The sequence below is a fragment of the Dermacentor variabilis genome, chromosome 3 (assembly GCF_050947875.1).
Source record: "Dermacentor variabilis isolate Ectoservices chromosome 3, ASM5094787v1, whole genome shotgun sequence".
Lineage (NCBI taxonomy): Eukaryota > Metazoa > Arthropoda > Arachnida > Ixodida > Ixodidae > Dermacentor > Dermacentor variabilis.
Genome location: NC_134570.1, coordinates 102121123 through 102265301, shown reverse-complemented (window position 1 = coordinate 102265301; position 144179 = coordinate 102121123). Strand labels below are relative to the sequence as shown.

Sequence of the window (144179 nt, the reverse complement as noted above, 5' to 3'; positions counted from 1 at the left end):
GCGCTCTACAGCAGAGGATGTGGTCATTAGTCAGCAACGTATAAGCCTCACCATTTCTTCTAACCTGACTAAGGCCAATAATATCTCAAACAATGCTTAATAGTTCCTTAAAGACTCCTGCTAAGCCACTCGAGAGACTTCAGCTGTTAGATGTCGTCAGGGTCAGTTTACACAGGCGGCCTGTCCGGGTCCAGAGATTCGTAGCACCCTCTGCTGGGTTACAGGCCTGACCTGCGCCTTCGTCAGGCGGTCCGCAGCTTCTGTAGACTGAGGGACATTGGTTGATCGAATGAGTCATTTGGGAGGGAGTTGCCGAATACCGAACCAGGGAGGCCAATTCCGGTTCTGGTGAAGGAGTGTCTTTTGTTGAGGCTTAGTGGGTCTTCCTAATTGGATTAGTATAGCCCCACTGGCTCTCGGCATTTTTTGCAGGTGTCAGGCGCTACTCGAAGCCTGTAAATGAAGTGTACTGGAGGAGATGAATTCGAGCTTACCACCTTCAGAATTCAATAAAAAAAAGACCCCGAGGAATGGAACTTCTCACCACGTAGGTCATTCAGATAACCCTGTAGGCTGCTGTGAGGTCACCTTCTGGAGGAGTATCCCAACTCACAGAATCTTACAAGCCTGAAAACATGCTCGAATTATCCGCTACACACAGGTTTTGCTGATCGCGATTGGTAGCACAACATCGTAATTCTCAATGGTTCCAACATGGTGGTTTCGGAATCTCCCGTACGCATGCGGCCATCATCGCGGCTAGGTATACGGGACGTTTTTTGACGCAATTGAACGGCACCTAATATGTGTGTTAAACAAAACAGAAAAAAAAACAGATCCCATCTCTTTCCGGCAAACCACAAGTCCGCGCTCAGGGCGATACATCACTCCGCTCACTGTCACGTCCACCGGCTCTTTGCATCGGAGAAGTCCTTTCAGAATCAGTCGTTAACGAGTTGGAATTGCTACGCCCCGTGTTTTGCGCCGCCGGAGGCCGAGCCGCCGGGTGTGAGAAGGTGCGCTAGCATGTAGATATATCGAAATATATGCCGAAACTTTCGCTCATGGGCAAATCCTAAAAACGGATTTGAATCATCACACGATTTGAACCAGAACATTGTGGTTCTGAGCCGCGCGTATAACAGGTGACCTTGAAAGCGGCCTTTCTATGGGCTTGGACAGGGCTTATACGATGCCTGTCTTAAGCTACAACAAATGCGTCTTCTATTCCTAAGCCATATTTTGTACACTTTGTGCGGGGAAGCGATTGACGTCCTTCTTACCACCGCACTAGCAAGCCAGCAGTTGCGAACACATGCTCGAGATATACGGCGACACGAAAAGAAGCACATGAAAACGAACATAAGCGCAAATGCAGAAGAAATGGACCCAAAATACTACCATTTTTGACGTGATCAAAACCTGCACGTGAACTTTACAACTGCTGTCGCTGCGTTATTTCTCCTTGTTCTTTGTGTGAATACTGCAGAACGTTCTCATCAGTTTTCTGTCTTACTTTTGTGCGGCAATTTTTGCATCACCTAAGAAGGAGGAGGAGGAAAGGAAGGAAGGAAAGGTAGGGAGGTCAACTAGACGCGTCGTCTGCTTTGCTACCCTACACAGGGGAAGGGGTTTAAGGGAAGGAAATAAAAGAGAGGGAGGGAAGAAGGCACTATCGGTGTGAGTACATGTTAATGTCCATAACTTCACGCCTATAAGTGGTCACTGAGGCCAGTCGCTTTCATGAAATGTATCAGTGCCCGCATCGCCTTGTAAGCCTGCTACGCATGGGGCCAATGTCCGAGAATCTTAGTCTCTGAAAATGGTCTGCTATCCCATCGGTTTAACACGCTCTGAAGAACGTCGCGTCTGTTGTCATAGAGATCACAAAAACACAACATGTGCTCAATCGTCTCTTCACAGTTGCGCGAGTCACAATTCAGTCCGTCGGACATTCCAACAAGGAATGAGTAGGCTTTCGTATAAGCCACCCCTAACCAGGGGCGGCACAGTGAAGTTGCATCACGGTAGGAATTCGATTAAGTCTGCAGCTTCAATGTAGGATCCAACGGGTGAATACGGCTGTTGGAGAAAATCGGGGTGTACCACAAAGTTTCAGCGTTGGTTTGAGCAAGTAAATGAAGACCTCTCGCAGTATCTATCCTTGATAAGGGTACAGGAAGTGTCAGCGTTTCTTTATGGGCTGACCGGGCGGCATCGTCAGCAAGGTCATTTCCGACGATGCCACAGTGCCCTAGAAGCAATTGGAAGATGACGTCCGTTTATGCGGGCTTGATGGAGAACTTCTCTGGTCTCAAACAGCAGTTGGTCATGGGTCTTTCGTCGTAAGGCACATTGCAGACATTGCGTTGGAGTCATAAAAAAATCCACTTTCGAGGTTTGGCTTGTGCGCTGTAATCAATAGCGGCACGTAGAACGGCAAGTTCTGTTGCCATAGAGGTCGTTATATGGGACACTTCGAAAGTAATTGTAAGTTATAAGGTCCGGATGATAACAGCGCTTGTAGAACTGGTGGCTGAGACAGATCCATCGGTGTAAATGTGCGTCCTTCGTTCATATGCGTCTTTCAGTACTGACAGTGTAAAGTGACCTAGAACCACCGTTGAATGACGGGTCTTCTTCGTTATTCCCGGAATCGTGAGGCGTACTTGTGGTTGTCGTAGAAACCACAGGGGTAACAGCGGTCTTGCTGCTGTTGTAAAACCCGACGGAAGGTAGCCTTGACGTGTCCGACCAAGTTTAGAAAATGTGCATCACCTAAGCAAGCACGTTTCAGCAGCGCGCTCCGAAGTAGGCGCGGATAAATTCTTATACATGTTTTACGTTATCAGGTGAACATGGCTATGCGTATTCATGGATTAAGTTTCCCGAATACATTTGCGAGATGTCATAAGCAAACTCCTATGTATGTATGCTTACGAAGGGGAAATCTGCTCCATTTTCATATTTTTTCAAGAACAATGCCATCTCGGCATATATATCCGGTGGATGAATAGTAGGACAGATGTTAGGAATTTGTCCACTTTTTATCATTTTCTTTAGGTTTTCACTGGAAAGTGAGCGCAGGGTATGATAGCAGTGTCAGTCTAAGCCCTTTTCGTAAACCTTACATGCCTGAAAACAAGCTTGAATCATCCGCAATAGGCGGGTTTTGCTGATCGCGAAGGTGGCCACCCCTTAAAAAAAAGTAAAAAAAAGTAAATAGGCCCATCTAACTCCGACAACAGCTTTCTTCCTTTCTCCAAAATCGCGGTATAAAATTAGTTTTCGAGTGCACAAGTTGTGTCGCTGAGCTTCTTCCGAATGATGGTGCTTTTATAATTGCCAAGCGTGGCCAATGCCACTCAGAAGTAAAAACAGGCGATGCGCCTTAGTATGGAGCACACGTTTACATCGAGCGGCCGCGCAACTGCTGTGATGAACTAGCTCAACATGCCTTCTTTCAGATACACGCCTGATCGTTCCAGTTCTCACCGAAACCCAAACTTTACACTTGCGACTGACATTATATATGAGGAAGCCTTGTTGAACTTGAAAGGCAATAGAGAAACATCGATATCACTGGTCGAACATCTTTGGCCGCTCCTCAGCTCTGGCGGTGTCTCCATGCCAGCACTTAGATTTGTTAGGCTATTTCACTGTGCCGTTGTTGAGGCGTAGAACTGTAAATACCTCGTGCGCTTTTGCGTACCTTGGGCTATGTTCCAAGTGCTTCGATCAGATCAGCTATTCGCGACTTCGACTAAATGCTCTCCTCCTAGCGGGCACGCCGATAAACATCTGATCTGCGTTCATGCTTGCGCTGCAACGTTGCCTCGTCGTTGACAAGACATGGTGATGCCTATGAGCACAAGCACCCCCCCCTCCCCCTACACCGAAAAAAAAGGCGTCCAAAGAAAGCGTCCGTTACCAAAAAAGGTGACAGACGCTTTCGTGATTTCTTCGAAACAATTCACTCTGAATGACTTTCTTCATACCCGGCTAGTCGACCATTGCTTTCCTTTTATATATGTTAAGTATGTTGCTGGTATTTGACATCGCGGGGTGTACTTTGCTTAGGCAGGTGCTGTAATAAATTTTAGATATACGCTTGAGCTTCAGTTGGTTTGGTTATTTTCTTTTTCTACCCCAGCGTAAGTGTCACAAATATTCTCCCTAATGTAATTTTGTCCACAAGCACCGATAGCACGAACGCTATCTCGGAAGGTCTGAAGTTGACCATGACAAGTGTTATGCCGCGAGTGTACGTATCGTTTTCATACAGTGCTTTAGTTTAGCGGCGGAAGTAGAGCATGCTGTTTTTTCCTTCAGCACGGTGAGTCGTCAGTTTATTTACTCACCCAAAATTTAGACGCAACTGCAAAGTGCGTTCAAGACTTAGAGCATACAGCTTGGCCACAGCCCCGCCATAGTTTGCTTTCCTACACTGTGCACGCAGCTAAATTTCATTACGACTGGTTAGATTCGTCTTCAAGTCATGCATTTACAGGAACGAAAGTGACATTGCTCAAAAGAAAACCCTCGCTAAATTTCGGCAACATATTGGAAGAAATGCAACTTGGTCCCATTGGTCGTTGTTTACTTCTCACGTTTCGCCGGAGTTTGAGAATTCCTACGGCCAGCGGGTGATTGCTACATCCTTAAGTCTGTAGCCGACCTCAAAGAGTGCGTACTACGAGCGTAAAAAAGTGCCAGTTATCGGATGCAGACTACCATACAACACGGATCGGCAGACAATAAAGAAAAAGGGGCACTCTGAATAACGAACGAAACTCTCATTTGTATTCATCAGAAGGCACGTGGACCAGGTAGCTTAAACAGTTTTTGGTCTCGTTGTATAAGTGCCCAATATCGGTATTTGCCTACTGAAACTACGACGCACATTACTGCCTGCATATTGTGGTATGACGCGATGTGATATGCCACCACACAAGTAACAGTGTGGAGTCAGTTCACTACGAAGGTCGTCAACAACCAAGTATCGCGCCTGAAGCGTGAAGAAACGCCGCGAACAAGCGTCTGCACCTTGCGGAGGCCTGCGACGCACACACACTTCCCTTTGTACGCGTCTGGCTAGATTCAAAGAATCTGTGTCGTTAAAAAAGACTGATCGATGTGGATCGCTAGGCACGCCGGGCGTTCGCACGTACAGCGCAACTATTTCGGTGGTTTCGTCGCTGAACTTTTTGAGACCGAAAAATGTAAGGTAATTGGAAGCAAGAATCCTTTCGGCTTCGACGAAATAAATCGACTCTACGGCCACGTACGAGAAACTTGGACGCACCACCGAGCGAAAGACACGCCGTGAACGAATGTCCTAGCCATCCTTGTTTATTTGGACTGTGTTGCGAGCACGAGTAACCGATTCAGGAGTTGCCAGTAGTATAACTTGAAGGACTCGCCTTTTGACCGAGATGCGTCAAAGCCTTTCAGTATATCAAGATATTTCGCTCAGTAAGAGCCAGCTATTCTTTTAAACGTGATTACGGAGGGCTCGTAAGGGGCATTCGCATTGGCGCGCCACGGCGACCACTGATAATTGGAGAACTCATTTTATCGCGAAATTATTGCAGAGGCAATTAATGCTCTGGCCACCATTCACGCTAATATTATTTTTCGAAGTGTCAACCAACTGGCCCAAGACTGAGTTTTTTTTTTTTTTCAGCCGAATGCTTGATTGTATTGCGTTGCCGCAAAGAAGCCCTCGAAGGTCTCCAACCCTGCACAGACACAAAAACCAAGAAGAAAAAAAAGAGTAAAACCTCCTAGTGGGAACACCAAAATGCATGATGTCGCGTCTTTCTGGTTTTACTGGTTTTTGAAAATTCTGGTACAGTGTTTGCCTCTTCAAAGCTGTAGCGTTTCTTATGATCTGTTACGCTGAAATAGACGTACTGAGGCAAGAGGTGGTGCACGACATAACTGTGGTTCCTGTTTCTAGTAAATAATATATAAACAGAAACAAGGCAGCTCGCGTGAAATGAACATGGGGTAACGAGGTCAGGTGTAGCGTTAACAAATCGGGGCTGGTATACAGTTTACCGGAAGCGTGCATACAGTGACATAATACGGGATGAGCATGAAATAGGGACCGTATTGGCGCAACCTCCCGGCACAGTTTCCCCCACAATCAATCATAATATGCCTCAATGCCTCATTCATCTCGAGTTGATGTCTTTAAACATTTTCTATTGGTAAAAACAATTGGCGGTTGGAATAAACTTAACTTAGAAGTGTTCGCGACTGCTGATTCTGTTGAATTTTTTGAATGAAATTTGCAAGTGTTGTTTCACTGAGTTTTGAATGTAAGTGTGTTCTCAACAATATGTTTGAAAACAGGAATTATTTGTGTGCATGCCATATTTTCTAGTTTGCATCCTCAGCCTGCCACAGCCTGGAAAGGGCTCAGAGTATGGACAAACGAATAAATTAATAAATGAATAAATAAATAGATAAATAAATAATTACGAATAAACGTGAAAAACGTAAGAAAGAACCAAACCATTCGAAATATTTGGGTGTGTAGACAATATATCAAGATCTAACATCTCAAACAGAGGTCAAGCTACATTGTCACGGCAAGGAAACAGAATACATGCCTGTCCTATAATTTCATCTTTTAGCCAACTGTTAAGAACACGTGACGGATGTCAAACGAGTTGCTGATGTAACACGGTAGTAATTCACTGGTGTCTGCGTAGTTATGAAGACATAAAACGACTCTAGGCCGCTTATTTCGCAGACAAGCAGCCAGTTTTCTTCAAGCAGTCAGTGGAGCCAACGAAATATTTATTTGCAACCTATTGTTATTCAAATTCTGCAGAATATAAGCGGAATAGATGTAGATTCCGTTAGTATTATGCGGGAACATACGAAATTATTGGAATGCCATACGGAACGTTTCATTATGAAAATCACCTAGGTTCTACATAAGCAAACGCCTTATCGCTAACTGAATTATCATCCAATTTTCACTATATCAATCGCTATTTCCTTAAGAGGAAGCTTTAGCTCGGGCCCAACTTCTACGCGGCCTATTCAAATTCATGTAAAAGGTAAAAACGTTTTTATGAGATAACCCCTGGACCGATTTTAATGAAATTTGTTGCATTCGAAAAAGAAAGTCAAATTCCAGTGACTCTGGAAAGCAGAATTTTGATTTAGAGATTGAATTTCTTTTTTTAAATTCTTCAAATATTTGACCGTTTGAAGAAAATAGAAGCCTGAAGTTTACAAATTCATAGTTATGCATAAAGAACTGATATCGCGGTTCTGTGAACGGCATCCATTAGATCATTCACAGCGGACAAATTCGATATGTCATTTTACCTCTTACGTGAATTTACTACGTTGGTTACAAGAGTTCTGCAAAAGTTGTATTGCCCTATTACTACATTTTTTATATTCATGTATAACATAACAATTTTGTCCGTGATAATACAATTCACAGAATTGTATTATCATTTCTCGTTGTTGAGTTACAGAGTTGTAAACTTTATAGTTCGGTTTCTGTATTTTTTCGAATTTTTATTAAAACCTAAACGACCTAACTAACAAATTCGAAACCAACAGCCACTAGATTTAAAGTTTTTCCTTTAAATGCAATAAACCTCGTCAAATTTGGTGCAGTGGTTGCCGAGAAAAACCAATTCCATTTTACATGTATTTAGATAGGAAAACTCGAGCTAAAGCTTCCTCTTAATTCACAGCCCATGTAGTGAATTCGGGAGACGACAACAAAAATAAAACCGAGCAAGCAAGCAGTAACTAAAGACGAGAACAAATGACGTGAACTTGCTGGCGCGATAATTGTGTGGACAATGACCTGAGCAGTTCCTTTTTTATAATGATGTTTGTCCAGTGTAATTTGTATGACTCAGCTACATCATGATAAGTTTCATGCTTCGATAAGTTTTTATGCGCTCCCAGTTTGAACTGAACCATTTATTCACTACCCGCGCATGTCATAGGTCATGCGCTGACTGCCCATTGCATGCACTCGGTGAGAGCAGAGGCTTTGGGTATTTCTACTTTTCTTTTCATATTGTTCTCTCGGCTGGCGTTTTATTGTTTCAGTTTAGCTGTGAGTTTGGGACACCAAGCTCACAGGACACCGTGTTGTAGAATTTCATAGGCAACAGCGATAGCCATCTTACCAGTAAGTGCCGAGCAGCACGGATAAATACCAAGTAAATTATCTTACACGGCGTACACTTTCCGGCGGCTTACATAACCTACCCAAAAACATGCAGCATAATCTATCTCACGATGAATGTCGAAAATTATGAGATTAGTATTGATGCAATTCGGTGGCAGATTGTATCTCCACCAACGAAACACGTTATGCATAGGGGCTGTCTGCAGTCGGGTTTCTCTCTCTCTTGCTTCCGCCTGAACACGCTGCGCCTTCCAGCCGCGACACTACGAAAATCACGTGTGGTGCCGGTGCGTGTATATATATATATATATATGTATATATATATACTCGAACTCAGACAAGACTCAATATGTCTGTCGCCAGTTTGATTCTGCCCAGCACCGGAACAATTTTGCGGGATAAAGTGTCATCAAGAAGAGGCATATACACAGACGAGCATGTACACTGAATAGCGGCGCGCACCATGTGACCCAAGTCGGTCCTACGATCGGTCTTTAACCCTGTGCCTTATATTGGCAAAGCAAAAATCATTGAAGATTTCTCGGCTGCTTCGGCGGTAGTGTACCCGCGTCCTAAAGTCCTGAGAAAGGTCTCCGAATGGATATTCACACAAGCGCCAACCTCGTAGTTAGCGGTGCCACCGCTGTGTCACCCAGCATGTCGAGAGGAAAGGGCGAGAGAGGAGCCCGACGGCATACACGCGTGACGCGTCTCCGCGGTGGCAACATGGTGCGTCGCGTGATGGCCTCATTGCTAACCGCATTAACGTCGACATGCTTCGTGAAATGGGTTTCACCGCAATTTCTTTAGCTGGTGACCGCTGAGGGTGAAGCTCGAGTTAGCTGCACACATGGACAGTAGGCACCCGCTATGCATGCGACTCTCTCTTTTTTGGTCATTTGGAATTTTACGTCCGAGGGGCCCTTGCGAACCATTCTTTCATTGCTTTGCACTTGCTCCTTCGTGACATACAGGTTGAGCAACATCCGCGTAATGCGGGCATTAGACAAACGTTCTTTGCGCGCCATTTAACTTCTTGTGCTAACAGTCCCGATCTGAAGATTCGCAAACTTCTTTGCTAAAGCTCACGTTGTCTAAAGTTCGGTTTTCTTATGATTCCTGGTGGCATGTCTGCTTTGGCTTATTAAGCTCGCCTTTCTTGTTCACAATTTTTATGAAATATTCGACTTCGCACATTTGGTATAGCGATCACGTTTTACGCAGATCAACACAAATGTCAGAATGAAACTGTTCCCTGAGTAATCAGTATTAGACATATATAGGATTTACTTATAGCGCCCATTTTCGACAGTAAAGGGACGTACAATGTGAAATACACGCTCAAAAGAGGAGCCTTCATAAAACCGTTTTATTCTGGAGTGACGGAAAACCGCCGTTTACTATAGCATAAACAAGGGTACATCTCTAGGTGGTAAGGCCCACGTACGTAGACGGAAGCCAGTTCAAATGACGCCGTAGGAGGGACTTTTACTAAAAGTGGGCTCTACAACCACTCTAACGCGTTCTTCCTCGCGCATGTTGGCTTCCTGTGACGATGTCAAAGTGATGAATGAACAATCGCACATTTAGGCTTAGGTGCACCAGAAGTAACCCAGGTGGCCCGAAATTCCGGGGCGGCGTGCCTCATAATCAGATAGGGATTTTAGCGCGTAAAACCCCATAATTACTTTTTGTTTTTTGTCCACGTGCTACGTCGAGCTCTGAAGCTCGAGCATATTTCGCAAGCCTGCGGAAACCGCAACCCTTAAGCCAGAAGTTTGTACTCTATTATCACTTTTTGATTGTAGCGTAGTCAGCATCAGTTTCCGATTTTTAGGGTCCCGCGACGAAAACGCGATAAGGATCGAAAATAAGTCAGTGAAATGCAATGGTACATTACCTCGGAAAATTGTATCCTTCTCTACTGCAGTCTCAGATTTCAACAATATTCTGACAGGGTGGCTGACGGGCGCGCACCTTCGATGCCATCGGGCCCCGCATTCTTACCCTTCACGAGGATTGAAATGTTAGCATCTTGGCCGCGCAAGCATAATCAGCTTATATAGCTTGACATAACGCACCGAAATATAAGAGAGACCCGTAAACTGACGCGCTTGCGGCGTGCCTGCTCATAGCGAGAGTTCCTAATTAATTTTGGTCCCATTGAAATAACTTGATCTCTAAGTAAAATTGTTACCATATCTGTTTCTTCTTCCATACGCGGCGCGCGTGTAGTCGCACTGCCTATTTAATCTGTTAACTACTGTCTTCTTAGTCAGTCACTGTAAGAAATTTTAAAGGGCATGTAGGCCGCGTAATCTAGTTTAATAGGCACAGATTTAGTAAACATCCCGAGTAAATCACACCAACCTACTTACCTAAAGAGGTGGCAATATTTGCAACAGAAATTGTGGGGTGGCGCTAGAAAACAACGGAAGTACGTTAATTAACATTGCAACAACTCACTTTAAAGCACACGCCCATTATATGAAAATTGCAGCGTTTAGCCATGAAGGCACACCCGTTACGTTAGCCCCCGTGACAGCCGTGCAGGCCAATTTAATGCTGAGTGGTAATAACAATCGGTGAATTCAACAGCAATCAAGTACTTCACATTGCTTAACAGAAATACATTCGCCAAACCTCGTGTCGAAGCGCACTGATGTTCCAGCTAACACTCATCAGCTCTTCAAAAATGTAGCGCTGTCAAGCTTTAACTGAACACCAGTTCACTTTGCCATGCATTACGAAGGCGTATTTCTGAAAAGTGGTGCTAAGTGCCCAATATCGGCTACATAATTGCAGTTTCATGAAGACTAGCTAAATTGCGCGATTGGGACATGCGCTCCAAAGCGAGTAATTATAAAATTAACTACTAATTTTTTTTTCTAACGCCACTACAATCGCTCTTGTGAATAATGTCCACCTTTGGTCCTACAATAAATATCGCAAAAAAGGCATATCTGTATAGTAAAACGACGTCGACCAGAGAAGACATTTAACAAATATGGTTTCTTCTAAACTGAGAACAGGGTATACATTTTTCTTTACCTTCAACTTAACGGTACTTCTGACATATCTTCGACCAAATTCTGCGCCTTACTAAAACTCTCGCTAAACGTAGCGGTTCTTATATAGGAATATGGTCGTACATTCAATGTGGTTGAGCCCGTCACACCACATCGCTGGTACCTGTCTGAGCGCCTCGACTTCTAAGTAGGTGAGAGCTTTCCGTTGCGGCCGCGGCTTACTTTTATACTCCGACCATTAGTCGCTTTCTGGCTGGGTGACAAATAGATACCTGTCACACACAGGGACGGTCTTAAATGCCATGGAAGCCCGCAAGCATAAGGGCAACACTGAATACTAATACCAAACTCGAACGACGCATCTAATCACTTCAGATAATGCGGTTCACTCTCACCTCGCTCTAGATTTGCACGCTGAGGGAAGAACGGACTGGAAGTAAGAAAAAAGAAAGAACCAGTGAATGGTGAATCTGCAATATATTATTTCTTTGAGCAGTCCGTATGTAGTTAGCCTTCGCTTTCACGTATGGGCGCCTTATCGCTTTTATCAGTTTCGCAGCGTACGCTCAGCGCGTAATGCCGTGTCAAGGAGGTTACAGGCCGACTCGATGGTCCGACCTGTCGACGACTTGTGCGGAGGGAGACGCAAAAGAACAAAAAGGTAATTTGCACGGAACAATGGTTCGCTTAGAAAAGCACACTCATCCGGGTTAATTATGCTTGCTTCCTGGTATAGAGGAATGGCAGATGCTTGGCGCACAATGAGGCTGTTTCTATCGCTCTTTGCTTAACAATTTTGTAAATCATTCTAATTTATTCACCATGTCATGTTGCAAAATGCGACAGGAATTTTAAGAGGCGTCCTCCACGAGGACCTTGCTTCTGCTCTGCGAAAAAAAAAAGAACTGAGCCATCATTTAAACAAAATCATTCATATGATGAGGTACTTTATGGACCACTGCACGCTATAGACTGATAAGCCTGGCTAAGTAATAAAAGCTTACCCGCGGGCGCTTCTAATGGTTATACGGCTTTTATTCGCGCGAGCCGGATCTCAAGAGAAAAAGCTCGCACTGCCAAGTTAGGCACCCTGAGCGGTGAATATATAATGAAACGACTGAGACGAACGTGGGCGTTCCTGAAAAAATCTTTGGGAACCAGAATCTTCTCATTGCTGGGGAAAACGAAACATATGACGTGACATAAAATTCATATTCACTGAAACTTTTACTATTTTTCGAATGGACCTGTATGTTCGCTAGAATGCTTAGGATAAAAGCTAAGGTGAATATTGTGCTGGCTTGGATAATTACGCGCTGTATGGTTTATCAATATGCCCATGAACAGACGACCCGGAAAAATAATTTCAGGTTACTGGAAACCTGCTATCAAAAGAAGAACCACTCTCCAAGCGCACTTAAGGCGACGATACATATATCGCTAGCTGCACATATCTAAATCGTGGCCATAGATTTGTTTCTGCTGCCGTAGAGCTGACTGCATGGTGCAAAGAAAACTTTCTATTACTCATAAGACAAAATGAGAGCGTAGAAATCACTCAATATTCATTAGTGGTTTTGTCATTGCAATATATATATATATATATATATATATATATATATATATATATATATATATATATATATATATATATATATATATATATATATATATATATAATTTTTTACTACATTTTCCCCGTTAGCACTTGCCGGGCCTCCTTATTCGAGGAAACCTAGCTGGGGTCTTGATAAACCAATTTCCCGAAGCATTAAACGAAAAATTACAAACAAGTGACGCTGTCTCTCCGCGTAAGCTTCGGTGTAGGATTTTATCATGTCAGCATTGCTAGAGGTAGACTTTACACTCACGCCCGATATTAGCGGGCCATAAGCATTATTTGCACTAAGCTTCTTTAACGCACTAGTAACCGCACAGATGGCGGCTGAATGTAGCAGCGCCAAACAAACTTGCAACGAAACAAATCCCGCACGATCAAATGTCAGTGCTAAGGATGAGCCGTTTTAGTGGTGGGAGTTACATAGATAGCATGAGAGCTTAGCCTCGTGTTTTCTAATAAAGGGCTCTTTTCAAGCCCCAAATCAGAGAAAAATTCCGAATGCAGGCTGTACGCGAGGTCTGTTTCCAGGATAGGACGCACCCCCCAGAATCGCATTGCATAAGGAAATGCTCAGTGGGGGTCAGTGTGTCCTGGCAGGAGAAAGAAAGGTTTAATAGTTCAAACCTAACTAAGTCACTGATTCGGCGACCTTTAGCAGGCTTAAGCCCCTTAAATCTTCTCTTATGCTCCTGCTTACTTCCGGACAAACGTTCATTTGAAGACGGCACCACTTGTAAGAAATCAAGGGGGCGCGTTTCTTTTTTTTTTTTTCAGAAGATACAGGATCTGCTTGGCGTTTTCGATGGTGCAACGTCGCACACACTTATTGTTGATGTAAAATAACCCTGCGAGATCTTTCTCGAGCCAGTTACTATTGATTTGCTTTGCTGAAAATAGTGGGTTTTGTGCTCAAAGGCTGCCTAACGTAAGTATCACGCAACATCTGCAGTGTTACTTCTGTCGCAGTGCACTTCCGGCTCTAAAATAAGCCTGTGGTCCGTATCTTTAACAATTTTTTGGCTGTTGTTGCCATTTTGCATTCACTCGTACAAAACTGTGTTCGCGTTGCTTCCATTATAGGCCATTTGGCGGGTCGGATAATAAGAAACGAATAGAACGAAAAAAAAAATAAAAAAAAAACTCGTTGCAATGTTGCCCACTGGTAACACAAGAAGGCGTCCACACTTGATTCATGATTATTTCTGTTAATAGTGGAGTGTCAGGCGTAATTGAAAAATATAAGCGATTCAGCGCGATTACTAGCAGCCTTTAATGTATTTGTAGAGAGAGCCTGGCGAGGGTTCCTTACTGCTATGAGATATTCCAACTTGGTAGGAATAAATTACTATGAAGCGAGCTAGCGCACGGAATGAAGCGCCAAATAAATTACTTCTGCAATCCGAGCGACTTCGCGCTGTCAATAGCAAATATTAAGGCTGTGTACGGTCCACGTGAGTTCGCTGTTGATTGTGAAAATGGTGGTTGTCGGCCGAGCTGTTGATGTGCACAGCGCGGCTGGCAGATAAAGACGCAAAATAAATGACCAGGACAAGCGCTGACGGTCAACTGGAACGTAAAGGAAATCCCGCTGGAACCGTGCTTCTCGAACTCCGAACCACTCGGAGCGCCGGATATTGGAATCCATTTTGGAATCCCCCTTGCGGGAGTGCTGGGACCCCAGAAGACGGTTGCAACGTCTGCAGGCAGCTGCCCGAGACGAATTCAGTATCCCAAGGCACGTGCACGATAGATGTCGAGTGGGATCAAGGTTACGAGGGCAGAGGGAGGAAGAGTTGTGGAATTAGCAGAGCCCGACGAACTAGAAGTATGCCGAAGGAGGGGGTAAGACCGGGGTAGTTGGTATTCGACCACGAGGTGCACAGTGCGGCCGACAGACAAAGGAGGAAAATGAACGACGACGAGGAGAAGCACTGACGCAAGATTCTCCTTCAGCCCAGCGATTAATTAAGACCGCATTTCAATGCCACCTCATAAATCAACAGAACCGCACCCGCTGGTTCTTGCAGCCGCAGATATCCGCCCGGACGGCATTCCAAGAAGTTGTGCTGCTTTGAAAACCGAAACTTTTGTCGAGCAATATTTTTTTTTTGGCGACATGTGCTTGGGTTTTGAGCTAAGGATCCTAAAGAAATTGCTCATTCCCTCTAAAAGCTTTTACGGAAGCCTCTCAAACACCGTTGTATTCCATTTCAACCCGATAGATTCGTTGCGTCCTCAAGAACACACGTCTCATCCGAAAAAAAAAATATCGAAGTTCCGTTGAAAGGGCTGTTCTTCTAAACTAATAATAAAGCTCAAAGCACGCTACTTATGGGGACTGTGGTTGCGCCATTCACCTTGGATTCTCGCATGCAAGTCTCGCTTGGATGCTCGTTTGCTGTATTCTCGCGTTGTATTCTCCCGCGAAAACGGAGGTCAAACGGTATCGGCAAGTTGAGGACCAGGAGTTGATTGGTTCCGTGCGCTATTTTCTGCCGTTCACCGCTGCAAGTGGCAAGGTTTCGCATAATAGGACACGGCTCAGGTTCTCTCTCGCTCGTGTTACGTGCACTGCCTGATTCTCGAACTGCTTTTACGCTTTTGTCATTTGTACGTTGAGCAAATCACATTTTGCCGACTCTCCAGCTTGAAGCACAGAACAACCATGAGCAACCCTGCGAACGCACGGTTAGGCATGCACGCTTACCCTGGGTCTCAATACCAAAGTCGAAAGTGAAGAAACACCCTGTAATTAAATAAGAAAAACGAACGGACATATGATTCAACAGCGCGCTGCGTAGTCAGGCAACGACAGCTTGAAGACAGAGCGCGCAGACCTTCTCTGTGTGCCGTTGATGAGCTGCTGTGAAGATGTGCAACGAACATGTCATAGTGATTTCTTTTGTCACTACAAATAAGAATACAATATTGTTGAAGGTTGCGCTGGCTTTTCAGAAGTGTCCTACATATTTACTTCGTCTGAATATTATTTCGAAGGAAACGTGTGCCGCAGTACAAATTATACGCATTATAACGTATAAATTACTTTTTAGCCGCAAAAATTTTATTGACGCCTAAAATTTCTAAGTGCGTTGTATATAATAAGCAATGCTCTCATGCAAAAAAAAAATAAGAGAGAGAAGTATTTGCACCAATGGTAGCCCCTAAAAACCTTCCCAAACAATTTTTTCTACTGGAGCAATCGTTGCTCTTGAGCGCTTATTCAACCTAGGCTAACGTGGTGAGAAAAAAAAAACGTTTTTCTTATTTTTGAGGGGGGAGGGAAGCTTTTTTATTCAAGCCGCCGTAATGAAACAGAAACGAGAAAGCGTGATGTGCTGTCGGCTTTGGTAACTGTTTGGCATACTAATTTTATTTTATTTGCTGACTCTGGTATGTCTATTGGCGGAAGAAATACTGGCAGAGCATGTTGCCAGCATCACCCCAAATACCTTGCTCCCCATATAGCAGCCAACAGAAGGGGAAGATGCTAGAAAACAATGGTGAAAGCAGCAGCTGTTCGGGTAGCTATATTGTCGAGCGAACAGATTCGTTTTGCGGTGCCTCAGCCAAGATGGTGGACGCCACTTTGCTGCAAGTCGCTAGATGGTGGTTCAAGCTTCGAATATCACCCATCATATTGAGGGTGTATAAGCTGTCGAATTTGTGACGCCTTGTGGTATGCGCAGAAAAATCGAAATTCTGGTTTGAAGAGCAACAGTTAGTACCAGCTCGATATCTTGTTTAGGTCGTCTTGAAGCACTACTTGATGGCTGGCGGGAGATACGAGCAGTTACGAAAAGACTTATCTTTAAATAGTCCGATTGACGTCTGACGCGCAATGTATCCTCAAGACATTGTGTGTATCGTTTCGGTGTCTGTCACCATCATCATTTTTTTCTTGTGCCATCATGGTTCGCTACGCCAGGATTTCTGTTTGGTCACCATTTATGTCGCATTGCTTTACACTGCGCAATTAGTGAAAAAAAAATGACCACCACACGAAATATTAGTCAGTGCGTCGGCAAAATTTGGGTTCCTTCCGTTTGTGGTTGCGTGATTTAAATAATAAACGTAACAACACTGTCATTGTAATTTATACATCCATTGTTATGACGCGAATCTACATTAACAAAGAAGTAACTTACATTAATTGCCTTATTTTCTGTACAAATAATCTCAAGCAAACGGCCAAGAGGCAGGCTTTACCAACAAACACCCCTTGATAGTATAATTGTCAATGAGCTTTGCGTAACATTCCTTTTCACTAGAAATATATCAAAAACGGTAATACACTGTACATTTAGTGTAGATGGGATTTGGAACTCTTGTTATGTCAGAGCAAGAATTGAAAATCTAATCGCCACTCAACAGTCAAGCAGATATCGAATGCGGGCTTAAACGCGCGATTCAACCACCAGTGAAATAAAGGCGTACGGACAACACATTTCCGACTTTTCATATTTTGCAGTAAATGAAGGTCCTCGTTCACAAAATCCTAGAAGATGTCTTCACAAGCCTCACAGCACCAGAGACATGCTGTGATTACTTAGTGACTATGGTGTTGGGCTGCTAAGCACAAGATCGCGGAGTCAAATCTAAGCCATGGCGGCCACGTTTCGATCGGGCGAAATGCGAAAACACCCTTGTACTTAGATTTAGGTGCACGTTAAAGAAACCCAGGTGGTCGAAATTTCCGGAGTCCTCCACTACGGCGTGCCTCATAATCAGAAAGTGGTTTTCGCAAGTAAAACCCCATAATTTTTTTTAACCTTGTACTTAGAATTAGATGCATGTTTAAAAGCCGCAGGTGGTCCAAATTATTCCAGATTCTCCCACTACAGTGTGAGTCATAATCAGATCGTGGTTTTCGCATGTAAGACCCCATAACCAAGTCCTAATTTGGACCACCACAAATATTTGGAGAAAAAAAAATCTTTTTTTGTGAAGCAGTTTCACTTTTGTTTCCAAGGAGCTGTGTGTGGCTTATGATGTCAGGACGTGAAAGGTAATCACGTGGTTGCCGACCACGGGGAAAGTTCTGGCACTTGCTCAAGTTCGTTCGGCAGTCCGATACGCTACTGCAACAAGACTCGCAGCGAGTAGCAGCGCTGCGGAAGATCGAGTGAGACGAAGAGAGCTGGTGGCCCAAACGTGACGGCGCTCCACGCGACCAGCTTCTGCTCCGTGATGTCCATGACACACATACCTTAAATGACACAAAACCGAAAGCGTTCGGTTTGAAGCTATATTCCGGGGTTTTAGGTTCGAAAAACCACAATCTGATTACGACGCAAAGGCCAGTTAGCGACTACGGATTACTCTTACCACGTGCGGTTCTTCAATATTTGCCGACACGTACGGTACACGATAGTTTTTTGCATTCCACACCCACGGGAATGCGACCGCTACGGCCAAGATCTTGACCCACGATCGCTAGGCTCAGCGGCGCAACGCCACCGCCACTGAGCAACCGTGGCAGGACGCTCTCTTTAAATGGTGTCACCGTCAATTATTGGGAGCGACCTGAGCCTTTCCAGTGTTTTATCGAGGGTTTCGTAGTCGATGGTTGCATTTAATGAAAAACAGAAAGAAATCAGGCAGGCTGGGATGCAGCAGCTGTGGGGTACGCGAAACGTCTTGTCGATGATGCAGCAAGGCTGGTGGGGGGCACTAGGGTAAAAAAAAAATGGCGTTGAAAAATATCAAGCAAAGTATGAATATAAATTCGCGCATTATATTGCTTGCTTGCCTAACGTTTGTTAATTACAGCTGGTAGGTGCCTTACGGTCTCATTTTGGAATCGTGCTCGCTCCCTATTCATTCATTTATCTCCGATTGCATCATGCGTGGCCGGACAATTCCGCTATCCGTGCGTGCGACACATACATGATCATGTGATGACTTCGTTGCCTTACACAACGATACAAAAGTAAGGGGCGTGCGTAGTACGGTTGGAAATATTTAGCCAATAATGCTATGACATGTTTCATTAATGGAGTTTTAGGAAGCCACCCCTATGAGCCATTTTAAAAGCTTTTGCGTCTTAAAATGCCACATCATTCACGCAATATTGGAAGCCGCGCTTGCAATAACGAACAGTCCTATTTGATTCATTCATCCCATATTGACCAACGCAAGTTCTATAAACGGGTCCGTTTACCAATACAGCTTAAATTATAAAGCGTAAAATATTGTTACTCATTGGGGAGGACCGCAACGACCTTCTAAGTCGGCAAGCCGTGGGCCGTAATGATTAATGGTTAACGTAATGGTGCTCCATTTTTCTTGCCTACCCTTCGCCCATAGATGTCACAAAGTTTCCGCTCGCTGCAGCCACAGCGACCAGCACCACAGCCGCGTCTCCCGCTGCGCGCTGAGGACATCGTCTCGCACGTGCGGTTATCGAACGAGCTTGTTGTGTTTTGTTTTTTTCGAAACCCGCCGGCGCGACGAGTCTCTGATCTGTTGGCACGCGTAGATTCGAAGGACGCTGCACCGGTAAACCGCCGAGCAACATCTATACCTTGCTCGCGCCTGTTCCGTACGGTCTGCGCGCACGCATCTTATCTCAATTAGCGAGCACTGCCGGACGCGCCTGGTGTACTACATGTTGCTCCACCAAGCCATTATCTAAAGCCAGTTGTTGTTCCGGCCCGTGCGTTGCAAACGAGGAAGTGTTGCCAAAGTTTTCCGCTTCGATGACAGCGAACGCTTATTCTCTTATATCCTGGCCCATTGACTCACACATATTTTTTTCTGTGACTTTGCGCATGCGAAACCATAAAAAAATCACCCGGAGAAACTAGCGCGCGCGTTCCTCCCGTTCCGACCCCACCGAACCCGCCCGTATTTGCGCGGTAGGCTCTCCTTTGTCTGGGAAAGCGATCGCGGCCTAAAAAGCGACATCTGATAAATACATCCGGGATGATCTTCTCGGTTGCCGCCTCTTGCGTCCTCCCATGTGTCGCTTGGCGATTATGTTTTTCTTCTTTGTATGCCTGCAAAGATCTTCCCTCCGCGGCGACGCGTTGGGAATAAACAATCGTTGTCCCGAGCTTGCATGAAACTCGTTCCAATGGAAAGCGTACCCTCTAGGTAAGAATGAAACCGCCCTCGACGCCGAACTGAAGTTGAACGAGAAGGAAAAAAAGAAAACTGTTTCAGGGACACTGGGGCATCATTGCGACACGGCGGGAGCCCTATGCACGCGTGGTGTGGAAGTAGTCTTGTGTCTCAATGGGAACGTCTGCATCCGAAACGTCCTCTCGCGGTTTTATGAACTGATGGTATTTTGTCGCCGATTTGCTTTGGCAAACATGATCTTCGTTATTGTTTTCGAATTTATCGTTTTCTATGAGAGTTAAACAACATTTCAGGCAACCGCGATACTATATGTGCTGACTTTCGTTTCACATGCTTTCTGAACAATGCGTAAAGAAAGCGTGGAAGAATTTTTGAAAGTCAGTGGGACAATATTTGTATAACATTTTTATTTCCCAAGAGATCGTTGTACGCTTGAGTGACACTGAATTGTAATTATAGTTGATACGTGAATCATGCAATATTCTATGTCATTCCTGCCACAAATAAATAAATAGCACCAATACACACTCCGATCAGGTGTAACGTTTACCAAATGTTACTGAGACCTTTCGCGAGCGCACCACTCGTGAAAATGAAGACAATGTCGTCATGAATGCCATGCCAAAAACAAATCGATAAAGTGAGTAGAGAGAAGAGAAATAATTATGTGCCTACCAATTAAGGTGCCTAAATTAATCAAAAAACCGTTTTGCTATATATGCTGCACTGTGTTCTCACTTGGTGATTGCCATGTGCACCACATTTTTCGTAGAGGCAACAATCAGATTTACAGGGTGTGTAGCAGGTGCGTCAATAGTTCTAGGAACGCGCTAGTTTCGCGCATATCTTGAGAATGTGGCTGTCTCGTGCATATATTCTTTTCTTCCTATGACTTCTATATTAGGTGCACTATCTATTCGAGTAAAAAAATAAATGATATTGACAGCTTTTCGTTTTTCTGAAAAAATGGTGAAATCGAATCGCGAAAGAATTCTCTAGCCTGCCACTTACGTCCCCGCTTTGGTGGTAAAGAGGCCTTGTGCGCCGAGGTCGAGTCTGTATCACATCATCAAAGGGCTTCTCGAACGAAGTGACAAAGAAAGGGAGTGAGGGGCCTCGCAATGTGCGTACAATGTGTAGGCTTATGTGTGTCATGCATGTGAGCAACTATTAGATTGTATGTCAGCGTGTGACACGCACTAACATAACTCCAGCCATATGCTGAACGACTTGCCTTCGGCAGCGCAACGCACCTTGGAATTCAACGTATGAGCAGCAACAGGTCATAACTGTTACATTTGCTACTGCTTCCGCTGCACAATATGCACGTGATGGTTAGAGCTCTTCGTATCTTGACAAGCATAACCATGGTCAGCATCTACATATACACTGTCATCTCTGTGAAGAATGGGAAACCATTCACGCAGCCCATCTGAATTCTTATAAAGCGGCAGAAAGCTGAGGGGCAGAAACGGGCTGACAGGCAGAAAGCTGCTGCTCCCGTGTACCGGCCCATATAGAATGTGACGCCAAGTGACCGATGTCACAAAAGAAATCACTCCGTTGCCTTCGTCCCCATCGGCTCAACCTCGCACCGACGTTGTGCACCTCATCCGCCTGAAGCCCTATCATGTCCCAGACACTGATTAACCTTGTGTGTGCAGTGAGCCTATTCCGTGCCGTCGTATTTGGACTTGACCGACTGTGCTTTCACCACCGGAGGCTAATGTTATGACCGACCTGTCCTGCGGACGGACGAAGAAGAGGACGAGCTGTGCACAGGCCCACCAACATTGTTCTTGTGGTGCCACTCGCTGCCATTGTGTAAATGTTGTACATTAACCATTTTTGACATCTCCCCATATCATATTTGATGGCGGGCCGGGGCACAGCTCGTGCTCTTACTCCTCTGCTCTTCGACGTCTTTTTCTTCTGCAGGACAGGTGCCTTATAACAACATCATCAAAAGCTGCTTTGAGTAAACACTTTTTCTCTGGCCTTGATACATTGAATTGCAATGAATGAAAGTATTCCGTATTAAAAAGCTATGAATTATCCATCTACAGTATTGATATGTCATCTATATGATGGTACGCGAAATCCAGGAAAGTAGTCAGCCTTGACTAGTTGCTAAAAGTGAGAGGCATAATGGCTGCTCGTAAGCTGCTTCTGTAGAGGAAAAGGCAAACCGCGCTGTTATCGAGTGTACAACATCGACATGTAGTGCGTTTCAATACGAGCATGCGTCAAAATCTTCTCATAATCCAGTTTACGCTTCATCACCATTAAGACCATTGGTTTCGCTATGTGCGGACCTCGGACAAATTTGATATGATACTATTGCGTCGAAACAGCAATCCTATTGTGAACGCATCAATTTCTTTGAACTGCAAAATTAACTTTGGATTGTGTAAGTATTCTAGGGCTACTTCCCTCGCAAATCTCTCCGTCTGTCTGTCTATAAGGCGCGATATGATGCGATGCGTGGGTTTACATGGGGTCATATGGCGATGTATATGACAATGCCTTGTGACTACTACTAGGATTTATGATTATGAATAGACGTACTAATAGCAATTAATGTTAACATAGGACTGATATGAACAATGCCAGTGAAATTAATTAAGACTAAAGAATAATAAGACTTATAAAGGATATGTATGCCTAATTAGGATTTATTACGATGAAATTGCTTAATCGTAATTACAATTAATTGACGTTATCTAAGAATGATGAGGCTACTTAAAACAATTTAGGTTAATATAGCGTAGTCAAGAACAATTAAGGTAATTATGCCTCATAAACATGAATTAAGTTTACGTAAGAGCAATATGTCTACCTTCGATTGATAAACTATGAATTTATTAAGGCTAATCAGGATTATTTAGGTGCAATTAAGGTGTCGTAAAATCGAATATGATCATTTACCGCTACATTGCCTAAAGCCAATGAACATTAATAAAGGTAATGAAGATAAAATAATATTTTACTACTTAACGCTAATACAGATTAATTCCGACCAATTATGTTCACCAATAAGACACTTGCAACAGGTCGTTGAACCATTTGCAGCACATTGCGTCATCCTCGAAGAAATGTGCATAGCGCGGCCACTCAATCAATCATAAGTTGCATGAGTGCAAGATGAGCGACTGTAAATAATGCGTGCGCACTATCTGACAAGTCCCACGAGAGACACAGAGAGAGAAATAATGTTTATTTGCACCCGCAAGAAGAGTCCGGAGGAGTCAAGAGTCTTCTTGTCTCTTCGGCTTGCTCTTCCCTTATCGGCCGGTTGATGCTCGTTGGAGCTCGCCGGTGAGCAGGGCCAATCGGATGAATTCTCTGTGATCCTCGTTCTTCGAGCTGTTCCTTAAAGCTTCCCAGGATTGTCTATCCCTATCTCGTTTATTGTATCTAGGACATGTCCTCATTATGTGGATCATGTCAGCCTTTGCTCCGCAGTGTTTGCAATTCATGTTCTCAATGTTACCGCGCCATCTCTTCAGAATGTAGGGGCTGCAGATCACGCCCGCTTACATTTGCCTCCATTTTATCTCTTCTTGCTTACTGAGTTTCTTATGCGCCTCTGCAAGTGTTTTCCTTCCCCTTTTGTAATATTTGAGAATTTTGCTAGGAACTTTCTGCAGTATATATTTTAATACATAGGTACGCTGCTTCATGTCCCATGCCGTGCACACATGTGCAACACAATATATAAAGTATAAGCAAGAAAAAAAAATGACCAACCCTTCCCCTACCCGAAAATAGGCGTAAGCGAAGCTTGTCCTGCTTGCACCTGACCTTCGTCATGTTTAACTAACGCACAGGTAGCGGTGCCGGATTGCTTTCGCCTCCCTCTCCCTCAGCTCGGGATCGTCGTTTCGTTGCTGTCGGATTGCCTGACCTCTGGTGGCTCCTACAGCTAGATAGGCTCTCCGACGGCGAGACCTTTGACGGGCTAGTTCTCGCCGCCGCCCTTCGAACGCTGCCCGTTCCTCGGGGGAAAGCACAGCGCGTGGCCATCCCATCCGTTTGAACGGAAGTGAACGGAAACAACGGCGGTGCAGCGCGCGAGATTCTTTCCTGCCCTTTTCCTCACCGACTGCAGCGAAACGGCTCTGATTTGTTGCGCGCGTGGCGTGAGCGCGCCCCTATGCAGCTCTAATCCTTCGTATGACTGACGCTCCTGTGCAGGCGCAGCTGTGAACTCGTCAAACCGCTCTTTCCCTCAGCTGCTCTGCTATCGGCGCAACAGAGTTCTTTTCTATTTTTTGACGCGACCACGATAACGCCACTTATGAGCCAATGGAAGCGTCGCCTGAAAACTGGAACGGTTTAAGTTTTGAGAACTTCCTAACCCTCCGAATAGTCTTATGTAACACACGGCGGTAAGGAATGCGCTCGCCAGAGTGAAGGAGAAAAATGTGGTGGAGCCATACTCAAGTGCGCTTCTTAAATTTCTACAATAATACAGATGCATACCAAGCCTCTATGAAACGCTCTAAATAAATGGTGTTTGTACTTGGTTCGTGTCCTTCGTACCTGCTACACTATCATCAATAATGTTTTAGCAGGTAGTTTCACAATCAGGGTAGATTAAGTGTTCCAAGCGATTAGAGCACAGATCTTACGTGTTACCGCCAACTAAACTTTTATACCCAACGACAAGATACATTGAATGGTTTGCCCTTCATAGCCTGCTTTGCAGGCGAATGATGGAATTCCAACGGTTGGAATAAAGTTTCTTCTGATACAAACAAGTTTCTTGTATTTGATTCAAATGAATGAGGTCATTATTTGCTATAATTTACTGGCGTTTTAGTTGCTTGCTTCCTCTGCACATGGACTTGTTTCGATGAATTGGGGGCGAATTGTCTTGACTGCTGGCGGCAAATTCATAACAGAATGACATATGACCGAATACTTCGGCATTTTCTACTGTGTCCCATTGGCGCCAGTCACCTAGTGAGATCCTATCTACCCATTCTGTAGGGGAAAAAAATTCAGCCTTCCATCGATCTTGTAGCAGATACTGTTTTTCAGCATTTAGCGCAGAATCTTGCCATACGAATGCTGCTGAGAAAGCTTAGGGAAAGCAGTTAACGAAGAACGTCTACAAGTCTGGAACTTTGGCCATTCTGTGGTTCATACAATGCGCGTTGTCGTGGCTTCGTGAAAAAGGGAAATCTTTCGGTGTGAATTTCTCAAAAGCAGAACACCAAGACGCGCTTCGCCTTTTAGTAAACGATAGATTGTGCTCATGTTTAGCGTAAGGAAGCTTAAACGCAACATGACGTGATAAGAGTTGACAATACAAGCTTGACAAAAAAACGTCTATTGATTCGTTTGCTTCCCTTACATTTTCATACGCTTGCCGTTCTCAGCTAGAAATGTTATATGGCTGTTCAGGTTTGGTACCTTATTGCGTGGGGCACATGATAATTACTGTCCTATTTGGGGGCCTTGTAATCTCGTTCAATTTGTGCATTGCTCCTGTGAAAAGAAATTCTGTATACTGGAGCGCCTTATCTTCCAGGGCACCACCTCGCGGCGGGTTCTAGCGTTCTGGAACAACAACTAAGAAAGCTGGACACCATTGTATGTCACGAATGTTCTCCCAGACGTGGACATGAAGGTCCTCAATAGTGCTAAGAGGCCAAAACGTTTACTTAGTTAATAAATCAATCCTATTTCTGAATGTTTATTAAGGTATGCAACCTTTCGGGCATGCCTATGCTTGAATTACGAGAAACACCGTGTAATGCATTCCGTTACAAAGTTCAGTGCGGTGTCGACGCGACAGAAATAATTAGGTTGCTTTTATAATACTTCATTCTTATGTGCTAAAATCAAGACACGGAGATCAAAATCATGGTACAAACGGCCTGTTGTTCACGCCTTCCTCGCTGTGAGGCAGTTGAATTAGAAGTGATAGATGAAGCGAAATAAACAATAAACCGCCAGAGACACTATGTGTTTCTCGCTATATTTCATGTTTTTCATGAAATATGAACATGAAAAACATGAAGCATGTTTTCCCCCCATATTATTGTCACAATGTCATCAAGTCCCTATTTCATGTTTTTCTATTGTACTGGAAAGCTTGCAGCATCAAGTGATTTAAGGTGGCTCTCGGTTTCCGGGAGCTTCGTTTGCATCCCACACGCAACTTCATTTGCCGGAAAACGCGCAAGTTGTAAAATCTATTGATTAGAAGAACGTTGCTGAATGTCATGTAAAAATAAGGCCAGCAACTTGAGATGGGGCAACGCAACAACGGTTTCATTTTCAATCCATGCCAGAGGAGTGACTAAACCATATGGCCACTAACAAGATCCCTTTTCTTACAACACCAAAGAGCAATTGCTAGCCTCATATTTCTCCCCTCGCTTTATTTCCGTGGATTCAGCATTAGCCCCGAAACTTAAATGACACTTTGAATATCTGGAAAAACACACGCTCAAACCCTTCTACCCAACTTCGCGCGCTAACTTCTTCATGCACTCCATTTTTCCTCAGACCATCAATGAATGCAACGCGTTGCCACATGAAGCATTTTGTGAAAAGATAATCCATGAATTTGAAAATTATCAATATTTCTGTTTATAACCATATCATCACCGGCCAACCGTTCAGCAGTGGGAGCCCCAGCTGACAAGCTCGATCCCCGGAAAACTGCATTGCCTGATGAGCAGGACCAATCTATCGCCTCAACTCCACCGCATCTTGGACTAGGGACGCCGCCTAGCTTGGACGATTCTATCGTCCAGCTTATTTATACAAATAAAATTTATCTTCCTAACTACATCATATAAATTATGACGCAAGCAAATATCACATCGCATATGAATGTGCTTGAGTAGCTGTGATTTTCTGTGTTCCGCTGCTAAACTATGCCCCCACTACTCCATTTCTGTATCTGGTTTGAATTTATCTTGTCAGTAATTTTCATGTTCCTCCTCTTGTTTGGTCCTTGGACCAAACAAGAGGAGGAACATGAAAACATTGAACATTGAACATTGAACATTGTATGTTTATAATATGAACAGCTAGGCTTTTGTGGCTAAGCTGTAGAGTAAATGTAGGCCAGTTAAGATCAGAATGTTTCTTAAAAGATAAACTTGTTACAGAACGCCCCTAACATCGGCGAAGGCGCCAATTGAAAGGCTTGCCTAAGCTGGTCCTCAAATGATGCTGAAAAGATAGAATGATCACGCCAAAAGCGTTGTAAAACGTACTAAATTAGCAAATAAAACAAAATGGACAACCACGTCATAAGAGATGTAACAAATGAGATATTCTGATACTTATGTTCAAAAGCGATGCTCATGTCAGTGACTTGCACATATATAATGCCTCAGTGGTATTAGTACCTAAACTAAATCAGAGGCCTAGTTAGTTAGGTAGTTTTCAACTTTCGCGTGTCATACGTTAAAAGAATTATCGCAGCAGTGCGAATGCTCTGCGAGCTGACGGATCTTTAGTATTGCTGGTGCTGAAGATGCAGGGAGTAAAAAGTAAAAATAAACTAGCTTTTTATGGCTTTGTAGTGTTTCACGTTAATATCTAGAAAGCGGTAAGCGTATGCAGCAAGAAAAATATCCAAAATAAATTATTTAGTTGCTGACACAATTTCCTTTGGATATTGATCGTGCACAGTGCTTGTGCGATGTTCAGCCGCGAGAGATGTAAAACAGGAAGCAATATATCCTGTGTCGCAGCGGTCAAGGTGTTCAATCAAAATAGGTTATTTAAGAAAGACGGTGCAAAATACATTTATAACAGTTATTGTGTTCTGCCGTCAGGCACCTAACGACTGAACACCTTAGGTTTTATAATCGTATCTTGCACCCTGCTGAACAGTATTTTTTCATTCCTTGAACAGCTTGGCAATCATTAACTGGGGCATCCCGTATGTTGATATCAGTACAAAAAGTGCACCTCTGCCACATCATCGAAATTCGATTGCGTGATGCCCGGGGACGTCTCAGGCGTGACAGGAAAATTCAGCAAGCATATACGTGTGCTGCAGCCGCGATGACTTGAGTACCTCCACTCCAGTGACGCGCAGTGGACCCTTCCGTCTCAGCCTATAGACAGCTGCCTCCTCTGGCTGGCGTCGCAGCTTGAATAGACTGAGATGCGCCTTCGCTATCGCGCGACAAAACTGCGTGAGCGAGCGCGTGCCCGGCACCGTGCGTCTCCGCGGTAAACGGTCGCTTATGCTTACATAATGACTGAAACCAGTAACGAACTAATCCCTGCAGCCAGCCAGCCATCTTGGCAGTCGTTTGGCCGGAATAAAATCAGTCTCTCTTCTTTGTTTTTTTTCGCCATTCACCAAGCCGACTTAATTTTCATCGCAGTTCGAGATCAGGAACATGAAGACGAGTCGTAATGACCGAAGCAACCATAAAGCAAAGGCTGATACGTGAGCAAACGTGATCGCTTCTTCTCACGCTCTTTTGGCGACCCTCTCCGCGGAAGCACCGGCCACGCTCACTCTCCTTTATGTATAAGAGGACGGCGCCGCAACCGTTAGTCGAGCAGTGTACTCTTCATACACCGAACCCGGAACGCAGGACCCTACAACCATGACTGGAGTAAGTGTTGCTCCCACCACTGATGACTCGCTTGTCTTTCCGCCACCGGCGTGAGATGTCGAACGCTGGCCGCGTGCTGAGTTAGATTTTGCCTGTTCACAAAATACGAATTTGGGACTTGGAAGTATAGCTCAACTGGTTTTGAAGGAGACGAACAAACAGAAATTAAAGCTATGCGCGATACTTACAACCGTTATGTCGTGGAAAAAAAAAAGAAGAGGAAAAGAACATTATGCCTAGCGTGCAAGGTCTTGAGCAAACGCATCTGACAGCAAGGCAAAAACTTCACGGCGTTTGGAAGGCGATGCTGAAAGCAGCCTGCGAGGCAACCAACGACGCAAAACGTGTTGCGTGGTCGCTAGAGATCTCATAAACTAAAGCGATCGGCGTTTAACTCCCTCCGCTTTTGCTCTTATAAGGCTGGTGAATGCGAACAAGATCAAACTGTCACCGTTCTAGGCGCTTAAACCTACGCTGTGGAATTGATGCCTGCACTGCACGCATTCCTTTACTCGTAGAGCAACTGGCGCACCGTAGCGAGGATATCGTACAGTGGGCGCTGTGTTTTCTCTTGCCGTGAGGCAGGTTATGTGTTTAGCGAATCCTCGTGCCCGCATATCTCCCTCAGTGCACTCGCCGGGAGTCCTTGAAGGGACGATACGACAGCAAACAACATTGGATTAACTCTCCGACGTTCCGGTTCTCGACATAGCGAGATCGCCTGCGAAGCGAGGCCACGGCTTTAGCGATGAGACGCCGTACCAGCCAGTGTAAGGTTCCTGAAAAAAAAAAGAGAAATAGCTGAGAAAAAAAGAGAAATGAGAAACAGTCTGCGAGGCATCGGCGTTACGCGGTCATAAAACGAGGTTTTATTTGCCGACTCGGTTCTAAATTTAGCCCTCGCATTACATTGAATAAACCGTTCATCGTATTCCAAGCACTAGGCTGTGAAGATGCGAAAGCATTTGAAGGAGGCGTATTGGCTCGCGGACAGTATAACGCGCCAAGACGAGAACGTGGGTTTGTGGTAAGGCAATGGTTCGCAGCTTTATTTTTCTTTTTTTCTTTTTTTGATGACCGCGCCTTAGTACTCAAGATTGATTCCTGGCCAACCTGGCAACCTGAACAGTTGTGCCATTTGAGTGGGAGCGTGACTTCACTCACAAAACATTTCGTCCTTTGAGAAACAAAGCGATAAAAGCGCAATTCGACTCCAGGCAATGCATGTCACTTAGAACAAAATATCGCCATTCAGTTCAACATATAGAATTGTTATGTCGCGTTCCTGAGCACAATGCATTCGCTTTATATGCAATTTTCTGAAGCACGCGGGCTGTGTTTTTAACTCGAATGCTGAAGAGGACGAATGCGTGGAAAGGGGCATTTAATATTTTTTTACGGAAGTGCTATTGCGTGCAAGTGTGTTGAAGCGAATGCTTGAAGGGAACCGGCCTGGCTGCATAGAACTAAAAACCCGATTGCAGAATGTAAAGAAAGTGTATCTGACAAAAATATCACACGTCTTATACGTATGAGGAATACTTCTGCCTTATCGCATGTCGCCATTTACTTCCTGTGACTTGGAAGGTACTGTGAACATTTTGCTCACGTAGTAAACTGCGACACTTCTCACAGAATTACGTAGTTATGACAGAGAGTGTTTAAATCCTTGATTATACTTACTCAAAGGGATCCTTTACTTTTACTGAGCTCGGCGACTGGACTATGTGAAGGCCTTTGACTTGGTCAGGAGCTCCTCATGCGTTCGCGAGTTCACCGCGTTTTTCTTCCACCTCCCCTCCTCTCTCTATCTCATCTTTTGATTCCCTCTTTACCGTCGCAAAGAGTAGGGTAGCCAACCAAACGCATTTGTAATTAGCGTCCCTGCCTTTTCTCTTTCTTTCCTCCTCCTGCTGAGCTCGTCGAAAACTTCTGATTAACAAGCCTGTCATGCAAACTCTTGCGGCCAACAGTCAAGCGCTAGAATCTTGCTGTCAGCTACCCAACTCATCAGCAACTCAGCCTACACAGTTGGTTGGAAGGGAGCGTTCTCTGTATTCCAACGCAACGAATGTAGACAAAATCAAATAACTCGTGAAGTGGAATGCGTAGTGAAAAGGTGTAACAAGCCCCGAAGTACGAGGGCACTGTATGTTGTCGCGGCTTCGCTGTTGCATAGCAGGAACACTAAACTTTGCTTAATTGACTCATCTGCGCGCACCGCAGCGATTCAAAGTCTGCGGTGATCCGCTGCTGAGTGCGAAGACGGCTTAAACCTCCTTCCGTTCTATTTCGAACACCTTTAATGGCTTCGGTGGTAGCTGCACTATGTTGACAAAGTCATGCAAGAAAGGAACCGCCTATAACAATTTTTTATCTCAGCGCGCTTACTTTGACATAAAGAGAGTGTCCTGTAGACTATTTATTGTCTCTCTATCTCTCATTTCGACTTGCGTTTGCACGCCAGTGTACTATCGATGCACACCCAAGCCGTCAACGTTACATTCGCGTAAAGTGAACACTAAAACAAAGAGTGTAGGAAAATTGTGAACGTCACCCTATCTGGAGTAACTGTGCGCCGTACCCTTTATAGACTACTTGTACACAGCCCTCCTTCTCAAATAGGCGTGGGACAAATTAACTCAGTCACTTACAGAAGGAACAGTAACGGTGTCGGTAGTATAGTAGTGATTCAACTCTGGTAGGATACGAATGGCGATGGTGCAGTATCGCTCCGTTACAGCTTGTAAAACTAAACTAGTAGTGTACTTCGAACTTCGGACCAGCTGGCAGATACATCTTCGTACACCTGCTCGCAAACGAATAGTAATAAAAAACGTATTCAGCAAGCTCAAAGCCAAGGATGTCAGACTTAAATAGATTGTACTTTTGTGTGCGTATATAGCAGTGCTCATTTCAGGCCCCCCAGTGCAATGTATATATGCCAAAAGCCGATAAAGCAAGCGCAGAACTTCTCTATACCTCAGTTTGCATTTTAAACTTTTTAGACTTGTACAATGCCCTGGCAGCCTTCGTTGAGCCCTGCGGCACGTATAGGCGCAAGCAGAAGCCAATTAAATCCGACTTCGTTGAATTTGAATAACGAAAACAAGTACCCAATTGCTGGTAGTACGTAACTTTGTTTCAACCTTTTTAAAAGTGCCCAGCAAAAATTTCGGTTAACGAATTAATTGATATAAAACCCTGCTTTGAAAGCGATTAGTCGTTTAAAGGGAAAAATGATGAATGATTAATCGATAATAGAGTAAAAAATGATTTGACCATCCCCAGAAACTACAGGCTTTACGGCAAAGTTTCAACCAACAGCAATGTTCGTATACACGCAATTCTTGCAGGAGCCGCATTCCTTGCTGCGTCTGAAGTTAGAATAGAGGACGTATAACATTTCACATTCTTTTTTTGGTGTAAGGTGAACAATTTGTCCTATGTAGATGTAATAGGTAGGTATTTAGGTCAGAAAATACACGACTGGAAAAGTTCAGGCAGTTATAGTTCTTGCACTCAATAGCGCAGGAAACTGTACATTACATGATCAACAAACATCACTTTTGTGGCCGGCAAGTTTCGAGCATAGCGATAAGTTCCGATTTATTTTAAGAAGACGTTGATTTAAAGACACTACACGAAGAAACAAAACAGTGGCAAAAATAGACAAAAGAAAGCGCATAATTGTATTTCTGTCAACTTGAGCTTCCGTCTTGTTTCTTGGTGTAGTGCTTTTAAATCGCCGTGTTCATAAATAAATAAAAATAAACCAACTGGCCGCATTTATTGCTCCCTTTATGATAAGTTCTTTCGTATAATACATTTGCATGTTGCAAGCAATGCCGATGAGACGTTCGACGACAATCAGCATGCGTGTGTCTGAGGAGAGATAAAATCTAAGGGAACACTTAATAAGCAATTTACTCTCGAAAATAATACATACAGATTTGACAGCATTATTAAAACTCATATATTGCTCTTGTGCCAAAAAGAACTCCATACTTCGTGAGCAGATAGCATGCAATATATTTAACAGGGCCCATAGTTTGTCGGTATGGCATATTTCTGAAAGTTCTGCGCCTGACATCAGCTTCTCTACCAAGACGCTTAGTGAGGCAGCACTGTGAATCGCTTTGCTGTCCCTGTCACAAGGGAATGAAGAACTTTTCGTTTCCAATGCACCAGACATGTCGCCTTTGCCCTTCACAAACTATTGCAAAACCTGCTTCAAGACATGCTTCTTGAGGTAATAATGGGCTCATTTCGCAGCTTCATGCCTGCCTGCTCTTGGCCCTGGTCTCCAGCGCCGCCGCCGGCTATGTCCGGGGCTCCTTGCTCAGGAATGCCGCCCTCGGATACGGCTATGGACAATATGCCACTGGATTGGGCGGCTACGGTGGCTACGGCCTGGGTCACGGCTACGGCTACTCCGGGCTCACTGGCTCCGGTCTTGGCTACGGCGGTGTCAGCTACGGCGGTCTCGGCTACGGTTACGGTGGCCTTGGCTACGGCTACAGCGCGCTCGGCCACACCGTTGCCGCTGCTCCTGCCGTGACCCGTACCGTGTCTGCTTATCACGCTGCTCCAGCGGTGACCGCAGTCCACGCTGCGCCGTCGTACGCCACTTACGCCTCCGCTCCGGCTATCACCCGCTACGGCCTGGGTCACGGGTACGGCTACTCCGGGCTCACTGGCTCCGGTCTTGGCTACGGCGGTGTCAGCTACGGCGGTCTCGGCTACGGTTACGGTGGCCTTGGCTACGGCTACAGCGCGCTCGGCCACACTGTTGCCGCTGCTCCTGCCGTGACCCGTACCGTGTCTGCCTATCACGCTGCTCCAGCGGTGACCGCAGTCCACGCTGCTCCAGCTATCACTCGCTACGCGTCCTACGGCGTGGCCCCATCCGTCGCTTCCTACGGTGTCGCCGCTGCCCCAGCTGTCACTGCGGTCCACCACGCTCCAGCCATTGCTTCGTACGGCGTAGGCCTCGCCCACGCAGCCCCCGCTGTCACCGCGGTCCACCACGCCCCAGCCGTCGCCTCCTACGGCGTTGGCCTAACTCACGCCGCCCCAGCCGTCGCCTCGTACGGCGTTGGTCTTGCTCACGCTGCCCCAGCCGTCGCTTCTTATGGCGTTGGCCTCGCTCACGCTGCTCCAGCAGTTGCCTCCTACGGAGTCGGCCTGGCTCATGCCGCTCCTGCCGTCGCCTCTTACGGTGTCTCTCACGCTGCCCCTGTATACGGTTACGGAGTTGGATCCCTCGGCTACGGTGCCGGCAGCTACGGCTACGGCTATGGCCTCGGCAGCTATGGCCTGAACTATGGTTACGGCCTGGGTACTCCCTACCACTACTCCAACCTTCTCCACAAGAAGAAGTGTAAGTACCGCCACCACAGAACGGTAATGGGCCTGCACTGCCCAAATGGCCTAAACGCAATAGATTCATCCCATTTATGAAGTGAGGAGCCCCGCTATGTACAGTAGGGTTCACTGTTCACAGTAGTGTGGTGCCCGTGCAGTTTTTTTTATTCTGTCAATGTTCAATGACACAGATTTGTAGCAGATGACTTGTAGTTGGTGGCTCTCTCATCTTTTTACCCACCTGTGCAGTTCACTGACACAGATGTAGCAAGTCCTTGCAGCATAAAAGAAAGCCGCTAGAGCGTCAGAGAAGTGAGAGTACTCCCTAGGCAGTACTATGTTACAATAAACCGCACGGTGTGATTTTTTGCTTACTAAGCTGCAATTAATGCATTCATAAAATAAGTCAGATTTTCTTGCTTCGGAGCTACACTTACAGAAAACTTTTTGTTGGGTCGGGAATACTACATAAAGACTGAAGCAATTTCATCTACCTGCAAAAGTACGTGTTGTGATGTCTTAAGATATTTTCGTTTCATTGCGATAGCTACTGCGGCTGAAAAATACATAGACAGCTAAAGGTCGCTTTACGGAACCAATTCATTTTCATTGTTTCGTCCCTAACGGGTTGTGGCATGAAATTGATTATTGTAATCTTTATCTTTCAGAAATTATTCATCACGGAAGAATCGGCATGAACATCCCCCCATTACTTCTATGGAATCGACATTTTACTGCGTTCGTTGTTTTGAAATCTTGAATAAAGATTTCAAAAAATCTCTAATATTCTTGTTTTTGAACAATCTTTAGCCGTGCTTCACTATGTATGTTCATTCGTTATGGCGAACAATAGAGTTATCTAGCAGTCGGGCACCACCCTATCACCGAGATTGAGTACGTTGCCGATTGACAAGGTCCCCGTTAACGTAACCTATGTTCTAATGCCAGACATTTCTATAATACAAACCGCCTACTTTTGGCGACTTTCACAGAATAAATTAGTATATAAGAAGCACCTGTGTAGGACATGCGCCTATTTGAGCACTGTGGGCATTATAAAACGTGATTACGCAAGCTTGTACACACATCGCTAAATGGCATACGTCCTGATTTCAAGGGATTAAATTCCGTTAACAAATGTCTCACAAGCTGCAAAATTTAGCAGAATAAAATTTGAGCGAACCCTCTTCCCAGGCGAAGGAAACCGACGTATATTCCACTGCACCCTAAGTCATCGAAGTCCCCGTCCTCCTAATTACTGTCAAAAAGGCTCACCGACTTCGCCTAGCAGTGTCGCTTGGGTACCGTCGGCGGCCTGTGAATAACTTCCAGGCGAAGTTGCAACCACCTTAAAGCATGTTGCTGTCGTTACCTCTGCGGAATGGCGTACTCGGGGCGAACACATGAAAACACAAGAATACAAAAGCGAAATGGCGACCGGAAGCCGGAAACACTGTGTGACTACTGCTGGACTGCCGGTTCTTCTCGCACGGTCGTGCGTGTGATGCTGGTGATAACATATTGATGCTTACCTCGCTGCTGCCGGGCGCCACAGTGTAACTATGAATAATTCTGGAGTGTTTTCTTTATTGCGGTAGTCCATTAGGTGCCAATCACGGAGGCAGCGATATCATGGAGGTCATGATGGTGACCCTTACTGCGGTAGCTTCGCTAGCCGCGCCGCCCGTATGGTGAAACCTCGGAGCTGGGATCTATCGTCTTAGTCACGCCGTAGTTTAAGCCAGATTTTATTTCTTTCAGAATGCTGCTGTGCATGTGTTCTTGTACTAGTAAAAAAAGACGCACATATTCTTTTGGTTAAGTGCGCATGGTTTTATGCATATATAAGACGCACCAACAACAATTGTTAAAAGAAAAAACTGCGCCTTAAACACCGGGAAATACGGTGCTTGAAGAATTTGCAAAATCCTTTATATATTACCAGCCCAGGATCAGCTCTGTGTGACCTCTTATAGCGCCTTAAACTATCTCAGATGGCGTCAAAAGTAACATGAATGCTTGCGCTCTCCCTCCCAAAGTAGTGGCAATGTCAGACCGCAGGGCGACGTTTCAGAGTCAGGCCACAGGGTGACTCTAAAATCAGCGCAATCGCGTTCATTGCGCAACTGTACGGGAACGTTTGCAAGAGCCTACCCTGGAGCCTGTTATGTGGCAGCCTTCTGTCACAGCAGTCAGCCGTAATGTTAGGTAAATATTCGTTGAATACGTCAAATTGACGTACCATGATAGCACTTCTGTGCTTTGGAGAGCCAGGTGCTCTTCTCAAATGCTTCTACATGCCCCTTGTCCAGTCGCATGCCTTAGCTTCAGAGTTATGGTCGAAAGCTCACTTCGAAGTAGGCTCTTACGCTCGCGAGAAGTTGCCTCTGGCGCGAACCTTACTTCTATACGAGACATTACTTTGCGTGTCGAAGTTTCTGCAGCTTGCTTATTGGTTATTTCAGTGCTTGTCAACAGCTACAGAGCCTTGGTGACAGCTGACTAGTGCCTACAAGAGCATGAACATAATAAAATACGTAAAGAGACCATAATTTCCCGGAATATTGCATGCTAAAGTAAAGATACAGGGCATGAGTTCGCGTACGAAACTTAGAAACGTGTGCTTAATGCACTCAATTACGTCAAGCATCGACGCTCAATTGAAGATCTTCGTGTCAGATGAACTGCCATTGTACACCTGCTGCATCCATGTCATATGACAACGTGTAGAACGATTAGGGTAAAACATGTAAAAAGACCTGCTGGTTTGCAGAGATGGAACCCGGAGTTGCAACGATACTAGTAACATGTGACAATCAATCAGCCCAGGTGCCACTCGTCGCAAGACCTTTAAGGCCAAACTACGCGGACGCTTGCAGGCGCTTGAAAGCTCGCGCCCACGCGCGTCACGAATGCGCCGATGGCGCAGGATAGATCGCACGCGTCGAAGCAGCGCGGCGCCAGCGCAGATATCTTCTCCAGGAAAATATCGGTCTGTGGCCGCCTCACAAAATTACGAAACGACGTCTACCAAGGCGAAAATAGTGAAGACCGCCATTAATTGCGAGGCGCGGCTAACGCAAGGCGCGTGGTAGCCCGCCTTCACGCGCCGCCACGCGCACGTGTAGTTAGGCGTTTAGGTAACGCGCGACTCTCCTTTCATCCAAAGAAAGCGCACTTAATTTCACTAGCAAGCTTCAGTAGTCATAGCATCGGCGCCGGCAAATATATCTGTCGCCGCATGTGCGAGTGAGTCGACGCTGCACGACTTCTATTAAGTTACTTTGATGAGCACTAACACAATTCCACACAGTGGAAGCAAAATCTAATCGCAGTCTGACAAGTGCTCAGAGCAATGTTTCGAAACAATCGGGATGCTGAAACTTTTTTGTAAGTGTAGATATTAAGCCTAAACGCGTCACTGCATGACTGACAACACCGGATACGGAAAGGCGAAAATCCAGCCTTGAATCTACATAAACCGCAAGGTCGCGCACATCAAACACTCGACGACTACTTTTCCGCGGCAAAGTATAAGCAATATTCTCCTGCACAGACGCTTTCTGGGAAAAGACACCACACTCATTTTTTTCACAATAATTCAAATCTCTTAGTAGGACACCACTGCTGAATAAAGGAAATGTCCTGCTTGCAGTTATTTACACACTCTATTCATCGAAAAAAAAAAAAAAAAAAAAAAAAAAAAAAAAAAAAAAAAAAAATTTTATTTCGTCAGTGAACATCGCATTTTTTTTTTTTACTTTGTTTCAGAAGTGAGAAAATTCTTACCAAACAACCCGCCGTGGTTGCTCAGTGGCTATGGTGTTGGGCTGCTGAGCACGAGGTCGCGGGATCGAATCCCGGCCACGGCGGCCGCATTTCGATGGGGGCGAAATGCGAAAACACCCGTGTGCTTAGATTTAGGTGCACGTTAAAGAACCCCAGGTGGTCAAAATTTCCGGAGTCCTCCACTACGGCGTGCCCCATAATCAGAAAGTGGTTTTGACACGTAAAACCCCAAATATTATTATTATTATTATTCTTACCAAACAGCAAAAACCAAAGTGGTCCTGAGTTGGAGCCTTGAGGTGCTCCAGACAAATATGTAAATTGGCCGGAACATTCATAAAAAATTGGCACAGATTTACTCAATTAGAAAGGTAGCCTTCGAAGTACTTGAACTTGAACTCGCACAAACCATTTTTGTGCAGTTTACGGGGCAGTAGCTGATGACACACTTTGGCATGTTCGAATGCTACAAAAACAGACCACTGTGAGAACGATTGAGTCAGCTTTGAACGCAGGATGCACCAGCAGTCAAGAAAATGAGTTCAAAGTCAGAATACGGCAATCAATTCTATCCTTTATTATTCTAAGAAAGGCAGAGGATAATTTTCTTGGGACAATACCTTACATATTTGTGAATGAAAATGCGTGATGATGATACTAAATTTTTATTAAGATATTAATGAGGCATGCATAGTTTATTAATAAATCATCGTGATAGATCTGCACGCAAACGTAGGTTTCTTTCAGTATTGATTAAAAAAAATCTACTGTTAATCTTAGGAAGAGACCTCTGGTAGGACAACACTAACCTTTTGACCGAAATGCGTCGGCTGCTCTTTTTGTTTTCGTGATTGTCTCTGTCGTAAAACATAAATACTTAACAATCTTCATTGCGACTAACCCGACATATTTACAACGCTGCTACCAAGCTTACGCAACACACTTACCACAAAGGTTAGCAAAGTTCTGCACTAACTTCCCGTGATATAATGCGCGCTGTTCACATTAGTATAACTGTTTCATATTCCCATCGGTCACGCTATAACATTTCGAGGAAAAGGACACCAACATTCAGTGCGAACAGTTATATCGAAATGTTCGTTTATTGTTGCTATGGTGCTCTGTATGCGCTAATATACTTGTACTTGCGCCATTAACTTGGCCAAAGTTTTAGATTTAAGGCCAAAGCTACAATTCTGTTTTCTCGGAAATTCCATCATTTCGCCGTATTTCTGCTTCTACCTTCCTTTTTTATTTGTTCTTCTTTTTGACGAATCGTTTTATTCAGTGCAAAGACACACGAGGAAAGCACATAAATCAATTTTAATAGTAGTCAGAAAATGTTAGACGACCTTCACACCACCGCAGTTTATTTTTTAGTAAAATGGTGGACAGCATACCAGCCAGACATAAAGTGAAACATGATGAGAACATGAATGTATGTTAGGTTTTTCGACCTCGTAATAATTCATCTAAGTCCCGTTACCTCCTTTTTCCCTCTGCACAAAAATTACATCCGAACTCGGACGTTTTAAGCCTGCATCATGTGACTGCGTTATCGCATGCGTATAATAAATTTATGGAAAAGCATTTATTTGCAAAGAGGCATTGATATAAAGAAAGGAGCCAATTCATTCTCTAAATATTGCCACTTGTTTAGGTGCTGGAAATGGCATGATGGAATGAAGTAGCAGTGAACTTAGTCAGCCACTCTACGGCAGTGTTGACAACCAATCAACCAAACTTAACCAAACAAGCAATAAAAACTAGGCCTAACTAAAAGCTAGGCCCAAATAAAAAAATGCTTCTAGTCCGTACTCTTCATACGGCCTCTGAGCGTCTTCAGCGCGAGATTTCACCGTATTACATCTCAAGTGCCACATCTATTGCTACATCCACAAGCTGTATCATTGCAGTCTGTACTGCACCATCCATCGCACCTTCGATCAAGCTAGCAAATCTAACGGAGCCTAAATGCGCGGAACTCGGAAAGGGGGAATCGCGGGCTTGTAGGCTACCTAGCTTATGGATGGGCTGGTGCCATCTAGTGAAAAAGCGCGTAACACACCGGTTTAGGAGGAGCGCGGCGCAAGGGAGCGCCGGATGAAGGGCTCATTTTGTATTTGATTTTCACGCTTAGCGCGCCATCTGGTGAGCGCTGCGGAAGTGTCATATTCCGTGTTTCAATGACCTACTTCAATGGTAGGCGCTCGACGCTACTGGTGCGACTTGTGAGTTGCGCGCTTTATGTTTTGTAACTTGAGACCATTTTTTCCAATCTTGGATCACGGATATGCTTTCGCCGTAATTTAAACTCCATCATCCGTTTTTTTTTTTATTTTCATCCTGCGCCTGGCTTTAGTTGTGATGGGTACAGCGATATCGAGCAGAATTTTCTGCTCATGAAGAAGGCCATGAGTTTTTTCGTTCTAAAGGGCCAATTCCCAAGAAGGCTCGCATTAGTCTTTACAGCACGGGAATGACATTCTCTGAAAGCATAGCAAAATGGAATAAATGAAATTTTTTTCTTGAGTACAATCTTTGGTAACTGAAATGCATTGCCTGCCACACATGTGGAGCTACAATATTTTGCAGACTGAAAGCAAATTTTCGATTCTACGTGACTGAGTATTCTTGCGGATCGGTTAGTCAGCTGGCATACAACGAAATGCGATGCGTAATGTCATGTAATGCAAATGGCAATCTCGCGCAATTTCCATTTCTGCGCCACAAAAGTATCATTTCAACCTTATTAAATTTTCATGTTTAGGCACCATTCCCACAGTATGCCGAGATGCATATATGCAACTATCGCGCATGCATAACACACATACATATCACAAGGAGGACGGCGATTTGTTATGCTTCTTAAGAGAAAAAGGGCGATAAGAGCTGTGTGCTCAGAGAAGCAGAACATATATCTACATATCTTGAACCTGCTTTATCCCACTGTGGCTATTAAAATACCCAATCTGAGTTCATGAGTCCAAGCGCGACGCTTAAGCGATAAAAATTCTTATGTTAACATCTTCGGCCGTCATCCGCCAAAGACAACCCAGCGTGTCGCCATCTCTGACACAGAAAACAACGATTTGTGCAGGACGTTTCCAATGAGAGCGAACACTCCGTGAAACTCGTGACGTTGCATTTGAGGCACATAAATTTAAGTCCCCAATACAATAGTCTGCAATATACCGTCTGTTTTGCCGACATGCATAGGATGCGAGACGGTTGAACTGCCAAGTCAAAACTTGTTTGGGTGAAAGCATGTAAATATATAGACATTGTTTCATGGACAACGCTCGTTTCAGTTTTCTAATCTGACACCGGGGTAGCAAATAATGTGCGACTGAGTTCTCATTTTAAAACTTCACAAGGCCTTGGAACTTCAAATTGCAATATCTCATTTAACGCGAAAAATTCAGGATGTGAGAGTTAGAGGCATACATGACCCTTGCGTCGGAGTGGCACATGCCAATTTTGGGAGATTTTTCAAGATTGGACAAAAAACAAGCGGCGCATGCTCAATTACCCGATAATGCGGTAGGCGATACAGTAGGAGCCGAACTGACAAAGCTTTCCGTTCATAAGTGCGCTTTGGTACTGGCAGGCCGTGATACCGGGTTTCCATTCTCTTTCCTTTGTACCGCGGCACTGCTTACTTTTCATTAATATCATAATCGTGAGCTTATTTTTTATGTCGACTGTAGAACGAAGGCATCCCCCAGAGATCTCCGCTTACTTTTGTCTTGCACTAGCTGATACCAAATTGAACCAGCAAATATCCTGATTTCATAATCCCGCCTCATTTCCTTTGTCTCCTTGACTGCGCTTCTCTTCCCTTGACACAATTATGTAACTCTAACTGTCCACTGGTTGGAATAAAGTAATAGTAAACATCAAAATGAGCAATGTTTAGTCTTACTTTAAAGCAAATGTTGTATCCATTTTCATTGATTTCTTGTTTTGATGTCGATGACATAATTACCTGTTTTATAGCCTTCCATACATTTGCTACGTCACGACATTCCAAAGTATTTTGAATCAGTAATCGATTCTCACATAGGTCGGGATATGATCGCGTCCATGGGTTTCAATATCGGTGAATCACTGCACGCTCGAAGTCAGGCAACGTGACACCAAAGTCAAGTCAAGGCAGCTGATGTACGTTGTTCCTCGCAGAAATTTCTTCAATAAATACAAGAGTCTATTATGACTAAGCGCCGCATTACCGGATCTATCTCGCCAAATCGACTGGTCAGTCTTTCAAGATCGAGTAGAAGACACCTGCAAGAAACATATCGCACGCAGATTAGAAGGCATAATTGCAGACGCAATGCACGATTGCATGCGTTGCTCCACAAATTCGTCAAACTGTACACAGAATGACATTTAATTGGAAAGGCTTCGTGCTGAAAGGAGGTACAGGCGCACAAAGTCAATTCTTGACCTCAGAGAAGCTCGGCGCATGCAAAAGAAGATAAGACGCCGAATGGATAAGCTAGCGGATCAAAGATGGAAATGCTTTTGCGAGTCACTAGACCCCCGCAAGTCATTGTCCCGTGTGTGGCGTACCCTAAGGAGCCTTTGCTCAAGACCCTAGTAACGACACTCTTTTAACGCCCTTGTTCTCTATCAAAACCGCCGTGAGATAGACGTTGTAGAGGAATTATGCACGAAAATCGCCGGCGACACAGTTTTAGCCCCTGACATGGCTTTAAGCGACATCCCCGGTCCACGAGAGACAAGTATGGAGGCTGCATTCTCTATGGAAGAGTTAGAAGCTGCTGTGGCGCTCTGTAGGTGTTCGCCTTCACCAGGGTCCGATGGCATAACATATACTGCTTTGCACCACCTAGGCAGAGAAGCGCGAAGACAACTCCTCAGCCTTTTTAATAGTTCATGGCAAGATGGTGTCGTCCCACAGGAGTGGAAACGCAGCCGCTTCGTACCGCTGCTAAAAGCAGGAAAGTCGCCGCTCGAACTGGCATCGTATCGGCCTATAGCACTTGCCAGCTGTGTCGGGAAGCTCATGGAACGCATGATCCTCATGCGTCTCGAATGGTACATAGAACACCACAAAATTTACCCTGATTATATGGCGGGATTTCGACGAGGCCGTTCATCGATTGACAGTGTCATCGATCTAGTGTCATCTGCAGAACAGCAAAAATCTTGGAAACGATTATCAGGAGCACTCATTCTGGACGTGAAAGGCGCTTACGACAACGTTTCCCATCATCCCATTCTAGACGCACTTTTGACAATTGAACTAAGAGGGTGAGTATATAGATGGATCAGAAACTACTTGACACAATGGTCCTTGTTCGTACGTACGGAAGATGGTCCGACTACCGACCACTACATATGCCGAGGAGTTCGCCAAGGTGGTGTTCTATGCCCTATTTTTTTCAACCGCGCCTCTTGGGCTGGCCGAATCCCTACCGGTAACAGTGAGTGTCTCAATCTACGCCGACGACATCTGCATGTGGTCATCAGCGGTCACTCGTCTGCAGGTTCGCGCAAGGCTACAGAAAGCAGCAATACAGGCATATCACTATCTTCACCCACGAGGCCTTACCATCTCAACAGAAAAATGTGCGTTAGTCGCGTTTACACGAAAACCAATGTCTAGTTATCCAGTATGCATCAATCGCCAGCCTATCTCCTACAAGAGAAATCATCGGTTTTTGGGTGTCATTGTGGACCGGGACCTCTCTTGGAGCCCTCACGTTGCCCACTTGTAGAAGAAGCTCACATCTATTGTTCATGTCTTCAAGTTCATCGCCGGGAAAACATGGGGATCATCAGTGGGCTCCATGCTACAGTTATATCGAGCACTCTTTATCGGATTGCTACGTTATAGCTCTCCCGTGCTTGCTAAAACATGCAAGGCAAATCTTCGAGAACTTCAGAGCGTGCAAGCACAGGCACTACGTGTTTGCCTAGGCCTTCCGCGGAGCGCCTCAACAAGAGGAACCATTATAATGGCTCGAGACCATCCGATCCCGACTTACGTTAGCACCGACACGCTTAGGGCCCATGTTCGTCATATTTCACGCAAGCAATCAAGCTCTCTTGCCTGAACGACGACTACAGGCGTCCTTCTCCAACGTGGTCAGGATCCATCGTGCCTGTCTACCATCAGGCTTGACACCCTCAGCACATTCAACCTCAGCTTTGTGGTGTTTAAAACAACCTCAAGTGCGTCTTATAGTTCCACGGATAAGAAAGAAGACCGACCTCCCTACCTTGGCCCTGAAGCAAGCAGCTCTGGATTGTTTGAACACTTTCTACTTTGACCGAGTCCACATATATACGGAAGGCTCTCCACTCAGACCAGCTCCACCGGCGCAGTGGTTATACCATCACGATTAATTAGCATTCGATACAAGATTTCTCACTTGACAACATCGACCGGGTCGGAGCTTGTTGCCCTCCGAGGTGCCGTTGATTACATTAACAACCAACCCGCTAATCGGTGGGCAATATTCTGCGATTCGAAGGCGGGCTTACAATGTCTTCTGTCATCTCTTCGTCGCGGGTCCTGTGAGCAACTAGTGTCGGAGATACCGAGAAATGCACCATCGTATGATAGCGAAAGGACACGACGTCGTGTTTCAGTGGCTGCCTGGCCAGTGCGGTATCTCGGGCAACGACCTCGCTAACAAAGCTGCTAGGGAAAGCACACGAAGGCGCAACCCTTGTTTCTGTACCTTTATCGCGAACCTACGCAGCCCAACACCTAAGCAAGGTAGCACACCGTGTGACATTACAGAAGTGGCACACACCTGAATTCACCTAAGAACGATTGCATTCCCTCGACCCCTGTATGCAACTTGCGGCTGTTACAAGGGCTTCTGCGAAATGAGGAAACAGTACTGTGCTGCTTACGCTTGGGCGTCGCATTTACTAATGCATATACGTTTTTGATTGGAATGACAGATAGCGCCGACTGCAATACCTGCGGTGTCGAGGAAACTATAGAACATCTACTGTGCTACTGCCCATGTTTTGAAAACGAAAGACATGACCTCCGCAGAGCTCTCAATCAGCTACATAGAACACCGTTCACCTTGAACAAGATCTTGGGACCATGGCCTCGCATATCGCAGCTCCAAAATGCCACAAATGCTCTGCAGCGATATTTGAAAGCTACTGGATTGAGTCAGCGTCTGTGATCCGAACTGAGTGACCGAACGATATCCCCAGTAGACTTTCCATTCTTCTTTTAATCTTTCCGTCCCCTTTTCCATTTCCCCAGTGTAGGGTAGCCAACCGGGCTCAGTCCTGGTTAACCTCCCTACCTTTCCTTTATTATTTGCTCTCTCTCTCTCTTGAATCAGTAATAAACGTAAATAATTACACAGGTCGAAGGCAGGTGTTAAAGTCGCTTTGAAGCCGCACTGTGCAGTCAAACAGTAAATAAGATGCCACACAAGTACATTGGGAGCACAGACATATTCTATTTCCATTCTACGACCTGTAACCTCGCCTAATGATTATGCTTATGAAATATGTACCAGATGCTGAACAAAAGCATTCGATATGCTACGTAATAGACAGTAGATTTGCTCAGTGGAGTATGAAGCATTCAAATTTAAAGAATATAAGGTTGGTCCTTTTTTAATAGGAATCTGTAGAACACGAAATTGAGGCGTTTTTTCACAGAAGCTGTTGCATGTTTGTTTCGTGGACGCACAGTCCGTAGCTGCAAAAGGCGCACAATTTGCGGGTCGGCGACTGTGTCGTAGGTCTGCTTGGACCGCAGCGTGCGGCGTCCTGCTACCGAGCCGCTCCTTAGCGTCTTGGGCAGCCAGTTGAGTTGCGACGCGCCCAGCCTCAGGAATGCGAATGGCAGACCAATGGAATGCAATGGAATGGAATGCGAGCCACAGGCTAATCTGACGCGAACGTAAACTGCGTCTTCACCTCACTACAAGGCCTACACCGGCTACACGAGGCTACACCAGGTTGGAGCCTCTGCTGCGCTTAGTCTACCGGAGCGCTCACTGTGGGCGCTCCTTATAGTCTCATGCTGCAGTATTTCGCATTACTGCTCGTTGATGGGGGCGGCTTCCCTCTCAAAAGAGCATTTTTTACGCGTTCGCACCAACTTCACATCCGTTAAGGAAAGTTCGTCGTGGACCCCGACTTAAAACACTCTTGTGTCTAAATAAACGGAACGAAAATTCAATTTTGAGTTCTGAATTGAAAAAAATTTCACCCGCCTGTTTCCCATTCGTAACTTAAATATTATGTCTAATATAGAGTAAATTGTATAGCTTCATCCTACATCCGTTCCACCAAACGAACTACTCTAATTTGATAGTCTTCATTTCAGTGACCTGTCTGACGTACACTTCACATAGTCCTTAGTGCTCGCCCTTGCGTTACCAAAAGTCTGATAGTGCACCTCACAGTACCGAATCGTGTTTTTGCACCGTGTCCTCGAAAAAACGTTGTCGTTCTTTTTTTCGCTGTTTATGTCTTTTAAAGCGACAGCATTGATATGGCCCACTCCGCGAAAAAGCCGGCGTCTGTAGCAGGGAAGCGGAGCCTGAATTCCAACTGGCGGCGACGCCACGTCCGGTGCGCGCCTTGACGTAGCAGAGCGGGCAAAAGGGTCTTGCGTGAGGGGAGAAGGTGTCGCCGCGACGCCACACCATTGCGCCTCGACGGAGCAAATTCGGCTAGGCGACGCCGCGGGTGAGACGGTCCTTGACGGAGAGTCAGTCACTCGGGGTATGCGCGCGTGCGGGGGCTGCTGCTTCGCTCTCGGAAGTAGGCGCACGGGCTCTATCTCTCTCCCTCACCTTCACTGGGCTTCGCTGCTGCGCGTGCCTGCCGGCCTTAGCTCCCGCTGCTCCTTCCTCGCTCTCTCTCGTCGCTGTCCTCAGGAAGTCAGAGGCATGTGGCGTTGACACCGCAAGCCTATATACTCGACATGGAGGAGGCATGCTGTTTCCTTGCTTCCTTGAGCAGCACGGGCCACTATGGTACATTACTCACAGCCCAAAACAAAAAGGACCACTCTGCGGCGCTGAATTGGACCTTAATGCTTTCGTAGTTCACAACTAATAAGGGCTTAGTTGTCTTGGGATTGCTTTTGACGGTAAGCCTGGAGTAAGGACTCGTAGCGTGGAACATCGGGGTGTGCGTACATGTGTACACCTCGACAATAACGCGTGTACGCACTTTCGCATTAAAGATGGCAAATGAAGAAAGGCGGCAAAAAGAAAAAGTTAAAGCCAGTTCTACGGTTGTGAAAACAGGAGAGCTGTAGCTCACCAGTGTTTCCCTTGTGATGGTCGGTTCTTTCCGTGTGTTAGTGAATAATAATTGGTTTAGCATGATTAGCCTCTAAATTTATTGCTAATGTTTATTACTCGCATCTTGTCATTTATCATCGGTATCGTTGTGTTGAGCTAGGATATGCGGTTGATGTTTCTTAGGGAAACACAAGATAACTTCGAACACGTTGACGAACACACCGAACACACGCTGAAGTTATAGCCGTTCACCGGCCAGCGCAACGGGACTTCGCACAGATTGGCTCTTATGATGCGAAAGACCGACTGACGTGGCGCGCTCTCTCTTATATACCTGTTTCCTCACTGCTCCTCCTCTCCCAACACATGACGCGCGCTGATCTTCTGTCGGCCCAACGAAGAACGTTCGCCTCGCGGACGCTCGCTGTGGCGGTGGCGCCATCTGTCGGCCTAGCAGAGAACCTTCGTCTGGCAACAACTTGATTTGAGCGAGTTTGTTTACCTAGAGTAAAACTTGAAGCAGTGCTGAGACGAAGACCTGTAACTTTTAGCAGCTGTTAAACTTTACAGGCCTGCGCGGGACACCCTGCACAGTCACAGCGTAAGCTGGAGGAGTGGCTACATAGGAGCTCCATTTTCGTCACTACGCACTACGAGTCTTCGCGGCAAGTATCTCCTCGTCGTTTTCACAAGAACGATATGAACTCTCCGCCCAGTGTCAACGGCGAACTGCGACCTGTCCGGCTCTCTGCACAGCGGCCTGCTGAGTCCGATCTTGCCTGCTTGCGGCTGCGCGCGGAGCTGTGCGAAACGCCTCTTCAGGTTCGTCCCTTGCGACGAGGCGCCATAAGGTGCACCGAAGAGTAAGCATAGAAATCCAAATTATGTGCTGCACCTGTCACATCCTTTGAACAGCGCCAGGGTAAACTGCTGTTGAAGGTGTTCACGATGATGGCATCCTCTTCGAAACAGGATTGTGACAAATAGTTACTTTTCCTGCTACATCTAGGCTCAGCTGCATACAGCATGCAACTGATATATGCAACTGCTACATGTTGGGACACCTCGTGCAATATAACGGAACTGCAGTGCAAAGTTTCTACGTATCAACGCTACGGGACGCACATATAAAATGGCACATTACGATGGTAATCATGATGATGATGGTGATTTATTGGCATTCCATTTGAAACGGTATGGTGAAAAACAATCACCTAGCCAGCATGATTTAATCAGCTACACAATGTATATTTTTCTAGCGTTCTTGTACACAGCTCCTTAAACTTATTTTGCTTCCTCAAATCTTTTTAACTGCCTTGTACGGCTACATGTGCATCTGCTACATGACGTTCTACCTGGTGTAATAATATTCAAGTGCAGGGCAAAATGTGCACGTATCGACGCTACGCGGCGCACATGTCGCATCGTGTTTCTCCTCGCGCGCTAGGACGCGTTTATAGGGCATTTTCCCGCTGCATGCTAGCAAGCATTGGCGTGGCTCAGTGGTCAATAAAGAAAAAAAAATCGCCTGGCTCATTGGTAGAGTGACTGATTCCCACGCAGCGGCCACGGGTTGAATTGCGGCGAGAAAGATTCTTTTTTCACAGCACCCGGCCATAGCTGCTACGAACGCCGTACACGGGCGTGGGCGGCGGACACCATCGCCACCCGAAACGGCTGTTGGAATGAGCCCATAGCCGCCTACGCTATATATATATATATATATATATATATATATATATATATATATATATATATATATATATATATAAACGTTTTCCTAATCAGTAGTATTTCTTCCTCGTCTTTTTGCACGCAAGTGTTTGCCCACATATTTACTGTGGTCACGTGCTCTTCCCGAAAGAAAAAATTTTGTGCTTAGTCCTAGTTACTCATTCCAAGTTCAAAATTGCACGAACAGGCTCCGCGCGGAAAGCAAATCGGTAACTTAAGACGGGCGCTTGCAAAACAATTCTTGAGAAAGACCGGCTCATGGCCGAAACGTCGAATGTTTTCCAACGTGGTAACTGGTAAGCATGATGCGAGGCATTTTGTGAGCGCGCGCTGCTTCCCTCAGTATCTCTGCACCACCAGCGACACCGCAATGGCCACTCGGCTTCGAGCACCCCGGTGCTGAGAGTGGCGGCCTTGCCTTCTTCCTTGGCTATGCTAGAGTGTATCCTAGCTAAGCCTAACTAGAGTATACCGTCTCCGGCGTACTTTTGCTCCAGCTGTTTCAATCTGCTGGAGCAAAGTTGCGCCACAGCGAAATCGGACGCCGCGTTTCGGTCTCCTGCCCCAGAGCTGGGAACGAAACGGCAGGAGCTAAGGTGCGCTAGTAATCTCGGAAGCCACCTTTCGCCCTTTTTTCTGTCTTCATGCTGCTAAGTGTAGGTAGCGCCACATGCCCCTGCGATGATTCTGGTGCCAGCGGCAAACGTTGCGAAACACCGAGTCGCTTCAACGCGTGGTAGAGAATGTGCAGGTCACGTATTCTAGACACGTGAGGCGTGCCCTTCTGTTATCGCCAAGTTCAATAATTTATATCTTGCGTCTAAGCTCACTTGGTATTCTGTACGCTCCATCATCAGCCTCTGTTCGGTAACACCGCAAAATGAGGTGTCTCTTGGGTCTATATGCATCGAAGTTGTTGGAGTGAAGCGTAAGACTCTACGCTGAGTTGGGTTTAATAAAAAAAATGATTTGTGTATACACTTAGCCTTACTCATTCATGTACAATTGACTGCTCCCATTCAGCAATAAGAACCTCTTAAAGAAAGAATATAGCTTGAAAAGGGAACGAAGGAACGATAAATTGGAAAGTGGTAATAAAGGAAACTGTCTTCCTCGAGAAATAAAGAAAGAACCGAATGCAAGTCTTAAGGTTCCCACCCGAATAGTCGCGGATGAGAACTCGATGCCGCCCGATCATCAGAGCTTTGAATATATGCCTAACTATCAATTAAACACTGCAGCCCCCTGCTTATCTTACCGCCTCCAAAAAAACATATAACTTGTCGCTTCATGAAGACCTGTTTATTGAATGGTGCACTAGGCCCAACAGCAGGTGAGTAGCTCAACCGCAAATTTTGTCGCTGCAATGCAGTTTTCATCAATTCATTGATAAGCACGTTTCCAACGGCCAACTGCGTACAGGATAAATCTTATCCATTTGTTACAAGTGTAAACAAATCCGCGGCATTTAGCTGTCCCCCTAATGGCTACACTATTTGGATGCCAGTCAGCTAAATAAGTCCGTGATGTAGAGACACAAGAAGATTACTGCTCAGAATACAAAGAAAAATGTAAATGAAAGAAATTTTGACAGCTTTTGTTCAGTGACTGAGTGGGAACGAGACGTTTCATGCTCAACGTTTCAGCTGCTCGCAGACTGCCAAAGACGGAACGTTTGGCAAGCCTGGCCTGGGCTTCCAGCCTTAGAAGCATATATAAACACCTTGCCAGAGATGCATTGTTATATCAAAATATTACGCATTAAGCTGAGATTGCCAAGGCCAACTGCGATACGTTTTAGGTTGTTCCATTTGTACAAGAAAAGGACCAAGCGCGATAAGACTCAACACACTAAAGTATGGCCATTCTACATACCTAGCTCTTAGCACTTGGTTTCTGCTGCACCTCATATAGAGAAACACGTAAGGAAATAATGCGGTGTGACATTGCATTGCTGTGATGAACAACTTTATTCTTTTACTGCGTTCATAGTTGAACACGGCGCAAGGCTGAAGGAGATGTCCACAACTTTTCCTTTCCAAATAAGTTACAGATGAATGGTTCCTGCGAAAAACAAAACAAAAGGATATGTTACTGAACAGCAATGATAGGGATCACTTCGTTATTCAAGTTCTTTAGCATCACTTTCTGGCTATTTCTTTGGAAGAAAAAAAAGCGTTATTGTCTATACTTCAGGAAGAAGAAAGAAGTATACCCCTATTTTTATCACTGCCAATGCAGCGTGTCTGTCTGTAAAAGAGGCTGCCATTGATTGCGCAATGAAATTACTATAACGTTTTACGCTTCTGTGCTTTTACCGGCAGAACGACAATGATGTATACTCACACTTCTTCTTGCGGAGAAGGGCACCGTAGTGGTAGGGAGAGCCAAGGCCGTAGCCGTAGTTCAGGCCGTAGCCGAGCAGACCATGACCGTAACCGTAGTGGCCAACACCGTAGCCAAGGGTGCCAACACCGTAGTTGTAAACTGGGGCGGCGTGGTAACCGGCAACAACTGGGGCAGCATGGGCGACAGTGGCGACAGCTGGGGCGTGGTAGGTGGTAGCAACCTTGGTCACGGACGGAGCAGCAGCGTAGGTGGCGACAGCTGGAGCAGCGGCATAAGTGGCAACAGCCGGAGCGGTGTGGTAGGCGGCAACCCTGGTCACGGCTGGAGCAGCAGCGTAGGTGGCGACAGCTGGAGCAGCAGCATAAGTTGCAACAGCAGGGGCGGCGCGGTAGGCGGCAACCCTGGTCACGGCTGGAGCAGCAGCGTAGGTGGCGACTGGGGCGTGGGCAACGGTAGTGACAGCTGGAGCAGCGTGGGCGACGGTGTGCACAGCTGGAGCATAGCTGGCGTAGCCGAGACCGTAGCCGTATCCAAGACCACCGTACGCGTGGCCGAGACCATAGCCAAGACCGGCATAGCCCAAGCCATAGCCGGTGTAGCCAGCGAAAGCGCTGGTGGCAAGAGCCAAGAGGACGCAGGCACGGATCTGCAGCGTTGCGGGTATGCCGGGTATACCTGATACCGTGGGGTTGTTCTTATCGTTGTGAAAATACAGCAATATAGCTTGCGCATTTGGACTTATTGAAATGAAGCTTACGACAAGCGCTCTTCTTTGCATAGTCATTGTTATTTTGCTGTCTTGTTTTAACAGAACACTGTCATCAATTTCTGAAACTTTGAATCACGCAGATAATATTGTCATCATCTATTCTTTCTTATTGATGTTATTTCTCGTGATTATCATCAAGTTATAACAGAGAAGTTGCTACATGTACCCAACATTCCAGCTTGAACAAATTTAAAACTGTATCACCTATTTCCTAGAGCATCTTACAACGTCCTGAATGCTTCAAAAATAAAAAAAAAACTTTAAGGTTAAAGGATACTGAAAGGTTTTTGCATCACAATTGGTTACAAAGTAATGTGGACTAGCCAGGGATAAATCAGCCGCTTTGCTTCTGCATATGCCTTAATAATAGAATGTTTCAGAAAAGAAAAACTTCATTGAGAGTTTTTATTTTTCAGACACAATGACTTCGCGGTTCCTTTGGCTATGGAGGTATCGGGAAGATAAGCTTACTTACCATGGTGACTTTAGAGCTGCTGTTGAGCGAACTGCTGAAAGTACTGAATTCGCGCTCTTTTAAACAATAAACCCTTCCTTAACGGCAACGCCCAACGTCAAAGTCAACAAAAAATGTAGCAAAAGCAAATAAAAAGAAAACGAAGACTCTGCAGTCATTTTGTTATTCCGCAGGTCTCTGTTAAGGAGTAAAACCGGACGTGGCATTGGCAGTGTACGTTGGCCGAAGTGTAATGAATGACCGCGCCTTAACCTTGACGAGGCCGCTTGTGAGAGTACATAGCGAAGCGTTGAAAAAAAGAAAAACAGGATGCGATGCTTGGTTCAGCAAGGAGTAGCGTTACATTTAAGAGTAAGAAGGCATCATACGTCGTTGTGCGCAGGGAAGGGTAAGCCGTCCTCGTGCTGCACATAGTAAGATTTGAAATGGAATAAAAAGAAATCGTAAATGTTCAATCGCATATCTTGGAATCTATGGCATGTGAGGCGGTAAATGAATTCGCGGCCAGTAAGCTCGATGCCTACTGTCACCTTGTTTTTAATCCTGGACACGTGTACTGGACTTGTACATGCACTGAATGATTCATGCATCAATAATTAACAGCTCATAATCAAGCATTATCCCAATCATGCTTCGCATCGCCTTCACGGGCATGAAAAATCGGACGCGCATGGCGGTTGGCTGCAGCTGATAGACGTTCCGTGGTATTTTTATGCCCCCAAAATTTCGCTCCAGCACTTTAAACCGGTGGAAAGTCGAAGGATTTTCTTTGAAAAAGTTAGCGTAAATATTCCATAGTGAACCTAAACGCACAATAATGTTCTCATTTCGTTGCGATTTTCACGGCGGAGATGCGTGGTTTATGGGATTGTCTAGCATTGGCATATAACGGATGAAATGCTGCTGCAGTATCGTTTTGGATATATGGCAGGCATTTATTGCATTTATTATTCCCACCGCAGTGTAGGGTCTCCCAGCTTTTTGGAGAAATTAGCAAGTACTGTTACATGTGTAATGCGCTCCTAATTTTGCGATGGTTGATTTCGTCGTTTTAGTGAGCCCTCACAAAGTGCCCGCTTTGAGTGTCCATATCCAGCTTTCCTGGACACGTACCAACTAGCGCCCCAAGCAGCCCCGGCACGAAGCTAGCGCGTTTTCAATGGAACGAGCGGGTTTTTCGCGCATAACAAAAGCTGCAGGTCGATTATCCAAAAACGCAGGCGACAGACGTGTTCTGGAAGACAATCCACACGATCCAAATGCAGTGATCACGTTATGGCACGTAAGAATTTTGTTCCCACAGCGGTTAAAGGTTTAGCAATGGAAGCCTATGGAAACGACGAAAATTTGTACTCGATTTTCGAGGCACGAACGGTGCCTGTAATTAACCTACGACGTCTATCGTAATACGCAGTGCAGCGTATGTAGTCCGGAGACTCAGCTTTCGATTGATGCCTATCTCGACTCTCCACACATGGCGCAACACTGTTCCCAAAAGAGTTTTTTGTAACACTGTCGTAAAAATTTACGTGGTGTCTATAAAAAGATGTTCGTACCACAGCGCAAACCCTTGGAAGCCGTGGCCGAGCGGTAGAATTGCGCGCACCTTTAGTCACGCTTCCCGGTGCCCGCGGTTTGATTCTCGCTTCGGACTTTTTTTTTCCGCATAGGGCGTAGTTTTGTAGTCTCTCACTAGATGGCAGAAACACGAAACCCAACATTTGCTTTCGGTTCTGGTTTTTCAGCGGCGCAGTTTTTTTTTACAGCCGCATAGGACTTAGTTTTATAGTCTGCCACCAGATGGAAGAAACAGAAAACTCATGATTTGCTTTCGGTTCTGGTTTTCCAGTCGTTCTCTTGAAATATTATGTTTTCTATTTTTCCTTCCTCAAACACAGCAATGTCGTGTTCATTTATTAAGTCATCGCATTTATGAATGTTTTATTCATTGCACATCATAACTAGAAGCTTGCACAAAGCTTTGTGCTATGCAAAAAAAAAACTTTCGTGCTTTGTAGCGTGGAACCTGGGAGAACAAAACGGCCATTCTTATTGCGTCCTTCTGGAAGGTGCGTTTTCTTCGACTTTCCCCTGTCCTTAATGGCACATACTCCGAGCGAATAAGGTCCACCTGGGCCACAATGCCACCCGGTGGCCAGTGCCATTCCTATGCAACATTCGTGCGGAACAAAGTGTCTGCTAAGCTGAGTCGCTGCCCGAACGTTAATTATTTCTAAAGATTCATCCAATTAAGACATGCACCAAATAGGAGAAGATGTGCAGCGTGTGGATTAATAGCTACTGGTAATGTGTTCCCTACAGCCAAGTGGTATGAATCCGTAGGTGTGGCCGTAAAAAAACAATTTGAATAAATGTCCCTTGCTGTGTCTGCCCCGGTCGCTCTACAGAGAAGCTAGCTTGGCTAGCCGTCAGTATTTAGGATCAAAATATGGCGTCGCTCGTTCGGTGCAGTTGCTTTTAATGCGAAGCATTCTTTGGTGAGTGCCCCAATGATCTGGTAGCAACATCGTGCGAAATCGTGTCTGTAACGCCAAAAAACTTGACGCATTTCCCATATGAATACGTAGGTCTTTATAAAAAGGGGTGGGGCGGCCAACTTGAAATTGGAAGTGGCGTCAGCATAAATTTGGCCGTGATACAAGGATTGGTCAAGTTGAATGTGGTAGTGATATGGGAGTGGCCCAGCCTAAATTTGGGGTGAAATGGTAGTGAGTCAAGCTGAATGTGAGGCTGATATGGGGGTGGCTAAACCTAAATTTGAGGTGATATAGGGATGGGTAAGCCTAAGTTTGGGGGAATATGGGGGGTGGGCCATCCTGGATTTGGAGAGGATACGGGGGTGGGAGAAGCTAAATTTTTGGGAGGGATATGGGGGGTGGGCCACCCTAACCATGGGGCTGATATGGGGCTGGGCGAAGCTGAATCGGAGGTGATACGGGGGTGGGCTAACCTAAAGGTGGGAGTGATTTGCGGTGGGCCATCCTAAATTTGAGGTGATAGAGGGGTGGGCTAGCTTAGTTTGGGGCTGATATGGGGGTGGGCGAACCTGGGTTTGGGGATGATATGGGGGTGGGCCAACCTAAATTTGGGGCTGACATGGGGACGGGCTAACCTAACCGTGGGGGTGATGCGCGGGTGGGCCAAGCTGAATTGGAGGGTAAAATATGGGTGGACTAACCTTAGTTGGTGGGCGATTTGCGGTGGGCCATCCTAAATTTGAGGTGATCGAGGGGTGGGCCAGCGTTAGTTTGGGGCTATTATGGGGATGGGCCAACCTAGATTTTCGGGTGGTATTGGAGTGGGCCAATCTAAATTTGGTGGTGTTGTGGAGGCGGGCCAATCTGTATTTGGGGGTAATATGGGATTGGTCCTACCTAAATGTGGGAGCAATCTCGGGGTCGGCCAATTTGAATTTGGGGGTGATATAGGGGTGGGCCAACCTAAATTTTGGGGTGCGTCGGCTCGAAATTCGGAGGACGATTTATGGAAATTCGTCTGTGGACCAACTTGAAAATTAGGGGTGGACCAATTGAAATTCGGGGTTGAGCCAACTTGAAGTTTAAGACTGGGCAAAAAGAAAATCGGGCGTGGCCGACTTTAAACTTGAGGGTGGGCCAATTTAAATTTGAGGGTTTGCCAACTTGAAATTTGGGGGTGGGCCTACTTAATGTTTGGGGTGGGCCAATTGAAATTTGGGGGCCTGTTTACGTATAGTTAGACAACACCAGTGGTGTTTCTGCATATTTTTCATCATCGCAAAGTACGTACATCAATAATTGTTACCTATATCCTTCAAGGTGAGCTACCACTCGAGCCTTCCCAGCCGACTGAGCTAATGATGTCATGGGAGTGCTCTCATCGTGACGACTGCGACGTTCAATGTGGAGATCCACAAAAAGAAATCGCAGACCGAGCTGAACATTTTCACACCAATGACATCGCTAACACTACTCGCTCGTGCTAGACGCAACACAAGCTTACAACGATCATAATTCAACTTTCAGTCTCACGCTAGTCGACACGTTCTCAGTGCAGAATTTCGTCAATCATCTGAATAGAAACCATGCCGGATGTTTTACTGTTATGTTGGGCCGTTTTTCACGAAAGCCTTCTCCCACAAAGACAATACATTTTTGAGATTGACGAGGCAAGCTAGTACATAACTCATACGAAGCAAACGTATAAAGGGTTATAGTGATTTCTCAAAAAATATGTTAGATAAATAAGATTTCAGATGGTATTATTTCGACCGGGCATGACAACGATTTCTTCCCACCTGTCACAGCGCTTTCACCGAAAACCTAATCATTTTTCTCAAACGCGTTGCCCCAATACTACATGTGCTGAATGTACAAAAGTGCGGTACGTGGTCACAGCTTCAAAGCCAGTCTATTTTGTGTACTGTTGTTGATATTGTAGTAATGTGGAGTTTTTCTCTTCGTAAGAGCACAAAAAGAAAAAAAATATATTACAGATAGTAGCTGAGTGCAAAGCACATTGGAAGATCTGAAACCAGCAATTATTTTTAATTTGCGGGTTGGTCTTCTCTGCTGGTAGATCGCTGTCCGATCACTTCAACGCATTTTGTTTGCATTTTGCAAAAACAGATACTACCATTTCATTTCGAGGACCATTATGCCATTCACACGCACAATAAGGACACCAGATAATTGACACTATCAGTTTATAAACTGATATTGTTTTGCTAATTTCAGTGTAGCGTGGTGTCTGCGAACGGAGTATTTTCTTAGTATCAGTCCAGTGTTAGCAGTGAGAAGCAGTTTGGTCTATCATCTCCGTGAGGCCATACTAGCCATTGTAGCGCTTTACTCTAGGCCAAGTGCTAAAAACTTGGTGTGGTTCGTCCTTTCCGCAGGTCGTCCATCCATTCTGTTATGGTGGCCATCAACGTTGCGTCCGTCAGGCCTCCTCCTCATTTTAGCTTCACCATCGCGAGAGTGGGCAGAGAAAGGAAGCTTTCTTCACAATCAGCCCCAGCGGGGTTCCACCACTCGTAACTGCTGCAATTTGCATTAAGTGGCTGGGCATGCTAACTACATCCTTAGTTTCACAATGGCTAGCGCGCGCAGAAAAAGTAGAGCTGTGGTCGCTATCACTACCACGAACCCATGTCAATGCAGATGTAAGTACGTGGAGGGGCTGGGCATGCTAACTTCTGCGCTACGACCTGCCGCCGCCACCTCAGATTTTCTATGCATACCTGCGTCTTGTTTCTATCGCACACGCATGCAGGACAAACGCGGATAAGTAATTGGATTAGATTGGGAAAACGTTTATTGAGCCTGCAGTAAAGCGCGAAGGCGCGCTTCGGACGTGGCCTACGTCGTCATCGTGGCGGTGTTAGGAATGGCCGTACGGGGTGGCAACGCGACGTGCCAGCTTTCAGCCCGCAGCACGTGTTCCAATCCCACCAGACGGGGCGCACTTCAGAGAACTGCGGATGACCAGCAGCCACGTGGCGCGCGGTCAACTCAGGAATGTGGTACTCGCCTGCGCCACCCGAGACAAAGCAGAGTTCTACGAAGTCCTCTGACGTCGGCTCCGGAACCTTTTCCCCTGTGCGTGTGTTCGGCACGTGTTTGTGAGCCCTCCGCCAGAAGGGCTGGTCCACGGGGACATCGAACGGTGACGTCGATGACGTCGAACTATGACGTCGAGCGGAGAGCTTATAAGCAGCGTTTACCGGCTGCTAGAGCGTGCTCGTCGTCGGGAGCTGAGTGCTCGTTGTCATGCTAGAAATGTACTAGTGAGCTGTGTGCTCGTAAGCTGTTTGCTGTATGATAGTCTTGCGGGCTCCATATGGGAGTCGCGCTAAACTGCCAATGTATCTTGCTTAATATGTTAATATGTAAATAAATCCTGCTCGCGTAGTCCTGTCGCCACAAGGTCCTCCCTACAGCTACGACTGTCAACTCTTGCAGCGGGTGCTCTGCGAGGATCCCCGCTCGCCGTTGCCGGCTCTCCAGGCTCCTGCCTAGCCATCGCCTCGATGAGCTGCTGGACGGCCTATAGTGGTTTTTCTTGGTCTTCGCTCCACGTTGCTTCCTCAAGCTGCGGTGGTATATGTCCTGAGTTAGCTTGGCTTGGATGTTTGGAGCAATCCCATAGCATGTGCTCGAATGTGGCCTTCTCCCTGCAGCACGCTCTGCACTTGTCATGGGGGTGCGATTCTGGGTACATCCTATGCAATAGCGCCGGGCTTGGAAGTGTTCTCGTTTGTAGTTACCTGAACAGCACGGTCTGCGACCTGTCGAGCCCTTTGCAGGGCGGCGGGAGAAGTCTACGGGCCAGCCGAAAGCCTTGGTCAGTTCGTCATAGGTGGTCATCCGGTCTTTGGCGCTCAAACACAGCGGGCAGCCATTGCCTTGGGCGCGGTCGGTTAGTCCTCGCGCTCGGGCGTGTGCCGTTTCGTTGCGATGGGCATGCTTCTCCGACGCTTGTCCTGCGTGCTCCGGGAACCACTTGATTCGAGTCCTCTTGTCGCGGTATGCCTGTCGGAGCAGGACGCGTGCCGACGTTGGGGCAATTCTTCCTTTGGCGTAGTTCCTCACCGCCTGTCTGGAGTCGCTGAGGGTCATGTGGCATTCTCGGGCTACGATGGCCAGGGCGATGGCTATTTCTTCTGCTTCCTCCACTTGCTTGCTCGATGTGCTGGCAGTCGCCCGCACGGAGTCGACCACCGCGATCGCGAAGCAGTTGCGGCCGGCCTATTCGGCTGCATCCACGTATCTGGCACCGGTGTCTTCCGCGTGCAGGTCCGTCAGTGCCTTGGCTATAGCGCGTCTTCTGCCTTCGTTGAATTCCGGGTGCATGTTCTTCGGCAAGGGGTCAACCCGCACGTTTCATCGTACGTGGTCGGGGACGGGGCATTTTGATCCTGCTGTTCGTGATAACCGATGCCTAGACTGCACAGGATCTTTCTGCCGGCCTTTGTTGATGACAATCTTTCCAACTGAGCGGCTCTTTGCGCTTCGATGATCTCGTCGAGCGTGTTGTGTATGCCCAGCTGGAGGAGTCGTTTCGTGTTGGTAGTTTCAGGTAGACCGAGGGGTGTCTTGTAAGCCCTCCGGATTAGAATGTCTAGCTTGTTCTTTTCGCTTTTCACCCACTTGTGGAAGGCTGCCACGTACACTGGCAGAGTACGAAGGAGTGTATAAGCCTGATGAAGTTTTCCTCCTTCATGACTCCCTTCTTGGTGGTAACGCGCTTGAGCAGTCTGCTGGCATTGGACGCCTTACCCACGATGCGGGTGATGGTGTCTTCGTTCCTGCCGAGCACTTCGATCGTCATGCCCAGGACTCGGATCTTGCTGACCGTCGGTATTGTGTTACCATCCCTGGTGCGGATCTTGATCTTTTCGTGTTTCCTTTGCTTCTTGATTCTGTGCGGTTTGATCGGTTGGTAAAGCAGGAGCTCCAACTTACTTGGGGAGCAACGCAGTCCCGTACCTTCCAAGCTTTCTTCGATCGTTTCGACTGCCGTCTGTGGCGTGGATTTTGTGCGGGCATCACTGCCCCCGTCCACCCACAGCGTAATGTCGTCCGCGTATATCGTGTGCTTCAGTCCTTCAAGCTGGCATAGTCTTTTGGCAACTTGAATCATAACAAGATTACATAGCATGGGTGAGATGACGGAGCCTTGGGAAGTGCCCTGGCTCCCTAATGTCTTCTCGTCCGTCTTCAGGTCGCCGGGCCTGAGGTGCGCCATCTGCCGGTGAGGAAGCCTTTCAATATTCGTACGACCTCTCGCCTAGGTTTAGATGCGATACCTGCGCGAGGATGGCAGAGTGCGTAACTTTGTCGAAGGCGCTTTCTACGTGGAGCCCGAGGACGGCTTTGGTGTCCTTGGTTTCGCCATCGATGACCTGATGTTTGATAAGTAAAAAATATCAGTGCCCTCCCACTCTGTGAAGAAAGATGACTAGCAAAGCCGTGTATGTGGGCTCCTTAATGGCGAACTGCACCTCCGCCGTATGTCGCACCGCGTAGCACTGTCTTCGGGATTGGCCCACGTATGGGGAGTGCTTAATGCGTGCTTCACCTCCGCCGCTGGTCGGCCTGGCATGGCGTTACATTCGGGATCAGCCCACGTATGGGGAGAGCTGAACGCTTGCTGCACCTCTGCTGCGGGTCAGGCCGGTATTACGCTATCTTCGGTATATTGCTCTATACGCGGACGCGATAGTGGGGAAAGTAGCCCTTAAGAGGAACCTTTAGCTCTGGTGGTCCTATATAAATACATGTAAAAGGAGAATTCGGTTTTCTCCACAACCACTGCATCAAATTTTACAAGGTTTGTTGCACTTAAAAGAAATACTTAAAATCTAGTGACTGTTGGTTTAGAATTTTTTATTTTGGTGATCATTTGTTTATATAAAATTGGCAAAAATAACAAAGTTTCAGAAAACGAAACCACGTTTACAACTCTGTCTTTCGGCAATCAAAACTGATATCACAATTCTGTACATTGCATCTAACAGCACGTCTAAAGCGGACAAAATTGATATATTACGCATGAATCTAAAAAAATTTAGTAATGTGGAAATACAGCTTTTCCACAACCCTTGTTCACAACGTAACGACTTCACGTAAGATATAAATCGGCATATTGGATTTGTCCGCTTTGAATTGTCTAAAGGAGTCTGTTTACATAACCGCGATATCAGTTCTTGATGCGGAGTTATTAATTTGTAAACTTCGTGCTTCTGTATTTTTCGCACTTTCGAATTTTTGAAAATCTTTTACCAGAATTCAAGCCCTAAATAGAAATTCCGTTTCTAATAGTCACTAGAATTTACCTTTCTCTCCGGAATCCAGCAAATTTTATTAAAATCGGCCCAGGGGTTATCTCAGAAAATCGTTTCGGCGTTTTACATTTATGAGAATAGGCCACGTCGGAGTTGGACCCGAGTTAAAGCATACTCGTAACGACTTCGCTGTAAAAAAAAAGTAATAAAAGAAAAAAATCGCCTCAGCCGTCAATATCGCCGCCGCAGATTTTGTCATGATGGCACCGCCACCATCGGCACGGCTGCCTGAGCAGCTACCAAGCTGTTCACTTTCGTTATCTTCCTTCCCTCGGCGGCAGTGCACTGTCTTGATGCCGACGACACGCTAAATCTGCAACATCATTCCGTCATGCATCGCTTCTGTTACCAAGCAAGCTTTCGGCGGCACACGTTCACTGCCGTATTGACACTAAAACTTTAAAATGCTTGCCTTCGAGAAAGCAGCGTGAATAAAAATGGAACGCGACTACGTGACCATGGGGAACATGTTCACAGGGCCATACTATTGATAACAGCATCACAAAAGGCTAGATGTGGTCAGGTTGATTTTACAGGTTTGAAGGAATGACTGACGGGCTAGTTGCTTCATTATCACATAAAGAACAGCGCTTAATGTTAGCGCAGTTTGTGTGTGGTTCCCCCTGTGTGCCTCCCGTCGTGAAGTGCTGTTCTTTCTTTGACTTTACAGATGTTCTTTTTCTGCGTCAGTTAAGTCTTCCAAGAGTGCTTACTTGGAAAATTTTTGTTCGCATTGCTCTTACAGAAACACATTTAGTCGAAATTTGTTCGCTTGGCTGCTTAATCTCGAGGACGGGCTCCAAACTGCTCATTTTCTTTAACCACGTAAAAACCATTACTGAAAATTTAATTAACGTAGCTTTGTTAATTACGCAAACAACTTCTCAACTTACTCCGCATCTAGAGGTTACCAATCTGAACACTTGAATGATAAAATTATGTTAACATTGTTTGCATCGTTCGAACAGTTTTGTTTCGTGCAGTTAAAAGCAGCCGGCATATTGATGGTGCTGTAGACTTCTTATAAAGTAAGTGTGAAAGTTTGGACATGTTATCTTGGCACAAATCAACTTCATGAGCTTAAGCACATGACCCAACCTTGCACGTCTGTCTTTACAACCGATTCTCATACATTATACAAGAAGCACCTCAGCGCTACGGTACATCCCACAAGGTGTGCGAGAACATTGTGCGCGCTCCCGATTAGGTTTCTGAGCGTTGGTGGCATCAGACTCGGATTCCTGGCATCATAAGGAATAAAAACAGCTTCCTGGAGGAAAGCATTGGGTACATTTTCGGCACTTTGTAACATATGGATCAGCACGGATATGTACGTTAGAACGAAAAGTACTGAAATATTAGGGTGAGGGTGTCGCTGCATGTATTTTGGCTGTCTAATGTTAAGATCTAAAGAAAAAATGCTTTGATTTTGTGAAAATAATGCTGACATGAAATATGAGCTCCGACACAGTACCCGTGGTAGAACTGGCCCCTGGAATACAGGGCTACATTAAACCACGATATGCTGGTTTGATAAATACCAGTAATTGTAAAGTGGTTCGCTCTTGAGTTTCCTGTATGTCAATCGGCGCCGCTGTGCAGTGTTGGGGGCCCTTTTTATACCACCAGCACTATGTTTCAGCTAATATTGAAAGCAACTGTATTCTTTCTTTTAAGGGGGGGGGGGCTTTTTTAGCGTCTAACCACAGTTCCAAAGTTATCAGCTCAAGATGCGCCTGCATGTGTTTCTAATATCCAGTATGTTGGCACGGATACAATAGCGAAAGAGCGCTATCTTATCAGATTGCGCGCGTGAAGCGTATACTGGCGTACATTCTCCATCACATTTCCCGACCCGAGATTGCGCTGCGATGTACGAGCATTCCAATCTGACGAACCGACGCCTTGATCCGTAGATCAGAATCAGAGGAAGAACTTTGCGCGCAGCCATCGGTATCTTTGAGTGTTATTTTCTTTTCCAGCGCAAGCTCATCTTATAATGAGCAACATTCGTGACTGACTCTTTTGGAAGTGTTTTGTTCTTGACATTACTACAACGTGAGAGTATAGAGGTGCTCCATCTTTATTGAGAGAATACTGGGAAATGGACTAGGCGTTTTCTTGCGTATGCGTTTACACATTTACCGCACCCATTTATTTTCCATAACTTACGTTTTAATTTAGGGGGTTTTAAAGCACAGCAACCTTTTACTAACAGGATGTTTTAATAACACAGACAATTTATATGCTTATTAGTCGGATTTCACTTCATGGTAAGGAATTTCAATAAAGATCTACTCACGATAATTAAAAGCCTATCCGTTTGACAACGTTTCATCTGAGTTCCCCTTTGCAAGGTGATACAGACTCGCAGATTGTTCGTATTGGGCACCCTCGACATATGTCCAACCGCCAAACAAAGGGTTATTCCGAATGTTTCATTTCAGGAAGGCGTGTTACCCTCCTGTCTTTCATTCCCGTTCGCAAACACGCCTAAGACGAAAGTGCTGCGTGAAGAGCGTCGTTAGTCCAAGCCAACTAGCTACCGTAACTCACCTCGCCTATATCGCTGTCATTTAGGCTTAGATAAGAAATATTATTATTTTAGACCGACACATCACGAATCCAAAAAGAGCAGCGCGCGACCAGCCCAGCTAGGTTTCTTTCATTTCGTACATCGTCGTAGCGGCTAATAGTAGCTCACGAAGCAGAGCACTGAGTGTGGATATGGCAGAGAAGGTGTTCTATATAATGTCTCGTCACCCACCGAAAATTGCCCGCCGTGCTACTGGCCATTCCTAGAAAATTGTATATGTGATGCCCAGCCATTTGGAACACAGCAACTTTGTTTTGCGATGGGAGAGTCCAGGTGAGAGACAGTGTGGTTATGGAGATAAAGACACGCTATTTTCTGCAGTAACTTAGGCATGCATGGATGAATGCCTTTATTTATTGAGAAAAAGGAGGAGCAAGCCTCAGTGGAAGCACGTCTCAGCAGACTGGGAAAGAAGCGGGGGACAAAGAGGAAAAGCTGGGGCCTGGGTGGCAGGCGAAGTCGAAGCTTAGAGGCGAGAGAATATAAGCAAGAGTTGGCGAAACCAGTTGAATTCCAGTGTAGATGTGTGATGTGCCCAGTAAATGATTGGAGTCACCGCTCAGCATCCGTACTTTGCGGCAGTATAAGCTCCCACCGTTCTTGGTAACAAACCTTTACTGAAAACCAATCTTCGCAATTATTCATCAGCCATGCCTAGCCACGTATTCCTTAGTGGCAGGGTCTGTGGATTACATCTACGCTGTCCCGACAAGTTACGACCATAACGTGGCGCTTGCGGTTACTGATGCCATACTCGTGACTCTTATTATACTACTACTATACTGCGCGAATACTATAAACATGGGTTTACTGCACAAGTTAGTGAACAGACATTTTAGAACCGCGTTTTTCGCCTTACTTACGCCCAACTCAAGCACCATTGTAGCATGTTACGGTGTGAGTCCCTTCAAGACAGAGACGCGAACGCAAACATAAGAACGTGTTAGAAGACAGGGTCTTGGGCCTCGTGCCAAACATATCCAAGCCAACAATATGTTAACAATCATGCCGTCGTTTGTATGTAAAGAGGGTGTGTATTTAAACTTCTGGAGTGACAGTCCAATCCGCCACCTACGGGAGCGCGTGAAGCCGCCGGGGGCCACATTGTTAGAGGAAAAGGAGAGCGGCCACAGTACGTGGCTGCGGTATACGCGCGACGCAACCTGTGCTTGCGGTTCTGCGATGAAAAAATAAAATTAAACCCCTTTAGGAAGTATATCAGTCCGGCATTTTGTGTTGCAGTTGTCAAAAATAAAATGTCATGGTGGTGGGTGCCTTGTGTTCTGTGTGCAATATTGTTACGAGGAGTTGCGAAGAAATGGTTTTATTTACAGGAGAATTGGACGATGATGGTAGCGTGATCGTAGCGCAGCCCGGCCTCTCTAACTCCTCGTTTCCTTCGTCCTCTCTTTCTTCTCTTCTTGTCCGTGCCTTTCGTATCTGTTACATTTCCCCGCAAGCAGACGAAGCCCGTGGGGCGAGTCAGGATGTACAAGCAGGGTAGAAAGGCTTCAGGCGAGCAATATGAGTCAGCTGAGTTCTGCTTGATCGCCAACCATTGCACGGGAGGCGAGCTATGACGTAAATGAGTTCGCTCAGGCGGTCCACAACTACAAATGGGCCTGAATATTGTGACAAGAACTTTGGGCGCAATCCACGCTTGCGTTGCGGTGTCCAAAGGAGGAATAAGTCACCTTTTTGCAGCGATACTTGTACGTGACGGTCGTTGTATCGCTCTTTCGAATGACTTTGCGAGGCCAGAGTATGAAGACGAGCTATTCGACGCGCTTCTTCGGCGAGACACAAAGTTTTCGATACAGAATCATCACTGTGCAGAACGAAGGGTAAGAAAGTGTCCAGAGGGCTTCGCGGTAACCTTGCATACAGGAGATAAAATGGGCTATAGTTCGTGGTTTCGTGCTTCGCAGTGTTGTATGCATAAGTGATGAAGGGCAGCACGTCGTCCCAGTTCTTATGATTGGAGGAGACGTACATAGCAAGCATGTTAGTCAGCGTTCTGTTTGTCCTTTCAACGAGGCCATTGGTCTGTGGATGATACGGCGTGGAATGACGGAACTGTGAAGTACACAAACGAAGTAAATCTTCAATGGCATCAGCCGTGAACTGGCGACCACGGCCGCTGATGATGACACGTGGTGGGCCATGACGAAGGACCACGGAACGGAGCAGGAAGGCCGCCACGCAAGCAGCGGTGGAAGACGGTATGGCTGCAGTTTCTGCATACCATGTAAGATGGTCTACGCAGACAATTATCCAGCGGTTCCTGTTGTTAGATGACGGGAATGGGCCCAAAAGGTCAATGCCTACTTGCTCGAACGGCGTACTGCGCGGTGTCAATGGCCGAAGGGGACCCGGGGCTGCGGTGGTCGGTCGCTTGTGACGTTGGCACGTTTCACAACTAGCGACATAGCGCTTGGTTGTTTCGTACATCTTGGGCCAGTAAAAGCGCTCCTGCGTGCGGTGCAGCGTTCGTACGAAGCCGAAATGGCCGGATATCACATCGTCATGCATGACGCGTAGAACGTCGGAGCGGAGACTCTCGGGGACAAGAAGCAGAAAACGCGCTCTATGCCCGGAGTAATTAGTTTTGTACAGCAATTTATCACGGACCGTAAAGCGACCGCTGCGTTTAGAAGTACGGGCGGCGACAAAAAGCGGATCAAGGGTAACATCATCCCGTTGTTCTCGCTGAAAGTCTGCCGCGTCAGGGAACGTAGGAGTAACAGCAGCGAGACAGTCGTCAAAATTCTCAGCATCGCAGTCGGTAGTCGCAAGAGAGCCAGTCTGCGTCAGCGTGACGACGGCCACTCTTGTACGATACCACAAAGTCGTATTCCTGGAGGCACAGCGCCTAACGTGCGAGGCGACCAGAGGGATCACGCAAACCGACCAGCCAGCATAAAGAATGATGGTCGTTGATAATCTTGAATGGTCTACCGTAAAGATAACATCGAAACTTTTGTACGGCGAAAACGGCTGCCAGGCAATCGTGTTCCGTAACCGTATAATTGCGTTCATATTTGCTCAGACAACGCCTGGCATATGCGACAACATGTTCTGCGCCACTGTGACGTTGTACAAGCACCGCTCCTATCCCGATTCCACTCGCATCAGTGTGAACTTCAGTCGGGCAAGATGGATCGAAGTGACGCAAGAGGAGTGCTGACGTTAGTATAAACTTCAGTTGAGAGAATGATGCGTCACACTCTGGTGTCCAATTGAAGGATGCGTTTTGTCGCAAAATACTTGTCAACGGGTAAACGATGTCGGCAAACCAGGGAAGAAAACGACGAAAATACGAACATTGGCCAATGAATGAGCGGAGTTCTCGTGCTGACTGCGGTGGCTTGAAGGAGCTCACTGCTTCAATCTTACGAGCATAGGGTCTGACGCCATCCTTGTCGACTAAGTGTCCCAGGACCAGTGTTTGACGTTCGCCGAACCGACACTTTTTTGAGTTTAGGACCAGCCCAGCTTTCTCAATGCAGTCGAGAGCGAGGCTGAGGCGTTCGTTATGTTCTTCAAACGTGCGGCCAAAGATTACAACATCATCGAGGTAACACATGCATATCTCCCACTTTAGACCACGTAGTACTGTGTCCATGAATCTTTCAAAGGTGGCAGGAGCATTGCAAAGGACAAAAGGCACAACATTAAATTCGGATAGGCCATCTGGAGTCACGAAAGCGATCTTTTCCTTGTCGGCAGGGTCCATAGGTATTTGCCAGTACCCCGATCGCAAATCAAGTGTTGAGAAGTAAGAAGCAGCGTGTAAGCAATCAATGACGTCATCGATTCGCGGTATTGGATAGACATCCTTCTTCGTCACTGCGTTTAGATGTCTGTAATCCACGCAGAATCTCCAGGAACCATCTTTTTTTCGGACCACGATTACTGAGGCTGCCCATGGACTAGATGACTCTTGAACGACACCTTTGTTCATCATCCCCTTGACTTGCTCGGCAATAACTTTGAGCTCGGACGATGACACTCGGTAGGGTTTCTGACGGATTGGGTGTGCTGAGCCGGTATCTATTCTGTGACGAGCGCGGGACGACGGTAAATGAAGGGGTGCATCTCCATGCGTGAAGTCGAATGCGGCCTCATGGCTGGCAAGGACTTGTACCAGTGCTTGCTGTTCCGATGTACCGAGAGCCTTGCTGATCATGCGAAGCATTAGGTCTTCAGAATGGCGATTATCGCAAGGAAAGCAAGCTGTAGAGACGTCCGTAGTTACTGCCGCTATTGAACTACATGCGGCTTCATCGAAAAGAGCGATTTTCATACCGCGAGGAAGGACAACCGGCGTGGCGGAACAGTTCAGCGCCCACAATGTGGCGACTCCTTTCGTCATTCACACGACAGAGCAGGGCACAAGTATATTTTTTTAGCACAGTTTATGCGGAGAGGCCTAACTACAAGGTCAACACAATCAGCATCAACAGTAGTTGTAGAAACACGAACGGGCGTCAGGCACCACGATGGTACAATCACTTCATCAAGAACACTCAGTGTGTCTGTGTCCCCGTCTTCACCACCCAAGCTTTGTTCGGAATGTGCTGATATAAATAACTTGTTCAATGAGATTTCACCATAACCACAGTCCACGGAAGCGCCGCACTGTTCAAGAAAATCGATACCAAAAATAACGTCGTGCGAACAACGAGAAAGAACAAGGAATTCCGACACAAACACTTTCCCAGCCAACAAAACACTCACAGCACAAACACCAAGGCGATGAAGCCACTCGCCGCCTACTCCACGAAAGGTAATACCGTCGTTCCAAGAAAAAACTTTGCGGCCTAGCCGGTTTTTGAAAGTGAGGCTCATCACAGACACAGTCGCCCCAGTATCAACTAACGCCATGGTCGGTATTCCGTCAATCGAGACATTCACTGTGTTTTTGAACATCACAACAGGCAGAGGTATTTCTTGCAAAGACCGTCCGGTGACCACACATCCACTGGCCGCGGATGCTAGTTTCCCGGGGGCGGTGAGGAAGAACGGCGCTACGGGGACGGAGAGTGACGGGGACGGCTATTTGGTGGCGTCAAACTCCGCTCAGATGTTGGCGAATCGCTGCGTCTGGTCTCGTGTGAGAAGTGATCTCTTGGAAGCAAATCGGTCGTCCGCAGGTCATATGAAGTACGGGTTCTGGGTGGCGAGAACATCGATGGTGTCCTACGTGATTGACGGGCTTGGCGACGATACCGAACTATATGGCCGGTGGAACCGCAGTTGTAGCACACGGGAGGGTCGCGGTTCACAGCGTCTTCCTCGAAACGAATGGTAGACGGCTGCGGGCGGCGAGAAAGTTCGTGGTCATGTGGATGACGTGTCTCTGCTGCTTGCTGAAATCCGTTATATCTTTCATAAGTCGCGTCGTTGTAGTAGGGTTGGTGCTGTTCTTGTCGTGGCCTGACAGAAGTCGCAGGGCCTCGGGGGTAAAAATGCGGCTGCTCTCGTTGTGGCCGAGCGTCATAAGTAGGGCCTCTGTCGTAGAGACGTGACTGCTGTCGGGGCGCGAGTTCATAATCCTCAGTGCCCCTTGCCGCAGGATACGGGGAGAAGGATGCCACGTTCGGCTCAAAATCTGGTGGTAGGCGGAAGCTATGAGTGCCTGGATGTGTCACTTGCGCGTGCAGGCTGAGTTCTTCCCGAGCTATTTGTCGGATCGTTGATTCAAGATCAAGGGGCTGGTTGCTGTCCACGCTTGCAACTGTCGTTACATTGGCTAGCCTGCCAAACTTCGGCGTTATGCGCCTCGTCTTTAGTTGCTCGAAAGTACGACAGTGCCGAATGATGTCAGCGGCGGAAGCCAGGCTGTCTTTTGCAATTAGGAAATTGTAAACATCCTTGGCAATTCCTTTTAGGATGTGCCCGACTTTGTCTTCCTCGGACATTCCTGAGTCCACCATCCTACACAGCTTTATTACTACCTCAATGTAGGTCGTGCAGGTTTCGCCTGGTACTTGCGCACGTCGCAGTAGCGTCTGTTCTGCCCTTTTCTTTTTCGTCGCGGAGTCGCCGAATCGCTCTTTGATTTCCGAAACAAATCTTCCCCATGTTGTGAATGTTTCCTCGTGGTTGTCGAACCACACCAACGCAGTATCCGTTAGAAAGAACACGACGTTCGAAAGCTGAGAAGCGCTGTTCCACCTGTTGGCGGCACTCACCCGGTGATAATGGATGAGCCATTCCTCGACGTCTTCGTCCGATCTTCCAGCGAAGAGACGCGCATCTCTCAGTTGCAGAACAGAACTTGTCGGGGCAGCAGTTGGAATGGGTCGTTGTTCTTCTGCGTCGTGGGACATGTTCAGCTCCGGTGAATTCGGTGGGAGTCCAGCAAGGCGATGGCTCCGTCGAAGAACTTGTGGTTCAGCCTCCGTCTTCGGGTGTCGATTACGCATCACCTTTCACCACAACTGTTACGAGAAGCTGCGGAGAAATGGTTTTATTTACAGGAGAATTGGACGATGATGGTAGCGTGATCGTAGCGCAGCCCGGCCTCTCTAACTCCTAGTTTTCTTCGCCCTCTCTTTCTTCTCTTCTTGTGCGTGCCTTTCGTATCTGTTACAATATGTTGCTAGAACTGAAAAACAGTCGCCTCCTGTTTTCTTCATTCAGTAACCTGCCGCGTGCATCGGCACTGTGATGCCCTTTCGTCGATACGTGGTGCCGGCCCGTACTGACACAACGACATGACCTCGAAATGTAGTATCCTTATGCCATTTCTTGAAAAGATCACTATTTGTGTAAATCAGCGTTTTTGGTTGAAACCAAGAAAACAAGAAAAATATTCAAGCGGTAGGTATCATTTTTGTCCGGCATTTGAGTTCTAGCTGAAAAGAGTCGGTGAAAGCAAATTTACAATAAAGCTAAGGCGACCCACAATCTGCACACAACCGCAAGCCTACATGCGCTCCAATGAGAATAACCTGCCAAAGTTAAGGTCATGTGTCAGCTGGCCGCTCAAGCAATCCTTACTTTTTTTTTCGTTTCTGCATCCATTCTGCCTGCGTCTGCGGCAAAAACGTGAAGTGGGAGGGTGGTGGTGGTGATGGTGGTGGTGAATTGTAGCAGCAGGCGGGTTTAGCTTGGCGAACAAGTCCGGCAATTGCTCCAGGCAGATAAAAAAATTATGGGGTTTTACGTGCCAAAACCACTTTCTGATTATGAGTCACGCCGTAGTGAGGGACTCCGGAAATTTAGACCACCTGGGGTTCTTTAACGTGCACCTAAATCTAAGTACACGGGTGTTTTCGCATTTCGCCCCCACTGAAATGCGGCCGCCGTGGCCGGGATTCGATCCTGCGACCTCGTGCTCAGCAGCCCAACACCACAGCCACTGAGCAACCACGGCGGGTCCAGGCAGATAGATAAACAGAAATTGGTGGAGGCAGGTGGTAGCGTAATGGTTAGCGTGCCCATTTCCCAATGCAAGATGGAGCATTTGGGAGATGGGCTAGAATCTCGGTGGTTTGTTTGTGAAGACAGCTTTCTGTGCTCTCTGGTGACTGCGAAGCTCAGAATGATGCGGCATCCTGACGACAACGGTCGCCGTCAACGTAACATAATAAGCGGGCGTGCAAGGTCACGCATAAAGCCGAAAGCACATTCAGAGGAAATACACTATACTCTTGCCGACAAAAAAAAACGTGATGAGTAACGAGTGGTGTTGTTGAGCGAGGCTGTAGATGGATAATGTCACCATAGACAGGACAACGCTCCAATCCCGGTGCTCAGCGGAAATATACGTCGACAGTGTGTCAACTAGCGTGTAATTGATACTTCATTAAGGTCGTTGCGTGTTTGTGTTGTGTCTAGCAGGAGCGAGTAGCGTAAGAGATGACACTGGAGAGAAGGCGGTGAGCGAAGTCCACGAAAAGTAATTGAGGATAGCCATATTGAACGTCGGCGCCATGTTGAATAAAGCCTGCGACTTCAGTTGCTCAGCCGCCAGAAAGGCTTGTGTCGTAGCATACAGCTGGGCGTATTTGGTAACCACAGCGATAAACACACATTTTGCGGAAGTAAACAGAGGAAAGGGACGTAGTGAGTTGGCCGCCCTTTTCGAGCTCTGGCTTAGTTTGAAAAATGAATGTGGCGAAGTATGACGCACAAAATAGTATATGCAAAACCAAACGAATCAACGTGGTCATACTTGCGCGACATGCCATGGTGGCCTGCCACCAATACATCATGAACTTGCAGCGATGAGAGTTTTCATTGCCTACTTGAGAATAAAAACGAGCACATCGGAGACGTCCGAGGGGCATTTCTAGGGTACAAGAGTACGACGCCCCTCCCCCCCCCCCCAAAAAAAAAAAATCACGAATATAAGCTTACGAATATGGGCGTCGTAAGATCGAGCACTACGGCGCTTGTTGATCTTGTTTAGGATCACGTCAGCATTTCATTCAGCGTTTATTTCTGAGAAAAAGAGTTGAAGGCGCCCGTTTATTTGCATCACAATGGCAGGCGTAATCAGGCAAACATTGACAGCTTTTCATTAGAGAGTGCCTCTCTACTCAGTGGAGATTACGCATGACAATGACAACAAACGCAGAAAGCTTTGCTTACATCGATTCGCACATACATAGGATTCGCATAATTTTTTCACTCATTGAATACAGTGCATTCTTCGGTGTCATTCTTCGACAGATGTTACCGATTTTCGCGCAATGAGGATTGGAACAAATTGTCTCACCTTGCGGCTGTCACCTTCCTCCTACTGCCAACATTCGTTCCCCTCCGTAGTTGCTTAGCTTTTATTGGGTTCGGCTGCTAATCACGAGGTCTCGAGATCAAATGCCAACCACGGCAGCGGTATTTCAATGGGTGTGAAATGCGAAAACCCGCGTACTTAGGGTTAGGCACACGTTAAAAAATCCCAAGTGGTCTAAATTATTCTCGAATCGTCCACTACGGCGTGCCTCCTAATGAAATCGTGGTTTTGGCAAGTAAACGAGGGTTGCAATGTGGGCTTGTTGTAATGCATCTTCAAAGGGAGTATGGTAGCGCGATTCAAAGACAAGACAAGAGAAGACACAAAGGGACACACACAGCACTGTGTGTGTCCCTTTGTGTCTTCTCTTGTTCCGTCTTTGAATCGCGCTACCATACTCCCTTTGAATTTGGCAAGTAAAACCTCACAATGTGTTATGTAACAATCGTTAAGGATGTCCTGGGCAGTCGCACAACTTTTGAATACAATTAAGCGTCAGGAGTTGTGCGCGAGGTCTTTGAGTATGTGGATAGCCTTTATGGCGTTCGATAGCTGCTAGTCTACATTGCGGCTACATAATACGGCAACATGGTAGAGAATGTGGAGAACACACAAATCCCGCATATATTACTGCACAATAATTTTAAATATCGTTCTTGCTTCACGCACGTGGATAACCGCCATAGGAGACTACTTTGGAAACTAACCGCAAGTACTGTATATGTCGTACCCAATGGTGTACCTGGCCTGGTGGCCGGTAAATGGAGACGTAATATTGCGAACAGCTTCGCCTATAGCATGCTAACGGACTACGACACAAACTGAAGTGACTAGTGCAAGAGTGGACAGGGAACACTAAAGACGCTACAAGGACAAGCGCCCAGTTGGATGTTTGCGCTTATCCTTGTCGCCTATAGTGTCCCGTGTCCACTCTTGTGCTAGTCACTTTAACATGGAATACCAACTAGCCCGGTCTCACACCCTGCGACGACACAGAGACAGTTTGCTCAACTCTTGTATCGTGACTTTTGTGTTAAGGTGAAAAACCAACTTATCCATGTATATGTATTTATGCTTAAGCACATCTAGATTTGCAGCTGCGGCGGTGGCCCATGAGTGCGCATTGCAATGTCGCTAGTGAAATAATTGTGTGAACCTTAACGAATTCGATAGTGGAAAATCAAAATCCGTCCACGATGGCATCTCTAGTAGACGCTGTGCGATGTTCGGACGTTAACAATGTGTGCCGACTGAAGAAAGGCTGCCCCGAAGTACTTCTGACGATTAGGCTAGCTTCTTTACTCCGTAGAATGAAAAAAAAGAAAAAGAAAAGGAAAAGGAAAAAAGAAAAAAAAAAGAACCGCATCAAAAGCCCAGAATCAACCATTGTTCGTCGCGACTAAACGCTCTTAGGATGACGAGTAATTTCTAGGCGACGAGCGAATACGCTTGATCAAGACCACTGATAACGCCGGCGGGACAAGCATTGTGGCGAAGTTCAATGCGCAGGGATAGCTTTTATTTTTTTTTATTTTTTTTGGTTGACGTCATCACGTGTCACCGCGGGAAGTTTGAAAAGTTTAAGGTTAGTACGCCACGTGGTGGCACTCACGCGAACTAAACCCTCATGTCCAGAAAAGCTGGATACGATATGAAGACAGTAATTTAATCCTGCAATACTCAAGACGAGAAAGCATTTGATTCTGTCGAAACCTCAGCAGTCATGGAGGCATTACGGAATCAGGGTGTAGACGAGCCCTATGTAAAAATACTGAAAGATATCTATAGCGGCTCCACAGCCACCATAGTCCTCCATAAAGAAAGCAACAAAATCCCAATAAAGAAAGGCGTCAGGCAGGGAGATACGATCTCTTCAATGCTATTCACAGCGTGTTTACAGGAGGTATTCGGAGACCTGGATTGGGAATAAATGGGGATAAAAGTTAATGGAGAATACCTTAGTAACTTGCGATTCGCTGATGATATTGCCTTGCTTAGTAACTCAGGGGACCAACTGTGATGCATGCTCACTGACCTGGAGAGGCAAAGCAGAAGAGTGGGCCTAAAACTTAATCTGCAGAAAACTAAAGTAATGTTTAACAGTCTCGGAAGAGAACAGCAATTTACAATAGGCAGCGAGGCACCGGAAGTCGTAAGGGAATACATCTACTTAGGGCAGGTAGTGACGGCGGATCCGGATCATGAGACGGAAATAATCAGAAGAATAAGAATGGGCTGGGCTGCGTTTGGCAGGCATTCTGAGATCATGAACAGCAGGTTGCCATTATCCCTCAAGAGGAAAGTATATAACAGCTGTGTCTTACCGGTACTCACCTACGGGGCAGAAACCTGGAGGCTTACGAAAAGGGTTCTACTCAAATTGAGAACGACGCAACGAGCTATGGAAAGACGAATGATAGGTGTAACGTTAAGGGATAAGAAAAGAGCAGGTTGGGTGAGGGAACAAACGCGAGTTAATGACATCTTAGTTGAAATCAAGAAAAAGAAATGGGCATGGGCAGGACATGTAATGAGGAGGGAAGATAACCGTTGGTCATTAAGGGTTACGGACTGGATTCCAAGGGAAGGGAAGCGTAGCAGGGGGCGGCAGAAAGTTAGGTGGGCGGATGAGATTAAGAAGTTTGCAGGAACGGCGTGGCCACAATTAGTACATGACCGGGGCTGTTGGAGGAATATGGGAGAGGCCTTTGCCCTGCAGTGGGCGTAACCAGACTGATGATGATGACTCAAGATATCATACTTGCAACGCAGCTTTAATACCTGGAAATTCTGATTTTAGCACGAGAATGGCAATGCATACATTCGTGGCACAAAATTTTTTATACGCTATGGAGAGTATTCAGTTGTGAGTGTTTCACCAAACCAATTGTAAATGATTTATGACCGTACTACTCAAGTTAGAACTCAAACAATACTTAAACGTTATCGTATAACTGTACCCCGCCACCAAAAATATAAATAAAGAAACTGTTCTAACTTACTTTCTTGTGCAACTTTGTTTAGGAACTACACAGTTCACCACTCCCTCCCTCGTCGGCAATGTGCGTTACGCAAGATAATTATCTCGAAATGATAATTTAAATACCTGAGGTCGGTATTTGATATGCTTCATAGAATGACCTCTGTAAGCTCAAAGTTATGTTCGAATAATGTAAACTTGTAATACAAAGCGAATACGCTTATTCAGTTTGTATTCCATTTGTGGATTCATTATTTGATGTCCTTTATTATTCACTTCTATTCATATACAAATGATAGCAACCTTCATTGTATTCTTGATGGACGCATCCCGACGCAAGAAGAGTGGTCGCGGTGGAGAGCCTCTGCTGTCTGAGCGATCGCTCACAGCAACAAACTTCGGATTCAAAATTTCCATCCACTCAATATGAACGCTTCGCTCTTTGCTTATTCTCGAATTGACATTCCTGATTTACAGAACGCAAATCCTTACCTGGTCACACTTAGCATCCTTGCATTCCTTGGCGGGGTTGTAGTATCACACTTATCTAATTCAAATAAACCACGTTATTACGTGCGTCTAATGGCTGCTCTTCCCGTGCTCGATTACTGCCATTCTCAGGGTGCACCAGATGATTCAAAGATGTTGTTTCTTTATGGTGATATTTGTACAGTGCCCCATTGTCTAGTGATAAATGGCACAATACATGGATGTATTATGTGCTACAATCAGCGTTATGCTTTCAAATCGAATTGTGAACAAATATTGGTTTACTTTGCTTAAAAATTAGGAACACTGGGCTTTTCATTTCTTATTCGACGACCGCTATTTCTCAAATAACGTACTTGATTCAGTTCGTTGATTCTATATTTTGACATACCTAATATTATTTCCCATCTCCACAGTTTGCATCATAATGTTTATTAGTCACTATGGTCACAATTGAAAAAAAAAACGAATTCGACAAAATATTGCGATCAGTGTTTGTCCATTTTTGATGCCGTGTTGATGCTTGAAGGCGACATATATCAAGGGGGACTGTAGCATTTGTACAAATTACAATAAACTATTTAGCTATTCTTTTTGTGTATGCAAGAATGCGCATTCTTCCATAGGCTATAATGACGCATGATAGGAAACATAATGTAGTTGCCGTTATAACTGTCATGTAACGTCCTTGAGCGCGATTCCTCTCGCACTAACATCTCCGCTGGGAAACGAAATTTCTAACTTGATGAAAGCGTGTTCACTGAATAGTGTATTATGGAAAGATAGTAAATTGGGCCAGGGAGCACAGAGTGTTATGTCGCCGTACACATTCTGTGGTTTACTATACGCTCATGTCTGCATGCGGAACCTTTACTTTTAAATATAATCCCTCTAATGCAGGTATTCTTATTACAGGGGGAAGCGACGAATTGACTCAAAAAACAATTTAGAGGAAGAGATTACAAAACGGTCTTCTCGATGCATACAAAAATAGCGCCTAAAGATGAATTTCTCAGCTGTAGTTCAACGTCGCGGCTGATACATCCATCGCACCACATACAAGAAAACTTCAGGTAAAAGCCCGCGTTATCATAGTAAGCAATTGCTCATATTCGCCAGCAATCATTCTACGGTGCCTGGAAGGAACGATAGGCGAAATATTGCTAGCAGGCATCTAAACGTGCCGGGTTTTCCGTAACCTGGATCGCCGAGTTCAAATTAGTAGCGTGTTGGAATTTAGAGACATCTTTCGGGGTCCGGATGGCACCAGCCGACGTGCTTAAAATTTATTTAACATTGGAGGCATTTGTCTGCTTAGCCAGGTTAGTGCGACGCCCCAGTATAGCGCAGGCCAGGTACCACGTTAAAGCCACTCTGGGGGCACATGTCAGCGACCCTCCGTGTGATGCCCGATTTTGGCCCACGAACCCTAGGACGGGATCGAAACAACCTCTGGGTATCTGATATGTTAAACATTTTTTTTAAATGCGCCTTTATTTAAGTTTAACGAGATACGCTTTGACCAAACCATATTTGTTATCCCGTAAAGTTCTTCAGCAATAGCACTGTGCGTGGCAAAAACTTGAAGAAAGTGATATTCGTGGCTTAGAATACATTACACTAGTGGAATATAAATATTGTAGGAAATAGAAGGAAACCTATCTATATTTTGTTATTAGAGTTTGACTCAGGCTGTTCCTTCTAAGCAAAACTGAGTTCTCCGCCAATATCGAGTAATATTTCACTATCAAAGGAAAAAAAAGAGGCAAGCACATGAGTGACTGTTTTTAAAAGGTAGTGTCGAAGTACTTGAAGAGCTAAAAAAAATGTATTTTTCATAGAAAAAGCATTATGAAGGAAAAATAGCCGCGCGCACAAATGTGGACAAAAGTTGTTCGCCGACATCTTCTTCGTTTATTTAACGACCGCTTTAGGCGACGCACTCCTTTGGACGCTTAGTAAACCGCGATATAGGCTGATAAAGGCATGCAGTCGAAATGCCTCGGATGTTTTCGCTGATGCTGTATATTGCTTTAAAACGACTTTCCACAAATCTGGACACTGGTAACAAACTGGAATATTTATGAGCAAGCTCACAGCCATCACGTTTTTTTTTATAACCAAGGAGTTACCCTTTAGTTGGTAGGCATTTATCGTGTCCGCGTCCTTTAGCAAAAATGTGGGCCGATCCCGGCGGCAGTGCAGGGCAAGGACCAGTGGCTCGTACCCCCGTCAGACAGTAGCTTCAAGCAGTCGGCTAAGGCAAGCGAACAGTGCATAGATTCTGTGGAATCACGCATACAATTAACGTACAGAACAGCACAGGTCTCAACAAAGAACAGGCACAAACTAAGCATCCGAAGCACGTAATTGGTTATAAAGCGCTCCTGATAACAATGCGAAGCATGTAGCACTCCCCGCATACTTTTCCCGGTAAAGAGAACAGTTGCGCAAGCAAACTGGTAGCAGGAGCGTTGCCTTTACTATACAACCAAGCAAATAATGTGCGCTTTGTCTGCGCAATATAAATAATGGTGGTGCCACCTGAAACATTTATGATCCCGGCAAATAAATTCTGCGCAGGTAATAAGCGAAGACCTAAAGGATACTGTAGGAGCACCCAGCAGCAGCTTCAGCAGTCATAACACGTGGCTGCGTTACGCTAGCCGATGATAATCTTACCCATGATCATACGTTCGCCATGAGATCAGTTACCCATTTTCGGCCAACCTGGTCGCGAGGGATGTTTGGCCTGGGAGCTAATTCAGAAACTTCATTTTACCGTACCCGCCCTTGATAAACCATAATTTCTTTAATATTGCGATAGCACCTATACGGACACTCAAGGGGAATTTTCGCCAAAGTTATCGCGCCACCGCGATTTTCAGGATCAAGTCAAGGAAGGAAAAAGTGGAGAAGGAAAGGCAGGGAGGTTAACCAGTTTAGCTTAACTGGTTTGCTACCCTACACATGGGATCAGGATGGGGGGATGAAAGATGGGAAGGAGACAGAGAGAGAGCACATAACACAGCACACACATCGTCAGCTAAAGTCCGTCACTCTTGCGTGGTACGTGACATCACTGTCACAGCCGCTTGTCCAAGCCCGTCTGTTTCAAAAACCTAAGTACTTCCTTCGTCGCCTTCAGCTGTGATGTCTTCTGTCGGCGATATGGGAAAATAGTTGCAACTGAGCGCGGTCTCTTGTCAAGGTGCGCTACAACGTACGCCAGGGACTGTCTCTGAACAATATATTCAGGACTGTCGCACAGTATGTGTTCTACCGTCTCTTCACAAAGACAGGCATTGCAGAGAGCGCTGTCGGCCATTCCAATGCGAAATGAGTAATATTTCGTGAAGGCCAGCCCTAGCCATAAGTGATAAAGCAGAGTGGCCTCTCTTCAGCGGGGTCCAGTTGGCATTCAGAGATGCATCAAAGGGGAAGGTTGTATTGACGATTGCTCCGGTTGGTCTGGCTGCTTCGTGTGCACCATAGAGACCGCGTGATCTCCTGTGCAAGAATTCGAAGTCTGCTGGCTGGGTGGGACCGTGAAAGTGGTATGGCCTCTTCCGGTGTGTCTTCAAGAGCTGCGCGAGCGGCATTATCACCGTGTTCGTTTCCTGTGACGCCGCAGTGACTTTGTAGCCATTGAAACGTCACGTGGTGTCCTATCTCATGTGATGTATGGAGTAGGATCTAATAACGAATACGAGCTGTTCGAATGGCCCGCGGTTCCCGATTGACGAAACAAAGTGCAGCGCGAAGAGCCGCTAGTTCCGCAGATTTCGATGTCGTTGGGTGTTCAGTCCTAAAGCTGATCGTAATAGCTCTTTCCGGGACAACCACAGCAGTGGGCGAACACTGGATCTTTGTGGAACCATCACTATAAATATGTACACTGTCCGCGTACCTTTCGTGCGGAAGAAGCAGAGACAGTTGTTTCAGCACGGCCGATGACAGCTCAGACTTTTTCCCGATTCCTAGTACACTGAGATGGACTGTGGGGCTGATAAGGCACCAAGGCGGTATTGATGGCTTAGATGCAGTGGTGAAGCCCGAGGGCAGTTTGTCGTTGTACTTGACGATAGTGTTAGGGAATGATGCTTTTGCCTGTCTGAAGGTAGTGTCGCAAGGTGATGATAGGGGGCACGCGCAAGATGTCTGATGTGCGTTCTCAGGGCTTCCACCGTAATGTGACTTTGCATTGGATGGTCCCGCGCAATCGCAATAGTTGGCTCTGTTGAAGTGCATCTGGGCTAATCAAGGTAAACTCTGAGTGCTTGAGCTTGTGCTGCCTCCAAAACACGAATATTTGTCTTGCAGGTGTTGTTCTGTACAGGTATACTATACCTTAAAAAACAAGAAAGAGAGCACTGTACTCTGTAGAGTTTCCGCACTGCGTCTACTGACATCCCCCACGTCTTTCCTGTCAAATATTTAAACAACTGGGAGGTTGCTGTCAGGCGCCGTTTCATGTAGGCCACGTGTGGGCTACACAGAGGTCTCGGTCAATATTTACGCCAAGGAATTTGCGGGTTCTGACATAGAAAATGGTCCGCCCGTTGATTGAGATGACATAAGGCATCATTGGTTTGCGAGTAAATGTCACTAGTGCGCATTTTTCTGGTTATATGTTGAGACCTTGTTTAGCCAAGTAGCTCGCTGTCAATGTTGCCGCTCTTTGAAGCCGCGCACGTATCTGAGGACGTGTGACTGCCGAAGTCCAAACACAGAGGTCGTCTGCGTATAATGAAATTTTGATGGTAGTTCGCAAGTATTCAGCAAGTCCAACAAGAGCGAGGTTGAGTAGCGTCGGGCTGAGAGCACCGCCTCGAGGAACGCCCCTGCGGGTATAGCGTCGCGCAGTTGGGCCATCGTCAGTTAGTACATAGAATGATCTTGCAGATAAGTAACTTGCAATAGGATACAGTAAAAGTGCCTTCAGTTCTTATGGATGCGAAGAGAAGCATGCAAGCGTGAGCCTGGAAGGATAATTATTTGATGCGCGTGATCTCTCCAGGCCCGTAAAGTTAGAGGTCACATGATGAAGCCCATGCAAGGGCGAATGTGGGAGGTTAGGGATTGTTATGGGGGGGCGCGGGGTCAGCGGGACAGGGTTCCTGTTCCTGCCATGGCTGTATATGGCTGCCCGCGCGGCTAAACGAATAATCTTAGCGCATTCATGGCATCTTTGAGCTAATCAGATGCTAGTGCAAAGGTAAAGGGCGAGTCACATGGCTGGCGGCGTCGTGCGCGCTGGGTTCCTGAGCACTTACATTGTTGAAGGTCGCGTAATCTCAACTTTGCGAGAGCCGGCAAAGCGAGGGACGTGAGGAACATTGTGCTCCGCGCTGCATTTCTCTTCATGACCCCAGCGTTGTGACAGCGAATTGTTCGTTTCGTGGGGAACGAGAGAAATAAGTTCATATTTGCCAGTGGCATGTGTAACGCAGTACTTGTACATTTAAGGAGTAAGATAATGCTTACTACATTTTTTATCTCCGATAAGTGTACAAAGCTTGCTTGGTGCAGTTCTAGAATACGTTGCTATAGTTATCACTGCTTGTCTTTCGGGGCGGAACTGTGACTTTCTTATTTACAGAATACTGCAGGTCCGTCTAGTTCGTAAGCAGGAAAGGTAAGTGTACAAGACAAGAAAATAAATCCTTCCAAAGCCTAAAGAAAACAAAAAATGGTGTTTCAGTTCCGAAAGTGTAACATATGTATAGCTTATGGGTTCGAAATAATAAATACTCCTTAACAATGGAATAGTAGAGTGTTCTATTTAACTGTAGTACGGGGGAAACATTCCAAATGTTAGTTCTTACTAGGTAGGGAGTTGAAGATTCCGAGTGATAATGTCTGATTAGCCGTGTAACCATGCCATGCAGCATGCTATGTAGCCTTCACTTTAGTATGCTGTGTAGAATTCCCATCAGCAAAGTAATATATCGATGTTGACTCAACAAAACATCTGTTAGAATATCAAGCAAAACGGATACAAAAGTGCGTTGCTCATTTTGTTAACCGAACGGGCTGATGAATTTCTTGGCTGACTTGGGCGTGCCCAACATTCCAACTTGTCGCAGGTGGCCAGAAACGGAAGCGTGGATAAGGTGAGGTCTCTAACAAAAAAAAAGTGCTTTGGGTTCGACGCACGCCAGTTTCCTTCCAATTTGCAGATATATTAAAAAATAAGACGGTTAGCGAAGTGGTTTGCGAAACTGAAACTGTTCCCGAAATGGTTCAGCGCATTTAACATTCTTTTATCCCACTACGGCTCAGCGTGCAGAGTTATCCACTGGGCTATCGCAAGTCTAGGTTATCCCAAGTCGCGGCTATCGAAAGTTTTGCCTGGACGAGGCGGGCATGGAGGCTTTGGAATATTAGAGGTTGCGATTGGTTGTATTTACATTCATATCAAATATTAAAGTAGAATCTTATATACGTACAGTTGGAATGCACCTGAAGGAAGCCATTTGATGCAGTGGGGTCACTTATGTGTTCAGCACAAGGCACAGCGCCATAGCGTGCCCATAGCTGCGCTCTCTTTTTACCACAGTTTATTTTGTGGTAATCCATGTTGGAGCAGGTGCAATACCACGAGCAAAAATTCGGCAGAACGTATCCCATGATTATTGTGGACGGTAATGGGTTTAGCATTGAAAGCATTGAATCAATAAAGTGACACAACATATTGCCATCGTCGAAGCGAGCTATGCATGAGGTGTACAACAGGAGGACGCCTCTTTCGCGCTTCCCTTAGAAAACTCGGCACCGCCTAGAGGCGACATTGCGAAGTAAGCTCGTTATTTCTGAAATACGTTGTGAGCCGGTGCGTGTGAACGCTGAGAAACCGGGCTCCACTTCCGCGCTTCTTTCTGCACCCGCTGCGCCGTGAAGTGCGCACGTGGCCTTCGATTTGAGAAACGTGGCGTACAGATGCCCCCTAACGTTGGGAATTGTTCCCTCGCTCTCCTCCGATCCTCTGGCAGATGCTCAGCGACAGTAGATGACGAGAGTTTTATTGCAAAACGGCAAATACACATGCATTTTGTGTAACAGCTCGCTAGAGCGTTGGCGTGAAAGACATTCATTCAAATATCGGACATATGCAGTGCAGTTGTGGCGGAGCTTGTTGAAGCATCGGGTTGCTATCCTAAAAGAAACAGAGTGACGCTGGTGAAATTCCAGCCAGCATCGTAAAGTTTGAAAGGGTATATTTGGTCGTTGTATAGCGGCCTATGCCTTGAAACATGCACCTTGAATATAAACAGGACCGACGCCAGGCCCGTGTGAAGGTACTGCTGCGCTCCTTGGGTGGAAAGAGGACTACGAACTTCGTAGACGCGGAATATATATCAAAACGTTTATGTAAAAAAAATGGAGTAAGCGAGTGGGTGGAACCCCTAGTCCAGGGCCCCACTGGCTCGAGCGGTCCGCCGTGCTTGATCGAGGAGCGCTAGTTGCATCTCCCGATCCTCGCTGGCGAGCCAAGTCTCCCACTGCTCCCTTCCGGAAAGTTTGCCGGCTATTTTTGGTGTATTCATTTTGGGTGGCCTGTTCTGGCAGTCCCACGTAATGTGGGCGAGAGTTGGCCGGCCTCCGCACGAAGGACAGCGAACGCTGTACAGCGTTGGGCGAATGGTATTTTTCAAATAAAGGTTTGGAAATGTGTGCGTCTGTATTCGGCACCAGTCATAACAGTCCTGCCTGGATAGGTCAGGGTGTGGTGGACTGCACTTTCTTCGCTCGCGCCATTGGTGCTCAAGGATGTCTCGTGGTAAGAAGGGGTTTTCGTCAGAGTGGTCGGCCGCTCGGTTGATAAAAGCACGAGCTGCGCCGTCCGCTCTCTCATTGCCCTCGAGTCATGCGTGACCCGGGCACCAGATGATCATGTGTTTCGTCGTTAGGTTGGATCCTAATAGGTGAGCGGTGCTGTGTGGTTGCCTCCCGGTGAGGAAGAGTCTACATGCGACTTGGGAATCTGTAAGAGTTATCGATGATTGTCCTAGAGCGTCGTTAGTTTTAATAACTAGCGCGATGGCTGAAGCTTCTGCGGTATTCGCAGATGCAACGCTAGCCGTGGCGCCAGTCACAAGCCCTTGATTTGCGGCTGCTCCTACCACTGCGAGGGCGTACTTCTAAACACCACATCGAGCGACATCTGTGTAGACTGTATCCGGGTTTCCACCGAATTGCTGCATTTACTTTCGAGCTCGAGCACTTCTACGTCCCCGGTGGTATTTCGGACTCATGTTCTTAGGGATTGGGGCTACTATGATCCTTTCACGAAGGACTTTGGGCAGAGATTTGAGTTCTTCTCTCGCATACTGTGGACGAGTAGGGTAACCTACGCGGCAAAGTAATTTTCTGCCAGAGGAGGTTAAGCTAAGCCTCTCCTGTTGAGATATGAGTGTGGCTGCCCGTAGCTCCTCGTAGTTACTGTGAATCCCGAGGGCCAGCAGGCGTTCAGTAGGGGTCCCCTGTGGTAGGCCGAGAGCAGCTTTGTACGACGTTCTGATCAACGATTCTAGGGCCTGTAGTTCTGTTTTCGTGGGGTCCTGGAAAGGGAGGCTATATCTGAGACGACTTAGCACAAAAGCCTGAACGAGCCGGATCGTCTCTGTTTCGTTGCAACCTTTTCGGTGATAAGTTACTCTACGAATCATACGGGAGATCTGTTTCACCGTAGTCCTAAGGGCTTTAATGGTGTGGTCTACTCGTTTGTTGCTTTGCAGCCACGGTCCGAGGACTCGCATTTTCTGGACCTCCCTTATCTGGCTGTCTCCGAGAAAGAGGTTGACCGGCTCGTGAGTTTGACGGCCTCGACCTCGTATCCGGATAAATTCTCATTTATCGGGAGCGCAGCTCATTCCGCTGCTGCGAGCGAAGGTTTCAACAATGGTCACTGCTTCTTGCAGCATTTCTTCTTTTTGTCCTAACGACCCGCTGGTTGCCCATAGGGTACTATCGTCTGCATATAACGCGTACCCTAGCCCAGGTATGACGTCGAGTGTTTTGGCTAAGCGTCTCATGCCGATATTGAAAAGAAGGGGGGGAGTATCGCCCCTTGCGGTGTACCTCTATTGGGCATGGGAGGAAGGTCTGAGCGCGTAGTGCCAATGCCTATTGTCGCGATTTGAGAGGTCAGGAAAGAGCGGGCGTAGTCATAGATTCTTTGTCCACAACCGGTGTCATTTAGCTCAGATAAGATAAGTTCATGTGAAATAGTGTCGAATGCGCTTTTCAAATCAAGAGCCAGGACGAGATGTTCCGCACCAACCGTGTTGTTGCAAAGAACTTTTTCGCGAAGTAGCAGGAAAACATCCTGTGTCGACAAATGTTGGCGAAAGCCGAATATGTTTGTGGGAAATAGGTTGCGGTCTTCAATGTAAGACGTGAGACGTTTGTGGATCACCTTCTCAAATAATTTACCAAGACAGGAGGTTAGTGTTATCGGCCTGAGATTTTGTAGATCATGAGGTTTTCCTACCTTCGGAATAAGCACGATTTTGACCTCCTTCCAGTGTTGTGGAACTGCGCCCCTCTCCCATATCTGTTCATTAAAATACCGGGTAAGCTCTTCTAGGTGCTCGTCGCTCAGATTCCGGATCATAGCATTAGTGAGCTGATCTGGTCCTGGAGCAGTATTTCTCTTCGCAGCTTGCGCTGCCGCGAAGACTTCTGCCTTAGTTATCGGAGCGTCTAGCACCGCGTTTTCTTGCCCTTGGTATGGCAAGGTGCATGGGGGAGTGATTACTGCTCCTACGTACTTCTCTTTAAGCTTAGTGAGGAGGGCCTGATCTGTTCCTGAAAATTCTCCGGCAAGTTTTTGAAGGGTGCGGTTATTGGCCGTTTTTGTTTTCCTGGTTCCATTATGTTGCGAGGTATCGCCCATGTCTTGGAGGTGTGTAACGTTTCGCGAAGTGAGTAACAAAAGCTCGCCCAACTCGCTGTCTCTAACTGCTGTGCGTAAGCGTTTGCCCGCTCGGATATTTCAGCAATTTTGGGGCGCAGTTTGCTATTAAGTCGCTGTTTTCTCCATCGTTTAGTTAGCCCTCTTCTGGCTTCTCCCATATGTAGAAGATGGTTGTTAACTACCGGAGTTTCCGCTGTGAGTCCTAGCCGCTTAGATGTTGCTTTATGAGTGTCTCGAATGTGTGTTGCCCACTCTTCAGCGTTCTCAGGTGATATCTCTGGCATGGGGATATTGCGATAATTTACCCAGTTCGTGATTACCACCTCGCCACAGGGTCACCGAATTTTCGGTGAGCCTGCCGACACGCTGATAATGAAATGGTCACTGCCTAGGTTCTCTCCTAGATTGGTCCAGAATACCCCGTCGACATTATTTGTGAATGTGAGATCTGGAAAGGTGTCTGCACTGACGCTGTTACCTAATCTCGTTGGGTTTTGAGGGAGAATGATGAGTTGGAGATCATATGCTTCGGCCGGTCGCTCGAGCTCCCGGCCTTTGGGGGTGTCTGTTCGGTAGCCCCAGCTGGTGTGAGGAGCATTGAAGTCCCCAAGAAGCAGTAGTCTATCCTAGGTGCCGGAGTGACACATGACGTACCGAATGATGGCCTCAAAATCGGCCCTCCTTTCTTTAGGTAGACTATACACGTTCGTGATTATGGTTTTTGCCTTGCTAGGCTTGTGCGGTAGTGTTATTACAATTTGGTGGTTGGTGCTGCTAGTCGCCAGATAATCTATACTGATTGCTATGTCCTTGAGCACCATCGTCGCGTCCTTAGGGTACTCTGGGTGGGATATCGTGTAGTAGCCAGTCAATCTGACCGGCTTGTTACCGATCTGTTGCAAACAAATAACATCAGGTTTGACTGGCACCGTGTTCATGTATTGTTGTAGAGCTTCCGCCAGTTTGTGGATGGTGCGGCAGTTCCATTGCCAAATTTCGAGATATTCGTGATGGGCTCGCGTTCTACTCGCCATGAATAGTGCTTTCGCTGTCCGAGGTCGGTATGGGTCGCGGACGGCGGTTAGATTGAGCACTGGGGCTAATGCTGGCTCGCTTACGGGCCGCGCTCTTTGCACTGGCCACGGATTCATCGACGTAAGTTTTTAGGCTTTGAAATTCTGTGTACATTTGCTGCTGCAAGTTTTGCATAGCTTGTAATTGATGCACAACTTGTTGGAGTGTGACCTCCATAGAATTCGGCGTCGTTATAACCTCGAGAGGCGTGCCTGCTGCTTTAGTAAGTGCTGTTTTGTTCGTTTCGGTACAGCGACTAGCTTTGAGGGAGGCCAACTCTCGCTTAATTTCTGCCAGGCGCTCGCGGAGAAGCTTGTTCACGTTAATGATCTTCCGATATTCGGGATTTTCTGTTACAGGAGCAGTAGGAGAAAGGACTCGGGACCAGCTTACCGTGTTATCTTGTGGCGCTTGCTTGGTCACAGTGCCGAAAGCCCCCAATTTAGGCGATTTTGGTGATTGGGAATGAGGTGGGTTTTTGGGATTGGAGTTTTTTTGGGTCCGTGATCTTGACCTGATCGACGGCGAGTCTCTGATACCTCCGGCGAGGGATTCGATGCGGATTCTCCATCATGGGAACTGAACCAACGTAGGCGTTGAGGTGGCTTCGTTGAGCTGTCCTTCCGGGTAGTCCGCTGAACGCCAGCCCTCGGCATTCTTTTGCTTTGGGGTTTGAGACGTTTCTTACAACTTCGGTCTTCTGTCATGTGACCCTCCCCACAGGCTGCATACTTGGGAGCGCACTCATGTCCGGCTACAGGGTCCCGTTGTCCACATGTACGACATAACGGAGTGTCCGGCTGAGGACAGATGTCCGATCGGTGACCAATTTGGTGACACACGTTGAACACCTGAGTGGTGATTTTGTAGGGATAGCAAGCAAGTTCTCCGACGTTGTAGTAGACGTACCGCGGCGCAATACCTCCAAAAAATGTGATAACGGCCGTTTTAGTGTTACGGAGCATGCGCGCTTGGAGAATTTCAACCCCTTGCGTTCGTATGCGTAGATTCGCTTTTAGCGTTTCAGGCGTCGTGTGCGAGTCCAAGCCGTGAATGACACCCTTGGTTGTCCCGTCACTTGTCGCTACGTAGGCGGTGACCGAGTGAGGCCGACCATTGATATTTAGCCTTGCAATACGTCTACTGCAGTCCGCCACTGTCTGGTGCGGCGTGGACACAATAAAGATGTTGAAGCTCGGCTTGATTCTGAGCAGAAATTGCTCACCTGATATTTTCCCGTCGCATGCAGCAATCACGGCATCCGCCAGTAGTGGACAAGTCAGGTTCTTGGCCGGTAGCCCTTGATGCGGTCGCACCACTATCTTGAAATCATCCTTTGGCAGGGGGGGTAGCCGCCTGTATTCTGGTTTGTGTTTAGATTTTCCGGTTGCTTGACCAGCGGAAACTTGCTGATTCTTCAAGGTCCCCGAATATTCCAGTGTTCTGGTCTTCTTCTGTTTCGGATCGTTTTTTTTCTGCCAAAGCGTGAGGACCGTCTGCCAATCCCCATCTGTTTGAATTTGGCTCTCTGTCCCGGCGTTCTGGTCTCTGGGTCCTTTTGGTGTCGTGAGGTTGTGAGCTGCGGAGTCTTGAAAATCCATGTTGTCAAGGTCCTGGCGGCGCGTGTCCGTCACCCGCGAGGGTCCGGGACGCGCAGGTACGTCGGGCGGTTCATTTGCAAGAGCCATCGAGCGGTCGGTGGGAAACGGCGAGAAAGCCGCTTCCCATATGACTCCCGGCGAAAGCGGCCCGGGCAAGGGCGGACGGCGATGGTCGCGTCGTCTCGGTGGTTGGGGAGCGCGCCGATGACACGTCCGTTCCCTTCCAAGGCGAAGCAGAAATTCGGTATACGCGGAAGAATACACACGAGAACACCGGTTCATAGCGGTAGTCGTAGACGTTAACTCCTGGCTTATGCACGCGTGTAGTGTCGCAACGGAATACCCAGAAACAGCGGAATAGGTAGCGATTGCGCTTGCGCTTACTGACCCTCTCTGCGAGGCAGTCCTTAGCGACTCACAATCCGCAGTTCGCAACTACGCGCAGGGGCGCATTTCTTCTGAAGCTCTTCAGATTCTAAGGAAAGTTGGTCGACAGCACTTCGATAGCACTGCCATCATGTGGTTTCCAGCGCACGTCACCCCCCCCTCACCCCCCCCCCCCGACGAGTGCTCCCCTAACTTGAACGAGGTAGCACACCGCTCTGCGCGAGAATTGACCGCCGCGCAGTATCCAAGCACTACCAGCTATGCAGGCGGTTACTGCCCCCCCCCCCCTCACCCCAGACTGAAACGTCGCCAGGCGTTCGCATGGCGACAACTGTAGATACAAACCTTCCCCAGTCCGGTGCGATTGCGGCACATTTTCCCCTCGCAATACCCGAGTGCTCTTTGTAAGTTATGTCAGGAAACTAGAGGAACGTTCTCACACATGTTGTGGAAGTGTCGTATTATATCAGCTACAATGGCATTAGCTCCGGAGGCTCTTGCGTCGAAGTGGGCTGCCGCTCTGCGCAGCTCCAATTTCAAGACGCAAGAGTGGGCTGTCCAGCAGGCCCAAGAGTCGGCGACGAGGCAAGGCCTCGAGCCCCCTCATGAGAGACCTGAGCGCCGGTCGTCAAGCTTTGCCGGATTTAAAATAAAGTTATTTTTCCATCCATCCATTGTATACCGGCATATTCCTAGTGGTGCGTACCCGATGACCCAAGTTACTCAAGTTAGCATCAAAGGCGTTCATTGAAGAGCGCTACATATACTTATTGTGATGATGATGATGATTATGATGATGACATACTGATTGGCACATACCCGATGACCCGAGCTGGCATCAAAAAGGTTCATTGAAGACCAGCACACACTTTGGGGCACGTAGCCAGTGCTTCAAGCAGGTGTTAAAAAGCTTCATTAAAAAGTGGTGCCTATTCAGACCTGCATATACAGTGACCCATGTCAACGTGAATAGCGTGACGACGACTTGGGTCACTGGCGTAACTGTGGCGTAACGACGGCAGTAGGACTACAACCGGATGAAGAAGATATACTGACAATGATGTCACCACCACGATGATATTAGGACAACGGACAATCGCTTTGCCTTTTTGGAGTGACGATTAATTTACGACGATGGCGTCACGATGAAAAAATAGCGACAATCGTGCGTCGGCAACTGTCTGAGGACGATGACGCGCCGACGGCGGGATGACAAGAGTCGGGCGAGGAAGTTAGAACGACGGGGACAAAACGAACACGACAACATCACGATGACACTATGACGAGTTAATGACGGATGTGTGACGACGATGGCTTGAAGGCAACGGCACGATCAGTAGGATGACAAAGCTGGAATGACGACGACGCAATGAACCCGACAGCTTTGAGTCCCCGAGCACATAGCTAGTCGTTAAAGATTTTGGAAAACATAAGTCACTGACTCGGCGCAGCAGACATCTCGATGACCGTATTACGAGAGTCAGATGACAAAGCTATATTGACAAGAAACGGATAACGAAGTTAGAATGACGACCATGGAACGACGACGAAATCACGACCGCGGTATGGCAACGAATGCATGCGGACGATTGTGTGACGACGACGCAATGATGACGGATTGACGCTGATTGCATAACAAGGGAAGTAGCACAGTGTGGTGGCAAGGAGCGTATGACGAGAATCGTGACACGAATCAGATAAGGAAGCTTTAAAAGGAAGCTTTAGCTCGTGTGCTTCTATATAAATACATGCAAAAGGTGAATTCGTTTTTCTTGGCAACCACTGTACCTAATTTGACGAGGTTTGTTGCATTTAAAAGAAAAAACTTATAATCTAGTCACTGTGGGTTTCGAATTATTGATTTAGGTTGTGAATTATTTATTAAAAATTTATAAAGAATTGAAAATTTTTAAAGAACGAAAGTACCAAGTTTGCACCTCCGTACCTCAGCAACCAAAATAGATATCCCAATTCTGTGACTTGCATCTAATAGCAAATCTAAAGCGCACAAAATTGATATGTTCCACATGTATCTAAAAACATTATTAATAAGGAAATACAGCTTTTGCAGAACCCTCGTAAACAATATAAAAAATTCACGTAATATGTAAAATGACATATCAAATTTGTCCGATTTCAATGATCTAATGCATGTCGTTTACAGAAGCGCGATATCTCTTCTTGAGACAGAGCTATTGATTTGTAAACTTACTGCTTCCGTTACTTTCAACCTCTCGAATATTTGAAAATATTTTTACCGAAATTAAAGTCCTAAATCACAATTCCGCTTCCAACAGTCACTAGAACTTAAATTTCTCTTTCAAATGCAACAAATTTCATGAAGATCAGTCCAGAAGCTTACAAAAAAACGTTTTTGCGTTTTACATGCATTTGAATAGGCCGCGTCGGAGTTGGGCCCGAGCTAAAGCTTCCTCTTAAGGACGATGTTTGAGCGAGTTCGACAGCATCACCACAACGAGCACATACCTAGTCGTCCGAGCTGTTAGATAACCTGCACCGCTGGGTCGGCGTAAGGGGCTAGATAGATAGATAGATAGATAGATAGATAGATAGATAGATAGATAGATAGATAGATAGATAGATAGATAGATAGATAGATAGATAGATAGGCTCAAACACCTTCACTAGGCAAGGAATGCCAATGCAATAAAATTAATCTCTGCCTAGTACTCTCACATAAAGGAAGAAAAGTTGTGAAAGCTGTGCAATTTCGTTGCAGACATATAATCATTACTTATGAATTGAGTGAGGTAATTATGTCTCCCGATAATGGTCACGATCACTTTGTCGTACCTTTGACAATTTGTGTGCTTTGGCGTTTTCTTCCTTTAATTGCGATTAGCGATTTTGCCTACTTTAGCCATTTGGAGCTTATCTATCTATCTATCTATCTATCTATCTATCTATCTATCTATCTATCTATCTATCTATCTATCTATCTATCTATCTATCTATCTATCTATCTATCTATCTATCTATCTATCTATCTGTCTGTCTGTCTGTCTATCTATCTATCCACTCACGCCAACCCAGTGACCCAAAGTTGTCTACCAGCTTGGGCCACAACGTACGTGCTTGTGGTCATGGTGACGTCGTGGTTGTTCCGTCTCCATCATTCCAAGTTGGCAATCTGGCTCTCGTCATCAAGACATCTCGCCGTCTACCCTAACCCAGTGAGCCAAGTTTTCCAATAGCTTGAATCATTCAGTATGTCGTAGTAGTTGCGATGCCGTAGTAGTCATTGCATCTTCATTATTCCAGCTTTGTCATCCGATTGTCATCATGCCGCCGTCGTTCTGTCATCGTCTACATGCATTCGGCATGCACTCGTTGTCACACCGCCATCGCAATGTCGTCGTATTCATTTGATCATCGTCACTTTAGCTTCATTATCAGACTCTCGTCATGGAATCGTCATGCAGCCATCCTCGTCATACATGCTTCGTGAAACAGTCGTTGTCACGCCATTGACGTTGTACACTCGAATTTATCCCACTGTCCTCATATCATTGTCGGGCTATTGCATCATTGTGTTGTCGTCATGCAGTTGTCGTCATGCATACGTTTTGATACTGTCGTCGTGCTTCTGTCGGGGATAAGCTTGAAGTTGAAGTACCAGTCTTGCTGTCATTTTCTAATTTGTCGCCACCTGCTTTGGGCTGTTAAGGCAAACATACTTCCGCTCAAAAAAGCGCAAAGTTAGGTTGTCGTGTCAAGGATTGCTTGGTGTGCTACATGATCATATGCGCATTTGACATGAAAAACATGGCTACCGCTGTTTCCTGCCATTTTGATGTTGAATAGAGATTACCAAATTAAACACCTTATCCATGGATGACCGACCGCGCCGGAAGGCCGCCATTGCATTCGCATATACCTCATTATGTCCTGTGTACCATTCATCGTGCGCCAACACCATCTTTTTTATTAATTTCCCAATGAAACTGGCCACAGCGACGGGATGGTACGATGTCAAGTCTAATGGAAATTTAGAACTTTTATCTACAGGCTCTAGGCACTTAGCCTTCCACACATACGGAATCAATCGTTCGCGCCCGGATTTGTTGTATCTCTCCGAGATGCACTTCGTTCTTTTAGTCAAGGTTTTCAAGTGCCTTGTTTCTGATCCCGTCGCGACAAGGCGATGAATTCCTGCAAGTCACCAGCGCAGCTTCCTGCTCCTCCATAAAGAACATGAGATTCATGCAAGTCTTGAGATGCCACGACATCACATGATGTTGATGCAGGCAGTGGCGGCAAGCCAGAAATTCTTGCTCGGAAGTCCACAGCAACGTCAATGTCACGTCGTCCTTGAAGCAGGGCAAGAAACTTAAAAGGGGGCACTGTTGCGGAGACGATTGCATGCCACGCAGGGTTCTCCATATATGGGACTGAGGATTACGAGGATCCAAGGACTCGCAAAAGGATTTCCCCTTTTGAGATTGTAATGTCTCCATGCCGCCTCCGCTCCCTCAGATCGTGTATACATTTCGTGCACCTGTATATCTTTTCCGCTTGTCGGCGAATCACTCGAAGCCTTTTCAGTTCACCTTCGTATTCTGTATACATTGGAGAAGGCCTAAAAGAGAACATTGCCTCTTGCGATGCATTTAGAATCTAATTATTTAGGAATGACGGGTGGCCTTACTGACATGCGTCTTCCAGATGGGACCTGGACTTCGTCGAGTCTGTTCTACGGAGGGCGGTAGACAGACACTTCGCCAGTCCCTTGATCTTCAAATAGGTAGAAACGGGATCACTTCCATGGGTTTTTATGGCTGCGAACCACTTTACACCTCTACAAAGATACCGAGAGACAAAGTCCAGAGAGCTGCTGTAGGTCAGGCCCCTTAAATATATCGGCCTGCCGTCATTGATAAAAGAAATTTCTCGGTCCGAGGCAAATGCTTCTCGCTTTCTTCAATTGAAATCCATCTTCAAACTGCGTAGAGTGGGCGGTGTGCGGTAAAATCTCCAGCATCTATCTATGACCAGGTGTTGCGCATAACAAAGCACCCAGTCGTTGCGTATTAAAACGACTGGTTGGAAAAATATGTGCAACTTTATGAGTGAATGTCAGTTTCTTTTTTCTATAGTTAAACACAGACATTCGACGTCATTGTGAGGCAAGGTTGACTGTCACGTGCAAATGATGTCACACCAAACATACACGACGACTTCGCTGAGGAAAGTACACGTCGGGGATGAGAAAGCCTCATAGTCTGACAGCCGGATTGTAGTCTAAAAGTTTGGTTCGGAGACGACGATGATTGGAAACTTGTTCGAAAAAACTTTGAGCCGGTTGACCAGCGAAGCTGAAACGTGCGGCCCTCGTGTTTATCACTGGGTAAATCCTGACGGTTGGTTAAACTCTTTCTGAATTATCGATGGCGTCTTTTTGTTCCTAATGAGGTTACATGCACGTTCGGCTGCGACAGAGAGAGCGACGTCAGTGACAGTATGCCCGCAGTCCGCCGCCGTCGCTTACGTTTGATGCCTTGAGTTTGCTCGGTGGCGTGGTTAACAGTACCCGCCCAGCAATGCTGCTTGCGATTTTTCCAAATTAAATTGCTTCAAAATCTAATCTGTCTGTCACGTAACACAATAAATGGCTCATGCCCCCTTAAGCAATGACTCATACCCCCGTAAATGCGCCTACCATTACGACCACAGAAGTGATATTCTACGCTGGAATGATGAGCGGCCACCGAGCCAGCTGTGGAATAAGACGGCGATAACGAACGCGGTGGCAGTGGCACGACGACATTCCCGAGTTTGCGCCAAGGGGTGCCAACGGGACAAGTTTGGAAGTAGACCACGACGCTCGAGCTATTGCTGATGATTATAGTTTTTTTCTACACACTGACATGATAGTGAGGAAACTAGCCCTTAAGAGCGTCACTGTAAGAAATTAGAGGTCAAAAATCCGATATTCTTGAAGTGAGGCCTCCAGCTTTCCTATAAAAAAGTGATGCCTGCTTGCCATCTTTTGGGAACGAAAGCGGTGAACAAGCCGCGATGCTTTTCTAGACTTGCATGTACTGGAATCATCACGTACAGTACTTCTAATGCTCTGCGAGCATTCGTGGTTTTATGTTCGTCAGTGATGTATGCATAACATTCATGAGGGACCTCAGCATGGCGAGCAGTTGCAAGTCCTGGCCCTCTGTGCAGACAGCCGCGGGGCCACTCGTAGTTGGTAGATGAATCGTGTCTCCTAGTTCGGCGAGTGGGCATGGCTTCAGTAGAGGTGCCATGCTTCACTTGAATCAGTGATGGCGGGCGTCCCTCGCTCATATGCGTCGGTAATGCATGACATCAGTGGTTGACGACCTGTCTTTCCTGGATTGTGCACTTATGTAGGACTACCAGTGTGTTTCTTGACTTTGACTGATGTGCGCATTGGTGGCCGTGTGCTTCGCTGGATTCATAGCCATTTGAAGGATGGGCCCCTCTTTGTGCTTACAGAGGTTGAAACGAGCAGACTGCTAAGATGTGCTGCAAGGCGGAGTGTCAAGCCCCACGCTCTTCAACGTAGCACTGTTAGGCCTTGTTGGAACATTGCCAACGATGGTTCAGATATCCATCTATGCAAATAATACCTGTGCCTGGGCGTCGAGCGTGACACGTTCGCCGATAGGAACGTGGCTACAGAAGGTGGTCAAACAAATTTCTTCTTGCCTGCATCTGAAATCACCAGAAAAGTGCTGCTTGGTCCCATTTACACGCAAAACATTGACTCCATATATTATCTGAATTAGTGGACAAGTAATTGCTTACGAAGAAAGCACCGTTTGCTTGGAGTCAACAAAAAACCACGATTTGGCCTGGACGCCCCATATTTCACACACGAAGAAGAGGTTGACTGCAATAGCCGATGTATTCAAATTAGTCAGTGAAAAGTCTTGCGTTCCATCTTTGCAATAGATGCCACAGCTATACCATGCATTACTTATGACGTTCCTAAGATATAGCCTCTCCGTGCTGGGAATCACCAGTAAAACGAACCTTCGCGCAAACAAGAGTGTACAAGCCCAGGTATTTCTGATGTGCCTCCGCCTCCCTAAGTGTGCGTCAACAGCAGGCACGATCCCCAAAGCGCGTGAGCACCCTTATGAACCTACATTGCAGTCGACGCTTTAAGAATGCATATTCGACCTATAGCAAGTATACGCTTTCACCATTTGGCTTGCCTGCCAAAAAATAGGCCGCATAACAGTTTTAGCCGCCTCTTGACTACTCACAGAACATCGCTACCATCGAGTTAGGTCCCGGTAGCACGGTCTTCGTTGCCACTGTGGTCTCTGCGTTTGCCTCGAGTATTCCTTACCATTCCAGGCATCAAGAATAAGGGACAAATGCTATCAGCAGCATTGAAGCAGGCAGCATTATTGCTACTACATGAGGTCCACAGTGACTGCTTACATGTTTAAACCGATGGGTCGGTCGTGAACTCCACTTGAGCAGTTGCAGTATTTGTCCCAGCAAAATCTACAGTGATAACATTCAGGACTTCGCACTTGAGATCAAGTACGGCTGTAGAACTTGCAGCTCTGCGTGTAGCGACTATATTGATTGACCAGGAAATACCCCAGAGATGGTCCATCTTCTGCGATTCCAAGGCCGCCATCCAGAGCTTGCTCTCTGCCTGACGCCGTTGACACCAGGAACGACTTTTCGCGGACACACGAGAAATTTACGATCGAGCAGTTGGGAAAGGACATGGCACCGTATTTCAACGGTTGCCCAGTCATTGTGGTATTTTTGGAAACGAGAAGCAGATGCAGCCGCTCGATCTTCACTTACCAGTGCCGATTGCGTCACTGCCCTGGTGTTAAGAACAGACGCAGTGGGAAGGCTCCGTGCGCTTGCTCACGAGCTTACGTTTGCCCAATCGAATTCGGCAGACTCTACAAACCAGTGCCTTTGTTCCCATGGTGCTGGCCTGAACCTCCGCCTTCCGCATGGCTTACCACGACGGGACATAACTCTAATTTGTCGCTTGATGACTTTGAGCAGCTTTTATGTAAATTCGTACTCTTAACTCATCGCAATCGCCAAAAGTCCAAATTGTGATGTTTTGCGGGTGCAAAGTGAGCATAGCGCACCTTCTCTGTAAGTTTCGCCGTTTTAATACACAAAGAAAAGTCCTCAGCACCGCGCTCAGATGGATGGAGGGATGGATGGATGTTATGAACATCCCCTTTGGAACTGGGTGGTGGGCTGTGCCACCAAGTTCTTGCTATTATACTGCGTAATGTCCTACCTAGGTTAAATAAAAAAGAAACACGATGAACTCACACAACCAAATTTTCTCATCCCCTGTGCTTTCGTACGCCTCCGTTTTTTGCCGTTTCCCTACTTTTATTCCACCAATCCTCCAATCGCCTCTTAGTAATGCCTATTGCGGACATGTTTCACTTTTCCACTGCTGTCGCTGAACCCAAGCGCTTCAAGGAGGCCAGTACCTAAATCGACCACTGGGTAGACATCTTCACTTTCTAAGAAAACATTCTCCATAGTTTCGTTAGCTTTACCGCATCAAGCACATGCTTCTTCTTCCTTCTTATATCTCGCTTTATAGGTGCCTGTTCGAAGGCATCCCGATCTCGCCTCGAAATGTAATGAGCTTCCCTTTGAGATATCATAAATTGTTTCTTTCCTGATCTCGTTTTCATCCTTCAGAAGTTACTTATGGCAGGTTTCTTTTCCATTCACGTAACCCATGAGGTTATTCCAGCCTCTCTGACTTTCCCCTTGACGTTGTTTGACGCTCACAATGTTGACAACCGCCCCATTAGGGAAGCCGGAATTTCTTCTGGGACCTCGGCCCTAGCCTACGTCGGCCCGAGCTGCCTTAATAACACTAGTGCGATTTTTAAAATTAACGGGACTCGTTGAGAAACTATGAAATAGGAGAACTGGTGCGTTTCATTCTGTTTTTCATTTTTTATTCTTCTCATGTTTTGTTACCTTTTCTGCCCTTACCCCATCCCCCTGGCCGTAGGAGCCGATCGGACACTTATTCTGCTTAACCTCTCTCCGTTTTACCTCTTGTTTTCCTTCCTTCCTTCCTAAAGTCGTAGTCTCCGAGACAACGCCAATTTATTTTTTGTTCCTTTAATTACAACTCCATATTTCTAGCCTGCAGAAAACCAAGAACCTAGCATTTGGCATTTCAATCAGTTTGCTACTTCTTATTAGGAGCAGCGGAGGGACACTGATGCTTCTGAATGATGTTATGAATGATGCAATGTTATACTTATCATGAAATTGTGCGGTTACTTTAATTGGCCTTCGCGTTTTCTCTCCTCGAAGAAAACATTTCTTCTACTCTCCGCGTATTTTTGCGTGCGTGGTTTGGAGTTTACGTAGTTATATTATCCAGTTTCCGTTTCTTTCTCAGTGACGTAACGACAGAATAAGAAGCTTACACTGAAATGGTGATTCCTGCAGCCACTAAAACAACACTCCGGCCACGGAGTAAACTGGCACGCCACAGTTCAAAAGTACAAGCCTCTCTACTGACGTGGACATAGTTATCGGCAGAAACCCTCCGTCTGTCCTCATTCTCGCACACTACAGAACCACCGACGGTCGTCACAATGTTATAGAGGGGTGCCCTGACAGAACTAATTCCCAAGAATCGTGGATCAATTGAGCGGCCGTTCTGGGCCTATAAGTTTAAACTGTTTCATGCCAAACGGGTAACCGTATTTTTTTTCAATTTAGGTATGTATCGGGTTCAGGTACGTTTCAACAGTGTAGGTTCGGAGTCCGATAGGGTATAGGGTTTTCATTACCGCTTTCGGCTCGCTTAAACTGTCTGAGGCAGGCGATTCTTCATTGTAATTTTTCTTACGCATTGTTTTCACATAACAATACGCTTTAATAAAAAAGTTTCTTTTGGCAATTAAGCAGTAAATGCGATGAAAATGCTCGAGCGTTACGACGAACTACTTCCATGATTCGCATTCAAAATTTAAGGCGCCTTCGCCACGTTGCAAAGTGTTGTGTAGGAGGCCAATCGAGCCACCGGCCTCTTCGAGTAGCGAAGTGCAACTTACGCTGCACCGGAGCAGACCACCGTCAGTATATACATATATACATATGTATATAAATATATATATATATATATATAGATGCGGTGTGCGACAACACCCCTGTACTTACATTTAGGAGCACGTTAACGGACACCGGATGATCCAACTTACTCAGGAGTCCCCCACAATGGCGCGCTTTATAATCAAATTGCGGTTTTGGAACGTAAACTCCCACAATTCTATTTTAGCGCGCCCGAATTTTGACACTTCTCATAAGCACACTTTTTTCCACTTTAAAGCTCCTAATGCTTGCACATCGAACATTCGATGCAAATTGCTATACGTTCTGGGCTGTCGCTCTGGTACAAGCAACTGAGAAATCGCAATGCAGGTTCAACATACCGAAGCGACGATCAGTCCCTAAAACTGCGCATTGGCACCTGACATGCGCGGCAGCAGATGTAGCTAAACATGGAAGCAAAAAATAGGAAGCGAGATTGTATTGTTGTGAAGCACAACTTTATTATACAATTGTGTCCGTGGTCGAAGAGGGCACAGGACTGATGTAGATGTGTCCATCTTCCTTTTCTTCAAACAAGTTAGAGATGAATGGTTTCTGCCAGAATAAAAAAAAAGGAAGATATTGTTAGTTAAATTAATTTTGAGGGTTACAGATAGGGCTATGGGCTATCAATAAATTAAGAACAGAGCCGCGAAAGCACCTATTTTTCCTCGACAAGACGCTGATATCAGAAACACAATGGAATTATATTCAATGCGTACTTAAGTTCAAGTACCATTCAAAATAAAAAAAAATGTATACTCACACTTCTTCTTGCGGAGAAGGGCACCGTAGTGGACGGGAGAGCCAAGGCCGTAGCCGTAGTTCAGTCCGTAGCCGAGGAGACCGTGACCGTAGCCGTAGTGGCCAACACCGTAGCCGAGAGTGCCAACACCGTAGTTGTACACTGGGGCGGCGTGGTAGCGGGCAACAACTGGGGCAGCATGAGCGACAGCGGCTACAGCTGGGGCGTGGTGAACGGCAGTGACAGCTGGGGCAGCGGCGTAGGTAGCCACGGCTGGAGCAGCAGCGTAAGCGGCGACTGGAGCGTGAGCCACGGTGGTGACTGCTGGGGCGTGGTAGGTGGTAGCAACCTTGGTCACGGCTGGAGCAGCAGCGTAGGTGGCGATAGCTGGAGCAGCGGCATAAGTGGCAACAGCAGGGGCGGCGTGGTAGGCGGCAACCCTGGTCACGGCTGGAGCAACGGCATAGGTGGCGACTGGGGCGTGGGCAACGGTAGCGACAGCGGGAGCAGCATGGGCGACGGTGTGCACTGCTGGAGCATAGCCGGCGTAGCCGAGACCGTAGCCGGTGTATCCAAGACCACCGTAGGCGTGGCCGAGACCATAGCCGTATCCAAGACCGCCGTAGCCGAGACCGTAGCCGGTGTATCCAGCGAAAGCGCTGGTGGCAAGAGCCAAGAGGACGCAGGCACGGATCTGCAGCGTTGTTGGTTTATCTGATTAGGCTGTGCTTCTTTGTGGAAGTTGTCCTATCATTTTGGAGACAAGCAATGCAGCTTGCATTTTTTCGACGCTCTTCAAATATTATAACGAGACCGTTCTTCCTTTAATTTTCATTGCAATTTTCTGTTGTTTAACACAAGACTTTCTCCCATTTCTGGCATTCAAACGCCAGCAGGTATTGACACGTGTACTTATCTTTATCGGGCAACCACGTTTCGCCGCCTACCAAATGTAATCGCACAGCGCGGGACGCGCCTGCATGTATCCGAAGTTTCTGGAAAGTTATCGATGCTTCTATCCGATGTCTGTTGTCGCCGAACCTTATGTTAGCTTATTTCATCACCTGACGCGAATGGTATAGAACTTTGTGGAAGGCACGCGGGTCCGAACGATTAGTCTGGAACATTCGACGACTGCTCTATAAAAGCCGACGCGCTTGACCCGCTGATCAGATTTTCGACGATCGCCGACCGTGTTCGCCGCTATCGTTGTGCTATAAGTGTAGCCTCTTTTGTGGGCACAGGTTCGCCCAATAAAAGTTAGTTTTGTGTTTAACAGTATTGCTGCTGTGTGCTTTGACGTCAAGACCACGTGACAATATGATGGTAGTGATTGATGACTTCTCTTGGAAGTTCTTTCTCGTAAAGGTTATCAAGGTACAACAAAAAACTCGCTAAATGTCACCAGATTCTCAAGAAATCGAAATCTTCGCCAGATATTTCACATAGCATACAACAACCTACTGTACGCTACAAAATAAAAAGCTTTGAGATGAACATAGGTTTAGATGATTTTACATCCTCATTAGTTACAATGTTGATGTTAAATATTGAAGGTTAAGTCAGCGGCCCCACTTGGGCATATGTATTGGTAAATTTGAATATTCTGCGTAAAATAAACTATACTGACAGCTCTTTCTGACTGACGCTGTGATCAGAAGGTTTCTTAGGCTACGCAGGGACATGGAGCATAGGTGACTTACCATGGTGACTTTGGAGCTTCTGTTGGGCCAACTGCTGAATGTGTGGATTTGGTGTACCCTTTTATACCAAAAAGTCTTCCTTGACTGTATGCCCCTAGGGGAAACTGAACAGCCAACTGTAGAAACCAAATTAAGAAATCATAGGCTGAAGTCATTTTGTTATTCCGCATGTAGCAGTAAGAGAGTAAAGCCCGAATAAGCATTGACGGTATACGCTAGCTGAACTTTAATGAAGGGCCGCGCCGTAACCTTGACGAGGACACTAGTATGAGTATTCAGAGAATAGCTGAAAAAATAAAAGAAAAATTATGATACCTGCTGTAGCGCTGCCACCCCTGTAGAGATGTGACAAAAATAAGAAAAAGCAGTTGTGCGGGGAAGAGCAAGCCGGAATCGTGGGGCACGTAGTAAGTGTTGAAATGTAACAAAAAATCGTGGTGGCAGAATCGCACATGTTGGAATCTGACACGTGAAATGTTCGATGAATTCTCGACAACTAAATTTGACCCATACGATCATCTTCATTTTATTTCTCGACACGTGCAATGTCGCTCAATCTAATGTACACAGAGTGTACTGTTCATGGAATGGTTCTTCAAAGCTCATAATTCAAGATTATCAGAATAATAGTTGGCAGTGCAGGCATAAAATGTGGGCGGTTATCGTCGTTTAGTGGGATTTTTCTGTCCTGAAAATTATGCCTGAGCAGTTTGAGGCTGTTGGAAAGTCGAAACACTTTCATTAAAAATGTAGATAGGTCTTTGTAAGCTTTAGGCGAGATCATGCCCTCATTTCAATGGAACATGTGCAGCGGCAACCGGCCGCCGAAGGTCGCCAGGTTTTTCAAAGAAATTCAGCAGTGATTCGGCCGGGCGTCATGCGCTTCTAATTTGTGTAGGTGTCTTGTTGGTTCTGGTATATTAGTGCGCCCTGGCAGCGCCTCTGTCCAGCGTGTCATCGACAGGTTATGAGACATCCCTGTAATATTCAACGAATAATATATGCGAGACAGTCTTGATGGCAAGAAATTGTATTGTTGGCACGTGAAACAAAGCGCATAGCCTCTAGTAACATTTTCGTTATATACTGTAAACAGTTATCAGTTGTGAATAGCTCAACCACGCAAATTAAAAATAATTTATTACCGTGTTGTCATCATTATAACTAAAATATTATTTATTTGCTTTTGTCCAACAAAAAGCCGTAAACAGATTGTTCTTATTTAACTTTCTGTAGGACCGGGTTTAAGAAATACTGAGTTAACCACCAATGTTTGTTATGCAGTATAGTTCCCTGTGTACGGTAAATGAAAGGCGTGATATCGGTAGTCGCCATTTCACAGATAATGACGGTAGTATGCGAAATTTCATCAGCGTGCGAATATCCAAAACCTGTAACAAAATTCGAAATATGGGCTTTTTGACTTGTATTCAATTCGAGGATTCAATGCCTGATTTTGCGTAATATTCAGTTTTTTTCTACCATCAGACTTCTACGTAGTAAATTTGATGCAACTGTTTATTTTTAACCTACAACACTTTTATGCGCAAGCACTACAGGCCCCATTGAGCGAGAATCTGTCGTAGTTGGCGTGGCCGAAAGGTGGCACCAAAAATGGCCGACGGAGCAGAGAATAAAAGCACGTCAAAAGATCTTAGAATTGATGTCAGACCTCAGGCTGCAGCTTCCTTTAGGTAACCTAAATAATGGCTTTAAAGATAAATTTGGTCAATTTTCAATTTTTCCATTATCCAGAAATTTCTACAATTTGGTCATATGCTCACTACAGTGATCCTAGTATGTGCGTCATTGCACATATCAAAAAAAAAAAACGCAGCGGTGGCGTAGAGGTAGAACACCCGCCTCGCGTGCAAGAGGTCCGTGGTTCGAATCCCGGTGCCGGCAATTTTCCACCGGATTTAAAAAAAAAAATCCGCGTGTTGATAAAATTGCACAAACAGGCCTGGAGTGTGGCCTGATCCCGGTGACCAGAACCGGTAACGCACTCCCTCACCAGAGCAGGATTGGCCACCCTGGTGCAGTACTTGGCCACAACCTCCTATGAACACAACAATCAAACCCCGGCCCTCAATCCCCAGCAGCTGCGAAGCAACTGACCACGGCGGCGGTCAGACCTGTGACGCAGCAGAGGGTGCTAAGAATCACTGGCTCCGGACAGGCCGCCATTGGAATATGAACCTGGCAACGTTTAACGCTAGAACGTTATCTAGCGAGGCGAGTCTAGCAGTGCTATTGGAGGATTAGAGGGCAGTAAATGGGATATAATAGGGCTCAGTGAAGTTAGGAGGCCAAAAGAAGCACATACAGTGCTAAATAGCGGGCACGTCCTGTGCTACCGGGGCTTAGCGGAGAGAAGAGAACTAGGAGTCGGATTCCTGGTTAATAAGGATATAGCGGGTAACATACAGGAATTCTATAGCATTAACGAGAGGGTGGCAGGTCTTGTTGTGAAACCTAATAAGAGGTACAAAATGAAGATTGTACAGGTATACGCCCCTACATCCAGTCATGATGACCAGGAAGTCGAAAGCTTCTATGAAGACGTGGAATCGGCGATGGGCAGAATGAAAACTAAATACACTATACTAATGGGCGACTTTAATGCCAAGGTAGGAACGAAGCAGGCTGGAGACAAGGCAGTGGGTGAATATGGCATAGCCACTAGGAATAGCAGGGGAGAGTTATTAGTAGAGTTTGCGGAACAGAATAATATGAGGATAATGAATACCTTCTTCCGCAAGCAGGATAGCCGAAAGTGGACATGGAGGAGCCCGAACGGCGAGACTAGAAATGAAATAGACTTCATACTCTGCGCTAACCCTGGCATCATACAAGATGTGGACGTGCTCGGCAAGGTGCGCTGCAGTGACCACAGGATGGTAAGAATTCGAATTAGCCTAGACCTGAGGAGGGAACGGAAGAAACTGGTACATAAGAAGCCGATCAAGGAGTTAGCGGTAAGAGGGAAAATAGAGGAATTCCAGATCAAGCTACAGAACAGGTATTCAGCTTTATTTCAGGAAGAGGACCTTAGTGTTGAAGCAATACACGCCAATCTTGTGGGCATCATTAAGGAGTGTGCAATGGAAGTCGGTGGTAACTCCGTTAGCCAGGATACCAGGAAACTATCGCAGGAGACGAAAGATCTGATCAAGAAAGGCCAATGTATGAAAGCATCTAACCCTACAGCTAGAATAGAACTTGCAGAAATTTCGAATTTAATCAACAAGCGTAAGACAGCTGACATAAGGAAGTATAATATGGATAGAATTGAACATGCTCTCAGGAACGGAGGAAGCCTAAAAACAGTGAAGAAGAAACTAGGAATTGGCAAGAATGAGATGTCTGCGCTAAGAGACAAAGCCGGCAATATCATTACTAATATGGATGAGATAGTTCAAGTGGCTGAGGAGTTCTGTAGAGATTTATACAGTACCAGTGGCATCCACGACGATAATGGAAGAGAAAATAGTCTAGAGGAATTCGAAATCCCGAAGGTAACGCCGGAAGAAGTAAAGAAAGCCTTAGGAGATATGCAAAGGGGGAAGGCAGCCGGGGAGGATCAGGTAACGGCATATTTGTTGAAGGATGGTGGACAGATTGTTCTAGAGAAACTGGCCACCCTGTATACGCAATGCCTCATGACCTCGAGCGTACCGGAATCTTGGAAGAACGCTAACATAATCCTAATCCATAAGAAAGGGGACGCCAAAGACTTGAAAAATTATAGACCGATCAGCTTACTGTCCGTTGCCTACAAAGTATTTACTAAGGTAATTGCAAATAGAATCAGGAACACCTTAGACTTCTGTCAACCAAAGGACCAGGCAGGATTCCGTAAAGGCTACTCAACAATAGACCATACTCACACTATCAATCAAGTGATAGAGAAATGTGCAGAATATAACCAACCCTTATATATAGCTTTCATTGATTACGAGAAAGCGTTTGATTCAGTCGAAACCTCAGCAGTCATGGAGGCATTACGGTATCAGGGTGTAGATGAGCCATATGTTAAAATACTGGAAGATATCTATAGCGGCTCCACAGCCACCGTAGTCCTCCATAAAGCAAGCAACAAAATCCCAATAAAGAAAGGCGTCAGGCAGGGAGATACGATATCTCCAATGCTATTCACAGCGTGTTTACAGGAGGTATTCAGAGACCTTGAATGGGAAGAATTGGGGATAAAAGTTAATGGAGAATACCTTAGTAACTTGCGATTCGCTGATGATATTGCCTTGCTTAGTTACTCGGGGGACCAATTGCAATGCATGCTCACTGACTTGGTGAGGCAAAGCAGAAGAGTGGGTCTAAAAATTAATCTGCAGAAAACTAAAGTAATGCTTAACAGTCTCGGGAGAGCACAGCAATTTAAAATAGGCAGCGAGGCACTGGAAGTCGTAAGGGAATACATCTACTTAGGGCAGGTAGTGACGACGGATCCGGATCATGAGACGGAAATAATCAGAAGAATAAGAATGGGCTGGGGTGCGTTTGGCAGGCATTCCCAAATCATGAACAGCAGGTTGCCATTATCCCTCAAGAGAAAAGTATATAATAGCTGTGTCTTACCAGTACTCACCTACGGGCCAGAAACCTGGAGGCTTACTAAAAGGGTTCTACTCAAATTGAGGACGACACAACGAGCTATGGAAAGAAGAATGATAGGTGTAACGTTAAGGGATAAGAAAAGAGCAGATTGGGTGAGGGAACAAACGCGAGTTAATGACATCTTAGTTGAAATCAAGAAAAAGAAATGGGCATGGGCAGGACATGTAATGAGGAGGGAAGACAACCGATGGTCATTAAGGGTTACGGACTGGATCCCAAGGGAAGGGAAGCGTATCAGGGGGCGGCAGAGAGTTAGGCGGGCGGATGAGATTAAGAAGTTTGCAGGGACGGCATGGCCACAATTAGTACATGACCGGGGTTGTTGGAGAAGTATGGGAGAGGCCTTTGCCCTGCAGTGGGCGTAACCAGGCTGCTGCTGCTGCTGCTGATGATGATGATGATGATGATGATGATGATGATGATGATGCACATATCACTTCGCAGCCAGCTGGTAGACTAAAGGTCTGGTCTAGTGCAAATTGTTGGGCACGTGCGGCGCAACAAGTGAGCAGGAGCTGGCGTCACATGATGAATGTATAACATGAGCGCGTTCATGGCGTTCCGAGGTGTGCCAAAGCTTTAATGCTTTCGCATTCCCACACGAAATCGGTCTTATGTGTCTCTGCCGAATTTTTTTTCGTAGCCTTGTAGTATAAAAATTACATGATTTACTGAGTAATACACCATGTAATTCATTTATTTTATAAAGTAACGAATTGCACGGAATGATTTACATTACTGATAAGACAAGCTGTAAGAGCTTACTCAATATTAGGAGCCTGATTTTGGTGGGAAGTACAGTAGGATGCCCGAGATCATGCCACCCAGCAGCCTCGCTGGTGCGCATGTTGAGAAAGGCAAATGTGGGAGCACAATATTTTCCCCTCGTGTTAGCCCTTCATCAGCTGTTGACCGACGAACAGAACCGGTACTGATGTGTTTCAATAGCGACGACCATGCACTTAGGCCGTTAATGCTGAAGGGTCGCATGCGTAAAATTCCTACAGCCTTTAGTTGGCTTAACCGGTAGCGCACTCAAGTCCAAACAATGAAGCGCTGTGATTCACAGAGGGCGCAGAGGCTGAGTAACGGAAATCTAGTGCACAAAATGTCTTTACGCTACAGCACCACACTAACCCCAAGCGTGCATATCCAGTGATGTTTCTTTCTTGCTGCTGATGTATTCACGACAAAAATGAGGGAACGTTACCAATCAAAGATTTTAAAAGCCATTGTTAGTACAGATAAGCAATGCAGAAAGGGCGGCATAGGACGCACAGATTGTGCCAGGCCAGCTCGTTCTAAGATGTTCTAACTAAAGTAACGTAAAAGTAATTGACTACCTTTAAATTGCCCCTCAAATATTTTTGTTGGGCAGTATTTGTAATGCAATTGATTATAGTTATGAATGACATAATTGAATTTGCAATAGGTTATTTTTTCTTCTGTAACATGTACAAATCTGAATACAAGAGATAACCTTCATTATAGCAGTGACGGAGAGAGGAGGATGAAAGGGGAGCAATCGTTGTGCAGGGGCGCTAGGGTCTGAAAAGTCGGGTCTCACTTCTGCTCAGCAATTTCCAGTTATGCAGTGAGACTGGTTCGCTCTTAGTCTATTTACAAATTCGCTGTTTCGAGTTAGCCAAACTTAAGTATGCCACCCTCTGCATCTTTGCATTCCTTTCTGGTGCTGAAGTAGCACGCTTAACTCTTTCAAAAGATTGGAACTCTTCACATGCATTTGATGACATGCTGTCCTCTTGTCTCATAACTGTCACTGTGAGGCTCTGAAATGAAGTTATTGAGTTTTGCATTCCTAAATCACGATATGATTAACGTGCATCCCGTGGTAGAGAACTGCGGAGTAACTTGGACATTCCGGCAGTCCTTAACCCGCACCCGGAACACGGTACACGGGCGTTTTTGCATTTCGCCCCCATCGAAATGCGGCCGCCGCGGCCGCGATTCATCTCCGCGTCTTTGGGCTTAGCAGCGCCACGTCAAAACCGCTACGACACCACGGCAGGTCGTTGTTAGGTTGTTCTAGATAACTCAAAGCTCTCGTTTCTCATTGTTAAGGACTTCGGTTCGCCCCTCATCTAGTGGCGAACGGCATTACATGCATGTATGGAGTCTTGTAACTAAGTTGCTTTTCTTTATAATGGAAGCTGTGCGAAATTTGTATTTTACATTATTGAAAAACTATAAATATTTTGCGTGCGATTGCTTATTGAAAGGCCGTTCTTTTCTTAAAATATCGTGTTGAGTCGGTTTCTAGATTCCATTATTTCTACACCATTATTACTTTTTGCCGCTTGCAAACTTTGACTCGTGATTGATATTTGTCACTGTTTCTTTCACTGGTGGCAAGAACCAGTTAATTTGACAAAAATATGAATCTAAGTGCCTCTCAACTTGCGATGCGAAAATGATGCTTCAACATAGCGCGTTTAGCGACGAAGATGAGGTGTTTTAGTGTTCATGGTAATACATATAAAGCTTCTTTTTCGCAAGAATGAGTACTGGGCCTTTACCTATAGCCTAAATGAAGCAGGAGAATGAGCAGAACACGTTATACCCCTCTCTGCAGCCATCTCTTATGCAGGTTGTTCTAAGGTAAAGAGGTTTGTTGCCTGAATTAAGGTAGGTCCATTTTTGCAAACACACACACAGAGAGAGACAAACAAGAACTATCCTTTGTAGGCTTCTGTCTTCCTGATCGCTAGACTGAATAGAACTTTCTGTGTCGCAAAATACACGTTGGAAATTCCCATGTGCCTTGCTTGCACGAAAAATTTAACGCCACGCCTAGTATTCGTTTAACCGGTCTTGGCGGCGTACCGGCTTAGGGGTTCCGCTGCAACGTTTGGTTTGCAGGGTATACTGTTTTTCGCATGGCATGGGGATTGCGTAAGCCATACCTCTGGAGTACTTAACGCAGTGTTTCTCATGCATGGTCGGGCAACCCATTTTGGTTGCAAAATAAATTTGAGTGCAAAGCTTTGAAAGCATATTGGGAGGAGAAAAGCTAGAAACACACCATGACTCGTCACAAGGTGATACATATAGTAAAGCTTCCTCGCTATAAATATGTTTCAGTAACACTTGTCATGGTGTGCATCGTCTTTCTGTTTCGGTAATTTGCCTCATCAGCAGTGCAAGTCCAATTGGCCCAACATTTAATTCTTCGTTAGACGGCTAACCCATTAAAAGATATCACAGTGAAAGACACCAACGTGGCAAATGCGGGCTCAATGGAGACTACGCAAGCCAGAGAGCGACAGAGCAAACTACGAGGGCGGGGGACGAGGGAAAGTGCGGGATATTAGTAGACCAGGAGAAGGAGTTGCTGGAGACGCGGAGGCAATATCGCTACATTTAGTTTTATGCAGGAGTTTTTTTTTTACTGAGCCGACCCAGCTCTTCTCCATCCCGAGCCCAGGCACATTGCGATATCTGGTGGAGGACGCGGCGGTTAAGTCAGGTGGCACTCGACAGCACCAAGGCACTGGACGACATCCATAAAGCATCCCTATCCTGCCCCATTGAGGCATTATACTCCTGTGTATTTATGTCCTTAGTTGCTGACTATTGCTACGTGTTCTCGACAAGAAAAGCCATGATTGGATACCATTTTAATGTTAATCCATCTACAAGTCACCTAACCGAATGTTTATTCACGGAAGTGGTTACGAGATACCAAGATTTCAGATGCGCCAACCACGCGCCTGCAATCGATGACTGTGCCGCCAATTCATTACAAAGCCGCAACGCTGTTGCGAAAATACTCGCGTATAGACAAATTTCTTATTCTTTCTTTTTCGTTTTCTTTTTCATCCCGACGCAGGGGATTAACCTATATTCCTACTCGAATGATATTCAGGTTTCTACAGTATGTTATACTTCCTACGAAGTAGGGTAGTATATTTTAAAGTTGCTTCAGAGCCCCTAAGCAGGGCCCAGTTACACTCAGATAAAAGCAGGCGGAAAGTGTTGCACAACCTTACGAATTAATCTCAGAAACGACATGAGCACGAAATTAAAGAACACGCACGAAGTCTTAGCAAGACATGACTTGCGAGCTAATTAAAACTGTAGCTACGTAATGGCCATCACTGAAATCATTTCACACATGAAATGAAAATAAATTCACAGGAGGGGTAGTATCTATGTCAACTCTGGATTTGTGGGAACTGTTGAGCAGTCTATGAATTAGGTTAGAATTGGCCTTGTTTACTGATTAGGAAAATTAGGGAAAACAAAAGAATACCACACGCTTCCTGATGTGGCTCCTGAAACATAAGAGTGTGCTTTGCCCACTCAAACTCAGGGAGCCTCTCATTCTCTATAGAACTGATACCGGTATTGGTCGGAAGGCTTTGATAGAGTTCACCAGCGCTCCTATACCGAGGACAGCTTTCTGTGGCTGTGAAGGGGAAGCTACGGGCTCGTGCCTGCTGTACATGTGTCACCACGCCAAGTAGTCCGGCAGCGTTTGACAGTGCTTTCGGTGGCTCGGAAGAGACACTGAATCGACGCAGCTTCCGCTTACGACAATTTCGCGTTTCTCCAGACGCGGAAAGGAAAAGCCGCAAAATAAGGGCACCTTTACACTAAGTGGCGTGTTTCGTCTTATTTAACTGTTGCTGATCAAGTGTTTTATGTTTTGCTAATGTAGAGTAAAACGTGGGACACTTTCAGAAGCGTTCTCACTTGTGCGCGCTTTGCCTCCGTAGGTTCCCCTTCTTAGCCACTGAAAGCTGTCCGCGAGTATAGGAAAGAATGTTCAACAGTATCTGTAAATGCGTATACTCAAAGACGCGACAAAAGCAATAATGAATCTCGAAGAGGAAATATCAGCACACACCCGTCTCCTTCAGAGAGGGCCGTATAACAAGCGCCGTGCGTGAAACTGCCTGTCGCGCCTTTTTTTCCCCTTTATCTTTCTAATCATCACTTCTCTCTGATGGCTCTGCCGCGAAGGACACATTGATAAACTTCGAGCCGCGTGAGCTTTATGCGAACAATTTGCGGGTTACGTTTTCTGGGTACCGGAAGTGCGCCTTTTTGTTTCAAATCTGCAATCATTTGTGCTTTTCAAGCAAGCTAACTCGCTATTCTTTTCACCGCTTTCAGCATAGGTGCAGTACCCTCACAAAATACGGTTTCGACTGCAGTTGTTGAAGGATAGCGTGACACGTTACACTACGTTCGCTTAAAAAGGAAAAAAAATAGGAACATCGCAGAATAAATTTTGCCTCACTCACTAAGTCTACTATAGGCTTCCGCTACCTGGTAATAAAACCTCGAAAAGCACGAATGTGGTAAACATAGTGAATAAAGAAATGAGAAAGTGGCAACTTTCCGACACAGAAAGAATTGAGTTCCTTATGTATTCCTCTAGGAACAAGCAGCGAAAAAAAAACCAATTCAAATTTCATTGTTCCCACCTGCATCATCGCGGGTTAGTGCTGAATGCCGCTGGGTCCACAGCAGAGATTTTCATTATACATCTGCTTTGTCTATAATACTGTGTCTTGCTTATTTAATAGAATCAATAAAATTTATCAGGGGATGAAACGCTTGTTTAGGGACGATGCAAAAAGGCAATATTGTAGGCGCGCGCCTAAAGTACCGGCTCTGGTGCCGCAGGGCACTTCACGTGATTTAATATAAACGCGTGTTAGTCGTTAAAAAAATCTAATCCATGTGTTACGCGTCTTTCCAAAAAACAGAGGCAGAAGCGATGGAGAGGGTCAAAAAACAACGATTGCAGAATGGATTACAAATCGCCCGTCTCTATGGATAAGGAGCGGATAAAGACAGCTTTTGAACTTGACTGAAGCAGATGGTATACTTGAAGCTAAACATTTCGACAGAATTGCCTGTATGGTTGAGGAATTGATCAGGACTTGAGACAGACTACAAACAAATAACTCAGTTTTATTAGCCCGACGTTTCGGGGCCCATTCGGCTCCTTCTTCAGAGGGTTGTTCTTCGGGGGGTGGCGGTGTGCCGCTTTTAAAGCGTGTTTTGTAAAGAAAGGAAGGAGGAGCACGGGAGGTGGGGAGACACTTCAAAGACGGAGTGGTGGGGGGAACAAAAGGGGGGGGGCGTTGTTGACGGCTGCCGTGGTGCTGGGATGACCGGTGCTGGGGAGAGTGCTCGCGAGGGTGCCCTTGATGGGAGGCAGGGGGTGGGGAAGGTTACAGGGTCGCGCCGATGTTCTAACGCAACCGCGTTAAGGAGCTCGTGTCGCAGAAAAGCCGGTGTCGTCGTCGGTGGCGTTGGCCGTGAGCGATAAATTCCGGGATGCACTTCATGGATAAAAAACAACTTGCAAGATGGGCTGGGTGGGAATCGAACCAGGGTCTCCGAAGTGTGAGACGGAGACACTACCACTCAGCCACGAGTTCTTTTTTTTTTCTTTCATGGTATTTATTATAGTTGCATTCAACCATTCAACCAGACGTTCACCAGTTCTGCATAGTCAGAGAATGGAGGGCACAGTGAAAGTCACACACAGAAAAGGTAGCGTTCGATGCTTCAGAGCGGTACAAAAGCGCCTCTAGTGAATGCGGTGTTGCCTTAGAAACGAGCCGTAGAAAGTGATACTGCGGTGAATATGGGTAATTATGACCATGTAACTTACAGAAGTCGCAGTTACACGAGTAGCGAAGGGCGTTTCCGCTACATTTCTTCTGCGCTTTCCGCACACGCAGAGCCATCTTGCAGCAAACACAGAAGACCCCCCTCCTCTCAATGTACGGCGCTGCCCCGACAGGTGGCGCGCCACGCGGGCATTGGGGCTGTGCGGGGACCGGTGCGAGGAGCGTCGCGGCCCGGACACCCTCTCTCCTGACGACGCTTCGCCATGCTGTCTCACGGGTTGCATAATCAAGCTTCCTGCCTTTCTTTAGATCACTATCTGTCTATCTCTCTGCCCGTGCCGATCACGACGTTTGGCTGGCGTACATCGTTTCCCCCTCCGAGACACCGAGTTCTTTGGTTCGTTCCGCTTGCTCAGGCGCACGTCTCGTTGCCGCGCCGAACGCCGCGTTGCTCGACGCTCACCGCGTGATTGGTAGGTGAAAACTCCGACGCGAAGCGCCTCGTAAATGATCGTTGCGCCGTAGCGCACTGTCTTACACCCCTTGGCGGGTCGACGGGAACGCTGTCGCGTTCCACTCTTAAAGGCGAAGCTTAAGCGTCCTCCAATTTTTGTGCTGGTGAAACAAGCGGGAATGTACCTGGCTGTGCTCCCTTTTCTTCTTTTCGTCATGTCGCCAAGGCAATGGGCATACACCGAGGGTAGGATGCCCTTCACGGGGTTTATGTTATTCCCCGTATTCTGAATGTGCCATGACTGCAGTAGGTATCTCTATTGCGAGTTCGTCTCTGTTTGAAGATTTTAGTTTCCTGGAAAGCAATCTTGTGGTCGGCGTCTTCAGAGTGTTCAGCGACGGCGCTGCGAATACGGTTGAATGTTCGGACGTCGTTCTCGTGTTGTCTGATCCTTTCTTGTAGATTTTTGGTTTCCCCGATGTACGACGCCGGACAGTCGGCAGAGCTGATTTTGTAGACGACGCCTTGAGCTTTTTCTTTAGGTGGACGATCTTTTGGCTTAGGGAGGACGATATTGAAAGCGTTTATTTATTTGTGCGCCACTTTGAGACCTTCTTTCTTTAATATTCGGCTGAGCGCTTCGCTGGTACCTCTGAAGTACGGGATAGACACTCGCTTCTGGCGTTGGGGAGAAGTCAACGGCTGAAGGTCCCGCAGTTTGCTTCTTCTTTTTTGTTGTCTGGTTGTTTTTCGAATGAAGTCATCTGTGTAGCCATTCCTCTTAAGTTCGTTGAGAACCGTTCTCTTTTCTTTCTTTTGACCCTATTCCGATGAGGAATGAGTTTCGGGTAGTTTCAATAAACAATTTACAACAGACGCCTTGTGGTTTGCCGGATGGTCGGATTGGAAATGAAGGTAGCGGGCCTGTGTGGGTTGGTTTTCGGTAGACTGAAAATTTTAGAATGCCGTCTTTTCGTGTAACTTGTACATCTAAGAATGGGAGTGATCCGTTCTGTTCGCGCTCATATGTGAACTGTATATCCGGGTCTATGGAGTTTAAGTGTTTCTACAAGTTTTCGACTTGTCTCGTCTTCACAATGCAGAAGCAATCATCTACGTACCTGAGGAAGACTTTTGGTTTCGGGGAAAATGTATTTAAAACTATCTCCTCGATGCTCTCCATAGTCAAGTTAGCCATGGCAACGGAAATTGAAGGCCCCATAGGAGTTCCTTTAACCTGTTTGTAGTAGCTGCCTCGGAAGGTGAAATAGGTATTAAATAGGAAATATCAATCCGAGAAGCGAGTGTCCATCCCGTACGTCATAGGTACCAGCGAAGTGCTAAGCCCAATATTAAAAAAAAAGGTCTCAAAGTGGCGCGCAAACCAATAAACACTTTCAATATCCTCCTCCTTGAACGAAAAGATCGTCCACCTAAAGAAAAGGCTCAAGGCGTCGTATATCGGGGAAACCAAAAATCTAAAAGAAAGGATCAGACAACACGAGAACGACGTCAGAACATTCAACCGTGTTCGCAGCGCCGTCGCTGAACACTCTGAAGACGCCGACCACGAGATTGCTTTCCAGGAAACTGAAATCCTTCAAACAGAGACGAACTCGCGGAAGAGACTACTACTGGAGTCATGGCACATTCAGAATACGAGGAATGACATAAACCGCGTGAAGGGCAACTTACCCTCGGTGTATGTCCATGGCCTTGGCGACATGACGAAAAGAAGACAAGGACGCACAGCCAGGTACATTCCCGCTTGTTTCCCCAACATAAAAACGTCGGCGCGACCCTATAACCTCCCGCATCCCCCCCTCCCTCCCATCAAGGGCACCCTCGCGAGCACTCTCCCCAGCACCGGTCATCCCAGCACCACGGCAGCCCTCAACAATCCCCCCCTTTTGTTCCCCCCCTTCCGTCTGTGAAGTGTGTCCCCTCCTCCCATGCTCCCCTTTCCTTTCTTTACAAAAGACGCTTTAAAAGCGGCACACCACCACCCCCCGAAGAACAAGCGCCTGAACAAGAAGCCGAATGGGCTCCGAAACGTCGGGCTAATAAAATTCAGTTATTCGGTTGGAGTCAATCTTAAGTCCTCGTTGGTATACTGATGCCCCCATGCATTGCTGCATATGCAGTACGAAAACTTCACGTGAAACTTACTTTTATTTAGATTATGATTCTTTTGGAACTTCACGCGCACTTTCAAAGGTCCGACCATCTATCTATGGGCAGTACAACGTAAAACTATATCAGTCGGGCTTGATTCAAATCTCCTGAAGCCAAAGTTACGTAAGCGCCGACGAAAGCATCTGGAGGTGACCCCGATCGTCTTTTGAAAAGCCCTATCACCGCTCTCCTGGTTTACACGAGGCCACTACAGTTTAATTTGAAATTAAGTAGCATTTACAACGTCGAAATCTTTTTCTAATGTAATTCGCTGGCCAGAGGGCTAGATGTCACACAAGTGGGGAGGGTATTGCTGGGTCTGAGCTAACGCAGTGGAAATAGATAACCGGAGGAGGAAGGAGACGCTTGAGTCTGCGATTTGTTTACTTCACCGTGCTTAGCTTGGTGTTGCTGGTCGAAATATGCGGTGGCGTGCAATGGACTTGTTGTGGTGTTTTAAGTTAGCTGAGTTATTGATTGTCTTTTCACACGCAGAATTATGAAAAAGCAGCTTTCAAGAGCGAGCTTTCGTAAACAGACATGTAGAATATAGGAGCTACAGTGACTGGTTACTTGTTTACTAAAGCTGGTGACGACTACCAGTGAATTTCTCTAAGGTAAGCAGCACAAAAAGTAAGAATACCGTTAGCATAGTCGGTAAAAAAAGCACTCTGATGTATGAATTCATGATTAGGTCCACGTTATTTACGAGACCGCTTTTCTTACGTGTAATTGGATGAAAATAAAAAAGAAAGTCGGATTTTGTGTGATAATGTCAAAATATATAGTGATTAGGCCTGCCATAGTTCGGGACTCCGGATTGTTTTTACCACCTGCTGCTCTTTACTGCGCACCTAATGCACGTTACGTGATGTTATGTGCATTCTTCACCCTTACGCGGAATGCGGTCGCCGCGGCCAGATTGAAATCGTAACCTCGACATCCACAGCGCAACGCCATGGCCATGAGGCTACCGCTGGGATTGCATCACTAGATACGCCATCAGCCAGGCATATCGGTTATTTATGAAATGTCTACAGGAACGACCCTGCACGCCACAGGCATTCCAAGAAAGTGAAATTCTTGACTATCGTTGTACAGCGTTATTGGCATGGAATTGTTTTGGTAAAACAAATGACTCCTGTGTTTATCAAACGTAAACTTTAGGCAGATATCTGCCGTGCTGGGGACAACTGAATTAAAGAGAAGGAAAGCTCCAACAAAACTTTATTTTAAACTCGCCGGCGTTACGAAGCCCGACCGGCTCCTTCTTAAGGGGTGATATCGCGTTAGGCGTAGCAGTGGTTAAACGCGCTTCTGGCGCTTTGGCAGACACGCAGACACTTGTCATAGACTTTGAAAGTAAATGGTGGCAAGTGTTCGTAACAAATGATTGATGCCATCTGGCGTCTTCAGTGTGTGCCAGAGCATAGTACTCTAGCTTTTTGATCGACGCATTAGCCTCGACGGCGTTGTCGTCTTGGAGAGACAAAAACCTGCGGCGGCGTCTCCTTTTGGAATCCCAGAACATCCAGAAGACGCCTGTCAAGACCATTTATACCGTTTACGATCAAGGTGTATAAAAAGTGTCTGCACACTTGTCACCGTCTGTCACCGTCTGCGCACCGTCTGAAAGGCGATGCATGGATTGCGATAGCAAATTAGTAGACAGCTATACGAAGTAAGGATAGTAGTTTGATCAGCCGTATATGCATGTAAACATTCGACTGCTAACTAAATGAACAGGCGTGGTGTCACGTGCGTACAAGCAAACATGAACACATCTCACTCGATGACCATGGAAATTCGTTGTCAGAACACTGTAGTGAGCAAGCGCGGCAGCACCAGCAGGCGAAGTGACCTTCGTGCTGCGTGTCGCTTCAGCACGAACTAAGTAATCGTCAAGGACATAGCGCACACAAAGCCTTGAGCCCTCAGCCACCCACACTCTTAAAAAAATTACACCCTTTGGCGCTGATCTTGTTCCACAACGATAATCGTCATCTTTCTTGCCCACGTTTCCTTTCTCTAAGCTGCGAGCCCGGTACTACGCAGTCACGAACTGCTTGCGCGTTATCAGTGTGACACAGTATTCTCGACAGGAAAGAAGGGAGCGCCGAGTTTTCGAGGAAAGAAATTCAAGTAAGGCAGATTAAGAATATTCTTGTGGGACAAATATACACCCCAAAGGGTGCAACCGTTTTAAGAGTGTAGATGGTATTTATCACAGTTCACTTTCAAGATAGAGCCCGCATGTCCGCACCATACGCAACTGCCGCTGGAGGAGAACCTGGCCCCCCTCCCTCCCCTCCCCCGGGCGCCTAGCCTGCGATGGAAGACGGCACGCTTCCTTCCCGCTTTCATCCCTTGCGAGCACTATATTGAACCGCTATCATCGGGTCAACCTCGCACGCTTTCATTCGCACGCACAGCATACGGTGCGAGTCGACGATTTTATTGGCCTTGGACTATATGCGGAGCATCACGGCGATGCTGACGGTATAAATGCATCAGTAGTGCCCACATAGTTGCTATCATAATACAACGCATAAAAGCACTGCTACGACTCTTGCTATCTCACCCCTGAGGAAAGAGCCGGCCGTTCTCCGAAGCGTCCGGTTCTTAAAGTAAAATTTGGGGGAACTTTTCTTTCTCTTTAATTGACTTGTATGTATACATTAATATAGCGTTGTGACTCATCCTGTTGCTGGTCGGCATATATTTTTGAGTTCATCAATATTAATTATTAGAAGGCCATATTAGCAAGTTGTCGATGTGATTCACAAAAAGCTGGCGGAATGAAGACTGGCATTGATAACAAGAACTCTTTATAGAAGATGACAAACCAGACAAGTAATATTTTGCAAGAAAACTCACCTAAACTCGATGCTTTTTTATTAAACATTATGTCCACGTTGGTATTGTAGTTATTTATTAACAACCCTGCGAATCCACTAGAAAAGTTCAGCAAATTGGTTGCACGTGCATTGCACTTATGGTGTAGCTAAGCGAACGACGTGTGTTTTGTCAGTGCAATCAAATATATGGCAAAGCCACCACTAACGCTACTGTAAGATGCGTACGCATAACATCTGCACACACAGGCGGAACCCAAATACGTAAAACGGGTCACAATAGCATTCAACGCTAGTGTGAATCTATTAGGTACACTGCGACGCTTCGCTTCTCGACGATTATCTGACCAGCGAGCGGAGAAGGTTACAAAGTCTGAAAGTTCTGGACACCATCAAGTCAGTCATGCCTATTAGGCAAAGTACGTGGAGGGCGACGATTTGGCCGCGGAAAGTTTGACTCGTGGCATTTCGCTGTAAAATCCCATCGGCTACACTATTAGTATGGCAGTCAAACAAGTAGCCTCTCAAAGTTGACACACTAGATTTGTTGCCTAAATATAAAGGAAAAGAGAAGCGGACGAAAGGTGCACACTGCACATTTTTGTTTCAGTGATCGTGCCGGGGCAATACTTGACTCGCTTATCATACTCCGTACTCGAGCTTCAGACAGACTTCAAGAAAGGTAGGTCGGGTGAGCCAGGCAGGGGCTTCAGCTTCGGCAGATTATATTTACGTACTGGATAAGAATGTGGCGTTGCCTCTAAAGCAAACACATTAAGGAAGAAATTCCCGAACAATGAACATGGGTCGATATCTTGCTAAGCAATATATATATATATATATATATATATATATATATATATATATATATATATATATATATGTACCCTTCCCTTATACCGGTCCCTCAGTCCACGGCAGCAAGCCGAAGTCCTTGCCAGCCGCGCCCAAGAGAGCCCAGCCGGACCTCGAACCACCGCTCACGCTCACGAGTCACTTTGTACTCCTCTTCTTCGACTGCTGGGTCCGATGCCGGTGTTCCCATACTGCCCCTCCCTCTGCGAAGGTGGTGATGGCACTGGCCCACAGCGGCACCCCCGGCGGTGGGCAAACCTTGCAGACTTCTGCAGCGAACGAGAATCGGCAGAGCAGGTAACGTGCGAGTCACCAAGGTCTTCCAGGAACACGAAGGCCGTAAACCTGGCTGGCTTTCCGGACGTACGCTTTGCGATGATGCGACAGACCAGATGGCGGAGCCTCAGAGTTGTCGAGGTCTTGCAGGGACCAGAACGCCTTAAACCATTCCCGGCGCCACACCTGGTCCCGTCTTCCTCCTCGACCTCGTTCTTACGAGTGCACGCAGCAGATCGCGGGAAGTGGCAGCCGCCCGCTCAATTCTATTCCACCGCACAGAGACCACACGACACCGCACCACGCAGTTTACAGGAGAGGAAGATCGCAGATGATGAATGTCGTCGTTCGGACGGTTCCCCTTCCACTACCACGAGCAACTGACCTCGAGACCCATGAGGTTCTCGTGGTAACCATCGTTGAACTCCTCTTCGTAATTGTCATCATCGTCGTGTTCGCTGCCGCCATCCGGCACCGAGGAACCACCGCGAGAGTCCGAGACATCGACCTTCTTGGGTTCGGACGAGAACGACGCGCTGCTCTTGTTCTCGGCTTCACTTCCCGACGAGCGGCTCTTCCGAGCCGTTTTCTTCAAAAGCTTGCCTTTGAGTGCCTTGGCAGTTTCAGTTGTCGTCGCTGAACGCGGCCTCGCCGTTCGGTTTGGATTCATGCATGGTCGCAGTGCTTCGACAACTTCTCACGTTGATGTAGTACTGCATCCCGTTAATGCAGTAACTACGCCAACAGGTCCCTTTTCCGACGGTGGTGCCGGGAGCCTCAGCAGCACGTCGGAGACTCCTCCGCCGCCGTGTCCCATGCCAGACCCGATGACGGTGACAGAGGAGGAGCCGGTGGAAACGCTGTTCAGTGTATGTCAGAGCTGCAGCTCGCAGCGCGAAGATAATCATGCACCCGTTGGAAATGCATGTGAAAACTTCGTCCAAACGCTCAAAGTGCTGACTAAACGTTGTAGAAAAAATAACGATGTCATCTAAATAGCACAGACAGGTATTCCACTTAAGGCCACGTAAAACTATGTCGATCATGCGTTTAAATGTTGCAGGAGCATTACATAAAACGAAGGGCATGACGTTGAACTCGTGAAGTCCGTTTGGTGTTGCAATGGCTGTCTTGTCCTTGTCCGCTTCGTTCATGAGGATTTGCCAGTACTCGGATGGGAGATCTAGCCTAGAGAAATATTCTGCACCCTGGAGGGAGTCAATGACATCATCGATTCTTGGCATCGGTTAGACGTCTTTGAGCGTGATCTTATTAGGGGCTCGATAATCGACGCAAGATCGTACAGAGCCGTCTTTCTTGCGAACCAACAGAACAGGAGACGACCAAGAACTGGACGATGGTCGACATATGTCTCTTTTGAGCATGCCATCAACGTTATCTGCAATGATTTTCCGTTCTGCGGAAGACACGCGACAAGGGCGGTGGCGTACAATCGAGCAGCCTTCGGTTTCGATGCGATATACTTCGACGGAAGTGCGCCTCAGACGCTTGGAGTGAACGTCAAATAAGACACTGTGTGTGTGCAGGAGTGCCAGAAGGTCTTTCTGCGCAGCAGTCAGATCTGCATTTATCCCGGCCGTTAAAGCAGTGGCAGCAGTATGATCATGAGTTGTGGTACACAAAGGGGGTGATTTGGTGTGAAGCGGTACCAGCGAAAGAGGTTCGGTGTCAGTAAAGCAAGTCACAGTAGTGCCCTGGGAGAGCAGAACTGGCGCAGAAGTACGGTTACGAACAGCCACGAACGCTCCACCGTCCTGAAATCGCACCAGGCTAGGAGTAAGGCTAATCCCACCAGAAATGAAGCGACCGCTCGGTGGAAGGAGCACATCACCATTAACAATTGTGTCGGAAATCAGTATGAGAATATGCTCATGGCTCGCGAGAATGAAACAGTTGGTAGACGTGGTGGAACGTAGGTTGTGAGCACCGAGAGCAGAGGAAGATTCAGTGTCCGTCAGATGAATAGTTCGCTGTCGGCAAGAGATGAAAGCTGAGACGGAAGACAGGAAGTCCCGTCCCACAGTCATCGGTAGAAGACAACACGACATACTGAAGGTGGTGAAGAATGCCATCAATTAATATACGCACAGTGCAAACACCGGAGGGCTGAACAAGAACTCCATAGCACAACGAAGGGGACGGCCATTATACGGTGCCATCACTTTTCGCAATTGAGAACACAAGTCAGCACTTATAACGGAAAGCGATGCGCCTGCGTCAACCAAGGCTTCGGACGGACACCTTCAACAAACACCATAGGTACATTTGACGGGCGCTCCGGAGGAGTGTCACGATATCCAAAGAATGCAGCTTTCCCTCCTGAAGCTGCACCATTTAGTATTCCGTGCGGTGATCGGAGGATGATGTAGCCGGTCGAAGAGGGAAAGAGGAGCGCCGCATTGGTGATGGAGAGCGACGACGCGGTAACGCAATGAACCGGCAGCGTAGCAGTGCTGTGGAGATGGGGAACGTCGTGGATAACAATCGTGGTAAGAACGCCGACGTTGTGGTACGGGGCCAGAGAACTCATCCCTTTCAAACCCGTCATAGCCATGCCTTTCATCTTGTTGACGGCGTCGGCAAAACCTTGAAATGTGGCCACGGATGCCGCATTAGTAGCGAGCTCGTCGAGGTGAACTCCATGCGTTGTAAGACGGAGCAGGTGGTGGTCTTGTAGGAATAGGATTCGGAGAAATGTGTGGTGCTGGTGCCTGTTGTGGTGGCTGCTGGGAGGGCGTCACTATAGAGGCAACCTGAGCTTAAGTTGGTGTAGGCATAGGGTGCGGGCTCGGGACTTGCGGGCAGGTCAAAGCAGCTATCTTTTCCCTCATGATAGGGCGAAGGCCGCCACCAGGAGGCGTCATATGGACCTCAGGAGGGGTTGACGAAGCGTGGGCGTGCTGTTCCTCACGGATGATGGAGCGAATCAAGGTAAGCAGCTCGCTGTCGTTGGACGGTTTGAAATCAGATGTGTAAAGGTGTAAGTGAGAGCATATGAAGCTCATCGAGACGCTGACACGTACTGATGATGTCTGCGACGGTAGTGGGGTTCAGCACTACAAGAGGATTGAATGCCACAGTCCCAATACCCTTGAGCAGGTGGCGTACGCGGCCACTCTCTGCCATCGAGGTGTTCAGGCGGCGGCAGAGGGCGAGGACGTCCTGTATGTATGAAGTGTACGACACGCCCGAGTGATGAACACACTCAGCAATCTTCTTGGCGATATCGGAGCAGACAGAGGAGTTCGCAGAAATCTGGCGTAGGTGGTGTTAAAAGGTGCTACAGTTGACGAAATTGAGCTCATGATTGCAAAACCAAGTTTTCGCGACGCCGGTTAGGTAGAAGGCAACGTGTGCAAGTTTTGCAGATTTGTTCCAGTGCTTAAAGTCACTCACGCGCTCATATAGCTCTAACCAGTCTTAAACGTCGTAACGTAGGAGTCCAGCAAAAAGCGGTGGATCCTTCTGAGGGATGATGACCGTCCACGCAGGAGCAGGCAAGGTGGATGTCATGGTATTGGTTTGCTGGTCTTGGGACATGGTCAAGTGTAGTTGGTAGAGGCGGCGACCCGAGCAGATCTCCATGGATGTAGTGTAGGTGAAGCTGGCGAGAGACCGGGAGCGAGAGGACGAAAAAACCGGACAGCACACTCCTCCAGCACTTGACACAAGGTTTAGGCAGCCAGTCTCTTCATTATTCTCCCGAGTGATAGCCCCGCCACTAGGCCCCAAAACGGTGATTGAGTATGTACAGGTGAGAATATTGGGCGTACGAATAATGCTCACAGCATACATGCATATATATATATAATGTGTGTGTGTGTGTGTGAGTGTGTGTGTGTGTGTGTGTGTGTGTGTGTGTGTGTGTGTGTGTGTGTGTGTGTGTGTGTGTGTGTGTGTGTAACGTGAGAGACTGCCGGAATCCGATAGTTAACAGGCACTTGTGGGTTGAGGACCCACATACGAAAAAAAAAGAACGATGCTTTATTTCCTACGATTCGGACACATGAAATGGTAGGGTCTTGTGCTTAAATGCGTACATGACATAAGGGGCCCCCTTACTCGCATATCCACTACCAAGACACATTGCTACTCTAAGGAGCTTGCACTCGCGATAAAGCAACAGTACACGTGAAAAAAAAAATTGCGTGACGGAATCGCTGTAACACGTTCGCAGGGCAACACGATGTACAGAAAAAAAGAAGGTTTACAGAAAAGATGGCATGTGGTTAAAAATATAAGGAAAGGAAAGCGAAAAATATTCACGACGAGATGGTCGTAACAAATTCTTATGGCAGCACTATATGCAATGAAAACAAGGCTTGCAGAAAAGAGGAGATGTGGTTGGGAAAAAAAGGAAGAAACAACCATGAAAAAAGACAAATTATTCCTGTTAGGTGACTGCACCTGTCATGAATCATCGGTACAGATTTGAAACGGGGTAAAAATACGGCATGGTTGTAACAGCAGGTGCCTACAGCAAGAAATGCCGCAAAGGCAGGGTTTACGAAAGAGCATTGCAAAAAAAGGTGTTTACACCAGTTTTCACAAGGATCTGACAAAACTAATTCATGAATATCACTAACCCTAGTGAGTGAGTGAAGAAACTTTATTGCAGGCACGGAGAGGACGCGAACTCGTCGCGCGCCCGGCTAGTCCCACGTCACTGACCCTAGGTTAAATACAATGAAATGACACATCAGCTAGCTGAAATTTGTTTGGGGTGAATCACGCGCGTGTGTGTCGGGTGTGTGAGCAGCTATTTTGGCGACGTGGCATAAACGATGCGATGAAAAATGAGCTCTTTATTCTGAAGGCAACCGGTGTGCCATTCTCTATTGTGACGGTGAAGAAAAAATGTTTTTCCCTTTTTCCAAACATGAATGAGTGGCATCGCCTGGTGGGAGAATCCGAACTACACGCAAGATGGCGGCCATATTACCTTCACCTTAATTCCAGAAGCTACGGCACCAAATTTATGGATTGGAAATTATTAACGAACCTCCCTTTTGCGGTAAGATTTGAAACCAGACTCAAGCATGGCGGGGGTTAACTTGTAAACAGGATAGCGGGGGATAGTGGCAGGTTTGGATATAGGAAGATTAGAAGGCTCACGGCATGTGATCTAGGACTGTTAAAACTCAATCTAAAGACTGTTTCCATTTGTCCAGCGTACCGTAGCTTGCACACTAAGCTTTCTAGCATACAGATAACACTGGTCGTGTCACAGTTGAAGTTGCTTTATATCTTAAAGCTAAAATTTGACGCGGTGATCATGACACTTGGCGAAGTCGTCATGGGAGCGCAAACCTTGCACCGTGACTTGTTGAGGGATTACATACTATGTGAATAGGTCTTCTTTTAGAATACATCAGTGTGTCCCGTAAATATTTTGAATGTCGGTGAAGTGAATGTGCCGGCTCCGGAAACGCGTCTCTGAGGCGATTACTCTATATGAGTGTCTTACGACATCTTTTTTAAGCCTGACATTAACGTTTAGAATCGGCGCATTGTGTGTTAAAACTAATGTAATATGCCTTCGTTGCTCAACCCGCTTATCCACTCTGACTAGCGTACTGCTGCCTACTGGATCGGCTGGCTTAATCGCGTCATTTACAATTAGGAACAGGTACTCTGCATTATCAGGGTATCGCGAAGTCTATTGCAGTAGTTTATAAAACCTGAATGTTTTGAACAACTGCTGTTGTGAACAAGTACAAACGACGTGCTTGAATACAGGGCCTACTGGTTTTGCAGTGCTTAACATGGTTTCTTAACATAACACCGTCGCAAGCAACCACATGGCGGTGGGTGCTTGCGACGGTGGTTGAAGACCTGCTCCACAACCGAGGCAGGATGTACCGTGTTCCTGCACAGGAGGGACCCGGCATGTCGAAGAACGGCGAGGAAACATTTAAGGCTGGAGCGCCTTAGGGAAGGTTCGTTGGAGACGGAGACGTCTACACCGCATTTAGATCCGTTCACTCCGTGGTTCTCAACGGCCCCATTGTAATGAAGAAAACAGAGACAGCAGCCGTTGCTGTTGTTGTCCTGAGTGGCCGTGGCGCATACCCACAGTGGCGCAGCCGTTCCTTGCGCAGGCCTTTCTATTGTCGTCATCCTCGCCCTCTCCTCGCGCTCGCTTGGCGAGCGCCCTAGGACAAGTGCGCTTCGTCTTCGCAATATATATATATATATATATATATATATATATATATATATATATATATATATATTGCATATGTACATACACATTTAATTTTTTTTCACAACAGGTTTCATATAACGTCTGCCTTCTGCTTTTCTTTTCTAGCATCTCATTTTTTTCTGAGACCTCGTCAATCCGGCCCCGGCGTTGTAGCGCAAACATTCAACACAGGTGTTGGAATTAATGGGAAGCGGAGCTTTGCTTATTGCTCATGCCTATTGGATGTAATGAGAAAACTGGTTTGGTTTCGTTTCTATTAAAGACTTTCATGTAGGCATCGTTGGGGGACATGTTGATTCTGGAGCATTCACCATAAACGAGCACACACACACAACTTCAAACGCCTTGAGTGTTTTCTTTTATATATTATATTGCATGGTCACTGTTCGCTTTTCTTTACCGACAAGTTTTTGTCTAGCCCTCGATTTCACCCCCTGGCAGATACTCAGTGGCTACATCAAAGGAAATCAAGTAAAAAGTAGAATATTGTATCCGTAATTGCCACAACAATAACACATCGGTGTAGCTTAGAAAAGCGGTTGATCCGACAATATATACAGAGGCTTTGTCTAGGAAGTTCTTTCTCTGACGCACAGCACTGCAGGAATGTTTGGTCAGGATACAACGCTTATAAAAACCAATTTGCTTGTACTTTCAATGGGCACTTCGAAGAAATTATTGACGCCCGCCATATCAAGTTGGCAGTAAATAGCCAGATATTGGCAAACTCCAACGGGAAGGAAGAACCAAAGAAGTTATCACTATAAAAGAAATCGGCAACAAACGGGATACCTCTGAGACAGCTCCATCTCAACAAGAAAGCAATGGCGCCTAGTAAACGCTCAAAATATTGACGTAAACGTCACTCTCTAAACTACCAACTTGAAGGCTTGTGCTTCAGCTGATATAACGAAACATGAAATGACAGAATGGCAGGCGAAATGGTATCGTTGTGATGAACAACTTTATTTTTCCATCAAGGAAACGCTTCGAACTTGCTTCTTTTTCAAATACGTTACCGTTGAACAGTTTCTGCAAAAAAGAAAAAGAAGTAATGATATTGTCAGTCCAGAGTAATAACAACAATCACACCATCATAAAAAGCCTTTAGCGCCCTATGCTGCATATTTTCTTTGGTGAAACGAACACAATGTAGCTATGCCTAAACATAAGAACAAGTAAATCCCTTCTTTCAGCAGAGCCGATCCAGCTTTTTAGTCTTTAAAAGAGGCTGTCATTACTAACGCAATGAAATTGGTAAAACGTTTTACACTAATCTACCGGCTGTGTAAGCGAAACGCATACTCACACTTCTTCTTGCGGAGAAGGGCACCGTAGTGGAAGGGAGAGCCAAGGCCGTAGCCGTAGTTGAGGCCGTATCCGAGGAGACCGTGACCGTAACCGTAGTGGCCAGCACCGTAGCCGAGAGTACCAACACCGTAGTTGTACACTGGGGCGGCGTGGTAGCCGGCAACAACTGGAGCTGCATGGGCAACAGTGGCTACAGCTGGGGCGTGGTGGATGGCAGTGACAGCTGGGGCAGCGGCGTAGGTAGCCACGGCTGGAGCAGCAGCGTAAGCGGCGACTGGAGCGTGAGCCACGGTGGTGACAGCCGGGGCGGCGTGGTAGGCGGCAACCCTGGTCACGGCTGGAGCAGCGGCATAGGTGGCGACTGGGGCGTGGGCAACGGTAGTGACAGCTGGAGCAGCGTGCGCGACCGTGTGCAGAGCTGGAGCATAGCCGGCGTAGCCGAGACCGTAACCATATCCAAGACCACCATAGGCGTGGCCGAGACCATAGCCGTATCCATGACCGCCATATCCAAGACCAGCGTATCCCAGACCGGTGTAACCGAGAGCGTAGCCGGTATATCCAGCGAAAGCGCTGGTGGCAAGAGCCAAGAGGACGCAGGCACGGATCTGCGGTGTTGCGGGTATACATCTTATCAAGCTGCGCTCCCTTGTGAGCTTGTTCTTATGACTCTTGAGATACGTAAATGCAGCTTAAGCTTTTTTGGCGTTCTTCAGTGAGTGCTACAAGAAGATGTACTTATACCATATCCATTGATATTTCCTAATTATCCATTGAGAGACACTTTCATGAAGTGCTACTGCAGATAATATAGTGGTTATTGATCTATTGCTACTGAAGTTACTATTACCGTGAAAATTATCTAGATGACGTAATAGTTCTGCTAAAGTCCGCATGGTGGAGAGTAGTAATTGATAAAGGGAAACTGAGACATCTGCCCAATGGTAGCCCTTGCTGCAAAGGAAACCATAGTTCAAGTTTTTTGTCGACTACGCGGCTTTTCTATCGATGAACCCGTATGGATTTTTTTTTCTGGCAATTGCTACGATTGGGTGGACGTCTCATTTTCCCTTTATTAATTACTTCTCTACAGAGTGCGAGTTTCCGCAGAACTATTACGTCGAACTCACGTCTTTGCTTCGAGTTGTTTTTAAGTTCGGCTTCGCCCTACCATCTGGCAGCCGCCTTGTTATCTGAGATGGTAGAGTGGCTACTCCGGGAAGGTGGTGGTCCCAATTACGAGTCCCGGATAAGGACGAATTTTTCTTCAACTGCGAGGCTTTCTTCCCGAGAAACCCGTATTGTATTCCTTTGTAGAAATTGCCGCGATTGAGTGAATGTCTCATTTTCCCTTCATTATGTTATTCTGAATGAACCACAACAATTTCAGCTGGTGCGCATCAAAAGAGTTTGAAGCAATTTAAATATATATAAAATAGTTCTTCGAACATCCTGCAAGCTGCTGTACTGCACAATATAAGAAAACTTGCCTCTTTAACTTGTAGATAAGGTTTTGCGTCATAACTACGTACCAAATGATGTTGACAATCCAAAAAACAAATACCCATGTCGGCTGCTTGTGTAAAAGCGGTCATAAATTAGAATGTTCTGCATTACTAATACGGCATTTTAGCATCTTTTAATGACGCAATTATCGGAAGCTTTGCTTGCGTTTAGAGGAATAAGGAGGATAGGCTTGCTTACCATGGTGACTTTAGAGCTGCTGTTGAGCCAACTGCTGAATCTGTGCAGTTCGTATGCCCTTTTATACAAAAAGTCTTCCTTCACGGTCTCCTGCAAGGTGAAAATAACGAACAAAATTGACCAAAAAATAGATTCTAAAACCGTTTTGTTATTCCGCGCGGCTCCGTAAAGGAGCAAGACAGGAGTTACCAGTGACGGTGGGCATTGACCAAACCGTAATAAAGCACTGCGCCTTATCCTTGAGAGGACGCTAATGAGAGATCTCAAAAAAGATATGGGAAAAAAAAGAAATCCTGGTGAGCTGCTGAGCGCGGCGTAGCCCTGGAATGAGGTGTCACGTAGCATCGAATGCTGTAATGAGAGAGGAGAGTAAGGCGTCATTGTGGAGCACGTATTACGAGTTCTAATCGACGAGAACAGAATCGTGAACAGCCATTTGCACATGATGGAATCCAGTGTATGCGAAGCGGGTAAATCAATCCTCTACACCAAAGTTCAATGCGCAGCCTTGTCTGGATTCCTTATCCAATTACGTATGTAATGTCACACAATTTTTATGAAATTGCAGTGCACTCTTAACTGGATTGGTTATAACAGCCAATTATTCAAAATTGCGATCAATTATATGTAGCGTTCTGCTATTGTGCATAGGAATGGGGGAAGCGTGGGGGATGGTTGCAAGTAACTAATGTTTCGCGCGATATTCCTGGTCCTAAAATTGTGCTTGAACGCTTTCAAACGTCGAGATAGTCGACGCATTTTTTAAAGATGTCAAAAGTCCTTAATGAACGTCAATGATAGATAATGCTCTCGTACAAAAACAAATTGCATGGTGGTGCTATGGGTGGCACATCATGAAAGAGCTGTGCTGACACATGCGGGTGTGGTGGTTTTGCTAATCTTAACCATGTAACGTATGAAATGCACAAGCATTCTTATTCAGCAATCATGTCAGGTTTGCAAAGTAATTCACGCGTTCTCATGGCTGTCGATGCTCACCCGGCATTTTGGAGATATTTCGCAATGACTTTGCTTGGTGTGATGCGGTGCTAGTTTGGTAGAGTGCGTTATTAGTGCTACATTTTTACTTAGTCCTGGCAGTGCTACCGTTGCGCACGTCATGTAGACCAGTAATATCGAATCCGTCGTATATGAAGCGCTGTTATCGTGCTTTGCAATTATTACTTGGGCATAGTAAATCTAAGGCCTATCCTATGAAAGAATTTGTTGTACCCTTTAGAGAGTCCTCCCCGAACTCTCCTTAATTAAAATTAAATTAAATAACAGGGTTTTACGTGCCAAAGCCACTTTCTGATTATGAGGCACGCCGTAGTTGAGGTCTCCGGAAATTTCGACCACAAGGGGTTGTTTAACGTGCTCCTAAATCTAAGTACATGGCTGTTTTCGCATTTCGCCTCCATTGAAACACGACCGCGGTGGCCGGGATTCGATCCCGCGACCTCGTGCTCAGCAGCCCAACACCATAGCCACTGAGCAACCACGGCGGGTACTCCTTAATTAAAAGATAAATAATGTGCTGCTTAAGGCATACCGGGAATAATGTTTCATTGCACTTTGAACAGTTAAAACACATTGATTTACCTATGCTTTGTGTGGAAATGTGTTTATAAATTCAGTGCCTGTTACTGAAAATATTTCGCTGTGAGTCATAACGGAGATGCGTTAGATTGGCAGAACACATGTCACAGCGATTGACTTCTGCGTGTGAACACACATCTCAATTTGGGTGAGCCAATTAGCGAATCTTGTGTTACAAATCGAACTCTATGTGCTAATTTATTTGCGTTCAATTCGAGGATTCGCTATTGGAAGTCATTGATTCGCTGTTATTCGACTTCAATGGACAATAGCCTTCACTCGATCGACTAAGACAGGCCAATGTAAGTGGAATGGCGGTTGTGCAGCTGCTATGTTGCAAGAACGTTCGCCAAGGCAGCTAACTGCTTCTCCATAAATTCTAGTCGTTCAGAAAAATTACAATTTTCGCCTACTTACCGATTGCCTACCTCAATTTAGACAATGCGACTTATTACCTGGTCAGCTCATTACTTTTGCGTCGGTTGGCTGTGCTGTAGCACCATACTTATGTCTTTCAGGGAAGACCATTTGTGACGTACCTCTAATGGCATGCTATGTATTTCTTTCATGACTGTGATTTTCAGGGTGCACTAGATAATTCAACAGTCTTGTTTCTCGTCTCCAAGCTGGTCACTTGCTCGCATGTTCATGGCAAACTGCCTTATGCATACCTGGGTAAAGTGCTGTAAAGCTTTTCTTTTAAGCGGACACTGAGATAATATTATATTTACTTTGTTTAAGAATTAAAAAAAATTGGGTATTTCATTTCCTTTTCAAAGGCCATTTCTTTCTATTATCGTAACTTCTTTTGTTAGCAAATTCTATTATTTCTACACCCTGTCATTACTGTTTAGTACATGCTTCTTCGTGATATGTATTTCTCACGAATTTTTCACTGTAGACAAGAAGCCAGACGTTCGCCAAAATGTCGCGCCATATGCACATCGGCTTGCCCTGCTTTGATGATGCTCGACAGTGACAAATGCCTAGAAGCAAATGAGGGTTTCTAGCAATTAGAGTAATATTTTTAAATGTTTTTGTGCAGGAATGCGTACAGTGCTTTTCCCTTACAGGCAAAATGACGCAAGACGAAGCAGCGTACAATGTTATCATCCTATATTTAGCTAAACCATCTTCAGGGCGTCCTACAAACAAATAACGTCCGTTGCCTCAATTGGCTCTTTTTCTAACAGAAAGAAATTGTCCTTCTTAGATGACTACTCGTAGCCATAGATTGCCACTATCGTCCGAAGAAGTCCTGATATAGTTGTCGGTGATTTAAAGTGACCATTGCAAAGCTCAATAGTTTGCATTTGGCAAGAAGCTTGAAGGCGAAGACTTACATTCCTATGATGAGGTGCTTAGCTTCACTAACAAGAAGCCGTTATTCAAATGTTGCAATAAAAGTTAAGAGTGTGATGGGACACTGAAGTATAACAATGCGTTTTCCTTAGCTTTCCCATTTTGCTCACAGCAAGGATTGTCATGTAATGAGTTAAAACTTCCGAAAGTCTTGTTCAACCGCAAACAATAAACTAAAGTTCCGCCACAGTGACAGCTTTGATACAGTAAATATAAATGAAGTCAGGTATAGAGTGATAATATTCCCTCATACTTCAAGACACCTGTTGATGATTCTTCGAAGTGCACGTGCTGTGGCGCTCATTAGGAAGCATGCTTTTCAGCGTATCCTGGTTTTATATTAGCGATAGTTGAACCCTTATTTAAAAGTATTCACATACTTTCTGCGAGTTTCGGTGTAATACTGTAAGCTTTCAAGTGCATTCTTCAATGTTTCCTTCAAAGACGTAATAAAGGAAAAATGAGACACCCACCCAATCTTAGCAATTGTTGCAAAAGAAACCTATACGGGTTTATTGAAAGAAAAACCTCGTGGTTCAAGAAAACTTCGTCCTGGCCCGGCACTGGAACCCGGGACTCGCGCTTTTCCGGGGCAGCCGCTCAACCATCTCAGCTAACTAGGCGGCTAGAAGATGCAAGGGCGAAGTCGAATTCATCGACAATTCAAAGCAAAGGTAGGAGTTTGACGTAATAGTTCTGCGAAAACCCGCAAGGTGCATTAATAATAAGGTAATTGATAAAGCAAAAATGAGACATCCACCCAATCATAGAAATTCCTACAAAGGAGACCCATATGAATTCCTCGATAGAAAAGCCTCGCAGTTGAAGAAAAATTCGTTCTGATCCGGGACAAGACCCTTCATTTTCCCTTTATTAATTACTTCCCTCCACCTTGCGGGTTTCCGCTGAGCTATTACGTCTTACTTCAAAGACAAATATAATCCATGACAATCCTAAACTAATATAATTGGCTTTACTTATGCATGCGAACAGCACCTCAGGCATTAGCGAGCTATACCGTTACATTTCTTAACAGCGTCACATATTATGCCATGGGTTCTCCTAAAATGTTCATTCCAAGGAGGTTAAAATCTAGAGTAACAGAGACAGCCTTATCTAAAAGAGAAAATTGCGACGCTTTTTTATAGGCACAATGCAGGACGCGCCTACAAATAGGCAACCCTGAAGAACAACAAAAGCAACAAGTTCTCTTATCAACATTATTATGGTTTCTTTATCGCTTGTCTTAAAAGCACGTGATGTCAATTTTTATTTTTTCACACACCCATGCTACAACTTCAACTAACACTCGATAGTTATTAGCACTGCTTGCATAATCTTATGGATATGCAGTTTCAATAAATTGCGTTAAAAACGTAGCGTATCATGAGCACCTTACATTACTGGACTGTAAAAATAAAACGTATTTCTTTAACTTATTCTTCACGTTTGCATGCGTTTAACGTTTTTTTATAAATTTTGTATGACAAGAAAGAGCTCAACCACTATACACAGTCATTACGGCACAAAGCTCGTCTGTGTTGTCGGTGGACATATCATGGGTTCATGAAGCTGTGCTTCAAGTTTGCAGCAATCATTATAAACCAACTAGTATTTGATATCCTGATCAAATACCTCAGTGCATTTGACTGTGCAAGTTCGCATATATGTTTCATATCGAGACGGATTGATGCGTGGATTTAAGAAGCAGCTGCATTAAGATGGCGAATGGGCGTGAAAGGGATAGACATAACTGGTACGGTTGATAATACAATCTGCATGCCGTACTCATCCTGCCGTTTCCGTAGGATCGCCTAGACGCCACGGTGCTTTAATGCGACTTTGCAAGTGCCCGCCCTGCATGAGTTGCCCGCATGACCAATTTCTACCCTGTTTATTTTACAAAAGTGTCAGAAACGTTCCGCAACTGGAAATTAAGTTTATTCAGTTTTTCCAGAACTGATTTCGGGTCTGGTTGTACCACCTCCTTGCTGCCTTACGTCGCCTTCTCATTCTCACTTCCTCCGCCCTTGTACGGAATCTACGAGCTCAGCGGCAAGCTCTGCTACTCATGCATTTGGTTACTGCATCGGGGCTATGCATTCTCTGCCTCCTTTCCCTAATTCCTCTCATCCATTCTATCTACCTCCGCTCTGGAATGTTGCACTTTAGTACTGTAGTGAAGGGGAATGCTCGGGGTCACAGCAACATCGACAGTTCTCCGGGGAGGCGTTAGCTCGAGATTTGCGGGGCTGCTCTGCCTGAAATGCTGGCAGCGCCCTCCCTACGAAGGAAAGTGAGGGGACATGACAGCTCGTATGAGAAGAGCAGTCTGCTGATGCTGGCATGAACTTCTAGAAGAAGGAAAGGCAGCGGGGAACATTTGCGACGAAGGAAAATAGCAGATGGCCTAAAACTGACGCTTGGATCAGCAACTATGTGGCACGACACGGGGTCAAGGGCAGACCAGTGCGGTGGAATTGCAGTGTCTTCGGCAACAAATACTTTATCTTGAGAGGCACAAGCATCAAAAAGCAGGACATTACATAGTGCTTGAAATTACGCTTCAGCATGAGAACACATGATAACGGCCTTATTAGCGGAGATAAAGTCGCAGCCCAAAATAGGATCATCGGAACAAGATAACAGCACCGAAAATTTGACGATGTAGAGGAGGCCGTTAATCACAACGCGAGCACTGCACATGGCCACAGGTATGAGGTGGTCGGTGGTGAAAGTGCCAAGCGATACGTTTGACAGTAGCATCGTGACTGTTCGGAGCCAAGGGCAAAGGTTGGCACGAATAAGTGAAACTGCCACACGGATGTCGACGAGGGTGAATGCAGCGATGTCATCCAGATATACGTCAATAACATCACTCGGAGACGGGAGAGGCATTGGTGCTTTCGTGGGTGACGCAGTTCCTGCCTCTCGAAGGTTCCGGTGTAGAGGGACGCGACGACGCACCGGCGAAAACAAGCGGCCTCGAGGCGGTGGCGAATGGCGGTCAATAAGAGGCCGGTGGTCGGAGTATGAAGACATCTGTGCGTTCTTACGACATGTAGAGGATGACGGGCACGGTGAAGCATATGGATCAGGGTCTAAGCTATGGCGGTAAGGTGATGTGCGGCAACGGCAAAATCGGGTGACATGAGAGGCGAAACATATTGGCACTTTCTTCCAGATTCTTTTGTGTGGCTTTGGGTTCCAGCTGTTCCTGCCGGTGTCTCATACAAGCTTGTCTCCAAGTGTCAAAGAGCCTACCGTGCTGCAGCGCAAACAACGCCTGTGAGCTATATCGTAGAGCCTGTCACGGCCCCTACCGACCAATGCTGTCGTGGTCGTGAAACCGTCGACGAACAGCGCCTGTATCCATATTACGACCCACTGGTACTATGTTGATCATGAGTCACCAGGATGACTCCTTTTCCGATGGGGGCTGATTGTATTGACAAGGAACGCTCGGCGCTGCAGCCCGATCACCCGTTCTCCGGGGTGGCGTCAGCTCGAGATTGCCAGGTCTTCTCTGGCTTAAACATAGCCAAAGCTGTCAGTTGTTCTCGTGTTCTGTACCTTGCTCGCTGTAGATTGCATAGGTAGGCGCTGTAGTTTCTGTAATGCTTTTCCAGAATGGTCACGCATAATTACAGCCGTTGAACGGGTATTGTGGCGATCCCCAAGGAGCTGCAGGGGGCATTATAGCAATGCGATAGAAGGGTCCAAGTGAGTTTCTCGCGTCGCATTTCCTCTCTGCCATCCCCTGCCGAATATATGCATGCTCTGAACCATCTCCCGACTCGGAGTGAAAGACAGCGGCAGCGTGAGCAGCAGTGGTAGAGTCGAAGGAAGAGGCAGAGGAAGCTTCGCTTTAAAAAGCTGTTGCGTGCATATAAGTCCCACTGCAGTACTTGAGCCTTGGGCATGGCAATAAAGCTTCGACTCGCTTCTTCCGTTCTCCGTAACAGGAAGCTTCAGGTAAACTTTGACCCCCCGGAGGTTCTTTAGCAGCGGTAGCATACGACGAAATGCTAATTATTTGCTTTGGTGGATTGATTCGTGGGTTTTAACGCCGCAATGTAAAACTGAGGCTATATGAGGTGCCCTACTGATGAACTACGAAATAATTTGGACCAGGTGTATTTCTTTTACATGCCATAACTATTTCACGAGCGTTGTCTGCTTTATTTCACATCGAAATATGGCCACCGTAGTAGGGAGTCGAACCTAAGTCTTTGTGCTGAGCAGCATAATGATATAACAACTGGTCCACTCTGCCGAGTGGTTCTACTTCTGAAACGCCAATTACGAAAATTGATTGCAGATGCCCTAACATTGGAGTTCTAGCTCATTGTTTTTAACGATATTGCTCCTGCTGGCACAATGGAAAAACGCGAAGTACCATTAACTGATCTTTACGTGTGAGTGTTTCCGACGGTAAAGGTGGGTAATGTTCCCTTGCGATATTTCGCGCACAAAGAGAAACCATGAAATAAACAATGTTATTTGTAGTGAACTTTTTTTTCGAAATGCTATCTACAAGGATGAAGACTAATATGTATGCAGCATCGTTACAGTATGCTTTGTTGTTTTTTCACGAGGATTGTTTTGTCACTGCGAGCCCCCAATTTGTCATAGGATGGTACTTGTACGCGGCAGCAAGCCGTATAAGCGCGGCTTAGGTAGGCTTGTAGATATTGCATCACATTCTTAAATAGTATCGCGGGGAATTTTTATGGCGTTAGCATTCTTAATGTACTTCTCGTACTTTGGGAAGGCCGTCTATGTATGTATGTATGTATGTATGTATGTATGTATGCATGCATGTATGCATGTATGTATGTATGTATGTATGTATGTATGTATGTATGTATGTATGTATGTATGTATGTATGTATGTATGTATGTATGTATGTATGTATGTATGTATGTATCCCATTGTTTTCCCGCCTTCCACAGTGACTCGGTGGTCCATGGTTGAATAGGCAGCGCATCGCGCGGCTTTGCTGAGTGAACAGTGTTCGAAACCAACCGTCGCAAGAACTTGTGCCACAGAGTATGTGGCAATATCTATATATGTGTCACTCTTCAATGAACTTCTTGCACGCCATCATCCATCGCTGTATACGACGGAGTGGGTAGGCACCACTTTTTAATGAAACTTTTTAACGCCTGCTTGCAGCACTGGGTATGTGCCTTTCGGTCTGTGTTTGTCGCCAATGAACCCCTGTGAGGCCAACATTGGTCGCCATGTACGTGCCAGCAGGCGTGAAGCGCTCTTCAATGAGCATCTTTGACTCCAAACTCGTGTAACTTACTACGCGCCACGGGAGCTGTGGCGCTCTAAATTGAAAAATGAATATTCTTTAAATTTCTCCAGTGCTGGGCGGTATGGAACGGACGTAACATGGCTTCCTTAAGGACATCCTAACAAGCCAACAAACAAAGACACCAAGGACAACGAAGGAAAAATTACTTGTATAGACTAATTGAATTGAGGAAATAATAAATTAATGGCAATGAAAGTGGATGAAAAAACAACTTGCCGTAGGTGAGTAACGATCTCACGTCCTCGCATTACGCGTTATTCTTATTAAAGGACAGCAACCCAAAGCGTTCGCAGGCAGCGCCCCAATTCCACTAGGCATGAGCTGTTCTTCAATCAACTTGTCACCATCTTGGGTGACCGAGCATGTGCCACAGGATGTGCGGCAACGGGAAGGCAACAATTCTTAGTCTTCCCACGCACTGCCACGCCGTGTATTTCAGAGGCCACAGACAGGCTGCGGGGTGGCGCAGCTACATGACACCGAGTATTCTTAGCGAAGTGCAAGAGTCTCGTTGCAGTACGTGCCTCATGCATAATTCGTTTCGGCGATGACAATACCTTCAAACTCTATATTTATTTGATGCAAAAGTTGAGTTGAGTGGTTGTAGGCTACTGGTGGGATTAGGCTTGCAGTTGCTTCCAGGAATGGCTCCAGCCTAGCGGCACTTAAAATAAATGAATCACATAAATCAGACACAGACCTCACAACTGCAAATCGTCACTCCTACGGTCACCATGTGAAAGCCAAATCCATGTCTTGCAGGTCAAATCAAATCAAAATTTTATTCATCTTCATTTGGTACATAGGTTTCCATTTCCTGTCCAACCTAAGCACAGCGTGCTTGTTGGTTGTTCAGGAAGCACAGTGAATCATCGAACGTGTACCACAAAACAATGAAGTAAGGCATACTAGTACATGCTAACCATATTATACAAAATTATCGAGACATTATGAGTACAACTCGAGCAAAAGTAAAACTAAGTAAATAAATAAATAAATAAATAAATAAATAAATAAAGGACATCATAATAGCTTGACAATGAGCCATATCACAATTCGCAGAACATCTAAGGAGCAAATCCAGGAAAGCAACCTTCCACATGCAAGAGGCCATCAGTGATTTATCTGCAATGATGAGCACCATTTCCTTATTGATTTAGCCATGTTTCGTTTAGTTTTGAAATTTCCAAGTGCTTCTTCAAGTTCATAAAATATCTGTGGCACGTAATATCACCTTACTTTTTTCCCGTAATATGTAAAGCATCGTGGCTTAATGTATGTTTCTGTCTTTCTTAGGGCAACGTTTTTCTTGACAGGTACTTTGAAATCCTTTGCATAGTAATGGCGTGTCAGCACAGTGTAATAAAATAGTTCACGCATTTCCAGTATGCCAAGCCTATTGTATTGTTCCTCGTTGTCAGCCTGTTGCTGCATAATTCCGTAGGTTACACTGTTTACTATTCTTTTAATTATGCGCTATATGGCTCCCATTTTGTGATCAGAACAAGTTCCATACAATGTAATACCGTAGGTTAGAATAGATTCAGCCAACGCCATGTATATGGTGCGCCTCAAGTGCATCGAAGTTTTACCTCTTAGGTTGTACATCATCGCAGACACAGCTCTAAGCCTGTTACATATATGCTGCATATGATCATTCCATGTTATATGCTCATCAAAAATTATTCCGAGATACTTGATTGCATGTTCAAATGGTAGTGCATTACATGTGCATGGAGCGCAATGCGAGTTATGAAAAAAGAGAGACTCCCTCAGGAGCATTCGTTTGTGTTGGTTTCTAAAACAGCTAAGCTTTGTTTTTTGCCGATTTAAATATATTGAATTTTGCGTCAGCCAGTCTATTACCCTACACACACCCTGTTGAAACACTTTGCACCCAGGATCTAGATCAGTGAATTCTAGTGCTAATGCTGTGTCACCTGCATATTGGAAGATTCTCGATCTTAAATTTAAAAAAAAACGCAGTTCAGAGACGTAGATATTAAATAGTAATGGGGCCAAAGTACTTCCTTGCGGAACACCGAACTTTATTGCTTTATATTCACTGTATTTGTTTTCAATTCTAACACACTGTGATCTGTCTGTGAAATATCCCTCAAGGAATTGATGAAATCGGCCCCTGAAACCTAGATTGTCCAGCTTGTGCAACAATAAGGCGTGATCAATAGTATCAAATGCCTTTGATAGGTCTAAAAACAATGCTAGCATAAGGCGATTGTTTTCTATCGCAGTGCTAATGTAATCCGAGAATTCTTCTAAGAGCGTAGTTGCGTTCCGGTCCTTTGTGAACCCATATTGTGCCGGGTTGTTTAATTTACATTTATTGCAGAAAGACTGCATAACGGAAGCCATGTGCTTTTCCAAAATATCCGCCAGGGCAGGTATAATAGAAATCGGTCTATAGTTTGCGCAGTCACTTTTCTTTCCACTTTTGTACACAGATCTCACTATCGAAATTTTCTATTCTTTGGGCATCATTCCGGTTTCTAATATTCTGTTTAGTATTTTGAGAATCATATCTTTTAGTTTGTTAAAGTTGTAGTACAGATCTCGTACGCGGATCTTATCAAAACCTGCTGGTTTGAGCATCTTCATTCTACCTATTATATTCCATAGCTCAGTTTCTGTTATCTCAGGAAGGTACGCTGTTTGTGTGCATGAAAGTATTGGCTTATATTCGAGATGATTCGTACCCTGAGCAATGCACAGCTTATCTGTTGCGTGAATGAAACTCTCGTTAAGCAGTTCACACAATGACTGTGTTTCTTCTTTTGGAAAGTTTTTGTCGGTGACCTCCTCAATCGTTGCCTGTTTGACGCGGCCCATTAAACCGTTTGCCAATTTCCATGTTTTTCTTCCATCATTCCTGTTTAGCGCAAACTGCTGGGATAGGTATCTTCTTTTTGCCTGTCGCGTTTTGGCTGCTACAAGATTTCGCATTATGCGAAATTTCTGCCTAAGTGTTACATTTTCAGCGTCCTTTCTACAGTTCTGCCAAGCTTTATCCTTTAAGTAACACAACTCCATGATATCCTGCGTTATCCAATTGTTGTCCGGTTTTCCTTACTTTATTTTTATAGCTTTGGAGGACATTTCGAATATGAGGTGGAACTTATCGAGAAATATAGTATATAGCCTCATGTGATCCAGAGGTAATATAGCATTCCAGTTTGTGTTCTGAATAGCTTTGTCTATACTCCTGTTGTCTAAAATGTTCCTGATTCTAGGCCTTATGTTAGCATTGTCTTCATGGTTACAAGTGCCACGAAGTAGTGGTCTGCAAGTTTCAATTTAATGACTCCTGATGAACAATGTTTGTTTGCCATGCGGACAATTATGTGGTCGATGCATGATGTAGTTATCTTGGAAGCTAAAAAGTCCTCTCTTGTACAGTTATTAATAAGGTTAACTAAGCCAATCAGCCAGTAGGTCTGACTAGTCTCTAAGTACCCTCCTTGAGTTTAGCATTATATCTATATTTAGGTCTCTCGCTAAAATAAACTGCTTCTCATTCATATATTTTTAGGAGTGAGGTTAGTTCTTCGAGTAATAAAGGAATGTTCGTGCTAGGTGGTCTGTATATTGCACATACAATGTAAGTGTTATCCATCTTGCTAAGAAAGACAACCACCATTTGTGCGTTTTCAATGGTTACCTGAATTTCATATGACAACCAGGTATCGCTCACAAACACGACCACCCCTCCTCGTTTTCTGTTTTCTCGACACCAAGCGTACCGAGAGTACCCAGCAAGGCCGTAAAAGCTCAGTCGAGTTGCATCGAGATTAACCTTCGTCAAGACGATTACATCATCTCTTGTCTGCCGAGTGTTTACATAAGCATATACCTGGTCCCAGTTTTTCTTTATGCTTCGGATGTTTATATGTAATAAACTTAGGGCCTGCTTTAACTGTTCTTCTTTAATGAACTGATTTAGATGAGAATCCCACTCAGAAAAAGGGAACTCTGCCATTAGTTCATTTTTTCCAAATCGTTTTCTGTTGTAATGATCATGGCAGGACTTCGTTGGTTGCTCCTAGCGAAAATTCTGCCATTGCGCATCCAGACAAATTTACAGCCCTGTTATCTGCCCCTCTCTCTGCTCAGCCAAAACAACTTCTGTTGCGCTCGTGTCATGTTTTCGTTTATGTATATGCCATCAGATAGGAGTGTGTTTTTCTTCGAAATCCACAGGTCACGATCAGCCAATTCCTTAAATCTGACATTTAATGGGGGTATCTTATCTTTCTGCTCTTTTAACCGGTGAATGGCCTTCAATGAGTGACGTTCGACTGTCTGTATTTCCAGCTTGGCGCTAAGCCCCGCTAGAACCTTATAGAGATCTTCGCCCTGTTTATACGGAACGCCATGTACCTCGATGTTTTTTCGCCTCGAGTACTGTTCAGCATTCTCGACGTTTTCCTTCAGCCTTGCAATTTCATCATATTTTCCTGCCATCTTTCGCGTCAGTTCTGCTGACGTTATCTTTAATTCTGCAATGTCCTGTTCTTGCCTTATAGTGGTGGCCATAATTTCTTCATATTTATGCGACAGCAGTTCCATAGATTTTTCTATTCCTTCTGATGTCGTGCACTGTCTGTCTACTTTTTTTCCCATCTCTTCTAGTCGGCCCACGACTGCCACCATCTTTTGGCTAATGTCCTCAATCAGTTTTGTAATATGACTCAATTGATTGTTCTTTCCTCCCTTCCCTTCCCCTCTGCGTTCCGCGTCACTGGTTTCTGACGTATCTTCCCCTGATTCCTGCTTTCTACAACTGTCACACATCCAGCCGTCGATTTCGCGTGGTCCCATGTTTTTAAAAGCCTTTTTAGTCATTCCCGAACATTTGCCCGCGTGGTATACCTTCTTGCATTTGGAGCAAGATATACTCTCTTGATCTTTTTCAAACAAATTTGAACACTTTGTACAATCTCGCGGCGACATGGTTCGACATAGGAGTGCAGTCCAGAGGAGCAAAAAGAAAAAAACGGCCAATCCCAGCGAGTAGGCGCTTCTTACCTAGAAGTAAGCAGCAAAGATCAGCACGCTGGTCGACGCTCCACCGGACTGCACTCCGGTATCGTTTGGTCCTTCGTTTTATAGGTGTTGGCACCGTCCAGGCTCCTGATGTCACCGCTGCCGTCCGTCATCAGTGACGGTGTTATCGCTGAGCGGCCACACTCGTGGCTTGGCTGTTGAGCCCGTACGCTGTCCGTTACTCGCTCCTTGATCAGCCGGCCAGCAAGCTAGCAGGCCGTAAGGTGAACAGGTGGGCAGTTGGCGATCGGTGAAACAGGCCCTAAAAGTAAGCAGCAAAGATCAGCACGCGGGTCGACGCTCCACCGGACTGGTAATTTAAAAGGTAATTTAGGTAATTTAAGGTTGAAGGTAATTTAAAAGAAGGCGAGAAACCTCCTTCTTACACAACTGGTTCCCGCGCGGGAAAACAATGTCCTGAAGAGAACTGTGAGGAACTCCTGTCTTCTTGAGGGACCCGAATAACACGCTCCTTTTGGCGTTATACAGAGTACAGCACATAGGGTAATGTTCTATGTCAACGCACACACCTCACGTTGAACAAAATGGAGACAACGCCAGGCCAGTCTTATGCATCCACGCAGGGGTACGAGCAGAGCCCGTGCGAACGCGGAGCAGTAAAGTGGCTTGGTTTCTTTTGAGACCCTTGATCACATATGGCTTGTGAGGTGAGCTCCACAAAGAACTGAAATGGCACGATACCGCTTTTTTGAAGAGTCTCTTGTCCTCTTGAGGCACTTTTCTCAATGGATTCCCAGACAGCGCTCTATGGGCGAGGCTGTCTGCCATCTCGTTGCCTATGACACCTATGTGCAAGGGCACCCATTGGAAACGTATGCAGAAGCCTTTGATATGGAGATTGCGCACCGAGCGTAGGGAGCTAAGACATATGGCATCAGCAGGGAACCCGTGCTCTAACCTTTGAAGGATAGATTTTGAATCTGTAAGAATGACAACAGGTTGAGGCGTACAAAACCGGACCTTCTTTAGAGCTGCCTCAATGGCAACGCTATCGGCCGTTGCGGAGGACACAACTGCAGTGAAGCGAACAGACCAATCATACTTCAAAGAGAGAATGTGAAAAGCAGCTGCACTAGATCCTCTGATCTTGTCCACAGAGCCATCAGTAAACATTTGAAGATGACGTGCATATTCAGTCTTAAGATGTTCCAGTAGCAGCGAACGCGTTGCCGCCATAGGAGCCCGCGAGCCCTTCTACAGCGCCTTCGAAAGAAATCTGAGGCCCGAGCGTACTTGGCACTAAATACTCTTGGTTACCTGGGTTTTGACGTTAGAGGTCGAACTAAGAGGTTGAAACCACCTTGGTCATTCGCGAGCCTCGATTGTTCGTTGACAATTCCTCACGTTCGCACTAAGCGGAGTTCAATGCAAAACGCACTACCGTGCACTGTCATCGTATATTATTTTGTATATCAGAAAGAAGGTTCTGCAAGAGACGGCTCAAGAAAAAATAGCTAAACGCTTCACTTCAACTGTGTTCAAAGATGTAGTTTGGGCGTATTACTCACAAATTTTATTCTATAATCTAAGAGCTTGTTTGCTAATGATAACTTATACTATAAAAAATGACAAAGAAGTACTATAGGGTCTAGTAACGTCTGCTGCCGGGCTAGTTTTTAAACGGCTTTCAGAAATGATTTTAGACGCAAAAAATTGGAGAATCAATTGCGATTGTAGTATTTCCATAGTATTTCTGAAATACTATCGGGTTCGTAATGTATTAATATAATTTCTTATTATTCATGTCTTAATCCTTAGAACCTAACTGCGTCAGCGACATCGCTTTCTTCAAAAACTTCGTTTATGTGAAATGGAACACGCTACATAGACAATGCACCTGCCGGATTTTATTTTCAGGCTGCCCCGAAATTGACAGAACAACGGAAAATGTGCGATTTAATTGGAGAAAAGGAACCAGCGCCCGTTGCATTATTCTGTGTAACGGAGAAGACAAGAGAAGCTCCACAATGTTCACCATCGCGCGTTAGTCTTTCTTTTACCATGTGGATTTGGCGCCACTTATCGTTTCTTGTGTAGTTCAGAAGAAAGCAATACGTGTTGCGAAACTTCGTGTCACTTGAATTATGTATGGGCAATGTGCCCGTTGCTATTTGCTTTCTACTTTGGCTGCACCCTTCTCTTTTGGCTGAGCTCCAATGACCTATACTTTTCGAGTTCACTCATTCGGTATTTTGCGGTGCCTCTG

General features: G+C 46.1%; 2 protein-coding genes across 2 annotated transcripts; one reads left to right on the top strand and one right to left on the bottom strand.

Moving 5' to 3' along the window:
- Positions 1-28446: 28446 nt before the first annotated feature.
- On the top strand, positions 28447-34741 carry LOC142576116 (uncharacterized). The gene is made up of 3 exons (XM_075686069.1): positions 28447-28521; positions 32797-33904; positions 34557-34741. Coding segments are annotated over exons 1-3 (1119 nt in total). The 5' UTR covers positions 28447-28512; the 3' UTR covers positions 34559-34741.
- A 15904-nt stretch (positions 34742-50645) lies between these two features.
- On the bottom strand, positions 50646-120029 carry LOC142574644 (uncharacterized). Its single transcript, XM_075683683.1, has 4 exons — positions 119745-120029; positions 99814-100486; positions 51030-51707; positions 50646-50747 (listed from the first exon to the last, which is right to left on the bottom strand). Coding segments are annotated over exons 1-4 (1638 nt in total). The 3' UTR covers positions 50646-50745.
- Positions 120030-144179: the final 24150 nt, after the last annotated feature.

What these genes read in the sequence shown, in the direction of transcription:
- LOC142574644 (XM_075683683.1), bottom strand. Translation starts at nt 120,029, where the DNA reads ATGAATCCAAACCGAACGGCGAGGCCGCGTTCAGCGACGACAACTGAA. An exon ending in AGAACCTCATGGGTCTCGAG is followed by an intron (nt 100,487 to 119,744) that starts GTCAGTTGCTCG and finishes ACAACGCTGCAG; the next exon opens with ATCCGTGCCTGCGTCCTCTT. An exon ending in CCTTCTCCGCAAGAAGAAGT is followed by an intron (nt 51,708 to 99,813) that starts GTGAGTATACAT and finishes CCACGGTATCAG; the next exon opens with GTATACCCGGCATACCCGCA.